The 144,179-nt window shown below is 34.8% G+C and overlaps 2 protein-coding genes and 1 pseudogene across 6 annotated transcripts; 1 reads left to right on the forward strand and 2 right to left on the reverse strand.

Annotated features, from left to right (window-relative positions):
- Positions 1–15,506: 15,506 nt before the first annotated feature.
- LOC108398108 (cyclin-G2 pseudogene) lies at positions 15,507–19,976 on the reverse strand (annotated as a pseudogene).
- A 7,477-nt stretch (positions 19,977–27,453) lies between these two features.
- Positions 27,454–69,081, reverse strand: CAPS2 (calcyphosine 2). 5 transcript variants are annotated; one of them, XM_073213333.1, is made up of 18 exons: positions 68,959–69,081; positions 66,217–66,326; positions 63,465–63,514; positions 61,949–61,994; positions 61,734–61,859; positions 60,285–60,461; positions 56,198–56,320; positions 53,324–53,391; positions 50,457–50,576; positions 45,975–46,049; positions 45,016–45,111; positions 44,835–44,928; positions 41,973–42,091; positions 40,823–40,899; positions 39,074–39,228; positions 35,983–36,102; positions 33,936–34,032; positions 27,454–29,647 (listed from the first exon to the last, which is right to left on the reverse strand). In XM_073213333.1, the coding sequence occupies exons 2-18, from the start codon at positions 66,295–66,297 to the stop codon at positions 29,472–29,474; spliced, it is 1,800 nt and encodes a 599-aa protein (XP_073069434.1). In that variant the 5' UTR covers positions 66,298–66,326; positions 68,959–69,081; the 3' UTR covers positions 27,454–29,471. The 5 variants fall into 5 exon arrangements, with proteins under 5 accessions (XP_073069434.1, XP_073069435.1, XP_073069436.1 ...); XM_073213334.1 differs by lacking the exon at positions 68,959–69,081 and adding an exon at positions 68,702–68,952; XM_073213335.1 differs by lacking the exon at positions 68,959–69,081 and adding an exon at positions 68,693–68,952.
- Positions 69,082–99,715: 30,634 nt separating this feature from the next.
- GLIPR1L2 (GLIPR1 like 2) lies at positions 99,716–126,855 on the forward strand. The gene is given in 6 exon segments (XM_073214278.1): positions 99,716–99,724; positions 102,125–102,370; positions 104,175–104,278; positions 116,862–116,947; positions 126,364–126,390; positions 126,473–126,855. Coding segments are annotated over 6 exon segments (855 nt in total).
- Positions 126,856–144,179: the final 17,324 nt, after the last annotated feature.

Genomic DNA, 144,179 nt, shown 5'->3' on the forward strand with positions numbered 1-144,179 from the left:
TTGGTCAATAGTCTCATAGTTCCGATAATGTATTTTTTCTGATGTTTTCCAAATGCCTTGACAAATGTATGTGAATCAAGGCACTGTTCTTCCAGGACAGACTGAGTAACTTTTATGTATGCTGAAGTCACTTTTTTCAGTTAAATTTATTAATCACAAAAGATTTTATTTTAGCATATTAAACCATCTAAAGTCATACTGCCTCTTACCTATGAAGAACATAAATGTAAAATGACAATAATTTTTTTCCTGATGGTTCCTTCCAATAATGACAAGTGATTTCAACACCTATGAGGGATGTCAACATTTTACACTTGAATATGTCAGTATTCTTTTGTGTATATATATATATATATATATATATATATATATATATATATATATATCTTTGATACATTTGAAAAGAAATGCTTTAAGGTAGAAAAAAATCACAATTTAAAAAATTGAGGCTACATTGCATAGTCATGATTGACTAAATCATTGGCCATTGGCTGATTCAGCCTCCAGCTTGCCCTTGAGTGTGTCAGAAAGTCTCTCGTTAGTGCATTCTATCCAGAGATAGATATGTATTCTTTTTCATCAATTTTCAGACTGCAGCTATTAGGTCAAAATATTGCTTCTGCTCTGTTCTCTTATTTCTCTTCTTATATCAGTATAATTAAACTTATGTTAGATCTGATTTCTTATATCTTTTATATTGTTTTCTGTATTTTTTTCATTATGTTGTTTCTCTATGGTTTGTGCTCAACATTTTCTTTTGACCTATCATCACAGTAATCTTCTTACAGTATGAATGTTTAAATCCATACGTTAAGCACTTAATTTTGATTATTATATTTTCTTCAAATTTATATTTTGCTATATTTTATAATTTCAAGTTTTCTGTTGAAGTTTTCAACCTAAAATTCCTTGAACAGGCACACCATAGTTATTTTCAAGTCTGTGTTAAATCCATTATCTTTGTTTCTCATTGCTACAGTTATTATTGGTTTTAAATTATGTTGATTGCCTCTATGAGTGAGTTACTTAACTTTTTATTGAAATCATATATGCAAGTATCACATATGAAGTATTATGGGAATAACCTAAGGGTTATGATTGCATTAACTTCCTCTAGAGAGAAATTACTTTTGCTAGCTTCTCTGTTGCTACAGTATAATCTTTTGCTAATGTCGCTCAAAGATAAGGATTGATTGTTTTAATGTAGCCATTTTACAGAGAAGTATTCAAATATTTTATTTAGTTCATTTTGCAAATAAAAAAAATCTTATATTTTAAGATATCCCTTATTCATCTATTTAATAGTTGTTTATTGTTAAATGATGCTAGATCCATGCAGCCAGGAAAGTTAAAACTCATAGACAACTTATATCCCTTGATAGATGCTTAAAGGACTTAGGCTTAGCTTTCTTGAAGGGCTTTTTTACTTCTGGTTCAGCCTTATTCTAGAGTATACTCTCAAATTCTAAGCTAAAGACTGAAAACTTGCCAATGCTATTCTTTCTTGATAAATTAGAAATACCCATTTTTTTCCCTATAGTTCTATAAGACTGTTTTAAACTCTGTTGAGTTCTCACTCTCTGAGACCCCTTTCTCAAGAACTGGCAGATATCTCCAGTGACATGCTGCTCCAAATGACAGAATGACTTCTCTGAGTTTCTCTCTATTCCTGAATCTTTGCTTCATAATTCTTCACTACCTTGTTAATTTTCTGGGCCTTCTAGCAATTTTGTTCTTATAGTTTATCCATTTTTCTAGATGTTGTAGATTGTCTGTATTTCTTTGCCTGACATGTTCAGACTCCTTCTCTATGAACTTTTGTTAAAGGTTACTCAAAGGAAGTATGAATTGGCTGTTCTGATTTGGTAATTACGAACAGCTTAACAATTTTATTTAATTCACTTTTGCAAAGAACTTAGCATTTCAGGATACCTTTTATTCACCCGTTTAACAATTACTTATTGAGCATTTACTATGCATGAGCATATGTATTCATGAACATACAATAATGAAAAGACACAAACATTTCCTACCTCTTAACATTTACTTTATCATTGGTATGATATAATAAACAAGCATGTAAATAAGTGGAGTAACTTCAGATTATAAAAAGTGGTATGAAGGGAATACACAGCAGGTTGATAAGGAAAATTAAATGTTAAACTGACACTTATATTAAGGCAGAACTTTTTTTGTGCAGAGTGTTGGGAAAACAGTGTCCAGGCAGAGGTAAGTAAATAAGTGCCTAAGGAGAAAAAAAGATTGTTGTGTTAGCAAGTTATATTTAAAGCAAGGTGTGTGAGTGGAGGTTAGTATGAATAGAAATTGGAGAGGACCAGAGTGTGGATCTTGCAAACCTTTGTTGACTATTGTAGGAACAACCTATCTTTGTTGTAAAACTTTATAATTGTAATACAATAGGAGTTATGATGCTGAACTATCGTTAGGTTAACTGCCATAATATTCCTACCCAAATGGCTACAAAAAATGCTCTCAGGCCACTAAACTGGTAGGAGTGCCCTGGACTGTCAAACTGGTAACTAAATTGTTATTTACTCCTGACAATTTTGTCTCTTAGAGGATAGTGGCAGCAACTTGGGAAATTGCTACTCTGAACTCAATAATGACCAAGAAGGAAAAATTGGTTGGAAAAGTGGAAGTGACAAGAACCTTGGAATAGAAAACAATGCTACCTTAGTGTTTTAAAATAACAGCAAAAGAAAACCCTGTGCACATTTGGACAACATTCTTTAAGTGTTTGAAGGAAATAATTTTTATTAGTTTGTTGAAAAGCTAAGTGAACATGGACTCATGCTGTCAGAACCTAAGAGGGAAAACCTCAAGAGTTTTCAAAATGCTCCACAAAATGTCATTCTGTTTGCATCATTATGGAAAAGGTTCTGATAAGGAACAATATTGGGGAAGGAACAATAAAACTGATTATTTCAACAAAAGGACCTTTGTGACACACTCAATTTAAAAAATATGACAAATAGGTTAATGATAATGACAAGCTAGTGTCATATAAGAACGTTTACAGGAAGCCTGGACTGACACTCCCTTAAACCCCACAGCTTTAATCAAGCTAATTAAATTCATCCTTCATGCCTCAGATTCAACATCATTTCATTATGGAATCCCTCCCTGACACCTCCCACAGCACACAGAAGTACAAACATTGGGCAGATTCCCCTGTTATAACCTTAGTCCTTCTTTCACAGGACTTATCACCTTTATAACTGACTAGTCATCCGGATAATTATTTGTTTAATGTTTGTTTTTCTCACCAGACTGTAACCTCTGTCAGGATGAAAAGTACATCTGTCTTCTCATCTCTTTATTCTGATACTCCTATGGGTAAGGTCAGAGAAATGTACTGGTCATAAATTCTTTGTAGGGCAGTTTGTGGCTGTAAGCAAAGTCTTTTATATAAACTTCTAAGAAAAGATGGAGAAATATGAGCTGGTCATGGTTCAGTTAGACTGAATAGCTACCTTGGATAAAATAACTATATCCAAGGGATAGAGATTAAACAGAGTCTGGACATGGTATATATTATATGTCCAATTTCACATCACATGATGGTGCAGTGATTCATTATGTTTAGTGTGAATAAGAACCACCTTTGTACTTGCCAAAAAGGATAAACTCAGGGTCCATTCCCAGTTCTCCAGGTTCATGAGACTCTCTGAGCTTTTCCTACAGGGAACCTTTCCAATTTTGTGGTTGTCTGCAGGGTCGCTGATTTTCATATCAGAAGGACATTTTTTCTCCCATTGATCGTTTACTCTTGGGCATATTCAGTTACAAACTACATTAGTAAGAGTCCATCTTAGTGGCTTTTCTATTTTGGGCTACTAGATAAATGACATGCAGGATAGAATTACAAATCAGAGAACATTTTACTGTGGGAGAGAAAAAATATATAAAAATTTACTCCCCAAACAGACTTCTTAAATAAATATTTTAGTTTAGAATAGTTTTAGATACACAGGAAAATAGAGAAGGTAGTAAGGAGTTTCCATATGCCCATAATAACATCATATATTATGATACAGTCATCACAATTCATGAACTGATAATGAGCATTATTAACTAGCGTCCACATTTTATTCCTATTTTCTCAGTTTCTAACCTAATATCATTTTTTCTGTTGTACAATCCCATCCAGAATACCACACTGTATTTAGTTGTCATGTCCACTTAGATCCTCTTGACTCTGACATTTTCTCAGACTTTCCTTATTTTTGATGACCTTGACAGTTTTAAGAAGTGCTGGTCAGACATCTTGTAAAATGTCCCTCAAGTGGAATTTATCTAAATTTTTTTCTAGTAATTAGGTTGAGGCTATGAGTTTTGGGGAGAAAGACCACAGAGGTGAAGTCCCATTCTCATTCCATCATACCAATGGCATGTAAAATCAATATATCTTACTGCTGTTGATTTTTAACCTTGATCACTTGACTGAGGTAGTGTTTGTCAGATCTTTCCACTGCAAAATCAACTTCCCCCTCCCCCATTTCCATACAGTTCTTTGGAAGTCATTTTGCACAGCTTATACTTAAGACATAGAGAATATGTCCCAGCCCTTTGAGGGCAGAGTATCTTCACGAATTACTTGAAATTTTTGTGCTTGGAAGATTTGCCTTTTCTTCCCAATTTTTTAAATTATTCAATAAATTATATCTATATGGCCTCCTGAATAATTATTTAGTGTGGTTTATAATCTAATACTTCATTATTATCATTATTAGTGAGTCACCTGCCTGGTTGTGAGCCTGCATTCTCAAAACAGCTCTCCCCAGTCTTGGACTGCACCAAGATTTCTCAGTCTCCTACCTAGATCCAAAGCTCCCACAAAGGTACTTTTATCTGGATGGATACCAAATCATTGTTGTTGAGGGAATGGGGGAGCAAGGGATATCTTATTTAACCATCTTGCTGACGTCTCTCGCCTACATGGTTTCTGACCAACAGTCAGCCATAATTTTTATACTTAATATTCTGTAGTAAAATTCCCTAACCCATCTCCTCTGGCTATTTTCATGATTTTCTCTTTGTTTCTGATTATGCCTAGATAAGGACTTTTGGTATTTATCCTGCTTTGTCTTCTATGAACTTCCTGGATCTGTGGTATTGCTCATTAATTTTGTAAAGTTCTCAGAAATTATTACTTCAAAAATCACTTCTGCTTTGTTTTCTTTCTTCCTCCTTATTGTACTCCAATTACATGTACATCTTTTGAAGTTGTCCCACAGTCTTGAATGTACTGGTCTCTACCTTTTTTTTTTTTCATTCTTTTTCTCTGTGTATTTTAGTTTGGGAAGTTTCTGTGTACCTATCATCACTAACATAATGAAACACTGAAACACTATCTTAAGATGTTTGGCTGTATCAGACACATAGAAAATAATTGGCAGTATAAACTTAGTCTTCTGAGTTCTTATGTAATCTATTTGTTCCATTTATCATTACATTCTTTTCCATTTAATTTTAGAGGATTAAAATTGTAATTCATTTTTCAGTATTCTGTGCAATCCAGCATACAGATTTTTCCCCCTTTATTGCATTTGCATTTTCAGAATCAGTCATATTTTTAATCTCTAAGTGTCTTTCTTAGATCTTTTATGATTCCTTATCTAGTTTTCTTGAACTTCAGTACATTTACAGATTATGTATCTCTTTTTAAGTTTCTCTACTTACAAATTTGTTCTCTAAGTGGGCATTTGTTTCATTTCCTCAGAATAGTTTCATTCAACAGAGTATACTTTGTCTCATTCAACCTTTTGGTTTACTTAACATTAGAGAAGGAGGCTTATATTTGAACAATATTGAAGTTGAGATGAAACTTTAGAAATTGAATGAGTCCCTATACATATTATAAAAGCAAGAGGAGAAAAAAGTTTATTATAATTTTACTTGGGAAGATTAGTGGTCAAGGACATTATACTTGGATGCAATCAGAATATAGATTTTCTCTTCTTTGCCTGAGTTTCTTCTCTGTAATTATAAAGTAGTCTCAATGCATTCTGTAAAATTATTCTTACTGGCTTGACAGCTCTCACTGAGAGCTAGCCTCAGCTGTCTCCTTGAATCAAGTTAAAATTTTAATATGAGAATAATCTGTACAGCAGGCTCCCTTCCTTACATAAACCCTGGCATCCTGGAAATTTCTGGAGGTAGGCTTAGTTAGGATCAAGTTATGTTTCTTATCGACTGCTGTGCAACCTATACTTTTATCTAGTTCTTGCCATTAAAAAAGTAGGTAGCAGTAATAATTCCTACAAACCTTTCTTAATTAGGCTACAGTTTTATATGCAGTGAGCTAGAGGGTAACATGGCTTCCCCAATACCTTTTCCCTTCTACTATAACCTGTGGACTCCTCAAATCTTTAAAATAAGATGCACACTCTTTTCCAATTTTCATTATTGATATATATTTTCACTGTTATTATGTTCCATTGATAATTTAATGATGACTGTATGAGAAATGAATGTATAGAGCTTAAAAAGTGAAGATTAATATTTTATGCTTTTATTATAATCTATATTTAAAGTGTTAAGTCAATTAAATACTACCAATCACAAATATTACATTCATCTGAATTTTGAAGTCAGTGAAGTCCCCTGTCTTTGTTTCCACTGGCTATTTTTGAGATTTTCTCTTTACTATTGGTTATTAGTGATTTGATCAAGATGTACCTTAGTGCACCTTTCATAAGGTTTACTCTACATGGAGTTTGAGGTCCTTGGGCATGTAGGCTTACAGTTTTTCTCAACCTTGGAAAATTGTCAGCTATTATTTCTTCAAATGTTTTTAATCTTATACCCTTCTGTTCTCTCCTTTTGAGACTGCATTTGCATACATGTTAGACTGCCTGATATTATCCTATATGTCACTGATGCTCTGTTCATTTTTTCCATCACTTTTGTGTCTGAGCATAATTTTGTTTGATTTCTACAGTTGTGTATTCATATTCACTGATCTTTTCTTCTACTGTATCTAATTTAATATGAATGTTATCTGTCTCAGTCTGTTCAGGTTGAGATAACAAAAATACCATAGACTGTGTGGCTTAAACAACAGATATTCATTTCTCACAGTTCTGGAGGCTGGGAAGTCCAAGATCAAGACACCAGCAGAAAGGATGTCTAGTGAGGGTGCATTTCCTGGGTCATAGACAGCCATCTTCTCATTGTCTTCACATGTTAGAGGTAAGTAAGGAGTTCTGGGTCTCTTTCATAAAGGCACAAATTCCATTCATGAGGGCTCCAATCTCATGACCTAATCATATTTTAAAGTCCCCATCTCCAAATACTATTACACTAAGGACTAGGTTTCAACATATGAATTTTTGCAGGGTTGTGGGGAGACACAGACATTTAGTCTTCAATTTGATCTATAGTATTTTCATCTCAGAAACTGTGTTTTATTAATCTCAAAAAATTCAATTTGAGTCTTTTTGTATTTCCTGATTTTCTCCTTTTCATGATATTTTTCTCTACCTTGTTGTCCATGTAGATCATAATTAAAATAGCTGTTATAATGTCTTTGCTAATTCCTTCATCTCTGCAAGTCCTAAGTTTGTTTTACTGGTTGCTTAAAATTCTTCTAACATTAAAAACATTTAATGCCAATATGCCCTCTAAAACTCTTTAACAAAGCTGGAAGACAATCCAAATGGATAATCATATTTTGGTATATTCATTTAATAAAATATTGTTCAGTAAGTAAAAGGAACATACTATTGATACAACCAAAACATGGAAGAATTTCACAGAAACCATGTTGAGTGAATGGAGTCCAATACCATTCAGAGTACATATATTCAGAGTAGATGCAGTCAAAATAAATATAGTATGACTCTATTTATATGCATTACCAGAACACAGAAAACTAACCTATGCTGATAGAAATCAGAAAAATGGTAATCAGCAGGAAGCAGGGGAAATGTGATCATCTAGAAGGGAGTAAAAAGAGACTTTCTCTGGTGTTGTAATTGACTACACAGTGATTGGGGTATTGCCCAATTCATTGAGTGGTACTCTCTTAAGATCTGTGTATTTCACTGTAGGTACATTATGGCTCAGTTAAAAAATCTTATGGAAGCTATCTGCACTTAAAAAAAATAGATCAAATTAAAAATAAAATAAACTGAAAAAAATGCAACCTATGACATAAAAAGTGAACTCTTAATTTTCTAATGAAATTTTGGGAGTTGGTAGGAAAAAGATGCTACCATAATAGAGGACAATAAAACATTAATTTTTCCAAGTAAATTAAAATGACATTAAAATACATGAAAAATGGTAAATCCATTCATAATCAGAGAAATACAGCTTTAAATCATAGTGAAACACAATTTTTCACCTTCCAAGTGTCTTCATTTATTATAAATGCCATATAACCATATTTCAACAACCTTTGTACAGTTTGTACATGCTTAATTTAAATAGTCCATATTTTCCATATTTTAAATTAAATAATATTGAGTCCTAAGTTATACAATTATAATTTAAGACAAGAAATACATCTTAAACATACTAACAATAAAACATATTCAAATTATATAGGAGGGATTCAAAGCTATAACAGAAGTAAAATTAAGAGTTTTCATTATGTTAAACATATAAAAACAGTAAGTTAAATACATATTTATTTTCAATTCTGAAATCACTATAAAATTAACCTTAAAAAAGAATAATAAAAAGTAAATACAGAAATTATAAGTAGGTTGATTGACTTAACATAAAATAAAGGGGAAAAAATAATAGAATTGGTTAATATCAGGAGCTGATTCTTTGAGTCAATACAGTAAAATTAAAAATGCAATAATAAACCTTATCAAAAAAAGAAATAAACAAGAAAGAAAAAAATAATACATTGAAATAGTAAATTATAAGAAGCATATAGCACACATTTATGCTAATAAACTTGAAAAGAAAAATTATTTTCTTTTAATTATTAAATGTTTGTGAAGAATAAACAGGAAGTTTAAAAATACAAATATCAAAGCATGATAGAGAAAAAACAAGAGTGAGGAACAAAGATAAACTATGAAAGTTTACTGGCAGATTCAAAAGAACTGGAAAAAGGAAACGTGTATCAGGACAATAGAGAAGCAAATAAATCTATACTTAAATATAATCTCAATCAGTGACAAAAGAAATTAAGAAAAAACGAATTCTTAAGTTCATTAAAAGAATAAAGTAAGGATGCTGTGCAATTTTTAAAATAAAAGTAATGAAGAAGGACATGAATGACAGTGTCCATAAACAGATGTATGTATTTATTTTAATTTTGCTTGTGGTGAAGACAGCATTGTAAATAAAAATGAAAATGTGGACTATTCAATTACTAATATTTGAATGATTAGATTTACACATTGAAGAAAAGTAGAATAGACCTATGTGTGTATAAATACCAGGTTAATACATATTACAAAAGTAGTAGAAGAAATCATGTTAATTTTGGTAGAGAGATTTTCTATGTAAAATGCAAAAGGTAAAGGAAATGGATGGGGATGGACAGATTTTATTTCATACAAACTAAAGCATCCCAAGTACAAAATAAATCATAAGGAAAGTTTAAACTTTGACAAAGTTCTGGGGAAAATTTTGTACCATAATACTGCTGACAAAGATTACTATCCAGAATATATATCCAGAGTTTCTAAAGTCATTTAGGAAAAAAATAGAAATAATGGGAAGGATATAAGCAGACAAGTCACAAAGGAAAATCATAAATGTCTTCATAAATATATATAAAAAGATGTTCAATCTGACTAGTTATAAGAAAAATGCAAATTAAAAGGAATTATTTTTCATAAGTTTGACAAGAATTAGTGATGAAATCAAACCTTGGCAAACGTACAGGAATAGCACTTTTGTACCTTCTCTGAGTACAAATTGGAGAATGATTCAGAAAAACAAGTTGACAGTCTATCAGAATAAAATTGTACATCTCTATTGACTCAGCAGTTCTACTTCTAAGAAATAATTTAAAGGAAATAGTCCTAGATGAGCACCGAAATGTACATAGTAGAATGATTCATCTTTGTTGTGGTAGTAAAAGTTGGAAACCTAAATGTCTTTCAATAAAATATTTTTAATAATATTACAACATATTTCATGGTCATTTAAATGAATGAGGTAGACTTTTATATACTTGTACACACCCTAACCCAAACTCTATAATAATGAAATTTATAAAACATGAAAACTAATATCAATTCCCATCTGACAAAAATCTCAGAAAAAGAAAGATTAATAAGAAAATGGAGAGGAATTAACTGAAGACATAAAAGTCATGAATTGTTTGTAAATAAGAAAAATACATGCATTCATCTGGCAAACCATATAGAATACAAAGCAGGATGGAAAAAAAAAACAATACATGTTTATACATGGTACAAAAAATAGTTAAAAACCACTGAACACAAAAGGAAGTTCTCAACATTTCAAGAGCAAAAACAGTAAGCTTATTTGAATCACTGACCTGGTTTCCATACAGCGACACTAGACATAAAAAGATAAAAGACTAACATAGCATACAGTGGATAAAGTATGAACTCTTTGGGGAATAATGTTGAAATACTTGGTTCACGATATGGAAAACACAATGAAATTTATGATCCTATGTTACAGAAATAAGCTCTGTGGATTGAAGATGTACTGTGAAAAGAAAAACAACAGAATTAAAAGAAAGTACATTCTAATATCTATTATCTCTATATTGAGAATAATGTTTAAATAAGACCCAGAGGCATTAATGATGTACAGGAAAATCACACATGGTATTACATCAGAAATAAAGATTTCCTCAAACAAGTGACCCTCTGACAAAGTTAGCAGTAACAAGGTATTTACAACAACCAAAATTGACAAATGATTAAGATCTGAAATATACAAGCAAGTCTTATATATTACCAAAAAATAAGGAAACCAGAAAGAACCAAGAAATAAGGAAACCAGAAAGAACCAAGAAATAAGGAAACCAGAAAGAATTGGGAAAGGTTAGGAACAGGCAATTTCTAGACACAAACACCATAAATATATAAAGAGAAAACCAATCTCAATAGCAATCACAGAAGAACAAAATAAAAATACCAGTGACATACACTGCATGTTCATCATACTGGCAAAAATTCAAACCATACCAAATGCTGGTTTAGATGCAGGGAAGCAAAAACCCTGAGGCACTGCAGTTGGATGTAATCAGTGGCATTCATTTTGGAAATAAAATCTTTTGGTTAGTTAAATAAAGGTAAGTATATGTCTAAAATCAGAAAAGCATCCTAGAGAAACCCTTGCTCAGGTATATAAGTAGACATGGATAAAAATACTCATTGAAGTACAATAGAAGTAAAGAGTTTGAAGCATTCTAATTATCAGTCACTGGAAGACTAGATAACTCAGGTGGAGACTAAAAAAGGATAGTTCCAGTATTTACCAAAAAAAATTCCAGTTCTATATGGGTTTAGTGAAAAAAGTGAGAAATATAATGCAATACATGTGGTAATACATAAACCTGATATTCATATGAGATATGCAATTCATATATACAGATAAGTTATGCACAATAGAGCATATTGTACTGTATATTTTACACTGACATATGGAAGTAAAGAAATTTCTGGAAGGTATGAATTAACAGACCATAAATTAGGCAAAAAAAGGGAAAGAATAAGAGAATAGGATCATGCTGGGAGATGAAAGGCATAAAGCTATAGAATAAAATTTTGTCCTACATTGACTGATAATGTACCCAGGAATATACCTCACTCTATTGGGTGCACTTGACACCCTTCTCAGTTACAACATTCAGTACAGGCAAGGGCACAGTGAAACAGGCACTCACATATCCTATTGTTAGATGAAAATTTTCAGGACATAAACTCCCATCTGTGTACTGGAATGTTAATCCCCAAGTCTACAGTAGTGTATGGGAGCAGTATTTACCTCCCTGAACTAGCAAGACCATTTTTAACAACCTCAGGGTTAGCATTCACCTAATTCCTAAGATATTTTTCATTTTGTCTTTCAACACATGTTTTATGAAGCCCAGTTATAAATCACAATCTTAGAATTTATCCCTGCCCTTTACTGATTCTCTTCCACTTCTCTGATTGCTCCATTTGTTTTCAAAATTTCAATCTATGCTTAAATCTGAAAATCTCCAGAACTCAACCATTTTATTTTTGCCTAAAATACTCTTTAGCTTAATTCTCTATTCTCATAGCTTCTCTATATTGTAAATTTCTAAATCTAATTCTGTTTTTACATCCAGATATTTATGTTTTCATATCATTCTACTACCTCAATGCAACACAAATCAATTGAATCTCATTGTCTTCTCCTCAAAAACATTGCCCATTGCCAATTACTGTTGAGTTATGTGGATGTATTGTTACCCAACTGACCATTCAAGTTAAAAAATAATTGATTCATATATTTGTTTTGCTCTTCCCTTTCCTTTAGCAATCACATCAATTCCATAAATTCATATATGTTTTAGCTTCCTATTGTGATGGTAACCAATGACTACAAACTTAGTGGCTTAAATATCATAAATATATTATCTTATGTCTGGAGGATAGAAGTCTCAAATGAGTGTCACTTGGCTCACATCAGCCTGATGTCAGTGGGTTGCATTCCTTACTGAGGGTTCCAGGGAGGAATTTATTTTGTTGCCTTTTCCATTTGCAGAGACTGCCCGCATCCCTTGGCTCATGGTCCCCTTCTATCTTCAGACTTCAGTGACTGGTTGAGTCTTTTTTATGCTGCCATTTCTCTGTTCTCCTTCTTCTGTCTCCTTTGATGACCCTTGTGATTACACAGTGCTCACCTGGATAATCCAGAAAAATGTCCTGGATTAGCCAGTTAGCAACCATAATTACACCCTTAACCATAATGTCCTCTTGTAACATTCACAGGTTTCGGGGATTAGGGTTTGGACATCTTTGTGGAACTATTATTGTACTTACCACGACATCCAATTCATAGCAATTCAAAATATCACCTCTTTTAAAATTTTTTCCTGATTTCATAATTTTGGACCAATCTCCTGAAAAATATTTTTCTAGGACAATTTTAAATTATCGTTTAAAAAATTCAGTGAATCATTTGATGCTTAAATGATTGAATAAGTTCAGATTTTGTTTAATAGATGTCATCTAATGCTTTACCTAGATAAGAACAGTATATCTTAAAAGTAAAAATGAAACACTTCATGCTAGGGTAGGGTTGGCCTTCCTTTGTTATTATCCCTCAGCTAGTAAACCACTAATAACAGCCCCGGGGTGGGACTCTGTCCTTGCTTGCTGGACTTAAACTCAACAGTTCTAGGTTAAACTTCATCCTGATATCTTCAAATACCCAATTTGGCTATTCAAATATTTCTTGTCTGTGCTCAGTAACCTTAGTATTCTCCTTCCCTGAGGCCACTGCCTGCCTTTTAAGAAAAACTCCCTTTTGTCAATTGCTGCAGACTTCGAATCTTTTTCAACTGGCTTGCCTTCAGTTCCTTCTGGAAATGAAAACAACTCTTTCAGGCTAGATCAAAGTTATAATTCTTTAAATTCCAAAATTTCTCCTATTAAGTTTCTTTTATTTCACCATTCATAACTATACTAGGTCAAATTACTGCCCTATCCTTATTAATAAATCATGAAATTAGTTTATCGGAGGATAATGTGATCACTATCCCTGACAGGAAAACACTATAATTCAACATCCAATAACATTTGAAGAAGGAAGCATTTCTTCGAAAGCTCTCCAGATGAAAAGTGCTATATAATTTCAAAACAACAAACTCATATGGCAACAGAAGAAAATAGCTTCAGGAGTTCCAAGATGTCTTTTCTCTGATGCATTTTTGTAGGTCTCTTCAGGAAGAAATACTACCGCTCATGGGGCCAGGGGGACGTGTCGCTGTTATTGTTGATAAAAGTAAGTAGTTACAACAAAAGAATCAGGATTTAAGACTTTGAAAAGAAAACCAAACACCCTGATATTTGGGGATTTAGAAGTTAAATTCGTTGTGGAGCTCGGTGTTGTTTAGCAGTTCGATATATTTACTGTTCTAAAGAGGTTGAAGAGACAAGCATCCCAGAAACCAAAAAGGAATAAAATCCTGTGTTGGGGTTTTCATTGGTTGTTTCTGACCTGTCAGGAAAACTATTGAGCTAAAATCATCTTGTCACCATTTGAATTATAAGATATGTGGAAGGTCATTATGATGGGACAGAGCTAATGACTCATCACGGCTTCTGATACCATAAAAAAAGCCTTGGATTTAATCAGAGCTCTTGATACTTGCCTAAAATCTCCTCACACGTAGGTTCTGACCACCTCCCTGAGACAGGCAGAGGGCAGTACTTCCTAGAAGAGTGACTAGTCCACAATTTAGAATAACAAATATCTGAGGGCCATCACCTGCAAATAATTTTCATTCCTATTTCTCTTAATCATTGGACAATTTTAACATCCACACCTTCTCCTCTTTTCTTTGTTAGGGCACCTGCACCACGACTGTTTGCAGACTTCTCTTCCTGAATTTTTGATCCATTGAACAACCCAAACCCTTCACCCTCCTGTCTCCATCTTCTCGGAATTTATCAGTTCCATCCTAGGCTATCTTCCTCCCTTAATGGACTTGGACTTCAAACGTTGTATCACCAGCAACATGCAAAAACCAAATCCTTGAGCAGTAACAGTTAAAAAGTTTTTCATCTCTACATTTTGGAAGTTGAAAGTACTGAAGCCCTTAGTTTTTTGGTTCTGCACTACTGTGCGTTCATGATTTCCAACCTTGACTAGGACCTCAGCATCAGTCTCGGTACCCTTACTTGTCCTTGACCAGTTACCTTCAACATTGCCCTCAAAACCCATCCAGAACCTTCCCAGTCTCCTTAAACCTCATCTCCACTCACATGCTACTCTTATTCTCCATAGATCGCAATGCCTCCTACTTCATACTTCACCAAGAAAACAAAATCTATCCTTCTTACGTTTACCCAAAAGCATATTATCCAGATGAGAAAGTAGCTAAAGATCATTTTTATTCAAAGAGAAAAACAAAGTGCCTATGTTTAATTTCTTTTCCAATCATTTGAGAGACCCTAACCCATTTGATAGCTTAGAATATGTAAATAAAATAGATCTGGTCTGAATAGTAATAGACAGCAGGTGTTTCGAGTCTCTCTATTCTTGCCTATACGGGGCTGGAAAAAAGCCTACCTATTCACATACTTTTAAATTCTCAAGACAGTACAATTAGATTTCTAAATGGAAGCACAGAGACTGTGCCCTTTCAGGTTGAAAGACAGCGCATCTTTGATCACTGCAATGGAGAAAGAGCTGCAGAGACTTCATTCTTTAAAACTCACATCTTCAGAGTCTCCCTTTCTTCAAGACAGCTATCCACTGGTACTGCTGACAACTCGTGAACACCATAATTGGCTGTCTTTCAAGGATCTAGACTCTACAACTAGAAACAATCCAAGCTAACATTTTGGAACATTTAACAGAAAATATTCAGCTTTTTGTTTAGAAACTACTTCCCTCCAGTAAAAGAACCTTGTGTCATTAATCTTTGAATGCTTTACAGCAAAAAAACTTAAAACATTTAATGAATTACATTGCTACTTCCAGACTGAGAAGGCACAAAGCTAATACAGATGGCTTTGCTTTTGAAAAGACTAGTAGAAAACTGCAAACTTTAAGCTGAGCTTCCAGTTTATCAAGGCTCAATATTTCTTTCCTTTCTGAAATATGAAGAAGTACAATAGTCTTATATAAGCATAAAAAGCTTAAGACAAGCACCATGTTCCATTTCATAGTTCTGAATCTTTTCCAAACTTATTTTTTCCTTTCATTTTTTTTCAGAAGCAGTGCATTTGCATCAACTGGTCCTGATTACTTCACGAATAGATGAAGCATTACCTTCTTTTCCAAATATTCTGGCAGTCAGCAAAAACAACAGATTTTGGTGCAAGATAAATTTTAGGTTTCACCTTCATAAAAGCCAAGTCTCTGTCCAAAATACTGGCAGCCAGGATAAAAACATGGGCAAGATTTCCTCCCACAAAGTTGGTTAAATTCCTTAGATCTTGACATTTCTCTGTCTTCAATACAAAATGTTATTGTTCTCAAAGGTAGCCTTCATCAAAATGTTATTGTTCTCAAAGGTAGCCTTCATCAAACTCAGCCTTTTTTCTAATGGTTGGAACTTACATTCTTATTTCAGGGAGAATTTCAGCAGCTCAGACAGCTGGGCTCATTCCAGATTGACAAGACCTATGACCCCAGATTTTTCACCAGGTAGGAGATGCAGAGGGCTAAGCACAGAGGAACATTATGGACCCAACAGCTCAGCAGTGCCCCCTAACAGGCGTCCAACCCTCCACACCACTGCCATCTCCTCATCAGCCTCAGAGCCCCAGCTTCATGCCACTGCCCAGGCCTGACTTCCTGCTAGCAGGTCCCCTCTTGCAGACTGTTGCTCTGGGACCAGCAGCTCTGGGGCCATGCCATGCCACCAGCAGAGGATGCAGCAAACCTCTTCTTGTTCATCACATTCTTTAATTTCCAAAGTTAAAAATTATTCTGATTTTTCTATTGTTATAGGATCCCATTTTTGTTTCATAAGCAGGTTATCTTTTCCATATGTTTATATTAACTATGACCTTTTCATTTTGTTTTTTCTGTTCCATTGATTGTCTGCTTTTGTTCATGCTTTATTTTCCTGTTTCTATCTGTCTCCTACATTGTCTTTTCTCTACTGTCTAGTGATTATTGGCTGTCCTTTCATATGCAAAAGTGAGAAGCTGACTGGAAGAAGAGCATTGGCTGGTGTGTGTTGGTGGGTGGAGAGTATAAACCTGGCTGTTTAGGACTCTAGAAGCAAGGCAGAAGGCCTGCTGGGCCTGTATTTCAATATCTAGCTTTTTGCATTTTCCTACTCTACTGAGCTCCTATCGGAATGCCTACCACACCCTGCGCCTGCTGCCTCTGAACCTGGACGCTCCTTGGCTGAGTTCCTCTGGGCTGATTCTGCCCCTTACCTACCACAGGTGGGGGTGGGATAGTTTCCTAACTGCTCAGGAAAGTGCAGGGGACCAGGGAAGTTTAACTGATTGGTATATAAATTTTCAACCAATAATGCTGTCAGTTATACCTCACCCCATGTTCCAGACATTCTGCAAGGCAGTAGATCAATTCTTGTTGGTGCTTGACACCCTGCAGGCATGTGGACCCCTAGTTCTTCAAGTCTGCTAAGTCCATTACACCTCCATGTGTGTGTTGTCTAAATGTTTATCCAGTGTTGTCTCCTATGTTCTGTTAGTCCTTGAGGTTATTTGATGTTAATAGTTTTTTTTTTCTTCACTGATATTTTAAAGAAGTGTTCTGAAGGAGAACTGTTGGACAAGGATGGTCAATCTGCCAAATTTAGCAGAAAGGGCTCAATAATTAACTTGATGTTTCTAACAAGTCGGACATCATAGGTTTATACATGGTTTTCGAGCAATGTGCAATGCCATATATAAAGGCAGCATTAGAACATCCTTTTGGCTTTACCTTCAATGCATAATCAGAATTTGAACTCTACAGCAGCTATCATCCTATTCCAGTGATGCCAACCTAGACTTGGGCATTACCATCTATGTGGATTGAAACAATGTAGTAAGTGACAGAAGCCAACCTGGGTTTTCCCTGATGCCTGAAATCTGCCCAGTAGCTGACTTCAGCCCCACACTATGCTTGCTGGCATTTGGAGAGGTCCTGTCTCATGCTTATACCATTCAAGTAAATGCCTAGGAGTCATTTTAGGTCAGAGGCTGTCAGTTTACCCCCAAATGTAAATCTCACCTAACATTCATTTGCCACTTAGTATGTACTCACTGGCCTCCTAACTTCCTTCCGCAGCTGTCTTCTTTAGCAAAAGTCTAGACCAATGACAAGCCTCCCATGGCAAGAAAGGGGTATAGAATGCAGAGAGGAAAGCCTCATGAACCTCTGCTGGCAGGAACCATCTTATTGGATGACGTTTTGCAGTTTTCCCAATGTAAGTATTGTAAGGCTGGAGGCATCAGGGGAAGAGGTGAGCCTGATGGACAAGCTCAGGCCTCACCAAACGAGGCAAAGAGACCAACAGCTTCTGGTCTGACAACATTCCAGAGCCTGATCGGATAACACTCCCAACTAGAGCCCTTCCCCCAAGCTAAAAGATAAGTGGTAACTTTCCAGTACCTGGCTAAAGGCCAATGAGAGACCCCCACGTACCCTAGACGAGCCAACCCTCGCGCCACTGTCACCTTTGCTCTCCCTCCCCCTGCCTTCTTTAAAAACTTGCTGCCTGCCCTGCTGGGTGTGACTTCCCCAGCCTGTGTTTCAGACTTAGGAACATCACCCGGGGATTGCCTTCAAATAAACTGCCTGGCACTTTGTTGCCTCTCTTTGCCTGCTTATTTCGGTTGGAATTTATTGTAATTTATCTTACAAGTATAATAATTGTTTCTTGAGTAATCAACCTCCTCTTGCTTATTGGGGTAGCTACTGTTTCTATTTTGCTTTTAGCCCATAATGAAAAATGTAAATCACACTGTTTTGAGAATAGGTAGTTGATTCAGTCAGTACCAAGATTAGGACCTGCTCCCTAAACAGCCGAGCACAAGCACAGTTACTATAACTGTTGCCCAGAATGGGTTCTGGGGGCAGATGAAATATCACTTTCAAGAATAACTAGGGAAAGCTTCAAAAAAAATTTAATATTTTTTAATAGGTGGGTGGCTAATAGTTGATGGACATAAGTGAATTCTTAACTACCCTCAACATTTTTCCAAATAATCTTAAAAGTTCATCCATGTGCACCCTATCCCATCTTGTCCCAAGCTACCTACCACTATATCATTACCTCCTATTTTTTAAGTCTCCTTCCCTTTTACCTTCTAAGTCTTATTATTAAGTAGTACTCTTGCTTTATCCTTATAAATTCTTTTTTGCCTTACACTGTTGTGTCTGATTAATTTAGTTACATCAACTTTCTTTTGGTCATTTTCTGAATTATATATATTTCCTCATCCATTTCTGTATGGTTTTAATTTAGATAATTATTTAACTGAGTATCCCTTTTAAGTAGAATGTAGATTTTCTTTTTATCCAAGATGATAAAATATGCCTGATGAAATTAGCCCAATTGTATTTATTGTGTTACTGATATATTAGGATTTTACCACAATCTTATTTTAAGGTTTCTCTTTAACTAGTTTTTCTTAAATTCCTTCCCTACCTATCTTCTGTTTGATAAATATTTTTATTTTCTATGATGATTTCAAAGCTATAGACTGCATTTTTATTCTTTTTGATGATTTCTGCTAAAATTTTGATATGAAAACATAACACACTGATTTTTAACAATATTTAACAGCATTTCTACATCCATTCTGAATCATCAGATTATCTTTCACCATTCCTTCCCACACAATGTGACTATCATTCCTTAGATTTTTCATTTTATCCTTTATTTTATACACACACAGAAAATAATTATTGTCAGAAGTTAATTTGATGTTTTGTCATTAACTTGCATTTGCAGCAAAGAATATGAACTGTCTTGAGTGGAAGCCCTTTAATTAATAAGCAGTTCAAGTCTTTCCTCATAGTTCTAGGAAGGCCACAGTGCTGTCAACAGATTCTCAAGGGGAAAATTATCAAAAGGTTAAGAATCATTCACCATCAGTGGAAAACCCAAGTCCCTTTACATGGCACCCAAGGCTCTCCAGCACACTCCTACCAATCCCTCCAGCCTCCTTCCACTCCTTATTAGTTAAATTCCAGCAAACACTGAAATGTACGCAAGCATGCACGTGCTTGCCCTTGCGCACAAGCCGCACCATGCTTTTCCTCACCTCTGTGCAGTTGCTCATGCTGGCCTGCCGAGAATGCCTTTCTCCTCCACATTCTCCCATCTCCATCCCTGATATTCACTAGCTAACTCCTCCTTATCCTTTAAGCAGCATCTGTGGCTTCAACTCCCAGAAGTACTTTTCTCTCATTAGCCACCACTCTCTCACTGCTGGGTTTTCACAGTTCACTGTATTTTATGATTTGGTTATATTTTTATAATATGGTTATTTCCCCTTTTGGTTTAATAGTCAGTCACACTCATGTGGTGGCTGTGTTGCTCGTTTGTGTTTGTATACTCTCAGTGCCTGACATATAGCAAGTATTCAATATATACTTGTTGAAGAAAAAAAAAAGAAAGAACTATGGGCTTGCTTAAGGATAAAAAGCAATTAGGCTAAATACTTTCAATTAAGAATCCTATTTATCTATAGCTTCAGAATTAGCCAACCATAAGGAACACTAGTGAGACTTTTAATGAAGAAACTAGAATTCAATAATTTAATTGGAAAATAATACTGAAACAGAGACTGTACAAAATAAATGTTCCTGGCGTGAGTGTGTGTGTATACATACAAACATATACATACACACACACACAAATATTCTTTTATTCCATTTTCCTAAAAGATAACTTCTTATAGAAAAGCCAGCTCGGGTGATCCTAATTTGAAGATGGGAAATGAGGAGCTTGCAGAGTAACAGAGGGAAATTGGGAAATAATCTGACTCCACTGGAAAAGATTGTTAATATAAAAAAGGATATAATGACATATAAACATGCCACTTATAAAATAAGATAGATATTTAAGAAATGTATGCAGAACACAAAATCTAATACAAGAGACTATAGATACGGATATTGTACCATTGAAATCTACTCCTAAAATATATTACAAAGAAACACCTGAATAATAGAGCAGAGTTGATAATCAACATTATAATACAAAAATCCTGAAATTAAAAATAACAAAGATGAGCAATAGAAAAATTAGAAAATATGTCTGGTATCAAATGAGTAAGCTGGAGTCAATACTGCTGTGTGTCCTAATGGAAGCTTTTTTTCTTAAGAAAAAATACTATATTCAAACTTCAAAAACAGAAAGACAGTAAACAGATTACTATCAGGAAACCACATTTAAGAGTCCTTCAGACTATTAGACAGAAGTGACACCTTGAAAAGTCTGAAAAGAAAGGAAGTAACCCAGACTTCTGTACTCCCAAGGTGTCCCTATTGCACGGCAGCTCCAGGAGCCACTCTAACATAGGCCAATTTCCAACATCTGTTGCACTCAAACATCTTTCTTCAGAGCACAGTGTATTTGATACTTAGAACACCAATAACTAAAGGATTAGGAAACTCAAAAATAACATCTTTACATATCTTATAAACTATTAATTTAGTGATACATAAATAAGAAGATGATAAAAGAATGATCACTAAAAAGGGTAAAATATAAACACCCAAAAGGAGAAGTTGGTGTGGATTTTAAATAATTTCAACAAATTTTGGAACAAAATCACACTTTAAAAAATGTTAGTTTTTCATATAGAAACAAAGAATGTAACAGGATAGGAACAGAAAAAATAAAAAGCATTAAAATACCCAATATAAAAATGATGCAAAAGTTTCAGGTTGTTGAAGCAGATACACTTTTATGTACTATGTCAGTCAACAAATATTTATTGTGCATTTTTGTGCCAGACACAAAGCCAGGAACTGCATCTCAACAATGAGAATAGTGATGAGCAATAGAAAAATGCCAACTGCTCTCTCAAAGAAGATGATAACTGATACCAACAAATACTAGTGGCAAAGTGATACAAAAGATAAACAGAAGGCTATTATTGGGTATAAAAAGGAGTCCTAATATTTCTGGCATTACACAGGAAAACTAAAAGAGTGTTTTAAATTGTTTACAAGAAATTTCAGAAATAGAATGATACTGAAATATGAAAGAAAAACATAAATAGACAGTGCATCAAAATCTCACCCTCCCTGTGCCATGCAGCCTTCATTTGCCTTAGGTAAGTCCATTAAAACTTAATGGAGTATCATCTTTCCTGTCTCTTCCCTTATTCTCATGACACGTGTACAAATACACACACACACACACACGCACACACACACACGCACACGCACACGCACACACACACACACACACACACACACACACACACAGTCACTTGGAGTATTATTTCTATATTAGCCCATGCTGTCAATCACTGATCACACTTGTTACAGTCACAGACTCTTGATCTGCAGTCCCCTAGGACCCATAAGGCTTCCTGAGGAAAGAAAGCATGTTTTATTCTACTTTGTACACCAGGGTCTAGCATAGGAAAACCTTTTCCTTTTGTCTCAGAAGAAATTCCCAAAAGTTCCCTCTTCCACTTCAGGTGGGTGCATATCCATTATTATCCACTAAAACAAACTCCAACACAAATACAATACTCAAAGAGGTGAGGCTCATGTCTGGAAGAGTTCTTAGCATTTCTGCTTCTGACTGTGGGACAATAAAAAACAAAAGCTGGCCTGTCTTCTTGGGATGGGCCTGGACAGAATCTCTCTTTTTTTCTTTTCTGTGTTATATAATAATAATAACCAAACATAAATTATCTCTACAAATTATCTTACCATACTTATTAGTGTCATTGGTGAAACTGTTAAAGAGAATGGGCAAATACTTTCAACAAGAAAACACATGATACTTAATCTAAGAGTAATAAGTAAGTTCACTAATTGCCAAAACTAATACAATATAATGGGTACTTGCAGTAGTGGTGAAATACATGTTCTGCAAAGCTCTGACTTTACATTATGGCTTAATTTGGTTTATCTTTAGTGAAGAACAACCTTTAAGATTCTGTATATCACATTCCAGCACTTCACTTTCTTCCATACAAATGAGATGATATAAACTTAGTGTGCCTATTTTCTCCTCTAATGTCTCAAAAATTCTTATAAACTGTAGGCCAGGTTAATTCCCTATAATATTTAACAAAATGCTTTTAATATCCTTGTTTTGTTCAAATTCTAATTAAGGTAATTAGATATTTAAGAAACCCAAGGCACCTGTCCTATGAATATAGTGAAATGTTGACAGGGGCTGAAATCCACCCAGGATGACTCACTCACAAGGTAGACAACTGATACTAGCAGTAGCTAACAGCTCAGCTCTGGCGATGGAGCAGCACACTGCACGTAGCCTCTCCAGTTTGACAGCCCCACAAAGTTGGACGTTTTACTTGGTGCCTCAAGTATCCCAACAAACAAGGCATAAACTATGTGGCCTTTTCTTGCCTAGTTTGAGTAGTAACAGCACTACTGCCACAGTAATCTATTGTTACAAACAAGTAACTCACCCATATCCAAGCAGAGGGGACAGAGACCCCACCTCTTGATGTGAAGTCAGGCTTAGTATGTAAGAACATTACCTGGCATGAGAAATACTGTTGCAGCCATCTTTGGAAAACACAATCTCTTAGAGGATTCATAGCAATCAGTTGTCTTAGTGCACCAAAGATATTAGGAATGTTGCCTAATGTCTTTATGGATATAAAATTCATCTTCCACATGTATCATCTTCTGATTAATTTCAACAATAAATTTGGTTAATACTCACTCTTTTAACATTCACTTTGCTATATGCTTTGAAGGAAAAGGGTTGATAACCTTAATACAGTATTTTTATTTTCCTTCACAGGATCTGATGAAGAGAACTGATAATAATGAGACAGTTATTTGACACAGGAGGAAATATTTCGGTGACATACAAATTATACTTACCAATTAAAATATGTCTCTTTAAAAGAATGGTTCTTATAAGTAAAATTCAACATTGACAATAAAGTTTCACTATTTTCAATAAAAAAAAGAATGGTTCTTATGATTGCCATTTAAGATTAATCAGGAAAAAAATGAGGAATACTTTCCATTGATTTCTTTATTTCAAACAAGAAAATAAATATATACCGACTTACATTTGCCTGCTAGATTGTGTTAAGTATTATATCTAGATATACATCTACATCTCTAAGCATATCCATATCTATATTCAATCCTTATATATCAACTTTCAGATGAAGTAGAGACTGAGTGACATTAAGCAGCTTCCCAAAGTCATACAACTAATTTATAGCAGAACTCAAGTTTGAAATCAGTATTCAGTGACTTCAAAGCTTGTGCTCTTTCCATAACATCATTTATAATACATATTGCTATTAAGTACATGCTCTTCCTTGATGTAGTGGTTGTCTGAATACTTCCTCAAAATTAGTTTTCTTTGACAACAGATATTTTCTTAAGTTCTTCTATAATAATCTCTTCAACTACTAGATTAATGTGCAACTTTGATAAGTGACACACAATGATTTCCTTGAATTGCAGTCATTTGCTTCATATTGGCTTTTTCATCATCTGAAAATCCCAGGAAATTCAACATACAGTTGCAAAGGTGAGAATCTTCATTTATATCTAAACTCATTGAGCCATGGCCCAGAAATCTCATTCTCACAGGATAAAAAGAATACTTAAACACAACAGGGACACTGATTTCTTTCTCCTTACATAAAATTTGTTACCAGAAAACGTAATGATTTCTGTACCAGATAGGTAATTTTTGATTCAAACCTTCCCAATAACTTTATTTTTCTTGGATATACAAAAACTATAAAATCAGCTTTCAGAGGTTATTAAAGAAAGAAATCTAAAAACGTGTGTATCCACTAATACATTTCTATAATCAATACAATCAAATCTCCAAACTCTGTTGTTTCAGCTTTTATATAGAAAACTTTGTCATCACAATACTTAATAAATCATTACGTTTTCAGAGTTGATAAATCATTATTATACCCCTGGGATGACAGAAACAGTCCTTCCATGCTCCACTGACGTAGTTTATGCCCATGTTATTTACAACAACCATGGACTAGGGGTGTGTGAATTTTTAACTCTACTAGTTCAGGCAATGTACCATGCCACATGCGGGCCTTTGGAGCCTACTGCAGTGTCTGAGGAGAATGGTAGCTGTGATCAGACAACTAAAGTAAGAGCAGCTGATTTAGCTGTGCATAAGTAATAGGTTATTATTATGGCATTTAATTGTGACCAGAAAAGCTTTGAGGTAGGTGAGAATTGGCTACTCCCCCTAACCTCAATACCCAGTTATAAAGAAATAAATTTCAGATCAAATTCTGCCACACATACAGACATTCATTAAACAAACATCTTAGCAAGAAGGCATAAAGTGATTTTTACACAAGCTATTCTGTATACTCAGTGAAATCCCAGCGGTTTGTGCCTTTGGGAGCTTCAGCCACCACTGTGCATACAATTCCCACCGGAGGGAACACCAGCAACGTTCCAGGGGTGGGATCTGGGTAACCAGAAGTCATTCTCATTCATAGACGAACCCCAAAGCATTTAGGGCTCTAACAAGACACTGTTTTCATGCATAAAACGTATTGTGCTTAGGAGGGCTAATTATTTAGGCATCAGATACTGACTGAGCTTCAGGTTACTGAAGTAAATAGAGTAGCCCCTGGTCAGTGAGGCTCTGTTGGTCAAGTTCTATCTGAGCCACCTCTAGACCATGCATTCTTTATTAGGGAAACTTACTGCCCCTATAACTGAAGCTTACACTAAATTGCACATTCGTATTATTTACGTGGTCTACGCTAAAGTGTTTTAACACAAAAGTGTTCCAATATAAGAACCATAACAGATGTGCTGCTCAATAAATCACATTTATCTAGTAACAGATTTCAACATCTACTACATGTCAGACACTGTACTAGACAACAGGGTCATAAAGCTAAGTAAGGTATGGTTCTCATCCTGAAGGAGCTTACAATCTAGTGGGAAAAACATAAGCAAAGTATCACAAATGCTGGATGAAGGGCACACCGAAGGTACCAATGGGATCCCAAGGAAGGGTTACTAATCAGACTTAAAAGCTTATTTGATTTAACCTTCTAGAAGAGATGGTTCCCGAGGTAGAACAGAAAACCAGAATGGGTTAATTTAGATGCAGTAAATGCAAGAAACTTTAGATGAAAATAGCAGTTTTGAAGGTTACAAGTTTGAAACCTCATGATACAGTGAGCTGCATAGAGGGAGATAAGCTTTGGGCGATCAGATCATTTAGGTTTTATTTGTTAAGGTAAGGAAATTGAACTTTTCTAAAAGGTCTGAGATACCATGGAAGATTAATTATGGAAGTAATGGATACTTTAGGAAGATCATTCCAACAGCAATGTGTGGGCTGAAGTAGGACTGGGTAGGAGGCATAGTTGATGAGGGTAATATGCATGAGGTGCCCTAAGAGCTTAAGCAAGGGCAAAAGCATTTAGTTAAAGGGACAGATTCCAAAGTAAGAAGCTGAAGGACTTGAGAATGAAAGGATATACAGAGTGTGAGAAAAATTAGAATATCTCAGAGCCTTATGTAATTGCCTGGATAGTGCTACACGCTAAGTACATATGACCGAATGAATGAGTGAAGTAATGTTCAGTTCAACAGTGGTATTGTTCATATCCCATGAGCACTGTGGGGCATTTATTCTTTATTAGATGAAGACATCCAATAAATAAGTTTTCCTTAGAAGTTTGTATAACCATAAAATAAAAATGGAAGGCTCTGACAGGAGGTTCTTCTCATTGTCAGATACTAATACGTCCCTGTTCAGCTCACTGGATTCTCTTTGTTTTTGTCTTGCTTGGCTTGTGTTATGAAGGCTCAGTTTCTTCTACTCATTAAGCACTTTCATTATGGATGTTTGTCCTTGATGGTCAATCTCTTCATGATTATAAATCATCACAGAACATATTTAATTTATACATGCACTATCAACTATAATCTCACAAATCCATGTTAAATAATCTACAGTCAATATAGCCTATTATGCATAATTCACTCCAGAAGTAGCAACAATTTAGACTGACTGGTAGGCCAAAGCAATTAATAAAGTGTGTTTTAGCTTTATCAAAATTGTGAATTATTCTAAGTGAATTATTCTATGAAAAGTTATTGGTTCATTAAGCACGTATATTCATATACTATAAAATTTAAAACAGGAAAATACACTTTTACCTGTACTACATTCTAGTTGCTCTATCATAAAAATATATATTCTTTACTAATTAAAATATAGCTAAAAATCCCTAGCTAAGATCCCATTTTATAATAAAATGGGAAGTTTTCCTGAAAATTCTGTAAAACCTTATTCATAAGAAGAGAAACATTAAAATAAATACATAGAATTCAGTAAATAATATGGTTAACTGGAAAAGCAATTCCATACCACAAACAAGTAACTAACTTAAAAATCTAGAGAATGATGAAATCCACTTAACTATAAAATTCATGTAACATCATTACAACATATAATTTAATATTTTAAAGTCTATCAAGAGATATTTTAGAACCTTAGAGACTATTAAGAATAGTATTTCAAAGGTCAATTATGTTGTGGATGTTTGAAAATAAAATTTCTATGAAACTGAAAACTAAACCAAAGTCAAAAAAGAATGTAGACAGTGAGACAAAAACAGAATGATTTATTGCATCACCAACTATCATTTAACAAAATGCTCCAAAAAAACATACTAAATATTGTTTTTCTAACTCGACATGGAAATAACAGTGTAAAATGATAAGAAAGTAAGTACAAAAAAGTTGTATCTCCTAAATAGAGAAATCTACAAGTAACCTCTTATGAATATTTATATTAAGAGGCTGGAGGTTTAGTTAAGAGTATGCTATCATGTTAATATGTAAAATCCCAGAAGAATTTCCTCTTTATTTTACAATATGACAGCCTATACATTTTCTGATTATATTCACAGGAAAATATGACATAACAATATTAAGAACAGATTTGCTGAGGAAAATTAAATAAAAATTCCTGAATGAAAAATACTGCATGCATACTGGATGCTCACAATATTAGTCATTTTAACATGAGAGCAATTTGTAGGGTTAAGATGACTGTAGTTGGATACATTTTTCCAAGAAAAAGATATGACTCAGAAATAGTGTTACAGACTTATTTCTACCAAATGTCTTTCAGCATATTGTTTTAATTAAAATAGCCTAATTGAAACAAAGTCTGAGAAATAAAGAGTTTAGCTAATGGAAATTGCACCAAACTGTTTATACATACTTTCTTTCTGACATTTTCACAGTGAGTTTTAGTACCCTCTCAAATCTTGAAAAAGTAGTGCTTTGAATTTATTGGATTCACACACATTTCTGGTAATATTGTCAAGGGTACAGGTAAATAAAGTTATATACCAAAAGTCATATTCTACAAAGTACACAGTTTCATTTTGAACCACTTTATATTTTGCTCAACACTATTTCTTTTCTAATTTATGTCATCTTAACACACATATTTTAAAATTATGAACTTGGAAACAAACCCATTAAGTTCTCTCTGCATTTCCAAGGAGAAGTGAGAAACAGAGAAAAAAATTTCAAAAAACAATGTTTACAACATATTACATAAATAATTACCTATTTTGAAGAAAATGCTTCTATTTTTTAATATACCAAAAAGATGTTTAGAATAACATATATTGATTTTAGGACAGAAAATATCTGTTTGCATTTTGGTTAAGAATTACTAACTATCTCTTATTCCATATATGTGATAATGCACTTTTTGAGATCTTTAGTTAAAAATCTAAGAAAACATTCCTCCTCCCATCCCACCCCCACCCTGAATTTTGTGTTGTTTCTGTGCAGGTAATAATAATTGCAGTTACAAAAATAGAATAATTGAATGAACAGAATTCATCATTAGAATAATTACATTGTACTTTATTAAACAAACACAGCATATAATTTAGCATTTTAGGGATAAGACTCCATCATTCTAAATATTTCTGTTACAAAAGAAAACGTCTATAATCACACTGCATGGAAAATTTTTCCTGTATATCTTTTACTTACTTTACCATTTTCATATGTTTGAAAACAAGTTAAGCTATTTCAATCTCATAGGCTTTGGGCCAAATTTATTAAATTGAGAATGATGCCAATTATATTTCAGAGAATGGGTAGCAGAAAAGCAATGAACAAGAAACTTGGTTACCACATAAGTCTCTCATATAGACTGATAAAGAGCATCTTTCCTATAAAGGTTAATATATAACCTTTAACATATATTAACTTATATGTTATAATATATAACCTTTAACATATATTCAAGATAAATAATAAATCAAAAAGTTCTTTACAAACATATGGACATTCATGCGAACATACACATCCTTCTACATCTATCTTTCTGAACATTTCTCTTTCCAGACTAAACTTTTTGAGGACAAAAAAAACCCAGTCTTTTACACTGTTTCTTTTCTAATTTATGTCATCTTAACACACATATTTTAAAATTATGAACTTGGAAACAAACCCATAAAGTTCTCTCTGCATTTTCAAGGAGAAGTGAGAAACATAGAAAAGGAGCACAAGAGAAATATATTCCAGTGTTTGATCATACTTACATTCATATCTCCTTTAAAATGCTTTGTGTTGATGCCCTAGTTATGTTAAAAAAACTAAATCCCCCATGGAGTACGTAAGATACTAACAAAATCTTCATCATCTACTATCCCTATACTTAGACCTTCATAGTAGTCTTCAAATTCACCATATGACACTTCATCAGACTTGCTGCAAGCATCTTTTAATGTTTCTAAAAAAGATGATTTGATTTCCTCCTCTGTGGAATGGCCTGTAAAATAGTACTGACTATGAAACAATATTCTTAAAAGTCTAGAAAATGACTGATGATGACAAAGGAATACTTAATAAAATATTAATAAAAATCTTGCCTCTTAAAATCTTTTCAACAATTTGAAATCTTATGTCAAACTACCTTCTAATTTATTTAAACATTTTCTTGCATGAACTGGAATTTAATAGTGATGACTTTATACATATTTGAGACATCTTTAAAGCTTCTCATAGGGTATATCCTATATGTGTAGGCAAAATAATAGTTACTACTATAGATATTCTTGTATTTCCTAATATTCTAGAGGACTGAACTTCATAAACATTTGAAAAATGGAAAAAAGAAAACGAGTAAAAATTTCAAAGATTTATAGGCTAACATAATGCAGTGTATGAAAAGCATCCGTAAATTCAGGCTTTCATTATTTTATGTATCAGTTACTCATCAGTGCAGCTAGAAAATATTACTGCAAACACAGGATTCAGAGGCCTTTGAAAATTTTTGCTAGAAGAACTTTCACTTGATTAAATCATTCTCTTTTAATTTCTTATTTTAAGTAGGCTATTTCCACTGGGTCATATTGAATATGATTAATTTTATACTAAAGGAAGATGCTATTGAGAACTGCATATGTTAAAAAAATGTAATTCTTTAGTTTGTTAAAAGAGAACATAAAAATCTGATTCATCCTTTTTAAAAAATTCATATGATTTTTAATTTAGAAAGAGAACAATAAGCTATTTAAGTAAGTAGCTTTGATCATATTATAGACAATTAAAGGGAAGGAGGACTCTCAGCTTAAATACATTTCTCTAGGAAGCCTTCACTGACCACCCCTACTATAGGCATACCACCACAGAATTTACCTCATTACCTTGCCAAACCCTCTACCCCCACCCTCCTTGCTCGATCTACTCCCAGGATCCTGGCAGAGAACAGGGAAAAAGACATTTGATAACTTTTTACTAAGAAACAAAGAATTAAAATATGAAAAAAAGCTATAGAAGATGGTCGGACAGTACACAATGAAAATAAACAGAGGCCCATATATAAATGCAGAATAAGTGTCGGAAAAATCTATGTGACTCTTTAAGTCATTTTAAAGTCAGGTTGAATTTTAAAATGACAGATTTAAATCGGAAGACCACTTTAATTGTCTAACAAGGTGGGAAGAATTAGGAGAAGAGTTGGATCTTTCTCAAAAACCAGAGGTCCTCTAATGGACTTGAAGAATAATTCATTGTAAAGTATCTTCCAAATAAAAGAATAAAATCTGCTTTGAATAGCAAATAATTGCTATCTTTTAAAATTATACATGAGAAAAACAGAACAAGCTATTATTTTATAAAAGAAATGCCAGTTTGAATAAACAAGGACTGAATAACTGTGCTATGCAGAGAGGATAATATAAAACAGTGAATTTGTGATTGTTAGTCAAGGATAAAATTAATCAAGATGGAATCGATGTAAAAATATATATGTGTTTGCAGAAGAAATTTTCCCATTTACCATCCATATTTTTGAACAGATGAGTTTTAATGCCATTTTTTTATAAGAAAAATATTTTTTTGTTTAAATTTATGTTCTCAATACTGAAGAATTTTTTAGCTTTCTTGTATCTGCACCCAGGAAATTCCTACCTTGTATCATATGTAACTAACCCTTCTTTCATCCTTTTAGAGACCTAAAAGTATTTTAATAAATAATATTAAATTTCTAATACAATTACACAGAAATACATTTGGGAAGCCATATTTCTATTAAAGCTGAATTTTTTTTAGGAAAGTATTTTCCATAGTTTAATTAATTATGTGTGATATAAGATTCTTAATTTGAAGTTAGTTGTAAATTCTAAGCAATCTATAACCCAGAGATGGGCATGTGAATAGATTATAATTTGAAATGATAGCAATAAAGGATTTTTTTCCCTTTTTTAAAAGCAGTAAGAGGTTTTCTACTTTTTAAGGTTGTTCAGCTTCCTTGCTTAACTTCCTTAGTGTGAATGCAAAGACAAAGTATGGAATTTCTTAAACTAGCAAAGGCTTATCTAACAACAGCAAAAATAAAACCCTCACCAATGATTCAATGACACATAATAAAACTAGTGCTACTTAAGAAACTTAATTAAGATTATTAGAGGGGAGAAGTCAAAGAGAAAAAAATATAGTGGTGAGTCACCTAATTTTGAAATATGTAAACTATTTTGTTCCTATATTTAGTAAGACTAAGTAAAGGAAAAATGCAGAGAATGACATGGGTTTAAAGGGAAATATATGCTAAATACATTTAAATAATAACTAAAAATTTTGTATGGCAATTGTAGTTCATTTAAAGTCATTGGTATGTAAATTAAGCTCTGACATTAGAAATTGAGAAGCCAGTGATGATTAGCTTTAACCTTCATAACAAATCCTGTTGATTTTTTTTACTGCACAGTTATAAGTAATAAATAAACCATTTATAAGGGTTAATGATGATAAAGCAAAGTAATTATATTGTATCTCCTTTTTATATTAAAAAAAGGAAAATTCTAGAATTTTAATAATATATACTCTACAGTATTTAACAGTACATAACCAAAATTATAAATTAGAAAGAAACCAGTCATATAATATAAATTACAACTGGTCAAAAGATATACAAAAATATGTTTAACCTCTCTAGTAGCCAGAGAAATGTGTACAAAACATTTGTTAGCTTATCAGATTGGCAAAAATCTAAGTGTTAGAAAAGTGGTAGGGGAAATAATTTGGAAGTATCAATTAAAATTTGAAATGTAGATATTCTTCATCTTGCTATTACCCCAATGAAAAGGCAAAAAATGGGCCTAAGGAGTCACAAATAATCATATTCATTGCTTCATTGGTTGCACATTAATAATTAATAATTAAAAAGTCTACTACCAGGAGACTAGCTAGGTAAATTGTAGTATACTGACTGTAAAAAGGAATAATACGCAGCATATACGAAAAAGGTGGATCAATGTAGATTAACATGGCAAGTGCTCTAAAACATATTGTTGAGTGTAAAAAGCAAGCTACATAGCAATATATTTAATGTACCTTTCATGTCCAAAAATAAAACCTTGGAAAAGTATTAGATTTTTATAGTAGCTATACAGATATGAAAATTCATAAGTTAGGACTGAAATATATGTTAAATGATAATTGTTACCTCTATAGAGGAAAATGTAATGAAAAAAGGAGTTACTGTGACCAAATGCTTTCTCTATAATAATTTGTTTATAACTCAGTTATGTAAAGATTAAAGTCAGTAGAAACAATTAATTTAGTAGGTAATGAGGCTCTAGAATTATAGGACTTCCTGGACTTACAATGGCCTTATGTCCTGATGAAGCCATCGTAAGCTGAAAAATACTGAAGCATCGAACTTTCAAGAGAAGAGTAACACAGTTAAGATTCCCTTTAATACTCTGATCAAGGAAGCATTTACTTTATACACTGTGTCATCCTGCACTGAAGCAAATCATGGATAGACATGTGATTCTCACTATCCTTAAGTAGACCAAAGCTAGTGAAAGCTGCTGAAGTCAATGTCCTTGAGCCCATGGTCAGAACAGAGGTGGACAGTGTCATGGAAGGAGGAAACCCTGCCCAGAACCCAGAGCAGATTGACACTGATGGCCTTTTGGGTGGGACAGACTACAGGGGGCAGGGAAGGGAAGGAAGAGTACATCTGCATTTTCATCTGCAAGAAGAGCATAATAATGCATACCTCCTAGGTTGAGATGAAGAGTAAATAATGCGGTATATGTCCAGCACTTTGCAACATGCCAAAATACATATATATATATATATCTGTACTTTGAGATATTTTTTTATATCCTCAAATTTTGATAGACATATGTATGTTCATTGTGTGTATACCTCCATCTCTAGAGAAAGATATTCCCTCATTCTGCCTTTAGTCTTCAAGTATAAGCAGATACAGTAAAACTAACTCAGAGAAGTTGCACATATAATAATTACCTGTTCTCTAAATTTATTTGGTTCTTTCTAACTCAAATTGTTACTATCTCCTCAATAGGAAATAAAAGTTCAAGCTCAGTTATAAACATCAAAGAAAAAATTAAGTATAGACAGTAGACCTAAGAATTTTTAAATGAAGGCGGTCTAATAGCTCTCACATTTCTGTTTAAAAAATAATTGTCAATTTTCTCCCTTACTGGCCTCAAGTCCACACTATAAAGTTGTATAACTTAAAGATACTACTTTTATTTACTAACACTTAAAAAAATCTAATGCATTTGACTTATAATAATTACCTGAAATTACTTGAGGATGTTGTTTTGCACAATAACATTTTCTTATGTCTATAATAGGTATACTGCCAGTTTTGTTGAAATCCAGTTTCATAAAGGCCTAAATAAAGAAAGAAATGTTTATTTTTTTTCTATGAAATCATTAAACATGAGAACCAAATTTTCTACTTTGTAGTTGGTTATTATTGAGCTTTTACAGTGTAAAAGTACTAAACTGTTACATGAAGGAAGCATAAGGAATACAGGGAGAAAGATTTGGGAGCATACTATTAGATAACCTGCTCTGGAGTGTTCTTCTACCTTCCTGACCTTGAGGAAGTAACCTAACCTGGCTTTCTTCCTCTGCACACTGAAGAGTGAAGTCAAAGACCTCTCAGGTGACTTCCAGCTCAAGGAGTCACAGGAAACTGATACACGGCCAAGACAAATTGCCTGGACTACTGTGACTCAAAAAGTGAACTTGCAAATATTTCATCATTAAAATCAATGAGAAAGTGAAATATTTTTTAAATGGCTTTTGTTACTCTATTTCCTGAAACGCAACACTTCTTTTTGAAATGCTAGTTGTTTTATTGCTCCTCTAATTCAATTCCATTTTGAGTATCATAAAGTATAAAATATTGTATTGGGAAGGGGAGTGAGTACATAGAAACACACGGCCAATACACGGGAAGGGCCCACATTTGTAGAAGTGTCAAAACTAGAATCAAGTTTGTTCAAAATGTGTTCACAGAAATATGACACCCACTTTTGAATGAACTGTACCCCCCAAATTCACTTGTTTTAACCCTAACCCCTACTACTTCATTATGTGACTGTGTTTGGAGATAGAACCTTCAAAGAAGTAATTAAGTTAAAATGGAATCACTAGGGCGGATCCTAATCCAAAGTGACCAGTTTCCTTGTAAGGGGTTTAGGACATGGGCACGCAGACTGAAAGCATGTGAAGCCCCAGAAGGAAGACAGTCAATTAATTACAAGCCAAGGAGAGAAGCCTTAGGAGAAGCCAAACCTCCCAGCACCTTGACCTTGGACTTCCGACTCCAGAACTGTGAGGCAATAAATGTCCGCTAGGTCACCAGTCTGTGGTATTTGCTACGCAGCCCCAGCAAACTACTACAGTACTTCATAATTCTAGATGGGTCTCTATTCTCAGCACAAATACTTAGGAAGGAGATAACCTTCCAGTTCTACTCCTGATACTCAAACTGTCACCAGGGCATGTAAAGTATAAACAAATGCAAATTTATAAATATTATATGATGAATTTGTTTAACATAAGGTTTTTATCATGTCTTTGGCCAATAAAAATTTTTATATTTTCTGTTTGAGATGTATATCTAACCTAGTTATTTCTATTACTCTATAAACAGCTTTGTTTCAATATTAGATAAATATACATTTTATATTATATACATTTACAAAAGAAAAAGAAACCTATATTACTTAAAAAGCTCTAAAACTGTATTATTTAAAAGGCTCCCACAACCTGAGTAATATGCACTTTTCTATAAAAATCAGAGATTACTGTTTTTAATTCCAATTTAGCATGGTCATTTTAATCTTGATTTGAACATTTAGCATGCATATTATAAAAACCAGTAAACATCTTTTAGTGATCATTCTTAGATAGCACATGTTTGAGCTTTAACACTGGGACAGCCACAATGCTAATTTTACATGTATAATCTCATTCAATCCTTACACCAGTTTTATGAGATAAGAAACTGAGTCTCAGAGATATTTAATAACATTTATATAGATGATAATTAATGGAGCCAACAATTTATAGAACTAGCAATTTGTGAACCAAAATTTGATTTCAGATTTTATTTTCCTTTTATAATACTTTCCCAAAATGTGTGCATAAGTTATCTTGTTTTATCCTGGATAGTTTTATGTGTATGTGTTTTCGTGATTTAGTGAACCCAAAATACATTACAGGTAAAGGGATTTAAAACATTTTCAATGGCAATTTACTAAAGATTTAAAGTAATAAACCAACCTATTAAATAAATTAACCTATTTGAAAGATATTTAACAAAGTTACCTTTCGAACAAATGCTTTCCTGTATTCATTCATTTCACCAATAATGGCACGCTTGAATTCCCCATAATCAACCTTGCCACTGTCGTTGCTATTCAGAACTAGCCATGCAGACTCAAAATCCTAGAAATAATCACACAGAGATCATTGTTACACCTTTGTCATATATGGCCACAACACTAATCATAATAATAGCATTTTATTACATCTTTCATAGCCCTATACAAGGTAGTGTACATAGTAAGACAATTTCAAAGTTATATGTAAGTCCAAGCAAAGACATCAAAAAAGCTGTTTAAAAGAACTCGGTGATGGACAGTTCTGTAAAGTTAAGAACTTTTATCTTTTCAAGTTCAATTCCTCTCTATACAAAAAGAAAATGGTTTACCATTTACTTGAAATTGAACACTGAACTATTTTTAATGTATTATATGTGTGACAATTAGAAAGTTGCTTCAGGTTTTGGAATGCCTCCAATAGAATTAGGACCACTAATTGTATTTCTGTCAGTCTTCATGCTTGGAAGTATGTAAGATTTGAACAAGTTTAGTATTATTTTATGATTTGCTCTGAAAAGTGTTATACTGAGTGAATTCCTTATGCCAGCTTTTTCATTCTACCATTGCCACTACTTCTTTAGCAAATGCATTATTTATTAGAATGTTTTACCAAGAGATTCCTAATCACAAAGAAATTACAGCATGAGATTTCCTTAAACTCAGGCAAATATATTTTCAACGTTTCAGGCAAGTTGTTAGTTTCAAGTTGAGAATGTAGAAAAAATATCTAGCAAGGTGAATAATGATAAATGATGGGTGCTCAAAAAATTTTTTCTACTTCCTCCTAATTTTTTCAATTGAAAGTTTAATAAGAAAAACTTAATCTTAAGATGCTCTGGCTCTCCCTGATTCTCAACAACTCATACACTTTTTTTTGTCTGTCATAATGCCTTGTACAAGATACAGACTTCAAGTGTCTGTAAGATAAGTAATCATAATATGAATTATAAAATCATAATATCAATCAAAGAAGATGAATTTGCTCATCCAACTCATGGAAGACTAAAATTAAAAGACATTGCTTGAAGCTTAAATAATTTTCAAGAATTGAATAATTGACCAAAAGTGGCAACAAATTTATACAACTCTTTCTTTCTAAGATACAGTAGAGGATGGAAAATAATTCAGATAAAAAAATGATCCAAATTCATGATCATATGTTTATATAAATTAGGCTGTGTATATATCAATATTTTTTTATTTCAAATCAAGGAGAATGACTATGCCTTCCGAAAAACTCATTCCACAGTTAGACCCAGTCTGGTGACTTTTATGTTCTTGTTTTTGCCAAACATTGTGTTGGCAGTCTCCCATGAAAGCTCCCAGTAAAGCTGGAAATATTATTTTTTAACTGAGAAAAAGGGAAGCTTACTCATATTTTCATAATATATGTTCTACTTAGGTTACAAGTTTTATATAATTATTTTAGATTTTATTCCTGAATCTAATTATAAAAATGTAGCAAATCAAAAAGAGAATTTTTGTGGTGATGCACAATGAGTACCAGACTGGCCCACATTACCTGGGTTCTAGTTCTATCTCAGTTATTAATTACCTGTGTGATTGTGGATAAAGACATCAAGTCTTTCTAGTTTTCTATTGTTGCTTTTTAAATTTTTATACAAGGAGATGAAGGTTAGATGACCCCTACTCTGTGTCACTATGTGAGCCATAAGGTTAAATTTGTACAAAACACAAAAGGCAGATACACCACTACAATGACAAGCAACATCGTGCTGGCACAGAATTGTACAGTTAATAAGGCAAATTCCTGTGTAATTTTCTCATTTAAGCTTCAAAGCAATTCTGACTACCAGTATTATGTCTGGATTGCCCAGGCAGAGCCTGTCAATCGAAAACATTAAAAGACCTATTTAAGATCACACAGTTCAATAGAACTTGAACCTATATCTCATGAATTCAATTTATAGTGTTTCTTCTACAAAATTAACCATATCTATGACAAGACCAATTGAAAAGATGGAAGAAAATCAATGTAGGAGAATCCTTTACCTGAAATCTCTAAGGTAGATGTGTTTCAAATTCATATACCTTTAGAAGAAAATACCAACTTCTCAGCGTGGCATACAAAGCTTTAATATAATGGACCCTGCTAGGCATATTTTTCCCCATTCTTTTTTCTTCCTTCCATTTATCTATCCATTTAAACTAAGGCATCATCTATTTATTCAGCCCTTGCTGTATTTAGGTCTCTATTCAAGGCATTAGAAATAGAGCAGGGAACCTGAAGTACCTTGGTCCCTGCTGATGGTACTTACATTCTCCTTGAAGTCAGAGCCAGAAAATAAAGTGACATGAAGAAAATAAAATGGGTTAGTGGTAGACAGAGGACTAGGGTTCAGATGGGGTGCTCCTTTAGGCAGGTGTCAGGGCAGTGCTCTCAGTAGAGAAAGCCTGAATGATGAGAAAATCCAGCCATGCAAAGGTCTTGTGGCAGATTACTCCCGGTGGAGGGAACAGCATGTGTGAAAGCTCTGGGCAAGGGTTGAACATTTTGCAATAACTGCACCAGGCCTCCCTCTCCCCTTCATGTCTACACATTTGCTTCTCCCTTTTGTGAAGTATTAATTGTCTGACTCACGCTTCTTCTCCCCTCTTATCTGCTTAATTCCTCCTCATCCTACTAAACTCAGATGGGATATATCCTTCTCCAGAAATCCTATGTTCTCTCTCTCTCATAACCTGGCTTGTATTCCCATGTGTTCTGAAAGCATTCTCCATTAAAAACTTATTGTGTTGTAATCTTTTATATCTTTCTTTCCCTTGAGTATGAAGGTCTTAAGAGTAAAGAGTGTATCTTCTAGGAGCTTAGAATGATGCTGGCTATTAAACTCTTAATAAACAGATGGGAGAAATAATGAACACTGAAACAAAAAATCAACAGGACTTGTTGCCTGATAGCTTAACACTGATAAAGAGACAAAAAGGAGACGAACTACTAAAATTTCAGTAGAAATGTGAAGAATACTACTTAAGAATATCATTCACTGCAGAGAATTGTCTGTGGCACATACGTTTTCAGACACTTCTAAGTGAAATACTTTTAGAGCTTGCTTTAAATCTGCTTTATCTAAAAGTCCATTTCCTTCTTTGTCCATTTGTTGAAGGTATTTTCCAAATCCAGTCAAAATACGAACACCTCTATTACACAACTGTTCTTTTAGCACATCTGTTTAGGAGAAGAGAGATGAAAAATAATTGTTCCTACATACAAATGTATCAAAATTGCAATTGCTTTATAAGAAAATTAAAGTTGTTGTACCTAATATAAAGTATATGAATATACAACCAGATTATATGTATGACTGACAAGACTTGAGAAAACTGTGCTTTTAGTAGATATAAAATCACATATAAATATACCAGACCTATAGCACCCCTGTGTGGTGGAAAGTGTTATATATTTTAAATAGAGAAAAATCATGGTTATCTTCATCAACATGAAAAAAAATGTGACAAAATCTTAGCTTTAATTTTTCAGACTTCCTCTTCATCTATCAACCCCACATCTTTAATCTCTTTCCTCTTTCTTTGCTGTTACCAAGTGAATTACAAAACTGATGCCAGGAAGTCACTCAAAAATTGTCAGTTCAAAATATCTAAAATAGTTTGAAATCTTCAAATTGCAACTTATATGTTAAATACCATCAAGGCTTTGGAGTGCTATCCTATCCTTGGGTTATTTAGAGTAACCTTTCTCCTAGGGCTCTATGAGAAGTCATGTCCTCAGGCCCCTGGCATTCTCCCCCTGCCACAGTGATTCCCGGTGACACTTGTGTCACCTTCACTTAAGGCAATATAGGTAAGTTTACTAAAGCAGTTATTCAATATAACACATTATGAGAAAAAAACAAATGTCACAGGAAAAAAATATATTAGACATGAGAGAATGGAGAAAATCATTTATTAACAATGGCATCAAGAATATTTGAGAGTTCAAATACCAGTCCCAACAACTTTTAAATCTGTTTCTCACCTTCTTATTCACATATCATCTCTAAATGATAAATCAGAATTTATCAAAATATGTTGTATTTTGATATTATATGTTAATTTCTGTGATTGTTTAATGCCTTCCTCCCTTCTTGAATATGAGATTCAACAAAAAACTCTATTTGAGCCGACTAGTGGCAACAAAATTGAATTCTGGAAACAAAATTAGTAAAATGTTTTAGTGTCTAAAGTTTGCATATATTTCATTTATTATCCACAACAACTCTATAAAACAATAATCATCCCATTTTGGAATGAAGAAAAGAGGTGCAAGAAATTTACACTGTGTCATGTATCTACTGAATGGCAGAGTCCAAACTTGAATCCAGTTGCCAGTTTGAGCATTTTTTTATACCAGGCCACCATAAATCTCTTGAGGATATCATCTAATGCACAAGATAATTATTATATTACAAATATCACTTATATTTTACTCATTTCATGGATAAAACCCATACATCAAGCACTTTCTGAAATTCTTTAATTCATAAATCATACAATACTTGTTATTCAATCAGATAGCATCATTAAAGTAAGAGAAATCCTAAAAATATTTAAAAATATGTACATATATAAAATTTATGTATATGTATACTATATATATATGTGTATACATACAATGGTATAATATATATATTAACTTATTAAAAGATAAGCAGGAAATATAAATCAAGTACCATAAAACTAAGAAATATCTGGAAAATACTGCTTTATTGCTTACAAAGAAAATGATTGAAAATTAAAACTGAGCACATAATAATGATACATACCTTGAATGGCCTTTAAGACCAGCTTGTCATTGGTTTCTTGATTAGTTATATCATCCTCATGTTCCACAGAATCAGTTCTGCAATTTACATGTTGACAGTGATAAAAATATATTGTTTTGCAATCTTGAACATGGAAACTCTAAACTCTTCCCTGATCTAGACTCAAACTCTCAAACATAGTTGGAAGAGTGCCTAGAGATTAATCAAGTCCCTCCTGTGTTTGTTGCTTTACCCCCCTCCCAGGAAGGTTAAATATTCTAAATCAAGAGTAAAAAGACTTTTCACCTTTCAAGAACTACCTTTAAACATTATATTCATTTTTGTAGCTTTTGCAATGTTCTTTTAAAATATTTAATTAAGACTATTAAACTTAAAAGCAGCCTTAACTTTCAAACTACAAAATGTAAAAATGTTATTTGGAAAAGCCAAAATAGTTGTACTTACTTTGAGCAGTACAATAAACGACAAAGAAACACTGACTTCCTTACAGCCAATTTATAGAATATGGCCTCTGTTAGTACATTGGTATACTAATGTACACATGGCACATTAGTAAACCAATTATTGTCATTTGAATTTTATTTAGCATCAAGAAACACCCAGGAAGAATAGCATATATATATATAATATATAAATATTCTGTGATTTATAAAACTCAAAATTCATTTGTAGCTTTTCTTATTATTCCTATTATCAATCCATGAATGCTTATAGCTTTCATGAATTTTTTGATGAATGCTATAAGCATGTAGGACCAAGATATTATTTTTGTGCTAAAAAGAAAATAACAGTGAAAATGTGGGAAAAGTTGTTACAGTATTGTACTATATCTCATCTTTTAAAATGTATTACTTTGGTAGCATATGGTTAAAAAAAAGTGTTATGGCACAGGCAAATTAATAAAGTACTTTAAACCAACATAAAATGGGACTTTTTAAAATCTTTTCCTGATACTAACTGTTCCCTCACATGGAGTGTATTTGAGTACAAGATAACACATAAAATAGACAAATATAGTTATGTTTTATTTTTTTTTAATATAAGCTTTGACTAAAGTCAAAGTGCTTTGGGATAGAATCTCATGTTAAGATAATTTTAAAAAATAGTGTTTTCCCATACTTCCAAAATGACAAATGCATGTTTGACTTACTTGAGAGAATTCAGAGCTACCTGGTCAATGTTTGTGATTCGAAGTGTAAGTAATGTGTTTTCTGTTACGCTTTCTGGAAGTCTGGGATGAGCAGCACTCAAAAATGTCAAGTCCGCACCCTAAAGCGATTAACAAATGAATTATGTAGAGCTAGAAAATGTATAAGAAGTAAAATACAACTAATAATAATATTAAATATTTAATTTTAATTACATGTAACATGGTACTTTTATACTGCTAAAAATGTATATTTAGAAAATATTTAGAAACCACACAAGCTTGAGTAAAGAACACAGGGAAATTAAGGAACTAACTTCCCAATCAACCTCTCAATTAGAACAATCATAGGTTTAACAATTCATGTGAAAAAATAAACCCAATATTTTAATAAGAATCAGAGGAAGAAAGGATGTTATTTCAATCAAAATTGTGACATCCCTGAATACAGAAATAGAGCTATTGATTCACAAAATGATGTACTGCAAATTGATGAACTCTCATAGATTGATCACACTCCCTTTCATTTGGTCTTTTGTTGACAAACACTATATTAATGTAAAACTAATTTTAAACTAATTAGAGCATGAAAAAATTCCTATAAAAATCCTTAATCCAAACTTAGAAAATTGTTATTATTTTAATTTCTGAGTTGCTTAAATAAATATGGTCAAATATGGACAAATGCAGGATTAAAATAAGAGGCTTAATTATCTCTCTTGAAAATAAGGGAAGAGATTCCTCTCTCCTTTTTTCCGAGAGCATTTACTTTAGCATACTTGTAAATAAGTATCAGAATTTCTCCATTCTTTGAAATGTATATAAATTCCTTTGAAATTGTTTTATTAAGCAATTATAGACACTACATGATATGTGTGCAGGCATATGCACATAGGCATGTGTGTACATACATATGTGTGTGCATAAGGGTTTATCTACACAGTCTGTCAGTGCATCTGGATCAATATATGCACGTATGAATGAAGATATATGGGCACACTTTCGTGTATGTGTGTCTATGGGCACATGTGCACGTTTATATGAGTATATCTTAACAACTGGCACTAAAATTTCTTTTATGGAGTATTTAGGAAATATCCTTAGTGGGACATATAGAAATAAAAAGATAAATTCCAGTAACATCTCGAAAGCAGAAGAGGGACCCACCTCCTCTCTCACACACACACAAAAAGAAGGATAAGGTTGAATATTTCTGCATAAAGAAATGGAAGATTATGGGGAGAAGCAAGAAGTAGAAAGAGCCAGAAAATAGAGAGGAGGGCCTTTATAATTAAAAATGTTTAACGGACATATTTTTAAGAATAAGAATAGATAATAATAAACTGTTGCTTATACTGCTGCAATATAAGGCTTTCTCCATATCCTCTTCAAAATGTCTGCCACGCAAGCATCACATGTATGGTTTGTGTGTGGCTTGCCTACCTGCCTACCTTCCTCCTTCCCCCTTTCTTTCATTCCTTCCTGTTTCTCCCCCTACCCTTTATCTTTCTTTCTCAGAAATCATAAAAGGGAATAGAGTTCCACATCTGGTTCAATAAGGAACAGGGATAGTGAGAATAAATCATAAACTATACTGCATTATTGGAGACAGCAGCTCAGAGCTACAGGTATCTCATCCTGCTGTGAAACAGGAGCTAGAGCTGATTTTCTCTAGCTCTCAAGAGGCAGCCTGAAGTGACTTACGTATTGTGTATCAAATGACGGTTTAATATGTAATGCTTTCCCCTACTCCCAACTCCTCAGCTAACTAGTCACTTCATCTTTTTAGAGTCTATCCCCTGATGATTTTTTTTCTAATTAGCTTCAGAGCCACAGACACTTGCCTAATTCAGATTGCCATTACCTCCTTCCTAGATTAATACAATTCCATCAGTTCCATTGTTCACTGGTCTTCAATCCATTCCTTGCATTGTAACTAGACATATTTTTCTCAATCACAAATCTGATAATGTCATCTCCCCTCATTCTATCCACCTCTTATCTTTCAGTGACTCCCTGATATGTTTTAGATAACTCTTTAACATAAGGCTGCTTTTAATAAACTCTGACTCATCTCTGGCCAACCCCCACCTTGAACTAGAGTTCAGCCAGAGTGAACTCCCTTCCGTTCTCCAAATCAGTCCTGTCTGTGTCTCCCATTAGAATGTAAACTCCACAAAAGCAGGGAGTGGATTTAACTTGCTCACAGTTCGATGTCCAATGCTTCGCCTATGAGTATGTTTGTTACTTGAATGATCACTGTGCGTAATGCTGCATTTTAATTTTGAGATAACTTCAATGTATTAATTTAAAATTTAAGAGCACTAAACAAATTATAACATCACCTGTGATCTACCCAGTCTAGGGAATCCTTGTGATATAACATATGTCAGGAGTTGTGCAAGGTGGGGAAATCACAAGGAAGATAAACTATCAGATATATGATAGCTCCACAGTCCTAATGCCCCTCTGTATGGAGAAAAATGTGCATCCACAGGAGATAAGACTGCATTAGGGGGTGTTACTCATGGTACCACTTACCCAGTGGTGGACTTACAGAGCCTTTAAAAGGACCAAAGAGACAAGCTCTCTTGGGCTTACCTGCGGGTGGGAGGGTAGGGAGGGAGAGGCAGTGTTACAGGAAATGAATGCTATACTTAGATTTAGACTCTCAGGATCTGGGCCTGAGAGGCAGAACCTCCTGGGTCATATCAACCATTAGCCCTTCATACAAATGCCCCTGCTCAGGAAGGAAGACAGAAAATATACTGGCAGCTTGAAACCCTGCATCTCCAGCCCCACAGAGTCCCAACAAAATCCAACATCTGGTATTAAAATGTTTGCCCACATACACACATAACTTACAATATAAAAATCACCAAGCTGGTATTGTTTTCCTTTTCTTCGTCCATGCTGATGACTATAAACATGTTTTTGAATAAAAGGAAGAACAGTTGTTCTAGAAGTAGAATGACAAAAATATGAAGTTATTAGCTTCTCTCAGAAGTAATGATCTTGAAAGTTATAACAATGTCTTACAGCATACCTGTTTTTCCCAAACTGCCGGTATTCATAAACTGTAAGGGACTGGTCATGAATAAAAAAGAACCCAATCAGTTCTCTGCAAGCATCGCGTCCATTTCTAGAAAAATAGATTAATGTCATAGACTTTCAAATGGGAAAATTTTCAAATTAAATAATAAACTAGAATTGTGCATGTCAGAGAGGGATGGCATAAATCCCTTGAATGTATGGCAATGGCAATGAGCAAGGGCTATAGGAAGCCATGGGGAAAACATGGCACAGCTTGTTCAAGTGCCAATTTAAGTAAGATGTAGATGCAGAAAAAAGCTTTATCTTACAGTGATATGAATATATTACAATGCATCTTGCTAATTATGTATAGTCTTTTAAGATAAAAGGCAGGTCTTTAAAAATGTTGAGCTTACAAGAAGCCACTCAAAGATATATAGTAATTACCTTTGTCATAGAAAGTTTAAAATCACTGAACAAATATGGTAATTTTTAAAAACTTTCTTTACCTTTAATATGCACAAAGAACATCAGCATTATGTATTACTGAAAGTTTGTAAGACTGAGATAACAGATTTAAGAATCACCCTCATTACTTCACTGCATTTATCAACAATCTACTGTTAATTTAAGCCATTAAAGTAAAATTTTAAAAAGCAGCTTACCCAAAGGTTGATTTTTAATTGGTTTACAATTTTCTAAGAGTAATACATCTCTTTAAAAGATTCACATCTTCGTTTAGTTTTGAAAGATGTCTTAAATTCACTTTTTAAATAACTTCTAATTGAAATGTTTTTCATAAAGGTGCATACTTTCCATCATTTTTGTAATGAATCAACAAATTCATTCTAAATTAACATTTTTCACTTAAATGTGATAAATTTAACTAATCTCAGTATTGCTATTTCTATTTGAAGAGGGAATACCTTCTTTGAATCACAAGTTTAAGAAGTTTAATATAAACACAATTACCTTGATATGATCCTACCATCAAATTGTACTTTATAAGAAAGCATATTTTCAGTTAATGTTGAATGGGTTCTTATCCTGTTAAGAAATACAGTTGTCAATAATTATTTTAAAGTTACCTACATTTGATGTAAATGATGACAATATAAAAAAATTGTTAATTGTTTTAAAATGCACAGGATGAATAAAGATGAAGTTATAAACCTTTTTCTTTCAGATCGCTAATTGTAGCAGACACAGAAGAAATAACCCTGAGATACAGTACATAATATATGTTAGAACATAGAGTATCAAGTGCCATGAAGGTAAACGTTGAACAGAGATAACACGTCCCACAGTGCTGCAGTGCTGCCCAACAGCAAGGCCAGCCCTCTTCTCCTTTGACGACCCTCTTCTTCCTCGACCACCACAATTTGCTTTCTTAGCCTCTTTCCATTAAAGGTGGCTAAGGGACCCAGTTCTGCCAATAAGCATACAGGAAAAACTGTCTTTTGTCCTGACAGGGTGGTATGGGAGAGTCGCTGTTCGTGGCCAGAGCAGGGGTGTGTTGCTGGGAGAGGAGCCGCCGCAGTGAGCAGGCGTCTGTGTCCGGGAGACCAGCGAGATCTCCAGAAAACCAGCCCAGAGCTGTGCCGTCACGGAGTCACTGGACTAAACACAACAGCTGCTCACCTGCAGGCAGCTGGTTAAATAAGAAAAATAAATCCTGAGTTGTTTAAGCCATTATTAGTCAGGTGTTCAGTTATGGGTAGCTGAAGCATTGCTTATGCAAAATAGAACAGTGGGAAAGAATGCTGGTAATAGCCTTGGTATCAGTCTAGCTATGAGACCTCAAATCACCTCATCTTTAGAGTCTTCAGATTATAACTTTACAAAGACTGCCAGTCCAAAAATTCCACTTAATAATATGAAGCAAGACCCAAATACGCACACTTTGGCACTCTTCAACTACTAATTTTCTTTATATTAAATCTGAAGTGTCAGTGACATATTTTAGTTCCTTTCCTAAATAATTTTATGAGATTCCCATAAAACTGCAGGTACAATGAAATTGCAGTACTGTAAATAGTAAGTAAATGGGTGGGACACTGAGATCTTGAAAAGTTACATCTCTATAAAAGCTATGGTCTCTATCAAAGGGAAGTAGGATACAGCAAATGAAAGCCTGCACACCAAATAAGAGTTAGTGAATACAGAGTGGAGCCGTGAAAGCTTAGTCATCTCAGTTCAGTTTAATCCACTAGTATTAATGGATTTAATGTGTTTACTGAATGCCCACTATGTGCCTGAAACTATTGTAAATGCTGAGAAAATAACAGCAGCAATAACAGCAACTATTTATTGAGAACTTCTTAGACACTAGTCATTGTTAAAGATCACTTTAATGTGTGCTGGTTCATTTAATGCTTGCAATAACTCTATGAAGTAAGTACTATTATCCCCATTTAACAAATAAATTTTACAGAGTCCCAGAGAGAGGTTAAGTCAATGGCCTAAGGACATACAGATAGTGCACAGCAGAACCAGAAAAAACCTTGCTCACAACCATTACATTATATTGCTTCTCAAAGGTGAATAGAGCTCAGTTTAACAGTGAAAGGTTGAAATAATAGCTTCAAGGAGTCTCGAGTCTTCTTGGAAAGATAAAATAAGTAAATAGGCATTTAAATCATAAAATGGAAAGCTCCATGTTGGGGTTTTAGGTATCAAATAAGTATCACCAATACTTCTCTCTATTCAAGTTCTCAACCAATATAGAAATAAAGGCATCAGGCAAAGGAAGACCAAAATATGAATTTTATTATTGATAAAGCTGTTGGAAACTATGGCTCAGGAACACAGAAACAATAAACTAAGTCCTTAAAACTAGAATTAAATAGCCTAACCCACTCATTCCCACTGGGGAGTGACCCCATAAAACTTAATGCATAGGGCAGAATGGGTACTTCTACAGGCGGCTGACTCCCCAGGGAGAGAGAGGAAGGGCTGTATTCTGCGTGCCAATTCCTGCTCCTGACTCCATGGAGCAGAATCCGCTCCTCCTCCTCTGGGAAGAATGACTAGGAGGGGTGAAGTCCATACATTTAATCATTCTAATCATAATTTTAAAATCATGGGAGTTTTTCATGGAACTAGACTAACTAAATCTAAAATTTTTATTGAAGAGGAAAGGGCCTAGTATGCCAAGATAATGTGGAAGATAAACAAGCCATAGGTATTTAATATAAACAATACTAATTAAGACAGGATAAAATTGGTGTAGGTATACACAACAGGTAGAAGAGCCTGAAGAAAAAGCCTAGAAACCAACCAGGCATGTAGACAACTTGGTATATGACATAAATGGCATTACAGGTCAGAGGGATAATGAGTCTGTGGTAGGCAGAGATTTCTTAAAGATGATACAGAGAACACTAACAATAAATGGAAAGATTAATAAATAGGTCTGTATGAAAATTAGGAACTCCTGTTTATCAAAAAGCATAATCAAGAGAATTAAAAGGTGACCACACAGTAGGAAATGATATATCTAACAAATATCAGTGAAAGAGGACTTGTAACTAAAAAATACAAGTTTCACAAATCAGTATGAAAAAGATGACTCAAGAGACTTGAACAGAAATTTGGTATAAGAGGATTTCTAGATGGCCACATACATACATAAAATTGCTAAACACCATCAGTCTCCACTGAAATGTAAATTAAAATCACCAGTACAAAATGAAAGCTAAATGAAAAATAAGAACTAAAATGAAAAATACAGACAACAACAAGCCCTGGCAAAGATATGGTGCAACTCTTACTGCTACTGGCAGGAGTGTTATTTGCAACAACCACTTTGGAAAACTACTTGGCAGTCTTTTTTAAAGTTGAACATATTTACAAATAGTCTAGTGATTCCACTTTTAAGTATGTAGTGAGCAGAAGTGAGTACAAAGGTTCACCAAAAGACACACACAAAAGTTCATGGCAGCACTACTCATAAACAGCCAAATGTCCACTGACATCTGGGAATGAATATGTTGTGGTGTATCTATACAATACTAAACAGCAATGAGTATAAAGGGCGACTACAAGTAACAACATAGATAAAATTCACAAACATAATGTCAAGAAGCCAGATACAGATTTCAAATTTTGTGATTTATTATAAGGTTATAATCAGGCAGTTCATAATAGAGAGGTTAACCTGGCATGGCAAAGAAAGTGAATAGTAACTGGGAGGCAGCACTGAGGGTACTTCTGGGGTACTGGTAATGTTCTATTTTTTGACCTAGAAACTTGATACATGAGTATTGGTTAGTTTGTGAAAATCCCTATGCTATGTACTTACACTGTGTACATTACACTTCATGAATGTACATTTTATTTCAATGAAAGTTTACTTTAAAAAAGAAAGGTTTAGATATGTGGTAGCTGTATGATGGCCCTCCAAAGATGTTCATGCCCTAAAGCTCAGAACATGTAAATATGTTCACCTGTGTGATACCATAAAAGGGACTTGGCATATATGATGAAACTGAGGGACTTGAGATAAGGAGGTTATCTGGGATTATCCAGGTAGGTTCAGTACAATCATAAGTGTCTTCATAAAAAAGCAAATGGTTATGTGACCATTGGAGTGTCAGAGTAATATAACAGAAAGACTTGACCAGCCATTGCTGGCTTAGAAGATGCAAAAGGCCAGGAGATGGTCCCTTCCCTGAATCCTCCAGAAAGAATATAGCCCTGTCAACACCCCGATTTTAGACCTCTGGCCTCCAGAACTGGAAAAAATTAAATTTATGTTGTTTTAATTTGTTGGTGGCAATTTGTTACAGCAGCAGTAGGAAATTTATACAAGGTATCTGCAAATGCTTAAAGATACGGAAACAAAGGCTTCCAGAAAATAGGAATGAGACTGCGAGATAAAAATTCTAAGTAAGTACAATCTACAGCAGCTGGAAAACATAAAAGAACTGCTGCAGGAACTGGTGGATTTTCTTCATCTGTTAGAGGTGAGGCTAGAGGTCAGCTGCCAGTGAAGTTGTTGAGAGATCCGAGGGGACTGCACAAAAAAACCGTGAAGCACATGCCGGCCCCTCACTTTTGTAAGCTACAAATTAAGTGCAAAACAACAACAATAACTTTTAAACAATACTAATTTTGAGTATATCAATGAAATTCAGCCAATATATATACTGTGCACATACAAATGTTTCAGTTACTATTATATTCACATTTACATGTATTATCTCCTCGTGTTGTGGCTATTATTCCTAAATCACAAATAGAAAATGTGAAGGGCAAAGAGAACAAGGTAATGCCCCATTATCCTAAATTGGCAGAACTAGGGGCTGAACTCCAAAAATTCCACATCCTGTTATCTAAAAAAAGACAAAAACAAGCAAAAAACAACAAAAACATTCAATTCAAAATAAAGTACATTAAAAAAAATAAATTTAGAATATACTACAACTTCGCTTTATATAATTAAAACCTTACTTTGTTTCATGTAGTGTTCTTTTCTTAAATCGAAGAGATGCCATCTTTGAATCTGGAAGGATATGAGCACTTTCTTGTTTCTCAATGATTAAATTTTGTTCTGGATCACTGATTACAGCCCTGTACAGGAAAATACAAAGCCTGACAATTATATGTGATAATGCATAGCTCTAGTATTAACATATTTATAAGCAGCTGGAAAAGCTCATATATAAATGAAAATTTACACTATTGTCAGAATTATATTTTTAGAGGTATTAGATGAAAACATTCAGTAATTCAAAAATATAATAAAGTAATATGCTTGCCTATCTCTTTTTACATAAGTGCAATCTAAACATAAATTGAAATTTCTGAAAGAACTCAGAGCCTCATGTCTTCCTCTTACTATTCTTTAAACAAACAGACACTGTGCTAGTAACTTCTGAATAAAGATAAGAATCAAAGTAAGCAAGCAGCCTTACAGATTTCTGGGGAAAAGCATTCCAAGCAGAGGGGAAAGTAAGTGCAAAGTACCTGACTCAGAAGTGAGCCTGGTATGTTTCAGAGTGAGAGGAAAGCTGAATGGCTGGAGGAGAGAAGATGAAAGAAATAAGTAGGAAAAGGTGTCCAAGTTCTAATGGTGGGCAGGATCATGTAGGGCTTGGGAAGACTATTATTGGCACCAATTTTTCAGCACACCTGGTCCACATCCCTGCCTGGCCTCATTAATAGGTGTAGTCTACTCTTCACCCTTTGGCTTTGAGCTTAACTATTTGACTTGCCTTGGCCAATTACAGATCACTGGGCCTCCAGGGATCTCAACTGAACTAACTCTGGCAAGTGTAGGTTGGCTGGGAATCTGCTCATCTAGGATGATCTAGTCTGAGTGGCTCTGCTGCATTTGTAGAGGTATCTTCTTCCTGAGACCAGTGGGTCCTGACCAAGCTGTGTTATTCTCACAAAGATGGCAGAAGCACAAAAAGGCAGAACAAAACACAAGAGGTTTCTTAAGGCCTAAACTCAGAACTGAGATCATTGCTTTTGCTAATATATAACCTGCCAAAGTAAGTAAAAAATAAGAACCACTCAGCCAAGCCTCGCCTGGACAGCTGGCCTGAAGACACATGAGCTCTAATTAATGATTGTAAAGTTTTGTGGTGATATATAACTAATACATAGGTCTTTCAGCTTTTACTCTGAGATGGGAAATTACTAGAGGGTTTGAGCTGGCTTGCTTTTTAATAGACTGGCTCTGGCTTCCAGGTTGAGAAATTAACCAATGAGGAGCAAACAAAGAAACAATGAGTTCAATTAGAAAGTGGCTGAAATAATCCAGGAGACAGAAGATAATAGTGTGAACAAGGATGATGGCAGAGGAAGTAAATTTATCTTGATGGTACAATTTATCCTATGCCGATAAACTGGATATGGGATTTGAGAGAAAGAGGCAGATCAAAGAGAAGGAGAGTCATCACCAAGATTTTAGGCCTAAATTAAATTGAAGGGGAATGGAGTTGCCCTGGAGGAAAATTAAAGAGGATTTTGTCATGAGGGGAAGGAAGGGAAGAAGTTTAAGGATCACAGATTGTAAAATGTTACACTGGAATCTTAGATTAGGGAAACATTAGTGTACAGATGGTTTTTAAAGGCATGATACTGAATGAAATCACTTATGAAGTAAATGTAGACAGTCTAATTGAACCCTGTATACTTCCACATATAAAGACTGGGGAAATTAAGAGGAACCAGGAAAAGAGACTAAGGAGTAGAAAGGAGGAGGGGAGCCAGCAAATATGCTGGGCAGGAAGACAAGTGGAAAAATGAAAAGTGTTTCAAAGAAAAGAAAGATTTCAATGGAGACAGTGCTGCTGATGCATCAAGTAAACACAAACTGAAAAATCACCATTAGCTGAAGAGAAGTTGTGGGGGCATGGTGGGGGTGAAAAGATAAAGTGGGATACACTGATGACTGTAAGTATAATTATTCCAAAAAATTTACAGAAAAACATGCATATCATTTTCTCTCTCTACCACCTAACAGTATTTTTGGCAAAGCTAAACTTGTCTTACTTCTTCCTTAAAGACTTCCTAGACTATTCTAACCTCTTCTGAAATCCTACAGTATTTATATTTGTCATGCAATTTAGCAAAGCTTTATATATTAAATATTAAAACTTTATATAGTTTTCTAAGATTTATGAAACTTTATATAAGGTTTTAAAATTCTTGACAATTAGTCCCACACTTCTCAAACTGTATACGAAGTCTCTCTGGAACCACAGGGAACGCACAGGGACACTGCAGGATGTTTTAATTTTTGAGGGTAACAGTGATACTCAGTATTTGTTGGATACCATACAAACTGCTAGCTCAAGGTAATTCACAGTTTCAATAAGAATCACTACATGTGTTCAGTAATGTCACATCTTTGCAGAGCTGGGTTTTCTACAGTTGTTATGATAAAAAGTAAGTGCCATGTAGAATAGGAAGTGAGGGTGACAGCATTCTAAGTGATTCTGAGGTTTCACAGATTCTGCAGCTCCTAACAGGTACATATATCTTGTTAGTAATTCTGACTATTTAAGAATTAAATAAAAATATTTTTTCTTTCCATTTGTGTGTATTATCTTTTCAAATGGCCATTAAATTTTTGGGAGGCAAATACTTATTAAGTTGTTTAGACAAAAATGCTTAATAAATATAACTAAAAGGTACTCCTATTGACCTAGGAAAATTACTAAAACACCATGAGTGCAGTAAACAGAGAAAGTTTGGGAACCTCTGAGTTAGCTGCTTGCTGACTGACCAAGGATATGGGTGTCATGCATAAAAAAGAGATTTAATGAAAACTTTCTGAACTGATTTCTATTACCAGTTATTCTCACCTAGATAAGTTGTCTATCATCACTTGTTCTTCAACAGTCTGTTTCTTCTTCTGTGCAGTCACAATTTCCTGAGAAAATAGAGAGTATGTCATTGTCCATAAGGCAGAATAATACAATAGTGAACACACGAGCCCTAAAACATAAACATTTCCTATATTCATCATTACTACATTTAAATTCCAATTATGTAATGTAAAAGCACCATTTGTTTTCTAAAAAGTAATGCACTTAAATTTCAGTAGAAATCATCACAGATTTCCACAAGCTGCCTTTGCATTTTACGGAGTCAGAATAAAGGAGGAAGAGACTATAACATTTCTCCCCTTGAGAGATGCACAGCAAAAGGCATTCTTAGCCTGCTCCAGAATGAATACCAACAAGCACACAGTTTGATCTACAGCTATTCACAGTAGATGAGGCAGAAACGGAATTTGAATCATTCAGACATATATCAGAAATCAAAACAAAAATGCCTCCTGTCATTAAAATTACAATAATCTTTTTTGTGCATATGCTTCATTAATAATACTTGATCAGCTTTTCTTAGTGACTGGTTTGACTGAACTGTCTTCACACTATTTTTCACTCTTCCAACCCATCTGAAAGTATTTTTACTACATTTTAGGTCATATTGAATTGGAAGATGTGTAATGATTCAATTCCACTGAGATAGTCATACAATTATAATCACTAAAATGTTTCTTTTTTGAAGAGTAAATAAAAAATTAAGAAGTGAAAATAAAGCTTGTTCTATTTTTGGAATGAAAATTCCTGTCATCCCCACTGAAATCAAGTAAGGTAATATAGCTTGATAGGGGTCTGTTACCTTAGGAGAGTGCTCTGTTTGAAACTGACACAAAATTCAAATAAGAATGACAAAGAGCATATCACAGAAACAAAAAGCAGAAACTCAAAGAAACCTGGAAAAGGTAGGTACAATTAATGAAATATTAGTCTATAAATGAATTTAGTTGCTTTGTTTGGTAGAAATTCAAGATACATAGTTTACACACCCAAATATGCCCCATATAAAGTTCATATCATTGAATACATAACTTCATCTTGTGTTCTCTAAGCTCCTGACATCGTATAATGATTTTTATTTAGTAATAAATTAAAACAGCAATTAAAAAGCCAAAAAAATTATATGACTTACAAGTAAGTATACTTGTTAGCTTAAGAATGATTTAGAAAGTGGACACTGACTAAAACATGAAATTATAAAGAGAAAAGATCTACATCAGCCAGAACACAGATGTAAAACACATAAGCAAGCAAAAGAGGTGTGATAAGCATCAGAGATCCCATGCAGAAACCCCACCTTGAGCGCTGACATTTATGATGGCTTATACTTTGTAGGAAAGGTTAGAACCATTCTCAGGCATATTAATTTAGAAGACTGTGTAAACATAAAGCAAATTAGAAGTGGAAGTCACACTGATGCAAAGGAGCTTGTAACACTGAAAATCATAAGCAAACCAGAAAAGATGAACATAAAAAACATAGGTTCACTGCTTCTGTTATTCAGTTAAGTAGTTAAAAATTAAAACAATTCTACATACATTTAAAAAATAAATTGGTACTAATTTCAAATGCATTCTAAGTTTACTCCCATAACCATTTCCTTGGGAAAAAAACAAGATAAATGAGTGTTAACACAGTAACATAAAATGTTCTTGATGGTGAATGTGATATATTGCCACTAACAAAATAAATATAAGGAAAAAAAATCTACTACACCCAGATGACTTTGAATTATATTAAGATCATTATTACTCAGTGGACCATAAGTATTGGTAACATTCATTTCAAATATAAGTTCAGGACTTTATCAAAATGAGCCTTATTAAGGGGGACTTTTGCCTTATAAAGGGGCTTTTTGATTTTTAGGATAATCCTGGTGATACTCCTTATTCTATAAACATAAATATGTAAACAATAATAGGCATGGAAAACAATGTATATGTGATTTTAGTAAAAGAACTGTAGCAAGTTACTAACTTGGGACATCCAGAGAACATTCAGTCCACCTGGTCCAGAGATTGGTTACACACTGCTGTCAATTGAGAATGTCCTGATAATGGATGACTGACATCCAAATAAAATATATATTGAGTTTCTCTTCAATGAGATAATGATAACCTAACTAGCTAAATCCATGTTGTTTTATTATTATGTAGGCTACCTAAACCAGAGTTTTCCCAATTTTTGAGCCCCCTACACTGGTACTTCATCAATCCAGTAGAGGGGTGCCTAAGATATTAGTCACCGGGGAGTGTCTGGTATGGCCAGTGGACTCCAACTTCAAGCAGTGTGGTCTTACCCAACGACATCAAAGAAATGTTATTATTATTTATATGTACCAAAACCGATCTAAGCTATCTATACTCATCAACAATTTAATTGATTTTGTAAAAGATATAATTTAAAGTTAATATTGAAAGTTTAGAGTTTTGCTTCCTTTCCTTAAAAAAAAATAAAATAAGATTACTTTATACCTGCCCTTTTCCTTAATTGGCCTGAATTTCTATAGTTTTGTTAACTTAGGATTTTTCAAGAAAATAACCAGGCTACTTACTGTGGAGGGAGGAGCTATGTCAAATATACCCACTGATAAAAACAGCAGCCAATTAACATTTTAAATAGTATAAACTAAATTTTTACAAACTCTCAAAGATTCAAGACAATTTTTCCAAAGTAAATATACCAAACATCAGTCATTGTAAAAATGAGGACTCAATTGCATATTAATGAATATTCACTTCAGACCAACTTCAGTGGTTGCAATTATTTTTTCAATTACAAGTCTGTAAAATGCTGGAGGGCAGATTATCTTAACAGCTTTTCAAAGAAGTAAAACTACTGAAAACTTACAGCTTCAGATTTTCTTGTTCTCCATGGTGCCCTGTAAGTATTGTCTGCATAACCCTGCTGTAAGAGGGCTTTTCTATCCAGAGTTGTAAGATTATCCATGATGGCTTCTTCACCTTGTACACACTATACATGAAAGCAATAAATGAATTCTCATATGTTTACTCAGAATATTTGTTTCAAATGAAATAAAGTCTTAAATAACCACTAACACATTAGTGGTTATTTGTGTAAGGGTTAATAGTATAGGCTCTGACAATCGATTGTATGTTTGAATCCAGCTCTTCTAAATTTCTAGCTAGATGACCTCTGTGCTTTCATTTATTCTTATTAATAAGAGTAGCTACACACACACACACACACACACACACACACACACACAAAGATTAAATGAGATGACACATGTCCAACACTTCTAAAAGTATCTGACATACAGTAAGCATTAAATAAAAGGTGGCAATTATTATAACTATTATTGTCCATTTGAGTCTTTGTAAAGTTAATAAATGTGAGCATGTCCACTCCTTTTAAAATTAAATTTGGAAGTAAAGTACTAAAATACAGGAATACAGGTGTACCTTTCAAGGTAAAGGATCTTTTGGGATCCTAAAGAGAGAAACACTAGATTTTTCTCTGAATATAAAATGAGTTATATTACCTTAACAACAACACAACTGTCCCAGTAGGATAGCAACTGTCAAAATGGTAAGAGTTCAAGGGTTTTTCCTGCAGAGTTTGTTCTTACTTTAGATCTTCCTTGAAAGATTACACTCCATCTTCAAACTCTACTCTGTCTTCATGACCTTTGATTGCTACACAAAATTTTTTATTATACATTTATGATTTGTTCCTGCTTCTCCTGCTACAAGTTCCATCAGGCAAAAACTTTGTCATTTTTATTGCAATGTCCCTGGTGCCAGACCAGGATGACACATAGAGAGCACTTGATAAATATTTACTCAATGAATAATGAATTTTGTTTTAGTATTAATTATTGGAAAATTAATTTATGAAGATAGTTTATAATTTATTTACCCAATAATATATTTGTTTTTCTTATATAATGGTTTATTATTAAGACATTTAGCATTATATTATGTAAATTAAGCAGACCAAATGAACATATGTGTTTGAGTATAAGCAAAGTATTATGTTTATGTTGGAAGAAACTTTCAAAAGAATTTTGTTAGTTTTGGCTTGTTTATAATCTTTTACAAAAGGGAAAGAGTAACATATCCGCTTGGTATCTCAAATTTAACCTCCTCAAACCAGACTTCCTGATGATCTTCTCCACCCTTCCAATTGCTCAGGCCAAAAACCTTAGTCATTCGTCATCTTCCCTCTCTCTCAAGTCTACAACCAATCCAGCCGCAAACATTCCCAGTCCTGCCCCACAAAACGATCTAGAGTCTGGCTGTCCATCAGGACCACTCTTATCCAAATCTGCTGTTACCACCTTATCACTTGTCTGGACTACTGCTGCCATAGCTTCCTCAAAACTCCTCCTGCTTCCATCCTCATCCTGTTCTCAATCAAAGCCTCTCAACAGAACAATGTAGCTTTCTGACTCGGAGTAAAAGGCAAAGTCCTTATGTGGTCTGCAAGGCCTTCCTGACCTGCCTCCCCACCCATGAACTCTGACCAATCTCCTCTCTCTCTCCTGTGCAATTCCTCCCTCAACCACATTGTCCTTGGAATTTCTTAAACACTTCATGCCTATTCTTACTTTATGACCCTTTGAGTTTACCCTAACTGACTTGCTTCTCAACCCCTTTCAGACGTTTGTGTGCTAAAATGCTACCTCATGGGGAAGATCTTCCCTGGTAATCCTGTACAAACGGCACCCAACCTCAACCCCTGGCCTTCCCAGCTCCCTTCCAGACACAGCCTTTACCACCATCTGTCATACTAGATGGTTAATTGATGATTCATGCACTAATTTTTTTTTTCTTGCCAACTCCTTCCATTATAATATGGGTTCTGTAAGGACAGAAATTTTTGCCTATTTTACTCACTGACTACCCCTAGTACCTTGCGTATAGTTAAATATTCAACAAGTATTTGCTGGAAGAATAAACAATGAATTGATGATCATTTCCAAATGATTATTTCTAAATGATTAGGGTGGACATTTCTAAAACAAAAAGGTGTTTTTCCTATTTTTAGAGTTGGTGAAAAACAATATATCTGGAATAATTAATAAGTACAATTAGGGTATTAAGATTATTTTCTGTAAAATTGAAGTTTAATGATCTTTATGCTTTATTAAAGATGTATTACATATATTTGTATATATAATTTTACATCTTTGTTAGTAAAACAGTTTGGTAGGAGATTCATCACCTTTTCATATTAAATGGAAGGAAAACTCAGCAAAGGAAATTTGCTATTAGAATCAAACAGAGTGGAACTTTTATTTTACTGTTTGATTTATTACCAGTTACTGTTTGACTTACTGTCCTAGATCCTATATATATCTATCTTTAGCTTTTCTTTATAAATAAAGAGAATAAATTTACATGTTGTTCCCTTCTTTAAAGAAGGGCTCACATTTCCGATATTAGGATCTCTTTTACTCCCAAAAATTGCTTCTCCAGTATTAATTAATATAATTGTAATAGGACTTACTAACAGGCCATTTATACAGCAGTGTTGATTCTCATAATGGTATACACTAAAAAGGCATTCAATAAGTTGCTTGAACCCTTAAGTATAAGATTACATGTAAAACCAGTGCTTTTTTGTGACTACAAAGAACATATTAATAATTTTATACATTTAAATGTGGGTTAAAAAAATTAAAAAAATTAAAACTGTATCTTTTCCTGAGGAAGATATATATATGTATATATTGGTTTATATAAAATATTTCTTTATTCTATGTAAATATTTACCAATCATATGGGAAGATGCAAACAAAATTTGTTCCTCTCTTAAATTAAAAGTCCTCATTTGAACTTGTCTTTAAGGAAATCAAAGTTTTGCTTTAAGGTATTTTGAACTATTTTTATGCAGCAAATAAAGCATGTGTTACTGAAGCCTTCATTCTTTTTTTCAAACATTATTGCAGTGATATAAATATCAGATGGCAGATCCTACAAATAATACATGGCCAGATGCTAAAGGGTTATGAAATTATCCTGCCTACTATTATAGATACTAGATTATTATATTTGTGTGCATCTGTTTAGATCTGAAATATTTGTTTTAAGATAAATGAGACCAAATAATCCCCTAACTTCTGTTACCCTTTCAACTAAGCAGCACATGATTAAATTAGGTATAGATAATTCCTACATTGATTAGAAAAAATAGCTGATATGCCACACCTACTTACAAATTAATCATTTTTTTTTTACATACAGGAAAATGCTAAGCAAATACAATCATCAAACTTTCCTGAAAATACATTATTCTTATAAAAAAGTTAACTAAATTAAGAATTGTACCCACTGTTCTTTTCTTTATGGGCACTTCACAAACATTTCTTTCCAAAATTCAAGATTGACCTTTTCTGTGTGCTGATGGAAAGCCATTAAATTTATTATGTTTACTTTGCTTTTATGTTCATGAATGGTGAATTTACATGTAATTAATATTAAATGAAAGCATAACAATTTTAGCAATTCATAATGTTTAAAAACATCTCCCAAAATAAGGCAGAAGATAATGATGGAGTAGTGACAGTTTTAGAATAAAACAGGGTCACTATTAAAGTCTGAAATCACTTTCAACTTTAAAATTTAGACTGTAAGAACAACAGAGTTCAAGTTTTGTCAAAACTGCTATATAATATTGTCTTATTTCCAATACCGAGGCAAATTAATAGCTTCTAACAGAGAAAATATAACTAGGTCATGTGGCTAGAGTTTTCACATCTGAAAATGGTGATAATACCCCTTTAGGGTCATTATGAAGGATAAATTAGTTAGTTAAAGTAAAATTCTTAAAATAGTCCCTGGAACACAGAAATAAATATAAGCTATTATACTTATGGTGACTAACAGCAAGGTACATAAGACAAAAAAGTTTTTGCAATACAGGTATTATTTTTTATTTTATTATAATTTTATAAAGCCTTAAACACTACCTTGTCATCTATCTTGTTTCTTGGAGACTGTTGATGTGTGATATTTGATTTTGTCTTTTCTGCATTTCTCTGGCTATACTCTTTATATCCCTCTTTCATTTCAGTTTTGTATTGCTGATATTTTAGCTTATATTTGTTTGTTGTTTCTGGCAAATTTTCAGGTATTATATCCTCCTCCTAGAGGTAAAAAAAAAGTATGGTATACACTAGAAAAAATAAAAATAATTATTAATTTTCCTTATTAACATTCACAGGCTTAGGCTTGTCATTTGCCTTACTGTTTATACCTAAGAAACAGACCATTACAGTCGAACAATCTATGTTCTAAACAGAGATGATATTTAACACATTTAATAGGTATAGCATCAATGAGCAATGAGCAGACAGAATTGCTCAGAAAGGGCAAGAGCCTTAAACAACAGTAAGCTTGAATGTACCTTGTTTCCCAGCTGAAGATCAGTTCTGGTTATAAAATATTCTGAAGAGACAAAAAATGACTTTCTTCTTCTTAGGAGTTTTAGTTAGGCCTTTTATTCCTGCCCCAGAAAAACTCCATTGTCAACCATTTCTTTCAGAATAGTCTTAGGAATTAGAGATTACTAGTACTGAGAAGTGTGGTTGGCATTTCTAGAATATTATGATTCAACCTTCTAGTATTATTTGGTTCCCTGCCACAGTTCCATGGGAGTGAAAGATAACAGAGTCAGTGCATAATAGAAACCTAAAAAGAGTACCAAGCAAATACAAGTGATAGTCACTCCAAAAGGAGAATAAAACCAGTATAGCCCTTGAAAAGTATTGGTTACATCCAAGACTAAGCCAGAGGAGAAGGGTGAGGCAAAGCTTTAGGGTGGCAACTATAGCATGATACATATACTATGATACTATTGGTGCATTTATCCAGAAGAATATTGAGGAGAATATTATGAACAGAGTCAGCTACAGAAGAAAGACAAAGACAGAAAAAAATACTTTAGAATACTGGTCAAAACATGTGTTAATTACGTGAAATACAGCACTAAATGTTGTTTGAAGTATAACTATGTCCTGAGGAGAACCCTGGAACAAGTTTAGTTACTTACTACTCCACAGTATCCTAGTAGTCTAGAGTTTGAGCCAGTTTCTAAGAGATTAATCTTACATTGTTAAATTTGCAAGATATGATCTAATATTCTGCCTTATTTTTAAAATTCCTGAATTCTTTACTAGGATAAACCTGCACTTTATCAATTTTATAAGACATTTAAAAAATACCATGCCTCCGTGAGGAAAAAAAAAATGTAAAGCAAAGTAAAATTACTTCACCAATATTATTGTTTGGGATGTTAAAATATAAAATATTTAAAACCAGACAAGATACAGACTGAATATAATGAAATTTTTGGATTAATTATAGTGCTAAATGGACACTATAATTCTAAAAGTTGGTAATAAGAAATAAATACTAACCAGTTCACTTAGATGATGATGAGAAGATGGTTTTTGATGTAATGTGATCCAATGAAGAGCAGAAGATGACTTTGGTGGGTTAAAATGAATATGCGCTGTACTAAGTGGAATATTTGAAAATTTATCCTAAAAATAAAATTAAGGAATACTCATTATATGCTATATGTCATATTGTGTTCAAATGTTTATTTTATTAAATACCAAGTAAAAATTACCTCATCATCAGAATCAATAAGGCTTCCCAAATCAAGTCGTGGGACCCTGAAAAAAATAATTCACACATCCCATAAAAGAGAGACTATAGTCGCAAATCATATATGTTACATCTTATATACAAAGATACACTGAAGCCAATGGTATACTGCCATCTACTCATGATGACAGGCTTTTGTTAAATGTTCAATAATTTTTGAACTGGTTGTTAACACAGCATTATTAAAAAATAAAATTACATAAACATAATTAGGTTATATTAAAAACAAAGGTAATAAGTACTTAAGGTCATCACTTCTTGATAATTTTACTGTACTTCACTGTTATCTGTGTTCTAGAGGTTATTTTTATCTATGGTTATCTGTGTGGTAATACAATGGTGAATATCTCTCTCCAACTCTATGTTCAGTCATGTTACATAGCCTGAAATTAGTCATGGTGGAATTATTACCATAGAAACTGGCAAATGCTACTTTGTTATTTTGTTGATTTTTTGAGATTTATAAGAGTGATGGAGAAAATATTAATAGTGCAGATTAAACTTAAAAGTATATCATGTCTGTAGCTGTTACATTGTAAATAACAAAAAAACCTGAAGAAATATGTTTTAGTATTAAAAACTAGTACTTGATTCAGCAAAGAAATCACTCATGTCACTCAACCAAAAATGAAAGTATTAACGAGCATTCATATTGGAGCAGCACTGGTTTGTCATTTGAAACCATAAATTAGCTAAAGATACAAGTTTGGCAAAAACACAGGATGCATTCTGTAAGAGCCAATTGGCACTAATGAACTTGGAATAAAAAGTTTATATGTATTTTACTATTAGTAAATTGATTGCTAAATATTGCAGCCGTTCTATCACTAAAGTTCATAATCAAGTTAAAATATACTTATTTATAATTAACAAGTAGAATTTTTAATAAACTCATAGACTTTCAGAAACCCAATTATTAAACATCTACCAGCATAAAATTGACTGCTGTTACACACTCAATATCTTATATTTGATGCTTGCACTTCATTCTAATCTGTCTAGATGCCCATACAGGTATTGACTGTTAGAATTATAAGAAATTACTGACACTTTCCCATTTTTAATCTATGAAAATGTCAGTTTTATAGGTTCAGCCTAATAAATTACTGAATTTTAAATTTCTTTCAAGTCTAAAATATTTGAAAGAATAAAAATAATATCCTTCCAAATCTTAAAAGGCAGAAATATAAAATATAAAACATAAATTAATGTATTCTATTCTAAAAATAACACAATATTAATAAGATTGATAAAATTGTCATACTCCTCAAGATAAAATTAAAGCACAGATACAATTTCCATTAAATTCATTTTGACTACCTCTAGCATAGTAATTTTCAGGCCATCCACATGCATATAAATTTTTCTGTGATTTACAGCCATAGCTATATATGTAACTTTGCTTTCTTTTTTTACTTGTCAATGTATTATAAATATTTGCCCATTAATCAGCTCAAATGTGAAGGATTGTGACTTACACAGGTAGGCAAGGATTCTGGATTGTCCATGATTTGGAGGTCCACCCTTGCTTTAATTAAAAAATAAAATTATTATGCATATACCTTTTATACTTTAAAAAATAAGCAATGAGTCAATGCAATAAAGCCAGTTATTTTTCTCAGTAAACTTCATGTAAGAAATATTTGTTTAGCCCCTCCCTACTGTGCTTGAAACACAGAAATGGGATGATAAACAAACAACATAGATAATCTTTGTCCGCATAGCACTCTGTCTTCTGGGGAAGACATGCACTCAAACATGGAATAGTGTGAAAAAACATGTGCTATGACAGAGCAGCTACACATAGCATGTGTACCCAACCGAGTCAAGGGAAATGAGGAAGTTTTTCAAAACAAAAAAGTCACTTTAAGTTGAACTCTGAAGAACAGGTAAGGAGTCGGCCAGATGAAGAGAGAAGGGACAAAACTGTTCCAGCCAGGAGAAGTGTGTGTTGCACCGGCCCACGGGTAAGAGCCAGTGGATCACAGGTACTGGTATCAGCTTGGACTTGAGATTGGCATTTCAGGTTGGAGAGGGTCGTGGGAACCTTTAAGGCGTAGCCAGTCAGTTAGAAGCACAGGTAAAAAACCTGGGCTTGTACCTGACATATGAAGTGTGGGGTCGGTGGCTGCAGTCTTTTAGGACAGAACCCTTAACCTGTAGAACCTGATGCTTTCTCTGGGTCAACGGTGTCAGAAGTCAGTTGAACTGAGCTGAATTGAAGAAGGACACCCAGCTGGTGTCAGAGCATTCTTGTTGAAGATGGGTGAAAATCCCCTTCCCTCACTGCAGTTGTATGTTCAGAATGTGAAAAGAGGCCCTGACCCCACAGAGGCATTGCCTTCCCATTATCAGCATCCCACACCAAAGTGGTACATTTTACAATGGATGAACCTAACTTCTTACATCATTATCACCTAAAATCCATAAATTACATGAGAGTTCACTCTTGGTGTCATACACTATAGATTTAGGCAAATTTTTAATTATATGTATATTATCTTTTTTACTTTTCATTATAAGCTATTTCTATGTTACTTCTTAAAATTACTTTTATGTCTACCTAATGTTCCATCTAAAGGTTGTATCATAATTTATCTAATATTTCTCAATTGCTACATATTTTTCAGTAATTTTTTTTTACTATTTAAAAAAAGTACTTAAAGAAATACTGTTTTTCATTTGGCTTTTTCCATATTTTGGATTATTTTCTTAGAACAGATTTCTAGTAATGGAACTATTTGCATCAAATACTTTACAAATTTTTATAGCTCAAAAAACATTGCAATCTCATTTCCAAATATATGGTACCAGTTTACTATGCACCAACTCTAGTTCTGAGTATTCTCAATATTATGTTTTGCCTCTAATAGAGGCATAAAGATATATCATTACGTTAATTTTCATTCCAGTGATTGCCAGCAGGGTTGAACAACTTTTTATAGTCTTACCTCCTAAACATATTTATCAGTTGCTGGTATTTGTAATAATTGAACTATTAAATACCATTATTTTAAAAAAGTTATGTATCATTTCTCACTTCTAATTCTAGCTTTTAGAACACTCCAGAAATGGTAGCTGATAACTACAATATTGATATTTTGCTGGTAAACTTTAAGAGACAATAACCTAGATATCTAGGAAGACTTTTAATTAGGGAAGAAGAGTTCTAAGACAAACATAAACTTGCTCCCGGACTCCACCACTAGCTGGATCTTCCCGATAGAACACCTAAGGCATTACAATTGTAAAGGAAGATATTTGGGCAGAAAGAGGTAATTACAGAAATCCTGTTTTAAAAAACTTAAACCTTGAATTTTTCCTAACAATCATGGCAACAGTTGAAGCCTCCATAATATAACCAAACAATCACTGGGAAAAACTATAATACTGTATTTGGCATTTTGACTAGACAGAAGGCTGCTCTGATCCAAATTATCACATAATTCAGATTTATTGTGAACCATAAGAACCTCAAATCACTAACTCATTCACATAAGGGAGATCACTGAACGCAGAGTAAGAGTACAGATCTTGAAGTCAGAACTGGAGTTCAAAATCCTGGCAAGTCACTTAATCTCTAGAAGCCTCAGTTTTTCCCTATCTAAAGCAGGTTAATATTATACTTACTGTGAAGGTCAGCTGGAAGAATTAAGTGATATAAATTATTGAAACATTTATCATGGTGACTGACCAACAGTAGGCATTCAATATTTGGAATAATAAGAATAGCAAGGGCATATACATCACTTTTATGTATTTCTAAACAAAAATTTATATTTACCCAATTCTGTAGTAATACAGGGACATGGTAGCTTTAAACTTAACACTTAACTTAATCAATGACATGTACAACAGTGATACTATAATGGTTGAGAAGAACCAAGTCCTAATAATAGGAGCCCAGATTCTCCTGCTATCTGACACAAAATATATATTGATATTTTCTTCTTCTCTCTACTCTTTTTATATCTTCTATGGACATATGTAATTTTTAAAGTAGTAAGAAGAAAACAGTAATAAGTTAATTTTTAAAAATAAAACAAATTCAAGCAGTGACCAAATTTCAAGTAGTGATTATCTTCAACTTTGGTCATTCAGTTCTTCAACTCTAAGAAATATTGATCCTTAACATTTATGAGTACAAGCAGTCATAAAAACATGAAGAAAGGAGTCAGCAAATTATTTAATGAGTTGTCCTACAGGAGGAAAATTATATAGCATACATACCTGCAGCGGCTTCTTTCTTCCAGAGAATGGCTGAATTTGACTCACAGGAGAAGCAGCAACTCCTTTAACCTCTAAATCCATTCAAATTCATGTATTTATCATGCTGTAGACTTTGAAAAAGATAAGATAAATATGATAATTTTCACTCTAATTTTAAATATGCCGTACAAATTGCATAATACTACCATATAGAAAGAAATCATGTGTTTAATCACTTTTTTCAGCACAGTCAACTTTTTGTGAGGAAAAAGTAGTCTGAATAATGTTCCCACCCCTCACTCCCTGCTCCAACAAGTGTCTGTATCCTAATCATGTTACCTTACAGGACAAAAAGGCCTTTTCAGATGTAATTAAATTAAGGTTCTTGAGATTTGGAGATAGATTTTCCTGGATTATCTGGTGGGTCCAGTATAATCACCAGCGTCTTCATACAAGGGAGGCAGGATGTTAAGAGGGAGAAAGATGTAAGGATGGAAGCACAGGTCAGAGAGGGGCGAAGATGCTACACAGCTGACTTTGAAAATGGAGAAAAAGGTCATGAGCAGTCTCCAGAAGCTGGAAGAGGCACGAGGCGGATTCATCCCTGGAGCCTTCAGAAGAAACCAGCCCTACTGACATCCTGATTTTAGCCCTGTAGGAATCATTTTGAACTTCTAACCTCTAGAGCCATAAAATAATGAATTTATGTTATTTAAACCACTAAGTGTGGTAATTTTTTACAGCAGCAATAGGAAGCAAGTGCATGTAACACTTCTCTACCATGAAGTGATAGTAATTTATTTTCTTTACTCTTTTTCTAAACTTTTGTGAGTTTTGATTTTGCCACAGTAGGCTGATGAAAATATTTTTAGCAAATAGTATCCTTTATCTAATACAAAGTATAAAATGGAGTGAATGGTTGAGTTAGTAATTATGAGGTGATAGGTAAAAATGCTTGCAAGAAAATGTTGAAAATAATCAACTTGCAAAGAAAAATAAAAAATCAGAGGGGTATCTCACTCATCCAAATTTTGTATATTTTACTCTTCAACCTTCTGTTAGCAAGGGTACATCTGTTTTAAATGATTAATTCATACTTTCCTTTTCTTATTTTTTATTGAAGTATGGTGAATATACAGTATTATATTGGTTTCAGGTATACGTGACATATAGTGACTCGACAACTGTGTTAACCATGAAATACTCACCAGAGTTAAGTATAGTTATCACAATACTTTCTTTTTCTATTATTAGACTTGCATTTATTTTAATAGTGTACTTTTTAAGGAAAGAGAGCATGACATAGTACCAGCTAGGAATCAAATAGACTAATACTAAAATTCTCATTTTAGACACCTCCCCATAATAGCTAAGAACTTAATTTCTGAGCCAATATTTCTAACATGTAAAATGAGTGAATGTTAGCACCCCTGTCACCCCTCTGTTATCATGTGAGACATGATTAACACTCAATACACTGTAGCTGTCGTCATTATTATTAAAATGTAATTTTATTTTATGCCCAATGAAATCCTCTTCTTTAGAGATACCCCAGTTCCTTACTAATTTGCATATATGATTCCCTTCACCCCATTTACAAAGCTCCCCCACCACTAAAAGCTTTATATCCTAAGTCTAGAATTCTATAAAAGTCAAGTAAGTACATTTTTTACCAACCAACAGAAGACACATTCTGAAAAACATAACAAATCGTTTAATTTGGAAGTGCTTCTACAGTGCCAGCAGATGGCTTTCTTTTCAGAGATATATTTTGCAAAGAAGCAATTTTTTAAAAGTTTTTATTGATTTGGTGTGGGGTAAGGGGGTGGTTTGCTTTTAATCACAGCACAGAAGCTGTAGTATTCCTGGGGCAATTAATGGGCAAGAACCCCCAGCTGAGACAGGGATGCTGAGTAATCAGCTAAGTGATTTTCTCCACACATTAGCCTAATTTATACTTCACACAATTATTTATATCTTAAAACCTACGATAGCCACTTCAAATCACTATAGATCACTGTAATTCTTTCTCAAATAATAAAAACAACACAAATAAACCCTCAAATTTCCAGGTCCTCCTAGCCCTGTACAGGCATGAGGGTCATCACTTTTCACTACAAGTAGCTCGTACTTGCGACTCCCTAATAAACTGTCAAGACCACAAAGTTTGTTTGGTATCTCATGCTCTTAATACAGCAGATACAGGCATACCGTGAAGATACTGGGGCATTGGTTCCAGACCACTACAATAAATCATCACAATAAAGCGGATCAAATTTCATAAACTTGATAAAAATTTAGAAAGTATAAATAAAAATTTAGTAAGTATTTGTTCAATAAGGGAATTCAGTCAGTTCAGAGTTATTTTAGAGCTCTGCCTATCTGGGATTAAGGGACTAAGGTGGGGCACAAGGTTCAGCCAAGCTGCCTAACCCAACAAACTGGGTGAAGACCAGGTCCCCCCGGGAGGACTGCCAAAGGTATAAACTGGAGCGACCTCACTCACAGCCCTTCCGAGACCCCTGCAGACAGGACGGGCGGGAAGGGCGCAGCCCCGGGCCAGGCACCGCCGCCCCGGCCGCGTCCGTAGGTTGCCTGGCAACAGGCGCCCAGGGGCCGGGTCTCCAGACCTCCCGCGCTTCCAGGACCCGGTCGTCCTCCCGAGGTCCTCGCTCCTCCCGTGTACCCGTGGGCTGTGTGGGCCGTTCCTCCTCCTGTCCAGCGCACCCTGCGGCCGCCCCGCCACCCCGCGGAGGCACTCACCGGAACACCGGAGGTGATGAATGTTTGTAACAGTCTCCAAGCCTGCTCCTGGGAACAGCTTCAGCTCTTCTGAATCCTGGCGGGGAGTCGGAGCGGACTCACCCGTCTGAGCTCTGTGCAGGGAGACAACCAAAGCCGGGCGCGGATCAACGGCGCGGTTGTGCAATTATTCAATTAAGTAAATTCTATTTAATATTTGATACAGCGTATACTGGGTATTCAGCTCCTGGCTGATGTTTTGAGGTGGAAAAAATTTTAAGCATATGCTGTAATGCCCATTCTCAAGGAACTTACAATTATTTTAAAAGATTGCAGCACAGTATTATAGAGAGATATTGATATTACTCTAAATGTGCACATACACACATATACATATATATGATCATATAATTACATATATAGCTAGACATAGATTATAAATTGAAATATTGATATAGTGAAACAAAAACAGGCCTATCAATAAAGAAACGTCCATTTTATTCTTCTTCATTTTATTCCTCACAATGTCTTTAGGTATCAACTCATCAATAAAAGGAAATATCTGATTTGAGATAATTTCTTAAGTTCCATGCCACTCTAATATGCTGTAACTTTCCTGATTTACAGAGCTAAGTATCAGAAGCCTGTTAGAAAAAAAGATCTTCTGAAGACTAATCCAGTTCTCTTCCCACAGAATCATGTGTCTTCTCAGAATTAGCTTCTATTAAAATATATGTATCTAAATTTTCAGGTTGGAGCTAGTTTTGGAGCAAAAATACAAACACATTTTTAAAGTATAAAAAAAGATGAAGTCAGTGGATAGAAGGTAATCACTCCTACTTCTTCCTTGTATTTCATAAAATTCACCCCCCCCCCACAGAAAGAAAAGCAAAAATAAACTGAAAAAAAAAAAAGGAAACAAAACACTAAACTTCAATGGGTTTTTTTTGGTATCATTAATCTAAAATTACATGAGCAACACTGTGGTTACTAGACTCCCCCAGTTATCAAGTCCCCACCACATACCCATTACAGTCACTGTCCATCAGCATAGTAAGATGCTATAGAATCACTACTCGTCTTCTCTGTGCTATACTGCCTTGCCTGTGCCCCCCCACTACATTATGTGTGCTAATCATAATGCCCCTTTTCCCCCTTATCCAGCTCTTCCCACCCATCCTCCCCAGTTCCTTTCCCTTTGGTAATTGTTAGTCCATTCTTGGGTTTTGTGAGTCTGCTGCTGTTTGGTTCCTTCAGTTTTTTCTTTGTTCTTATACTCCACATATGAGTGAAATAATTTGGTACTTGTCTTTTTCCACCAGGCTTATTTCACTGAGCACAATACCCTCTAGCTCCATCCATGTTGTTGCAAGTGGTAGGATTTGTTTTCTTCTTATGGCTGAATACTATTCCATTATGTGTATGTATCACATCTTCTTTATCCATTCATCTACTGATGGACACTTAGGTTGCTTCCATTTCTTGGCTATTGTAAATAGTACTGCAATAAACACAGGGGTGCATCTGTCTTTTTCACACTGAGCTCCTGCAATCTTAGGATAAATTCCTAGGAGTGGAATTCCTGGATCAAATGGGGTTTCTATTTTGAGTTTTTTGAGGAACCTCCATACTGCTTTCCACAATTGTTGAAATAATTTACATGCCTCCCAAGTATAGGAGGATTCCCCTTTCTCCACATCATCACCAACCTTTGTTGTTGTTTGTCTTTTGGATAGTGGCCATCCTAACTGGTGTGAGGTGGTATCTCATTGTGGTTTTAATTTGTATTTCTCTGATGATTAGCAATGTGGAGCATCTTTTCATGTGCCTGTTGGCCATCTGAATTTCTTCTTTGGAGAACTGTCTGATCAGTTCCTCTGACCATTTTTTTGTTGTTGTTATCATTAATCTACACTAACATGAAGAACATTATGTTTACTAGGGTCCCCCCTTCACCAAGTCCTCCCCACAAACCCCATTACAGTCACTGTCCATCAGCGTAGTAAGATGTTGTAGAATCACTACTTGTCTTCTCTGAGTTGCACAGCCCTCCCCATTTTCCCCCTGCACATTATACATGCTAATCGTTAATACCCCCTTTCTTCTTCCCCACGCTTATCCCTCCCTTCACTCCGATTCTCCCCAGTCCCTTTCCATTTGGTAACTGTTAGTCCATTCCTGGGTTCTGTGATTCTGCTGCTGTTTTGTTCTTTCAGTTTTTTTTTTCTTATACTCCACATATGAGTGAAATCATTTGGTATTTGTCTTTCTCCACTTGGCTTATTTCACTGAGCATAATACCCTCTAGCTCCATCCATGCTGTTGCAAATGGTAGGATTTGTTTTCTTCTTATGGCTAAATAATATTCCATTGTGTATATGTACCACATCCTCTTTATCCATTCATCTACTGATGGACACTTAATGTTGCTTCCATTTCTTGGCTATTGTAAATAGTGCTGCGATAAACATAGGGGTGCATATGTCTTTTTCAAACTGGGTGGCTGAATTCTTAGGGTAAATTCCTAGAAATGGAATTCCTGGGTCAAATGGTGTGTCTATTTGGAGCATTTTGAGGAACCTAAATACTGCTTTCCACAATGGTTGAACTAATTTACATTCCCACCAGCAGTGTAGGAGGGTTCACCTTTCCCCCTAACCTCGCCAACATTTGTTGTTGTTTGTCTTTTGGGTGATAGCCATCCTTACCGGTGTGAGGTGATATCTCATTGTGGTTTTAATTTTCATTTCTCTGATAACTAGTGATGTGGAGCATCTTTTCATGTGTCTGTTGGCCACCTGAATTTCTTCTTTAGAGAACTGTCTGTTCAGCTCCTCTACCCATATTTAATTGGATTATTTGCTTTTTGTTTGTTGAGGTATATGAGCTGTTTATATATTTTGGATGTCAAGCCTTTATGGGATCTGTCATTTATGAATATATTCTCCATACTGTAGCATACCTTTTTGTTCTATTGATGGTGCCCTTTGCTGTAAAGAAGCTCTTCAGCTTGATGTAGTCCCACTTGTTCATTTTTGCTTTTGTTTTCCTTGCCCGGGGAGATATGTTCATGAAGAAGTCACTCAAGTTTATGTCCAAGAGATTTTTGCCTATGTTTTTTCTAAGAGTTTTATGGTTTCATGACTTACATTCAGGTCTTTGATCCATTCCGAATTTACTTTTGTGTATGGGGTTAGACAGTGATCCAGTTTCATTCTCTTAGATGGAGCTGTCCAATTTTGCCAGCACCATCTGTGAAGAGACTGTCATTTCCCCATTGTATGTCCTATGGCTCCTTTATCATATATTAATTGACCATATATGTTTGGGTTAATGTCTGGAGTCTCTATTCTGTTCCACTGGTCTGTGACTCTATTCTTCTGCCAGTACCAAATTGTCTTGATTTCTATGGCTTTGTAGTAGAGCTGAAGTTGGGGAGTGAGATCCCCCCCCACACACACTTTATTCTTTCTCAGGATTGCTTTGGCTATTTGTTGAAGAATGTTGTTGGTAATTTGATAGGGATTGCATCAAATCTGTATATTGCTTTGGGCAGGATGGCCATTTTGATGATTTTAATTCTTCCTAGCCAAGTGCATGGGATGAGTTTCCATTTGTTAGTGACCTCTTTAATTTCTCTTAAGAGTGTCTTATAGTTTTCAGGGTATAGGTCTTTCACTTCTTTGGTTAGGTTTATTCCTAGGTATTTTATTCTTTGTGATGCAATTGTGAATGGAATTGTTTTCCTGATTTCTCTTTCTATTGGTTCATTGTTGGTGTATAGGAAAGCCACAGATTTCTATGTGTTAATTTTGTATCCTGCAATGTTGCTGTATTCCAGTATCAGTTCCAGTAGTTTTGGAGTGGAGTCTTTAGCGTTTTTTATGTACAATATCATGTCATCTGCAAATAGTGACAGTTGACTTCTTCTTTACCAATCTGATTCCCTGTATTTCTTTGTTTTGTCTAATTGCCATGGCTAAAACCTCCAGCACTATGTTGAATAACAGTGGGGATAGTGGGCATCCCTGTCTTGTACCTGATCTCAGAGGAAAAGCTTCCAGCTTCTCACTGTTCAGTATGATGTTAGCTGTGGGTTTATCATATATGGTCTTTATTATGTTGAGGTACTTGCCCTCTATACCCATTTTGCTGAGAGTTTTTATCATGAATGGATGTTGAATTTTGTTGAATGATTTTTTAGCATCTATGGAGATGATCATGTGGTTTTTGTCCATCTTTTTATTTATGTGGTGGATGATGTTGGTGGATTTTTGAATGTTGTACCATCCTTGCATCCCTAGGATGAATCCCACTTGTTCATCGTGTATGATCCTTTTGATATATTTTTGAATTCGGTTTGCTAATATTTTATTGAGTATTTTTACATCTACATTCATCAGGGATATTGGTCTGTAATTTTCTTCTTAGGTGGGGTCTTTGCCTGGTTTTGGTATTAGGGTGATGTTGGCTTCATAGAATGAGTTTGGGAGTATTCCCTCCTCTTCTATTTTTTGGAAAACTTTAAGGAGAATGGGTATTATGTCTTCTCCAAATGTCTGATAAAATTCCGAGGTAAATCCATCTGGCCCGGGGGTTTTGTTCTTTGCTCGTAATTGGTTTGTTTAAATTTTATTTTTCTTCCTTGCTCAGTCTTGGAAGATTGTATTTTTCTAGGAAGTTATCATCCATTTCTTCTAGGTTTTCCAGCTTGTTAGCATACAGGTTTTCATAGTATTCTCTAATAATTATTTGTATTTCTGTGAAGTCTGTCATGACTTTTCATTTCTTGTTTTTGATTCTGTTGATGTGTGTTGATTCTCTTTTTCTCTTAATAAGTTTGGCTAGAGGCTTATCTATTTTGTTTATTTTCTCAAAGAACCAGCTCTTGGTTTCATTGATTTCTTCTATTATTTTATTCTTCTCAATTTTATTTATTTCTTTTCTGATCTTTATTATGTCCCTCCTTCTGCTAACTTTAGGCTTCATTTGTTCTTCTTTTTGCAATTTCAATAATTGTGATGTTAGACTATTCATTTGGGATTGTTCTTCCTTCTTTATGTATGCCTGAATTGCTATATACTTTCCTCTTAAGACTGCTTTTGTTGCGTTCCACACAAGTTGGGGCTTTGTGTTGTTGTTGTCATTTGTTTCCATATATTCCTTGATCTCTATTTTAATTTGTTCATTGATCCATTGATTATTTAGGAGCATGTTGTTTAGCCTCCATATGTTTGTGAGCCTTTTTGTTTTCTTTGTACAATTTATTTCTAGTTTTATACCTTTGTGGTCCGAAAAGTTGCTTGGTAGAATTTCAGTCTTTTTGAATTCACTGAGGCTCTTTTTGTGGCCTAGTATTTGGTCTATTCTGGAAAATGTTCCATGTACACTTGAGAAGAATGTGTATCCCATTGCTTTTGGATGTAGAGTTCTGTAGATGTCTATTAGGTCCATCTGTTCTAGAGTGTTGTTCAGTGCTTCTGGGTCCTTACTTATTTTCTGTCTGGTGGATCTATCCTTTGGAGTGAGTGGAGTGTTGAAGTCTCCTAAAATGAATGTATTTTATATTCTATTTTGTCCTTTACTTCTTTTAGTATTTGTTTCACATATGCTGCTGCTCCTTTGTTGGGTGCATGTATGTTTATAATGGTTATATCCTCTTGTTCAACTGAGCCCTTTATCCTTATGTAATGTCCTTCTTTATCTCTTGTTACTTTCTTTGTTTTGAAGTCTGTATTGTCTGATACTAGTACTGCAACACCTGCTTTTTTCTCCCTGTTGTTTGCATGTAATATCTTTTTCCATCCCTTGACTTTTAGTCTGTGCATGTCTTTGCATTTGAGGTGATTCTCTTGTAAGCAGCATATAGATGGGTCTTGTGTTTTTATTCATTCTATTACTCTGTGTCTTTTGATTGGTGCATTCAGTCCATTTACATTTAGGGTGATTATTGAAAGATATGTACTTATTGCCTTTGCAGGCTTTAGATTTGTGGTTACCAAAGGTTCCAGGTAATCTTCTTTAGTATCTTACTGTCTAACTTAACTCTCTTATTGAGCTGTTATAAACACTGTCTGGTGATTCTTTATTTCTCTCCCTTCTTATTCCTCCTCCTCCATTCTTTATATGTTGGTTGTTTTATTCTGTGCTCTTTTGTGTTTCCTTTAACTGCTTTTGTGGATAGTTGATTGGTGGTTTGTGGGAGTCAAATTCCCTCAAGTTTTGCTTGTCTGGGAATTGTTTAATCCCTCCTTCATATTTAAATGATAGACTTGCTGGATAGAGTTTTCATGGTTCAAGTTCCTACTGTTTCATTGCATTAAATATATCATGCCATTCTCTTCTGGCCTGTAAGGTTTCTGTTGAGAAGTCTGATGATAGCCTTGTGGGTTTTCCTTTGTAGGTCACCTTTTTCCTCTCTCTAATTGCCTTTAAAACTCTGTCTTTGTCCTTGATCTTTGCCATTTTATTTATTATGTGTCTTGTTGTTGTCCTCCTTGGGTCCCTTCTGTTGGGAGTTCTGTGTACTTCTGTGGTCTGATCGATTATTTCCTCCCCCAGTTTGGGGAAGTTTTCAGCAATTATTTCTTCAAATACACTTTCTATCCCTTTTTCTCTCTCTTCTTCTTCCTGTACCCCTATAATGAGAATATTGTTCCTTTTGGATTGGTTACACAGTTCTCTTAATATTGTTTCATTTCTGGAGATCCTTTTATCTCTTTCTGTGTCAGTTTCTATGCATTCCTGTTATCTGGTTTCTATTCCATCAATGGCCTCTTGCATCTTATCCATTCTGCTTATAAATCCTTCCAGAGATTGTTTCATTTCTGTAATCTCCCTCCTGACGTCATCCCTTAGCTCTTGTATATTTCTCTGCACCTCCATCAGCATAGTTATGAACTTTATTTTGAATTCTTTTTCAGGAAGATTGGTTAGGTCTGTCTCCTTCTCTGGGGTTGACTCTGTGATTTTGGTCTGTATCACATTCTTTTGCCCTCTCATGGCGATAGAGGTAGTTGTGCATGGCTGGCGCTGTGTCGGCTGGGAGAACATCCCTTCTTGCTGGTTTGTGGGCTTCCTCTCTTGGGAGAACAGTGACCTCTAGCGACTTGTGTTGGGCAACTGCACGCAGATTGGGCCTCTGATTCTTGCCTGGCCACTGTGGAGTTGAGCTCCATGGTTGCTATGGGAGTGGCCAGTCTCGGTCTGCTGCTCCAATATGGCAGAGCCGTTTCAGAGAGGAGACAGGCAGGAGGCTGTTTATTGCTGTGAGGGGCTTCCAAGCTGCGCTGCCACCCAGGGGGTTAGGGCACCAAGTGTTCCCTGGGATTCCTAGCTGCTCTGCTAAGTGTCCTGGGACACTTCCATCCAGCTGTGGGGTCCCTGTCCTTTTAAGACTTTCAAAAAGCACTTGCTTTTCTTTGTCTCATGGGCACCATCTGCAGGGAACCGCTTACAGTTCTTACTGTCCTGTTTCCCTAGCATCCAGCACCCCACGCACTGTATGTCTATGCTCTTGTGCGGATGGCTAGGGCTGGGTATTTAGCAGTCCTGGGCTCCCTCTCCCTCCACGCTCTGACTCCTCTCCTCCGGCCAGGAGCTGGGGTGAGGGGTACTCAGATCCCACCAGGCTGTGGCTTGTGTCTTAATCCCTTTGCAAGGTGCTGAGTTCTCGCAGGTGTGGATGTAGTCTGGTTGTTGTACTGTGTCTTCTGGTCTCTCTTTTAGGAATAGTTGTATCAGTTGTATTTTCAAAAATATATATCATTTTGGGAGGAGATTTCCATTGCTCTACTCAAACCACTATCTTGGCTCCATCTCCCCTCTGGCCATTTTTTAATTGGATTATTTGCTTTTTGTTTGTTGAGGTGCATGAGCTCTTTATATATTTTGGAAGTCAACCTTTTATCGGCTCTGTCATTCACGAATATATTTTCCCATACTGTAGGATGCTTTTTTTGTTCTATTGGTGGAGCTTGATATAGTCTCACTTGTTAATTTTTGCTTTTGTTTCCCTTGCCTGGGGAGATATGTTCATGAAGAAGTTGCTCATGTTCATGTCCAAGAGATTTTTGCCTATGTTTTTTTCTAAGAGTTTTATGGTTTCATGGCTTACATTCAGGTCTTTGATCCATTTAGAATTTACTCTGGTGTATGGGGTTAGACAATGATCCAGTTTCATTCTCTTACATGTAGCTGTCCAGTTTTCCTAACACCAGCTGTTGAAGAGGCTGTCATTTTCCCATTGTATGTCCATGGATCCTTTGTCATATATTAATTGACCATTATGCTTGGGTTAATATCTGGACTATCTGTTCTGTTCCACTGGTCTTTGGGTCTGTTCTTGTGCCAGTACCAAAATGTCTTGATTACTGAGGCTTGGTAGTAGAGCTTCAAGTTGGGAAGTGAGATCCCCCAACTTTATTATTCCTTCTCGGGATTGCTTTGGCTATTTGGGGTTTTTTGTGATTTCATATAAATTTTAGAACTATTTGTTCCAGTTCATTGAAGAATGCTGTTGGTATTTTGATAGGGATTACATTGAATCTATAGATTGCTTTAGGCAAGATGACCATTTTGACAATATGAATTCTTCCTCTCCATGAGCATGGGATGAATTTCTATTTATTAGTATCATCTTTAATTTCTCTTAAGAGTTTCATATAGTTTTCAGGGTATAAGTCTTTCACTTCCTTGGTTAGATTTATTCCTAGGTATTTTACTCTTTTTGATGCAATTGTGAATGGTATTGTTTTCCTGATTTCTCTTTCTGCTAGTTCATCATTAGTGTATAGGAAAGCAACAGATTTCTGCATATTAATTTTGTATCCTGCAACTTTGCTCAATTCAGTTATTAGATCTAGTAGTTTTGGAGTGGATTCTGAAGGGTTTCTTATGTACAATATCATGCCGTCTGCAAACAGTGACAGTTTGACTTCTTCCTTACCAATCTGGAAGCTTTGTATTTCTTTGTGGTGTCTGATTGCCATGAATAGGACTTCCAGTACTATGTTGACTAAAAGCAAGGAGAGTCAGCATCCTTTTCTTGTTCCTGACCTTAGGTGAAAATCTTTCAGCTTCTTGCTAAGTATGATGCTGGCTGTGCGTTTGTCATATTTGGCCTTTATTATGTTGAAGTACTTGCCCTGTATACCCATTTTGTTGAGAGTTTTTATCATGAATAGATGTTGAATTTTGTCAAATGCTTTTCAGCATCTATGGAGATGATCATGTGTTTTTCTTTCCTTCTTTTTGTTAATGTGATGGATGATGTTGATGGATTTTCAAATATTGTACCATCCTTGCATCCCTGGGATGAATCCTATTCCCTCCTCTTCTATTTTTTGGAAAACTTTAAGGAGAATGGGTATTATGTCTTCTCCAAATGTCTGATAAAATACAGTGGTGAATCCTTCTGGTCCAGGGGTTTTGTTCTTTGGTAATTTTTTGATTACCGATTCAACTTCATTGGTGGTAATTGGTCTGTTTAAATTTTCTTTTCTTCCTGGGTCAGTCTTGGAAGATTGTATTTTTCTAGAAAGTTGTCCATTTCTTCTACGTTATCCAGTTTGTTAGCATATAGATTTTCATAGTATTCTCTAATAATTCTTTGTAATTTTGTTGTGTCCATCATGATTTTTCCTTTCTCATTCCTGATTCTGCTTATGTCTGTAGATTCTCTTTTTTTCTTAATAAGTCTGCCTAGGGGTTTATCTATTTTGTTTATTTTCTCAAAGGAGCAGCTCTTGGTTTCATTAATTTTTTCTATTGTTTTATTCTTCTCAATTTTGTTTATTTCTTCTGTGATCTTTATTATATCCCCCCTTCTGCTAAGAGCCTCCTTTGTTCTTCTTTTTCCAGTTTCAATAATTGTGAATTTAGACTTTTCTTTTGGGATTAATCTTCTTTAAATAGGCCTGGATTGCTATATACTTTCCTCTTAGAACTGCATTCACTGCATCCCTATGAAGTTGGGGCATTGTGTTGTGTTTTCATTTGTCTCCATATATTGCTTGATGTCTGATTTAATTTGGTCATTGATCCATTGATTATTTAGGACCATGTTGTTAAGCCTCCATGTGTTTGTCAGCCTTTTTTATTTTCTTTGTACAATTTATTTCTAGTTTTATACCTTTGTGACATGAGAAGTTGTTGGTACAATTTCAGTCTATTTGAATTTACTGAGGCTCTTTTTGTGGCCTAGCATATGATTTATTCTGGAAAATGTTCCATGTGCACTTGAGAAAAATGTGTATCCTGCTACTTTGGGGTTTAATGTTCTATAGATGTCTGTTAGGTCCATCTGTTCTAATGAATTGTTCAGTGCCTCTGTGTCCTTATTTACTTTCTGTCTGGTTGATCTGTCCTTTGGAGTGAGGGGGGTGTGTAAGTCTCCTAAAATGAATGCAGTGCATTCTATTTCCTCCTTTAGTTCTGTTAGTATTTGTTTCACATATGTAGGTGATCCTGTGTTGGGTGCATAGGTATTTCTAATGGTTATATCCTCTTGTTGGACTGACCTCTTTATCATTATGTAATGTCTTTCTTTATCTCTTGTTACTTTCTTTGTTTTGAAGTCTATTTTGTCTGATAGTTGTACTGCAACACCTGCTTTTTTCTCCCTATTGTTTTCATGAAATCTATTTTTCCATCCCTTCACTTTTAGCCTGTGTATGTCTTTAGGTTTGAATTGAGTCTCTTGTAGGCAGCATATAGATGGGTCTTGCTTTTTTATCCATTCTATAACTCTGTCTTTTGATTGGTACATTCAGTCCATTTACATTTAGGGTGATGATTGATAGATATGTACTTATTGCCATTTCATGCTTTGGATTTGTGGTTACCACTGGTTCAACAGCAGCTTCTTTTCTATCTAACCATCTAACTTAACTCACTTTTTATGCCATTATAAACATTGGATGATTCTTTACTTCTCTCCCTTCTTTCTCTTCCTTCTCTACTCTTTATATGTTTGGTGTTTTATTCTGTACTCTTTGTGTTTCTCTTGACTGATTTTGTGGATAGCTGATTTTATTTTGCATTTAGTTAGTATTTGGTTGGTCTACTTTCTTTGCTGTGATTTCATTTTCTCTGATAAGAAGTATTACGCCTTAAGCATACTGCCATCCAATGCAGTCCCTTTAAATTACACTGTAGAGATTGTTTGTGGGAGGTAAATTCCCTCAACTTTTGCATCTGGAATTGTTTAATTCCTCCTCCAAAGTTAAATGATAATCTTGCTCAATACAGTATTCTTTGTTCTAGGCCCGTTTGTTTCATTGCATTAAATATATCATGCCATTCCCTTCTGGCCTGTAAGGATTCTGCTGAGAAATTTGATGATAGCCTGATGGGTTTTCCTTTCTGGTGATCTTTTCTCTCTCTGGCTGCTTTTAATATTCTTTCCTTGTCTTTGATTTTTGCCACTTTAATTACTATATGCTTTGGTGTCCTCCTTGGGTCCCTTGTGTTGGGATATCTGTGCTCTTCCATGGTCTGAGAGACTATTTCCTCCCCCAGATTGGGAAATTTTTCATCTATTATTTGTTCAAAGACACTTCTATCCATTTTTCTCTTTCTTCTTCTTCTGGTACTCCTATAATGCAAATATTCTTCCATTTGGATTGGTCTCACAGTTCTAATATTTTTCACTCCTAGAGATCCTTTTATATCTCTCTGCCTCAGCTACTCTGTATTTTGGGTTCTTTGATTTCTATTCCATTAACAGTCTTTTCACCTCATCCAGTCTGCTCTTAAATCCTTCCATTGTTTGTTTTGTTTCTTTTATCTCCCTCCTGAATTCATCCTTTAGCTCTTGAATATTTCTCTGTAGCTCATCAGCATGCTTATGACTTTTATTTTGAATTCTTTTTCAGGAAGGTTATTGATTTCACTCTTACCAAGCCCTCTCTCTGGTGTTTGAGGGATTTTTGGACTGAACAAGTTTCTTCTGTCTTTTCATGGCAATGGGAGTGGTCACTGGCAAGTGGTGCATGTGTCACCTGGGAGAACAAAGTACCTTTCTGCTTGCCAGTCACCTTGCCTGTCTTCTCTGTCTGTTCTGGTTAACCGCACATAGGTAGCAGCCTCTGAGTTATCCCCTAAACTGCCATGGGTGGAGCAGCCTTCAAGATGGCCTAGGACAATAGAGAGGGTCACAGGCCAGCAGTGTGTATTCTGTCACCAGAGCAAAGCCCTTTTGTTCCTCCCCATGTCTATGCCCATCTTTACTGTCTGTGCTGGTCAACCATGCACAGGGAGCAGCCTCTGCATTAATACCCTGAGCTGCCATGGGTGGGGCAGCCCTTGGAATGGCCTAGGGCACTGGCAGGGATCACAGTCAAGTGACACTTGTTCTGCTGTGAGAATGGAGCCCGATCATGCTTCCTGGACTCTGTGCTGGTCTCCATTATCTGTGCCAGTCAACTGCGCACAGGGAGAAGCCTCTGTGTTAAGCTGTGTGGTTGCTGTAGGTGGGGCTGCTCCCCAGTTAGTCTGCAGCAATGGCAGGTCAGCTGGTTTGCTTGCAGTGCTGGCGGTGGGGTGAAGAAACAGCAAGTTGCTTATTGCTGTGAGGGGGTTCAGAGCTTCACTGCCACCCAGGGGCCTAGGGTGCCTGAAGTTCCTTAAAGTTCCAAGACTGCTGGGTTGAGTGTGCCAGGACAGTTTTGTCCACCTGTTAAACCCTTGTCCCTTTAAGACTTTTAAAATGCCTGCTTTTCTTTTTTCCCAGGGTAGCTGGCTGTGGGAACCCGTTCACAGTCTTAATCTGGGATTTTTCCTTTTCTGTTTCTCTAATATCCAGTGCACCATGCAATGTATGTCTGTGCTCCCGGTGCAGATTACTAGGGCTGGTTATTTAGCAGTCCTGAACTTCCACTCCCTCCCTGCTCTGATTCTTTTCCTCCTGCAAGTGAGCTGGTGTTGGGGGAGTGCTTGGGTCCTGTCAGGTCATGACTTTGTATCTTACCCTTTTCCATGAGATATTGGTTTCTCACAGATGTTGCCTGGCTTCTGTACTGTACCTTCTGGTCACTGTTTTAGGAATAGTTGTATTTTCTGTATTTTTGAAATACGTATGGTTTTGGGAGAATTCCACCACCTTACTCATGCCACTATCTTGAGAATCCTAAACTTCAACTTTTAAAAAGTTATCAAAGAACTTAAAATGTCCTAGTCCCAACTAACCTTTCCCATTCCACAAATAGATATTCAATAAAAAAGCATTAGGGCATATCTTTACCTATTCCTGGCAGTTAAGCTTAATATATGTAAATTGCTTCAGTATTTCTGGATACAGGTCTTGAAGCCATTTAAGAACATGGTCTAAAAAACACATTTATATAATCCAGACATTGTGTTAAAATATCTATTGCAAAAGCAACAATTTTGGGTTGTGTTGTTATATAAATTGTACTTTTTGGCATTTTTAAAAACAATTCATTAATAAAGCTCTGTTGTTAATCCAGCCAATTAATTTCTTTGAACACAAAATGAAACTGTATTAGCCAAATATTAACCTATATAACTTGAAGTTCCAAAATAATTTGCATTAGAAGCTCAACAAAGATCCATTGCACACCTATCTGCAAATATATATCCAATCTTAAAAAAGTAAAGTATATAAGCCAACCCAGTACTGCATTTAAATAATTGACTCTAAAATATTTATTGAGCTATTATTTATCTAAAATATTACTTATTAAAATATTTGTATGCATAAATATAAAATATGTATTTATTACATAGTATGCATATGACCAATGAGATGTAGTTTCTGAAGAAGCTAACAAATTGTATGCAACATTATTAAAAAGTTAAAGAGTGCTTCATTAAGTCATTCTACAAATATTTATTGAGGGCATAAGCATTCAGTATTTTCTGTAGGTGCTGCAGATACAGCAATGAAGTAAAGAATTTAGTGAAGGTTATAATGTAATGGAGGCTACAAGCATAACATTAATAGTATAATGTCAGGAAGCAATTAATGTGATAAAGAAATACATAATCAGTTTACATGATAGACATTGACAAGTGAGAGATGTGGTATGATGAGAGGAGAGATCCTTCCTGATATACACTGAATCCTCCTTCACTGAGGCAAATTCTGCAGGCAAAGGAGACTCAAGTACAAAAGGCCTGAGGATGGAGCATCTTTGTCAAGTTGGTGGACATGAATGAAGCACATGAAGCCAGGGAAGAATATAGAATAGAGCCCAGAGATTAGCCATAGTCAGAGTATGTAGTGCCTTACAGGCCATACCTAGGAATTCAGATTTTATGAGTGTGGTAGGAAATCATAGAGGGTTTTTAAAAAATAATTTATTTATTTATTTATATTTTTTTGAAGAATATTATGTTTACTAGGCTCTCCCCTACCCCAAGTCCCCCCGACAAACCCCATTACAGGCACTGTCCATCAGCATAGTAAGATGTTGTAGAATCACTACTTGTCTTCTCTGTGTTGCAAAGCCCTCCCCTTTACCCCACCCCCCACATTATACATGCTAGTCATAATACCTCCTTTCTTCTTCCCCACCCTTATCCCTCCCTACCCTCCCATTCTCCCTAGTCTCTTTCCCTCTGGTAACTGTTAGTACATTCTTGGGTTCGGTGATTCTGTTGCTGTTTTGTTCCTTCAGTTTTTCTTTTGTTCTTATACTACACAGATGAGTGAAATCATTTGGTATTTGTTTTTCTCCACTTGGCTTATTTCACTGAGCATAATACCCTCTAGCTCCATCCATGTTCTTGTAAATGGTAGGATTTGTTTTCTTCTTATGGCTGAATAATATTCCATTGTGTATATGTACCACATCCTCTTTATCCATTCATCTACTGATGGACACTTAGGTTGCTTCCATTTCTTGGCTATTATAAATAGTGCTGCAATAAACATAGGGGTGCATCTGTCTTTTTCAAACTGGAGTGCTGCATTCTTAGGGTAAATTCCTAGAAGTGGAATTCCTGGGTCAAATGGTAAGTCTATTTTGAGTATTTTGAGGAACCTCCATACTGGTTTCCACAATGGTTGAACTAATTTACATTCCCACCAACAGTGTAGGAGGGTTCCCCTTTCTCCGCAACCCAGCCAACATTTGTTATTGTTTGGCTTTTGGATGGTGGTCATCCTTACTGGTGTGAGGTGATACCTCATTGTGGTTTTAATTTGCATTTCTCTGATAACTAGCAATGTGGAGCATCTTTTCATGTGTCTGTTGGCCATCTGAATTTCTTCTATTGTTAGTTGCGGTGTGTGAGCTCTTTATGTATTTTGGATGTCAACCCTTTATCAGATCTGTCATTTATGAATATATTCTCACATACTGTAGGATGCATTTTTGTTCTATTGGTGGTGTACTTTGCTGTACAGAAGCTTTTCCACTTGATATAGTCCCACTTGTTCATTTTTGCTTTTGTTTCCCTTGCCCAGGGAGATATGTTCATGAAGAAGTCACTCATGTTTATGTCCCAGAGAATTTTGCCTATGTTTCTTTCTAAGAGTTTTATGGTTTCATGACTTACATTCAGGTCTTTGATCGATTTCCAATTTACTTTTGTATGTGTGTGTGTATGGGGTTAGACAATGATCCAGTTTCTTTCTTACATGTAGCTGTCCAGTTTTGCCAACGCCAGCTGTTGAAGAGGCTGCCATTTCCCCATTGTATGTCCATGGCTCCTTTATCATATATTAATTGACCATATAAGTTTGGGTTAATATCTGGACTCTCTATTATGTTCCACTGGTTTGTGGTCTGTTCTTGTGCCAGTACCAAAATATCTTAATTACTGTGGCTTTGTAGTAGAGATTGAAGTTGGGAGGCAAGAACCCCCCACTTCATTCTTCCTTCTCAGGATTGCTTTGGCTATTCAGGGTCTTTGGTGGATCTATATGAATTTTAGAACTATTTGTTCCAGTTTGTTGAAGAATGCTGTTGGTATTTTGATAGGGATTGCATTGAATCTGTAGATTGCTTTGGGAAGGATGGCCATTTTGATGATATTAATTCTTCCTAGCCAAGAGCATGGGATGAGTTTCCATTTGTTAGTGTCCTGTTTAATTTCTCATAAGAGTGTCTTGTAGTTTTCAAGGCATAGGTCTTTCACTTCTTTGGTTAGGTTTATTCCTAGGTATTTTATTCTTTTTGATGCAATTGTGAAGGGAATTCTTTCCCTGATTTCTCTTTTGCTGGTGCTGGTTCATCATTAGTGTATAGGAAAGCGACAGATTTCTGTATATTAATTTTGTATCCTGCAACTTTGCTGAATTCAGATACTAATTCTAGTAGTTTGGAGTGGAGTCTTTAGAGTTCTTTATGTACAATACCATGACATCTGCAAATAGTGACAGTTTGACTTCTTCTTTACCAATCTGGATTTGTATTTCTTTGGTTTGTCTGATTGCCATGGCTAGGACCTCCAGTACTATGTTGAATAACAGTAGGGAGAGTGGGCATCCCTGTCTTGTTCCCAATCTTAGAGGAAAAGCTTTCAGATTCTCACTGTTAAGTATGATGTTAGCTGTAGGTTTGTCATATATGGCCTTCATTATGTTGAAGTAATTGCCCTCTATATCCATTTTGTTGAGAGTTTTTATCATGAATAGATATTGAATTTTGTCGAATGATTTTTCAGTGTCTATGGAGATGATCATGTGGTTTTTCTTCTTTTTGTTGATGTGATGGATGATGTTGATGGATTTTTTAAAGTTGTACCATCCTTGCATCCCTGAGATGAATCCCACTTGGTCATGGTGTATGATCCTCTTGATGTAGTTTTGAATTTGGTTTGCTAATATTTTGTTGAGTATTTTTGCATCTATGTTCATCAAGGATACTGGTCTGTAATTTTCTTTTTTGGTGGGGTCTTTGCCTGGTTTTGGTATTAGGGTGATGTTGGCTTCATAGAATGAGTTTGGGGATATTCTCTCTTCTATTTTTTGGAAAACTTTGAGGATAATGGGTATTACATCTTCTCTGTATGTCTGATAAAATTCCATGGTAAATCCATCTGGCAAACAGGTTTTGCTCTTGGGTAGATTTTTGATTACTGATTCCATTTCGTTGCTGGTAATTGGTCTGTTTAAATTTTCTGTTTCTTCCTTGGTCTGTCTTGGAAGGTTGTATTTTTCTAGGAAGTCGTCCATTTCTTCTTTGTTTTCTAGCTTGTTAGTATATAGATTCTCATATTATTCTCTAATGACTATTTGTATTTCTGTGGGGTGCATCATGATTTTTCCTTTCTCATTTCTGGTTTCTGTTGATGTGTTTAGATTCCCTTTTTCTCTTAATAAGTCTGGCTAGCGGCTTGTCTATATTGTTTATTTTCTCCAAGTAGCAGCTCTTGGTTTCATTGATTTTTTTTTCTATTGTTTTATTCTTCTCAATTTTATTTCTTTCTTCTCTAATCTTTATTATGTCCCTCCTTCTGTTGACTTTGGGCCTCATTTGTTCTTCTTTTTCCAATTTCAATAATTGTGACTTTATTCATTTGGGATTGTTCTTCCTTCTTTAAGTAGGCCTGGATTGCTATATACTTTCCTCTTAGAACTGCCTTCTCTGAGTCCCACAGAAGTTGGGGGCTTTGTGCTGTTGTTGTTATTTGTCTCCATATATTGCTTGATCTCTATTTTAATGTGGTAATTAATCCATTGATTATTTAGGAGCATGTTGTTAAGCCTCCATGTGTTTGTGTGCCTTTTTGTTTTCTTTGTACAATTTATTTCTAGTTTTATACCTTTGTGGTCTGAGAAGTTGGTTGGTAGAATTTCAATCTTTTTGAATTTACTGAGGCTCTTTTTGAGGCCTAGTATGTGGTCTATTCTGGAAAATGTTCCATGTGCACTTGAGAAGAATGTGTATCCTGCTACTTTTGGGTGTAGAGTTCTGTAGATGTCTGTTAGGTCCATCTGTTCTAGTGTGTTGTTCAGTGCCTCTGTGTGCTTACTTATTTTCTGTCTGGTGGATCTGTCCTTTGGAGTGAGTGGTGTGTGGAAGTCTCCTAAAATGAATGCATTGCATTCTATTTCCTCCTTAAATTCTGTTAGTATTTGTTTCACATATGTTGGTGTTCCTGTATTGGGTGCATATATATTTATAAAAGTTACATCCACCTTCTGCACTGACCCCTTTATCATTATGTAATATCCTTCTTTATCTCTGGTTACTTTCTTAGTTTTGAGGTCTATTTTTCTAATACAAGTTCTGTAATACCTGCTTTTTTTCTCCCTAATGTTTGCCTGAAATATCTTTTTCCATCCCTTGACTTTTAATCTGTGCATGTCTTTGTGTTTGAGGTGAGTCTCTTGTAAGCAGCATATGGATGGGTCTTGCTTTTTTATCCATTCTGTTACTCTGTGTCTTTTGATTGGTGCATTCAGTCCATTTGCATTTAGGGTGATTATTGAAAGATATGTACTTATTGCCATTGCAGGCTTTAGATTTGTGGTTACCAAAGGTTCAAGGGTAGTTTCTTTACTATCTGACTGTCTAACTTAACTCGCTTATTAAGCTATTATAAACACAGTCTGAAAATTCTTTATTTCTCTGCCCTGTTATTTCTCCTCCTCCATTCTTTATATGTTAGGTGTTTTATTCTGTACTCTTTTGTGTTTCCTTTGACTGCTTTTGTGAGTAGTTGATTTTATTTTTTTGCCTTTACTTAGTATTTGGTTGGTCTACTTCTTTGCTTTGATTTTATTTTATCTGGTGACATCTATTTAGCCTTAGGACATCTATTTAGTGCTTCCATCCAGAGCAGTCCCTTTAAAATATCCTGTAGAGGTGGTTTGTGTGAGGCAAATTCATCAACTTTTGCTTGTCTGGGAATTATTTAATCCCTCCTTCATATTTAAAGGATAATCGTTCGGGATACAGTATTCTTGGTTCAAGGCCCTTCTGTTTCATTGCATTAAATATATCATGCCATTCTCTTCTAGCCTTTAAGGTTTCTGTTGAGGAGTTTGATGATAGCTTAATGGGTTTTCCTTTGTAGGTGACCTTTTTTCTCTCTCTGGCTGCCTTTAATACTCTGCCCTAGTCCTTTATCTTTCCCATTTTAATTATTATGTGTCTTGGTGTTTTCCTCCTTGGGTCCCTTGTGTTGGGAGATCTGTGGGCTTCCATGGTCTGAGAGACTATTTCCTCCCCCAGTTTGGGAAAGTGTTCAGCAATTACTTCTTCAAAGACACTTTCTATCCCTTTTTCTCTTTCTTTTTCTTCTGGTACCCCTATAAAATAGATATTGTTCCATTTGGTTTGGTCACACAGTTCTCTTAATATTGTTTCATTCCTGGAGATCCTTTTATCTCTCTCTGTGCCTCAGCTTCTCTGTGTTTGTGTTCTCTGATTTCTATTCCATTAACAGTCTCTTGCGCCTCATCTAGTCTGCTCTTAAGTTCTTCCAGAGATTGTTTTATTTCTGTATTCTCCCTCCTAACTTTCTCCTTTAGCTCTTGCATATTTCTCTGCAGGTCCATGAGCATGGTTATGACCTTTATTTTGAATTCCTTTTCACTAATATTGGTTAAATCTATCTCCCTAGGCTCCCTCTTGGGGTTTGTCTGAGTAATTCTTGACTGGATCAAATTTTTTCTGCCTTTTCATGGTGATAGAGGTAGTTGTAGGCAGGTGGTGCATGTGTCATTTAGGAGAACAAAGTCCCTTCCTACTTTCTGGTTGCCTTGTTCTTCTCTGCTGCATGTGCTGATTATCAGCACATGGGGAAGAGCTTCTGGTTTTATTTCCTGAGCCACTGTGGGCGTGGCAGCCATCAAGGCAGCCCAGAGCCCTGTGGGGAGTGGCAGGCATGCTGGGTGTCCTCTCCTGGGAGAACAGTGACCCTTTGTGCCCTGTCCTGGCTTCCTCTGTCTGTGCCAGGCAGCTGCACCCCAGCAGGGCATCTGAGTCTGGCCTGGGTGGCTGTGGAGGAAGCTTTTGGTGGCTGCTGTGGGTGTGGCCATCTCAGGCTCTTACCCTGCTGTGGGGTGGCCACGTGGGATGGGGAATGGACAGGAGGCTGTTTATTGCTGTGAGGGGCTTCAGAGCTGCACTGTCGCCAAGGGGGTTAGGGTGCCTGAAGTTTCCCAGGATTCCCAGCCTGCTGGGCCAAGTGTGTGGGTATGGTTCTGTCCAGCTGTGGAGCCCCTGTCCCTTTAAGACCTTCAAAAAGCACTTGCTTTTCTTTTGTCCCAAAGGTGCTGGCTGCAGGGACCTATAGACAGGTTTTACTGTTCCGTTTTCCTAATATCCCACACACCATGCACTGTGTGTCTGTGCTCCCAGTGCGAGTCACTAAAGCTGGTTATTTAGCAGTCCTGGGCTCCCTCTCCCTCCCTGCTCCCACTCCTTTCCTCCCGCCGGGAGCTGGGGTGGGTGGAGCACTTGGGTCCCACTGGGCCGTGGCTTGTATCTTACCCTCTTTGTGAGGTTCTGAGTTCTCACCAATGTAGATGTAGTCTGGCTGTTGTACTGTATCTTCTGGTCTTTCTTTTAGGAATAGTTGTGTTTGTTGTATTTTCAAAAATACATATGTTTTGGGAGGAGATTTCCACTGCCCTACTCATGCCGACATCTTGGCTCCTCCCTCTCTTGTATTTTTGTCTCTTCCCTGTTGTGTTCCATTTAATTCCTATACTTGATTTGTCCTGTTTTTTCTTTCTTGTTGTTTAGTTTTTATAGAAAGCCAACTTTTAGCTTTGATGACTTCCTTTTTGAGAGACAGGGGAAAGTGTAATGGTTAAAGGTATAGCCTTGGCATCAGCTGGATTAACTCAGGAGGTGATTAAGAATGATACCAAGTGATTTGAACCCCAAGTAAAGTAAGTTCTCAATAAATTTAGCTATTATTGTAGTTAAATCCCTCATTTTCTATCATTTGGCCCAGTTAATTTTTTTCACAGCACTAATCACTCTCTGAAATGGTACATTGTATTCATTTTTTTTTCTATTTTAAAATTGAAAAATTTCTGCTCTTAGTTTTCTGTAAGGAAAGGAACTTTATTTTTTCCTGGAATCATGCTCAATATATAGTATACACTCAAAGAATGAATTCATGAATGAAAAAAAAAGAAGGGATTCCTAACAAAATGCAGGATCCTGTTAGAATGGTAAATAAAGTAGGAAAGCTTGATAGGGGAAAGATGTAGAACAAAACTAGAGCAAGGTTACTACAGAAATGAATAAGATATTTAATGGTGAGCTCTGGGTATCCAAACTCAATATGAAGGAATTACATTCTTTATCAAGGACTTTAAATGGGCATGGCAGAGTGCCAAAATAAACTACTGTATGTAGTTTTGTTGATTTAAGGATTTTTTGCTTCAATACGAGAGGCATTCTACAGAAATATTGTTGACATGTCTGTTTTCAGGCAGGGATGGGGAGGCATTATATAGATTTTTTTTATTTTAATATTTGGGGAAGAAGCTTTTATTTTAAATGAAAAAGCCAAACTCACTATGTTGAGTATCTTATTGAAAAATCCAGTAAAACAAGTCAATGCTTTTGATTTCATAATTTATTTTTTCTTCTCTTCTAGAAAATGAAGAACTTGATAAACTTAAAAGTATATATCAAAATATTTCAGTATTCATTCAATTACTTCCTCCTCCTGAAGCTAAATTAAGCTTTTAACTGTTGTGTTTTATTGACAGAATATCGTTGGAATCCAAAGGGAAAAGTATCTCAGCGGATATCATGTAATCCATTGTTCCTAGTTTCTATCCTTCTGAGAATACTTTGTCATTTACATAAAATAGAAATTCTCAGATAGTACAATTAAAAATTATGGCTTAATGTAACTATCATCAGTTTATTTATTAAATGGTCTACACTCTTGTCTGTTATCTAAATTTAATGTCTGTTTCTAATTGAGAAGATTCAGTATAGAAGAAAGGTAACAGTAAAGAAGAACTTTAAGGTTATTTTTTAAAGTTACAATTTTGCTTATATCAAAAGAGTCACATTCTCTAATATTCTAGACTGTCATTTTAGTTACAGTAGTCTTAAAGAACATTTCAGATATTAGATATTTTCTTTATATGCTGGAGTTTCTTTTATAATACCATCAACATTATTCAGAAATATTATTAAGGAAAGGTTCAGATAATGTAATATTATATTATGTTCATAATCAATAGTTGGGAAAATGGATGAGAACAGATTAAACTAAAAAATGGAAATCAATACTCTAAAAGGTAAATGTATGTTCTGAAAATTAGGATCATACTTTTAGGAAATTTTATTTTAAAAATGGGCCCTATATGAAATAACAGTATACAGACAGCATGACTTTTAAAATCTATATAAAATTATTTGTACTGTAGTTAACATGTCTACAAACCAAAGAATTGTCAGTTCTGGCATTTTTGTCTCAAGAAAAAAGAAATTCACACAGATTTTTCAGTTAATTCAATTTCAAAAATCAATTATGTTGAATTGTTAACTCTATAGACTAAATTATCTAGCTCTTTTTCTTTTTAATTAAAGCAGCCACCAACTTCCCACAGCTATAAATGTTTAAAACCATTTTTAACTGTGCTTCTAACATGACTGGGAATTGTTTTGTATATATTGCCAAATATGTAAGAATTTCCACAGAGCTAAGTGATTGTCCCTATCCTTAAAAAAGGAGACAAGTGATTTCATATTTCAAATCTGCATATTTTAGGGTTTCCCAGAGAGAAAGAGAGACAGAGACATAGAGAAAGACAGGCAGGAGAGATTTTAAGCAAGTGACTTATAAGTGGTAGCTAGCAAGTCTAAAATCTATTGGGCAAGCTGGCAAGATGGAGATTTAAGGAACAGTTTCTGTTTCATTCTAGAGTTCAAAGGCTGGAAAATCAGGCAGACTATCTACGTTGCAGTCTAAAGGCAGGATACCTTTTTCTTCAGGAACTCTTAGTCTTTCTCTTAACTGTCAAATGATTGGCTATAGCCCACCCACATTATAGAGGGGAATTTGCTTTACTTAAAGTCAACTCATTGTAAATGCTAATTACATCTAAAAAATATCTTTACAGCAATATCTATGCCAGTGTTTCACCAAATACTAGTCATCAGAATCTAGCCATATTGGTATATAGTCACCATACTCCAGCCACAGTGACCTACAGAGTTAACCATGACACTGGTATTCAGCATCACGTATATGAAAATGTTACCTTTTTAGTAAGGTAAACCATTGCTATTGGTTTAGGTACTGCATTGTTAAAATTTGAATTCATAATCAATTGCTCTTTAATCTGTGGCTTGAACTAGGCTAAAGGCAAACTGACACATATAGAGTATACTTTATGTCTATTATATTTATTGCTGTGTTGATTCATGGTTTTCTAATTAAATTTTTATGAGTAATTAAAATATACTATTATTTTAAATATAATTACTCCACTACTTCTTCAGATGCCTTATTCATCTAAAAGCATGTAAATTTCTTTAAATCAGATTAATTGAAACTACAGAATGCATTCAAAAATTAATTTTACAGAATTATATTTTCTGATTTTGAAGAAAAATTTATCAGAGTATTAAACTGTTTCATAAACTTGCAAGTAGTGGCAGTTCTCAGAAAAGGGGTTCTCGGCAGTTTTCTAGCTAGACTGAAGCTGTGAGCAGAAGCTGGGTAGTAAGGAATGCCTCCACCTTACTAGTGGGTAAGAAGAGAAATTCTCATTGGTGAGAAGAGAAAATTCTGGGCCAAGTTTTCTTTTCTATTCCTTGTGATTATATCTGAGGACTTGATAAGATCTCTTGGTAGGCCTGGCATCACTTGCAGTTCTGTTATTCTAAGATCTTGCTTCTTAATAGTGAACTCAAGTAACCATTCTATTTCACTCAGTATGGAATTACTAGACAAACTGCTTAGGGTTTGGCCTTTTCAAATTAGTGAGGGCAGTTAACTCAGGATTTAAACAGTGAATATTTTCTGGAGATCCTCTTGTCCTACCAGGCTATGTGTAAAGCTTCCAGAAACTTGCCTAAATACTTACAAGTAAAGTGAAACCTGTCCATCTTTCCCTTGGAAAAGATGGTAAAGAGATGGTTTAAACAATAGTCTCTGTAGGTTTTTGATGATGCATCTCTATCAGTAAAGAAATATTATAGAGTGATCAATAGTCCTGGTTTACCCGGGACTGAGGGATTTCTGGGACATATGAAAACATGCTAAACCTACCTATTAGGTTTAAACATGCCTATTAAGGGAGCTTTCCCTAATAAAACAGGAAGTTGGTGACCCTAAACTTGAATCAAAAATATATATGTACCATTTAATCACAAGTATTGTGTATGTTTTTATTATAGAGCAATATATATATATTTTAAATACATAAAAACTGAACCTAAAAAGGATGTCATCTGTATGAACCATAAAATAAATGTTAAAGAGCTTTTATGCCAGTGGACCATAAGAATCAAATGATCAATACTGTTTGCTTGCACTTCTATTCTTACAATTATAATTAATTTCTTTTCAGCAAGACATATAACTATTTTGTGATGGTTGGCTTATTTAAAACTAGGTAATCTGTAATTAAATCTACCTGGGTTCACACAAGTGTGAAATGAATCCCATAATCAACAGTGGAACTCTCATTTTCACTCAGGAAAACTACATACCCTGAATCAGCGGAACGTACCTGGAGTTGCACACACTGGATTTCCTCCTAGTAGCTAGTGAGACCACATGGATTACCATAAGAATCATTCAATAAATATGTATTAAGAATGCATAATGTGGCACCATGTTGTGTTAAAAATTTTAGCCCTGGTCAATATAACAAGGGAAAAGAGATATTATTTATTAATACAGTATTAATTTAATAGTAGTTATACCTCACACTAAGTAATGTTTGCAATGTGCCAAGTACTAAGTGCTTCATATATAATAATTTATATAAAACCTTTCATCTAATATTCTGTATAAGTGCATGCTTTTAATTTTCATTTCTCAAATGAGTAGATTTATAAATATTTTCATAAACTGCATTCATATTTACAAATACATATTTTGAGAGTTGTTAAAAGAGTCCAGAGGGATGCTGTCCTTTGGTGGGAGGATTCCTAGGGATTGTTATATATATATATATACTGAACCATACTAAGTACATACTGACTGCAAGAATACAGGATTAATATAAATTCAGGAGTCAAAATTTCATATAAATATTCCTATATTTGTACTCTATTTTATGTCTTTGGCTTGTAAATAGAAGTGTCTTGACTGTATTTTAGTTCCTGAGACCCAAACTCATCCTGGAATCTGGTTATACACAATACATCTTATCTAAATGTGAACATAATAGATAAAATATAAATATTTTCATTACACTATTTTTGACTTTTTATTTTTGTTTTTTGGTCAATTTCCTGTTCATTTCCTTCATTCATTTCTCTAATGGTGCTGTTTCTTAGGAATTTTAAAAGATTCTTAAATATGCCTTAATGACACATCAGTGATTTTAATCCTTTGACATTTATCCAGCAAACATCTTTCTCAGCTGTATTCAATTTACATTTTAAAGAAGTAAAGTCCATTGTTCCACTTTTGAATGTGGATTATAGTTGCAGAATCATTTTGGTTTTCTCTTATAACACTTCTCATGCACCTTCATCATAATTTGAATTTAAGAATTATAAAAATGATCAAGAACTGATAGAAAAGGGAAAAGAATTAACAAAGTAAAATCAATAATTTCCCCAAGACTATAAAGAAGACAAAATGACACATATGAGTATCTTAGTCTTATTCCATGAACATTCTCCTTGAATATAAATAAAAAACATTTTAAAATTTCCTAGCTTTCATCAAATTCAGAGTATTGTTTCCTTAAAATTTCAAGCACAGTGTACAGAAACTAAAAACTTATGGAAGTCCAAAATAATCTGAGATAAGCAAGAGGCTTAAAGTTTATTTCTAAAATTGCCCTTATTTTTGAAGTAAAAGCAGTATTTCTGTTAGACACAATAGAGAAGCAAATGAGTATTCAAAAAGTACATTAAGAGAAATTTAGTGAAATAACTTAGTGACATTTTATTTTCCACACTGCTTGTAAAGAAAGATTGTCAATATCCTCTATCAATTCAAATGCCTTCAAGAAACCAAGTGATAAATTACTTATCACTTTCAAAATTAGGAAAGTTAAAACTTCTGTGAGGTCTAGCTGAATATAAGATTTTAAAGTTCCAAAAAAAATCACAAGGTATACAAACTTATTGAAAAAACTAACACATCTTTTGGTACTGAAGTACAGTTGACATATTATAAAATATGTTAAAAAATGATTAAATAACCCTCAAGTAATACATGCCTCTTTAAAATTTGTGAAAAGGTGTAATTTAGAATGCAATGAGTTTAAAATATTTCTTGTATATTATATGATGTGGGCCGATTCATTGACAGGTTGAAAGGGTTGAATATTTGCAGAACATTCTCAGCAAATCCAGCCTCTTTCTACACAAACCAGTCTAGATGCCTTCATGTGTCCTTCTTCTGTTCTTCCACAGTCAGTCACCTGGGTTTTAAAAATAGCTCTCCCACTTACTGAATGAGTAATTTTAGACAATTTACTTGACTTCTCTTTTCTCAGTTTTCTGTAAAATGGAGATAGTATCTGCTTCTTAAGGATTTTATGGTTTACATGAGTTGACGTTTTCCAGCAATTTAAAATAGTACCAGTTAGTTCTGAAAATGGTGGTGGTGATGATTATCCAACATTGTAAATGCACTGTCACTGAATTTTACACTAAAAATGGTTAGAATGGTAAATTTTGTGTTAATGTACACTGCAATAAAAAAATAAAAAATTAAACAGCACCTGACACACAGTAACTATATTTGAAATAAATTAAAAATAGGATTTTCTACTCTGCACTGTAATTTTTTGATGATTTATATCACCTTTAACTAAAAGCTTCATGCAGATAGGCTACATATCTAGCTTGTTTCATATTTGTAGCTCTAGCATATGGCATGAGGTCTAATACATAGGCGTCCTTAAGAAATACTTATTAATGAGTGAGTGGTCCAACAATGGAATGGGCTGCCTAAGAAATGGTGACTCCCTTATTAGTGTAATTATTTAAGCAGAGGATATGATCACCTACCAATGACTGTCAGAGAATATGTCTAATACATGGGACTATAGAAGTGTCTAAAAATTTCTTCCTGAGATTGCATTATTCTATTTATCTTGTGCTTTAATACAGCAATATTCATAATCTAACAACAGTTCCAACATTATAAAGGAATTTTATCTTTTAGCACTTGCCACTTCCCCCCTACAATAGGTTGTCATTGTACTAAAACACTTTCAGCCTTTTTGGATTTCCTGGCTTATTATGTGCTTTTTCCTCTGTTTACAATGAACTCTTTCACCTGTGTGCCTCACCTTCTTGATGTCAAATTCTGTAGAAAGGCTTCCCCCGTCCTCAGAAAGTGTGTCGGTTGCCCCATACATGCTGCAATAGCATTTTGGCTTTGTTTTTAACACATGGTGTAAAACTTACCAACTTGCTAGTTCTCTAAACTGTGGGCTTTTGGAAAGCAGGGTCTGTGTCTCCTCCACAAGTCTTTCTAAACTACGTAACACACTGCCTGGTAATTATTTATTAGAATAAAGGCATGAATGAAACCATCTTGTGAGGTCTACTTTTTCCAATTGTATATACCATAGATAAATTTTTAGAGCACATTTCTTTTTAGATATGTTTGGCTAAGCACTTGCCAAAAGCTTTCTTTGTGGCAAAATTCTAGTCCAGTTTCAATGATTTCAAATGTCCCCTTAAGGCTATGGAGCACAGTACGTTCTATTGTTCTATGTAAATGTGAACCCCAAGACAAATATGTGCTTTTGCTTTATGCCTAGAACTTATAACCGTCAAAGTAAGTTTCCTTGAGCAAAATATTTGGAGGTAAAGAAACCAAGCCAAAATCTGCTAGGACACTGGCCATTTTTGTCTGAAAGAAAGAAATGAAAACAATGAATTAGTTTCTACCTACTGGAACACAACTTCTCGGAACAGATGAAAACTGTTATTCCAGGCTGTCTACACAGGGCTGGTCAAAGAAGAAATGGAAATACTTCAACTTTATGAGAAAGTGACGATTACTAGTCTTTCTCCTGAGTATCGAGTTTTCCACTCTTCCATTTATTCTGTGGTTTCCCACAATGGATCATTAAAACACGGAGAGACAACCTCACGGAGGAAATTCACCTGAGAGTATATTCTTTTGTCCGTGAGGAATATAAAAGGCACTTCCTGCATTACATTTCCAACTCCACAGGTAAGGGTGAAAAAAACAATATTCATCAGTATCACAGAACGATCATTTCCCCTTGAGTAAGTAAAGGCTCCTCAGACACGTTAATTATTCAGCACTTGGCATTTACTGTACAGATACCTCATTAATAAGCGATGACACATCGTTTGGTATCCGAAATCAACTTTGGAAATACTTAGCTATATTAGTTGGGTGAAAATTTTAGAAGCTTCTTTAAACGTCAGCATGTTCGGTTAGACACCTGTGCAGAGTGGCTCTGCGGGCCGCGGCTGTCAACTCAGGCCTCCCACTAGGCTCCCAGGGAGGTGGGGCCTGGCGGGCGCGCGGCTCTGCGTGGATTGGCAGGACTCCTGGGAGGGCCAGCGCGTGCGCACTGGCCTGTCTGTGGGCGGTGGACCGCGGAGGCACCAAGGCGTCACGCCCGGGAGAGGACCGCATAAACGTTCTTCCTGACACGAAAGGACCATTTGAAGCTGTGGCAATGTGAACTCTGGCTGTTACGGCTGGTTTCCGGTTTGAATGTGACTTTTTTTGCCATAAGAAGAGGACATAAGCTTTATCAACGAGTACGTGAACCTCCACAATGAGCTGCGGGCCAACATCGTCCCCTGAGGGTCTAATGGTAAGGCCCTACAGTGGTTGCTCGGAACTCCGACAACCATTGTCACGATGCTCCGCGCCCCCTCAGAAGACTGGGCCACTGCTCTGAGGTGCAAGGATGGCGCGGAACCACACGTTTAGTTAGGGCTGAAAAATACACATGAAGTTTGTACACTCAAGAAGTAACAACACTGTCAATTCTTACACACAGATACCTTCGAGACTTTGCGCAGGGTTGGGACAGGCGGGTGGAGACACTCCGAGGTGCAAAATTTAAGGGGGCTTCAGTCTGAGAAAATGATGGTTTTAATGCATAACTCTTAAAATATAAATATCAATGCAAAAAATCAGTAAGAATATCAATTTAAACAAATACAGGATCCTTGGGCTTGATGTGGGAGGCAAGTGAGGCAGTCTCAGGATGGTGCAAGTGAAAGGTCAGATGTGTTTTTGCAAAATTTTTAAATTACATCTTGAATGTTGTCACATTAATTTTGCTTTTAAGAAAATATTACTTTGCTTACTGAGTTTTTTGGTATCCACCCTATATTTTGCTCCTAAGGGAGCATCTAGTCAACTAGTCCTGGTCTTGATTTTGCATTCCCTTACAATGTGTTCTTGCTTCTTTCCCATCACTTTCTTCAATATTTGCTTACTTCATCAACGGTTCCATTGTTGCTAGGGAGTCTCTGTGATTGTCATTAAAAATGACTGCAAGATTTATTGAGTAAATAACTGCCCTTTTATCAGGCAACTAGGAGCTTCCACTTTACATTATAAATAACATTGCAAGGACTGTCTCCCTAGACAAAAGTCTTTTCTTCCTTGTGGATTAGTTCCATGGGACAAATTCCAAAAGTGAAATAAATAAATTAGGGATATGCTTATTTATATGATACATAGCAATTGCTATTGTAAAAGTCTGTGCCAAATTAATCAAATAGTAGCAGTGTGTAAATGTCTATTTTTAACTGCAATGGACACTGGCTTGGGAATTTTCACTTACTAAATTAATACATTATGATTTTACTTCATTTTAATATTAATTTAGTGTTATTGTTTGGACATTTTCTTTCATTCATTTTCCTTTACTTTTTGTATTGTCAGAAATCCTCTCTTGTTTCCTATAGAAATATGTTAGCACTTAGTACCATCTATTCAAGATAGCTTTTCTCCAGGTCCATTTTTATCTTTTAAATTTAATCACAGAATCTGAGGATATTTGAGAGTTTTATCTATGTATTTTTCCATTCTTTGTAATTAATTCCATCTTCCAAATTTGAAGATTAGTCTTCCTCATTATAATAAACACACAATACTTTTCAATGTAAGCCTTTATAAGTTGTGTACTTCTAATATCTAAAAATTGTATTTCAAACATAAAGGAAAGTATAGACAATAATATAGCAGACACTTGTGTGGGGACAAGTGTTGCCTGCTTGTAACCTTTTGAGCCAAAATAACCACCTGTCCACACGGCCCCTTCTGTTGGGAGGTGTGCTATGTATATGATGGCCTGGGGCTAGCCAAATCCAAGGCAGCCTTATCAGTGGGGAGACCTTATTGGCAGGTAGACTCCCCCTCTGACCAAAGTTTTGTTCCCTGGAGGACCCGTCACAGAAGAATGATCCCTCCTAGCAAAGAGCATAGCCTTTGTCCCTCACCCCACGTAAGCAATTCCCTCCTTGTCCATGACAGCCGTGCACAACGTTGTCCAGCTGGCTGCTCCTGGCTTCCATGTACGTAAGTCCCAGTAAACCCTCATGTCTCATGGTATCTCCGGGTCTTTTCTTGAGTCTCTTGTGCCCTTTCCCATCTCTACTCACCAACATGAGCGTGCAACCAGGCTTATGATCACAATATGTATCTTAATATATGAACATTTTTTAAAGGAATCATGTTTTGGGTACAATTTAAAGCCCCACCCTGAATTGTTACTCTTCTTTTCTTTCCAAAAGTTGGACATTTTTCCCATGGATTTTATTGGGACAAAAATAGAAACTAAATGTATAATCTATCAGTAGTATACTTTACTTACAACTTTTCCTTGACAGATTTGGCAGTTACGTATTTTTTTTTATTTTTTTTGGTTATTCTTAATATTTTAATAATATACTTTATAAAAGTCCAAAGTTAATCAGTATCTATTACCTCCCTCCAAATATTAAAAAGGTCTTACAATACGAATTCTAAATGTCTCCCGCCCATGTCCATACTGTTGTTATCAAGTATTTGTGTTCCATCTTGTTTTAAAACTCAAATAAATTATTTTTAATTGTAAAATTTGCATAGCATAAGCTTTACCATTTTAACCATCTTTAAATGTATATTTCTATGGCATGAAGCATATTCTTATTGTAATACAATGTAAATTGGCACAGCCACTATGAAAAATAGTATAGAGGCTCCACAAAAATTTAAAAGTAGAACATCATATGATCCAGCAAGCCCACTTCTGGGTATATATCCAAAGGAAGTGAAAACAGTATACCAAAGAGATACTTCACTCTTAAGTTCACTGCAGCATTATAACCTAGGTATAGAAACAATCTACTGTCCATCAATGGATGAATCAATAAAGAAGATATGAGGGGTGTGTATATATATATAAAAAGAAATTTTAATACACCATGAGAAAGAAGGAAATCCTGCCATTTACCACAACTTGGTTAGAATTTTAGAGCATTATGTTAACTGAAATAAGTCAGAGAAAGACAATAATAATAAAAAGTTGAATTCATAGAAGCAATGTAGAAAAGTGGTTGCCAGGGGGTGGAGGATCAGAGAAATAGGAAGAGGTTGATAAAGTGGTAAAAACTTTTCATATATAAGATAAATAACATCTGAGGATCTAATGCAAAACTTGATGACTATAGTTGATCACACTATATTATATAATTGAAAAAAAAAGAAACCTCAGCCTCTGTTTTCAACTTTAACTTTATTCAAGGTTAAGCAAGGAATTTTTAACTATCTTAACTTATTTGCACACCATAATGGGAAGCAATGAAGTAAAATGATTAAGAATTTGAAGAGACTTCCTAGGTTTAAATTCAGGTTCCACAAATTATTGGCTTAACTTCTTTATGGTTTAGATATCTCCATTTTCAAACAGAAACAGTAATAATGAATACCTCATAGGGTTACTGTGAACATTCAGTGAAATAAAGCATCAAAAATCACTTAGAAGAGTTATTGGTTCTAAACATGTGGTGTGTAAACAATATGCTATGTAAGGCAGTAGAAGGATGGTTCATGGAACATGTTTTGCAAATGGGAAATAATCTAAAAGGCCATTAATGGTGAAATGATAACATTTCCATTTCATGCACATATCCATGCTATGGAATACTAGATGGCATTAGTAAAAATTAGGTAGATCTACTTGGGCTAATATGTAACAATCTAAGTGAAAACTGCAAGTTACCATTAATAGTGTATATGTTATGACTACATCAGTGCAAAAAATATCACAAAATAACCATCTAAAACACCCAAATTTATGTCTTATATTTGAATGTGTGTATATGTGTATGTATACAGAGATAGAGAAATGTATACATACGTAATTTTCTTAAATGATGATTACCTTTCATTAGGGAAATACTGTGTTGAATATTCTAAAGCATGATTTATTTTCTATAATATATTTTCTATATTGTATTTATGTATAATCTGGGAACATCCATAGGACTTTGTATGTGCTTTTTTATAACATTTACCAACTACTACTATGTGCTGAAATAATATATGTATATATAATTTTATTTATTATAATATATAAAAATATAAATATAATATACTTTCTATATAAAAAGATCTATCTATCTATATATAATATCTATATAATATCCCTCATTGTTCTAACAGTTTAAGCAAATACAGGATAAAATTTATGCCTGGTCTCATATATTATCCTTCACAATACAGTAGTTTGCATATGATCAGTGCTCAACTAATAGTTCTTCGATAAATATTTTAAATTATTGTATTACTATGTATAAAAGGCATGAGATTAAAAATATATATTATGAACAACTACATGGAAAAGTATAATCATTTGCATCATCCAGCAATCTGATTTTTAAATTACATCATGAATACTCATTTGTCTCAAGAAATAGTCTTTCATTTAAGATTATTTCAAAAAACTTTTCCCTCACAGAAATTCCACAAACAAGACCTATACGCACAAAGTTAGAATTGTTTTCCTTACATCTAACTATGCAAACTTAAGGAAAATAATTTAGAGCTCAAAAAAAACCTCATATTATTTTGTTTTCTTTGCTTTTTGCATTTTTTTCAGACTTGGGATGTAGCTTTGTCATGGACTGCTAGAGCATGTGGGAAAAAATGTGTGTTTCAGCATAATATTCATTTAGAAGAACTAAAAATGGTCCATCCTAAATTTAATGGTATTGGTGAAAATATATTGGTTGGCCCTGAAAATGAATTTACTGCAAGTAGTGCTAACGGAAGTTGGTATGCAGAGAAGACAAAGTACTATTTTGAAAATGACAGTTGCTCTGATGACTGTTTTAATTATATACAGGTATTTAATTTTTATATGATTCAGTAGACTCATTAACTGCTTTACTACTAACTTTTTATTATGTTCAATTTTATAAATAAACTCAAGTGGTAAAATTATTTCTAATAGAATCAAAATTCAACTCAGTCCTAAATTTTCAAAATATCTGTAATTCCATCTACTATGTAAACCGTACAATTATAACATTCCTTTAAGTATAGTAAATCTAATCTCCTTACCCAAAGATGAAAGGTGCCTTATTAAAAACAATGCACACTGTAACAGAAAGAAAATAGAACATGAAACTTACTTTTAAGTTATTGACCATAAGCATAAATAAAGGACTTGATTATTTTTCACACAGATCAGTACATATACTACTATATAACTGACTAAAACATTTCAAATGGAAATTAATAGTATTATTTCCCTCCTCCATGCCTAACAATCCACCCTTACACTTTATATTCCAAGAATACTGAACCTTGTGATTTCCTGTATATACATTTATTATTTCACATATCACATTGTTTTATAATCTGTTTGAATATTATATTACACTGAGTGCAGGAAACTTGTCTTTTCATCCATATATTCTCAACACGTGGGATTATTTAGGTCTTCAATACATATTTGCATCAGAAATCAAGGAATTATTGAGTGAACTTCCAAGCTTTTAAAAAAGATTTTAATTTTTCAATCAGTAGGCTCTGATGCCATGTTTTATGTAAAATCTTGGAATTTTTTCATGTTGAACTCATGTATTTGTGTTCCATCAAATGAATCATGTTCCAATTTTTTTCATCAGTTCTTTCTTCTTCCTGAAAGTTCTAGTGGTTTTCCATTGTCTACTCATATCAAAGCCAGCAATACTCTCAGTAAACTAAGCAAGTAGACTCCCTGACCTAGTCCTCTATTTTTTTAATCCTTAAACCTGGTATTCTAGATATTTGTGCTTCCTGTATTTGGTCTGCCTAACTTCACTTCAACTGTCGCAGACATTCTATTCTCTATTCTTTTAAAGCATCACTTCATTTCTGTAAGAGTCATACTTTTAAAACCACTAAGACTTGGGATAAAGAAAAAAGGAAAACAAAAATGGTTTTTCTCTCTTCCACAGAGGTTAATTAAACAAGTACTTTTTTGTCACTTGTAGGTATGAGAAATACTACAGCCATACTGTGAATTTCTGGAATATCATTTTTCTCATATTTTCACTCCAATTCAAGATCTGTTTTTCCTTTTATAGAAACCTGCTCTTTAATTCATTTTTGAAACAAAAGGCCCTCACTCTTTATTATTTTATAGTGGAACTTCCTTAACAATAAAAAAAGAAATTACAGTAGCATTCAGTTACTCTGTCTTCTTGTATCACCTTTCCTTCCCTTCTGTAATCTTAGTGTCTTTCTTTTTCTGCCTTCTACTCACAACTTCCATTCTTACAAAACCTTTTCTCTTCTTTTTTCCCTGTTTCTCTCTGCCGATAACCTAGAATTCTCAGATTCAACAAGAGGTTGAAAATTGATTCAAGCACGTGTGCCCTCTCTTGGCCCTAAAGCAATATTCTGAACCAGGGTTTCCCAACCTCTTTATCTGAAGAATACAGTATTGGTAGAACCTAATAAAGTGTTTCTCTAAATACAGTTTTAGAAATGCTTCCTTAAATCAATAATAATTCTCTACCTGCATCCAAATGAAGAATAGTTCATATTTCTTGAATTGTTTGCTTAAGAGTTCTATGTGAATATAACATATTATGGTTTATAAATGGCAGAGTAAATGTTTAGAATTAAATTTTATAATTTACTTGAAAATTTTATTTTAGCTTGTTTGGGACAAATCTTACAAAATTGGTTGTGCTGTTACACCATGTCCAAGAATTGGACATATTAAACATGCAGCAATTTTCATATGCAACTATGCACCAGGGTAAGTTACTTTAAATTTTAAAAAATATAAAAATAAATGGGGAATTTTTCAAGGTTAACTTTTTCTAATTTTCAATATATTCTTCTAAATGTCTTGGTGAACTATAAAAGATGAATGTAAGGTATTAATTGAAGACTTTATTTTAAAATACTTTCAATTCCAAAATGAAATGTCATAATTTAGAATACTGATTTTATATATAGACTAGCCAAGTATTAACTTCCCAAAGGAATTTTAGCTTTAGCGTTTTTTTCATAATATTTAGCCTAACTAGTATAGGATTTAAATTATTCAAAATGGTTTGTCCCATATTTGCAGCAAATGTCAAAAGAATATAGATGTGTTGAAATACACATTGTAAGATTTGTTTCAGGAGTACATCAGTTTTGGAACCAGAAGGGCATTTTTAATAGACTATCCTTTGGAGGTTGCATTTTTAATTGGACTAAACTTGTACATATAAGTAACATTAATAACTTAGAGATGGAAGATGACTTAAGAAGTCTTCTAGTCAAGCTATCTATATGAACCTTGAATTCTCTCCACTTACCATGTGATCATTTACCCAGTACCTGAACACCTTCTTATGATGGGAAATAAAAATCTTTCAAAATAGCCTCCATCTGTGGAGAGCTGTTGAAGTCTCAACTTTTCTTACAGATTATTATGGTACTATAATTAATATTACTAAAATATCCAACTGAGAAAATATTCTAATCTATATGTCAAGTAAACAGTAAAAACTGACTACATGTCAAGATTGAGAAAGAATTTCTCCAAGAAAAATACTTCTGGGACTAAACCAAAAAGAAAAAAGAAAAAACCCGACATGGATTACTGATTGTATTCCTTTAGGTAGGGATGACAATAGAACTATAATATTCAAATTAGCCTCAAAAGCCCTTTCCTGATGGAAGCCTTACTGACTTTGAATATAAGCATGCAAAACAGGTTTGGCATGTAAAGCCACTGCACAAGTTTTTAGGCTTCCTTTCATTTTAGACTAGAAGCCTTGGGATGATACTTATTACATGGAGAAACTTTTGAAAGTTAACTACTGATTGGTATTGAAAATTCAAGCAGAAAACTGGGCACTGGCATGTGTGAAGGGGGAAGAGGTTCTTCTGGGGCACTTCTTTTCATTTATGTGCTCAAGATCTATGTATAAGGCTCTGATCTATCTACTAATGGGACTAAAAAAGGCTGACCATGTTTATTTTACAATCTTAGAAAGGAGATAAACAATAAAGTTAACATAAATAAATAATTTTTAATAAGATAATGGAATATGCCATTAATAACAAGATAAGCCTATAGGGTATAACTAGTATGGAATATACAGAGGGTAGTTGCAAAAAGACATGGTGGTATTTGAACTGAAAGCCAGATGATAAGAAGATGGCTAAAGGCTATTTCAGGTAGAAATAAGAGCATGTATAACAGCTCTGATCTGGGAATGAGTTTTAGCATGTTTGAGAAATGAATAACTATGGTTAGAGGCTGTTAGAAGAATTCAGTTCAATGTAATTAGAGGACTTAAGTCCCCATTTTCTTGCTGTTTCTCAGCCAGGGTTGCTCTCAGCATCTAGAGGCTCCCCATGTTCCTTGACACGAGGCTTCCACCACCTTCAGGTCAGCAAAGGCTCATCTGATCCTTCTCATGCTTCAAATCTCTGACTTGTGCGACCAGGCAGAGAAAACTCTCTCTGCTTTTAATGTGTCCAACTGATCGCATCAAGTTCCCCTGGATAATTACCCTATTTTAAGCTGACCTGTGCCACATATTATAACCTAATCGTGGAAGTAAAGCCCATCATACTCATTGTCCTGGAAATTATGCAAAGCATATACCAGGGATGAGGGATCCTGTGGTCCATCTTAGAATTCTGTTTTCCACAGTGTGGAAACTGTGAGGAAATGTCCGAGTCTGGATATATTATGAAGGTAGAGCTAATAATACCAGTTGATGGATTTGACTTTTAGGGGTAAGTAGAATATAATAATCTAGGAGAAACCTGTATCTTTAATATGAACAACTGGGTGAATAATGATACCGTTAACTCAGATAGGGAAGAGTAGGAGATATATTTTATATTTGGACATACCAGGTAGAAATATAAAAGTGTAAATTATAAATGAATCATGAGAAAGAACAAGCTATTTGAAGGTCTGTGATAGGTTTCTAACTAGAGGGAACTGCTGGCATACAGGCCCTGAGGTAAAGATGAGTTACAGTCCTGAGTGAGATCACTTAATGAGGGAGTGATTAAGGAGACTTGATTTAAGTACTAAGTCCTAGAGCACCACAATGTTTGACTTTAAGCAAAGGAGTGGCAAAGAAGAATGAAAAGAGGCAAAGGAAGGAAACCAAAACAATGCTGGTAAGATTACTTGCAAATCAAATGAGTCAAGATGCCCAGAATAGTTAACTGTACAATGCTCCTGAAAGACTGAGAAAAGGGAGGAAGGAGAAATGACAGTCCCATTTGAAAGGATGAGGGTATTTGATGACCTTAGTAACAGTAGTGAATGCAGGGGTATCCCGTGACTATAATGATAAGGTGAAGCTACTGGTTGTTAGGATTATTCTTCTTTTCCCTAACCTGTCCCTTAGGCTTCTTTGTCTTGAAATTTCTATCAACTGTTATTTTCTATCAACTCTTTCAATGAAATATTGGCAAGTCTACTTGTGAAGAATCTAGGTTGGAACATCCATTAGTCAACTGAATCTAAGTTTTATTTGATATGCACTCGATACAGGCAGTATTAGCTATCTTTCTTAAGCGTAGTTGGTAGAAAAATCAATCCACCACAATATTATGAAATACAGAGTAGAAATGAAAATAGGAGAGATAAATTGAAAATTAGAAAGAGTGCTGGGCTAAATGGTGGCCCCCAAAAGATATACCAAGGTCCTAATTTGCAGAACCTGTGAATATTAACTTACATGGCAAGAGTGAATATTAATATTGCCTTATGTGGCAAAATACATGGTTAAGATAAGGATCTTGAGAGGAGGAGCTTATCCTGGATTACTCAGGTTGGCCCTAAATGCAGTCACATGTATCCTCATAACAGAGAGGGAGAGGGAGATTCAGCACTAGGCCCACAGAAAAATAGGAGGCAATGTGACCATGGAGGAAGACGTTGGAGTGATATATCCACAAACCAAGGAACCCCTGGAGCCCACAGAAGCTGGGAAAGCCAAGGAGTTCACCCTCTGAGCCTTCGGAGGGAGCACAGTGCTGTCAACATCCTGATCTGGGACAGCAGCCCTCCAGAACTGAGAAAATAAACTTCTGTTGTTTTAAACCCCCCATTTTATGGTAATCGGTTGAAGTAGCCACAGGAAACTAACATGGGATTGAAAGATAAAATATATTTGGCTATGAAGAAAATATGAAAAATGACAACCTTGAAAAATTTTCTCAACAGAAAACAAAATATTTATGAAAAAGAAAGGAAATATGTGGGACAGATACATCTACAAATAGGTGTGCCTGAAACACAGAAGAATAAAGGGAACAAAAGTAATCAAAGAAAAGAAAAAATGTTCCTAATCTATAAAGATACTCATATTAAGATTGACAGTTTATAATGTAATAGAAAAAGTGAACTGAAACAGTATTTACATATACCATTTTCTTGTCATTATTTTTGAATTTCAAAGGTAAGTACTCACACATTTCTAAGGAAAATAAAACAAAATAAAATGAAACAGATTAGCTTTGGATTTAGGTATTGAAAAGGATATAATCAAACAGAATTTAAGCTTAAATGGTAGGTAATTTTATTAACTGAGTTAGGAAAAGATGTATGGTGGAGGATAAAGGATTTGCCTATTTTGGACATGTTGTATCTGTAGGTGACTGCAGGACCTTTTATTTAATTAAATATATGTTTGTAATAGGTGCACCAGACACTGACTACATAATAGAATTCCAAATTTTTTATATGACACTTACCCTGAAAACACTTGTAGTCTGCTGGAAAAGAAGTATGTCAAAAAAAAAAAAGGCAACATTAACCAAATACGCAGACATATATATATATATTTTAAATAAAAAGAGTTGTGGTAAAAGCTGGTATGAAATCATAGAAGCAATTAGTCTGGATATACATTCAGAGGATATCAGCTTTGATGCATAGAAACTGTATATTAAAGAGGAAAAATAGGCCAGTGGGGAAAGTAAGAGATCTAGGACTGAGGAAAATGAAAATAGATTGATTCTAAGGCTGGAAGCTTGAAAGAAGTAAATGATAATGTCAAGAAGTATTTAGTAAGGAAAATTTTCTTTATTTAATAGTTAAGGAATACTGAGTGACAGGTGGTACCATTTTCTTGAACTGACAGCTAGAATAGATTTTCCAACATCCCTACAAGTTTGGTAGGGCCTGTGATTAAGCTAAGGCCAGTGGAACAGAAGCCACTTCCAGGCATGGTCTTTAAAAACTTTCTGTGTGATCCTTCACACTCTTGGTCTTCCCTCATGTGCTGGCTGCATACAGAGGATCTGATGGAGGATTCAGATGTCCTAGAGAGTGGAAGAGCTGCAGGAGGAAATGAGCCAGTGCCGCAGAATAACTGCATGGAAGAAAGTTCTTTCATCACTGCCAACACCCATACTGGACCATGGATTGGATTCTACTTATCATAGCATGGAAACTGGGAGGAAAGGTCAGTTCAGAATATAGTCTGAAGATGGAGCTAACAATACCTGCTTATGGATTTAGCTTTATGAGTGAATGGAATGAAATATACCTATGCTTTTAGTCTGAGCAGCTGGATAAATGGTGATAGCATTCAATCAAATAGGGAAAACTTGCAGAGGAGCAGAGCTTGAGTGAAGATCAAGTGCTCTGTTTCAGATACATTGGGTAGAGAAATAAATGTGGGAAATGTAAATGAATCATGAGAAGGAGCTAGTCAGATGAAGGTCTAGGATAGGTTTCTAAGGAGTGGAAACTGCACGTATAAAAACCCTGGTGCAGAAATGAATCACAATTCTGAATAAGATGACCTTGTGAGAAAATAAGTATGGAAAAGGGAACAGAAGAGACTTAAGGACTAGGTGCTACATCACTACAATGTTTCAGCTTCAGGCAAAGGATCTAGCAAAGGAGTAAGAAGAGGGGCTATTGAGGTAAGAGAGAAACCAGAACTGTGCTGGATTATTTTAAAAATAACATTTAGACTTACTGTCTCATCAGTCTCTTTTTATTATATATGAAGTTGCTCTTTCCATGCTTTTATGCATACTAATGTTTATGATTCAATGATATATTGTCATCATTTTAGACATTTTGAATAGTTTAAATACATAAAATGCAAACAATGCAAATAACTCATTTGAAGTGATGACAATGGAAGAACTATGACAAATCCACAAATGTGTGGTGACAACCATATACATTCATTGCCTGGCCCACTGTGATTTTATGATACCGTAAGTGTTAAGACATATCTCAATTTCATAGATATTAAAATATGAAAAGATGTTTATCATTGAGTTATGAAATGCAGTATATAACTGAAGGAAAGAAAAGATTTACAAAGCAATAGGTATCATTACTATGTAAGATAAAGGAAAAACATGTTATATAAAATAATATTTTATTCAGTTAAGTATGACATTCTAATCTATTTTGTATTTAAAATATTGCAGCATATTTGATTTTATGACCTACTAATAGCTCATGACTTGCATTTTGAAAAATATTACCCATTTAGTATACTGTATGTAGATGTTTGGCAATGAAGAGAAAGAAATACAGTTGAGTGTAGAGTTGAGTGAAAGCTGTTTTTTATAATTTTTATAAGAAACATTAGACATTTCTAACTTACTGCTACACATTAACTATGAGCTAAAGAAAGCCATCAATAAATAGAGAGTTTTAGAATATGGGGGAAGAATTGAAAGAGCAAGTTCTATTTGGAAAAGGTGAGAGGAGAGAATTATAAGAGAAATATAGAGAAATTCCTAACAGTGAATTTTTTTCTATTTCTGCTTGGTAGAGCTCATGAGGGTTTAATATTGATATTTCAAAAGGAGAATATTTTTGGATTCATTTATTTATTCTTTCTCATTCCTTTGTTTTCTGTTTTATTCCTTTGAGATATTCAATCTCCCAAGTATTTTTAGGGGGAAGGTCTGTTATATGGTGCTGCCTTGGTTAAGATAAACAACATTCTTTTACCTTTAATCCTACTTAATATTGAAGATATTAAAATTATGATTTTTACTGGACCTCTGATTACCATTTTTTCTGGATTTTATGACCTTGCATGATATATAGATTCTTTGTCATTGCTTCCTATGGATTATTATTTTAGGTCATTTTAATAAAATATGTTTAATACTTGATACATATTCATGATAAAAAAATTCAAAGGTACCAAGAAGAAAGTAATATGTCCATCCCTGTCTTACAGTTATCCTCTCCAATATTTTATCCTCAAAGATATACTCTGTGCATATACAAAAGTATCTCTATCTGCATGTATGCGTGTTTCCATAATTCAAATGGAACACACTATACGTCCTGTGGTTTTCTTTAACTTTTTTACTTAACTGTATGCACTTGAAGTCTTTTGATTTGGGTACATGAAAAGTTCCCAGATTCCTTTAAAGACTTTCACTGTGGCTTTTTTTTTAGATGTGCAAAAGTTTATTTAAACAGAGCTCTCCTTTTGATAGACATATAGGCTATTTTATTACTTTTATTACAAAAAGTAATTATCCAGGTGGACATGTAGTTTTCACATGATTTCGTATCTGTACCATGATTTCATAGTCATGGAATTACTAGGTGAGAGAGCAAGTGTGCTTTTAACTTGGGTGGGTATTACTGAATATCTGTTCATCATGGTCACACCATTTTCTGTTACAAAATATTTCTTATATCAACATATGAGAGGCTCTTTTTATAATTCCCTTGCTAACATAATATATTTTCAAGCATTTTGCCATTTATTGCTTATGAGTTCAGTATGTTTTTAATTTTCATCTCCTATTTTATAAATTTAGGTACTTTTTTGTAAGTTTCAAAAAAACTTGTGTTTCATTTTCTGGGACCTGACTGTTCCAATATGTTCACTATTTTTCTCTTAAGTTATTAGACATTTCTTTTTAAATTGTAGGAGTGTTTTATATAGCAAGAAAATTAGTTCTTTCATATACTGTAATTACAAATACTTTCTCAGTTTGATGTTTAAATTTTGACTTTATTTATAATGCAATTTATTTTTGCCAAATAGAATTATTTTGTTTAACTGTAGGAAGAAATGTATCAACACTTTTTTCATGGGTTTTGAGGTTTTGTGTCATATTTAGACAAGCATTCCCAAAATGTTACCCCACATTCTCTTCTAGCAATTCTTAACTTTTTTTAACTTCTAAATATTTGATCCACTTTGCTTCTGAAAATTATATAAGATGGTATAAAAATTAGTTTCCTGCTTTAAATAACCATAAAAACTGGACTAAACATAAGATAACTTGTTTCTGGCATTAGTAAACTGTCAGTGCAAGACTATGATCTTTACAAATAGAGAAGAACTCAGTGTGAACCCTACATTTGCCTTGGTTTTCTTTTCAAGAGCATTCTCCAAGCCATGGCTAGAGAAACAGAATCCAAACAAAGAATGTGTATTTTCTGGGCAAAAGAAGTATTTGTGCTTACTATGTGTAGGCATCTGGTATTTGGGACTAGCATCCCAAAGAGGAGCAGATCTACAAAGAAGAAACCCCAACAGCCTATGTAAAAACTCTCCATGGGTCTTTGGCCAACTCCTGAGCAGCACATCTCAAGGCAGTCTTCTGGAGGGGTTAGGTGGGAACATTTGCTTGGAGGCTGAAAAGTAGCACAGAGATTTCAGAAGTTACATGATGCTGAGGACACAGAGTTGCAGTTTGGGCCCAGCCAAAATGAAGACATGTTGGTAAACAGCCTGAGGCATTACCAAACAGAGCATAATAATCCAGAAAATATGTGTGTATTTTATTACATAAAAATTTAAAACCAATTTATGGCTGAAGAAATATAGATATAGCCAAAGAAAAAATAATATACTGGGAAAATAAATTTGTGGAATATATGGCAAAGTTAGTCTCCTTAATTTATAAAGAATTCATGCAAATCAGAAAGAAAAAGAGAAACAACTCAAGAGAATAATGTGCTGAAGATATGAAGAGGTCATTTACTGCAAAGAAAATAAAATGGTCATTAATCATATGGAAAGGTATTTAATCTTACTGATAATTCAAGTAATTCAGGTAAAACAAATATAACTGACTACTTTCCACTCATCTATTTGAGAATATAGAAAAGCTTCACTGATACATATGAAAGGAAAATAAATTTATACAATCTTTCTGGATTTGGCAATGTTAACAACATTTAAAATATACTTACCTGTTAATCTTATAATCTCCTGATTAGGATTTCATCTTATCAATATCCTCACAAAAGCTGTTTAACAAATAAACAGAAGGATACACACTGGAGTATGTTTTAATACTGTGAAATTGAAATTGAAAAAAAATGACTCCAGGAGTAGGAGCCTGAGTGACTAATTTACTGTACATTGTTATGTAATCATTGAAAAGACTGGGTCTTCTCCATGTACCAATATGGAAAGGTCTCGCTTATTAGGTGAAAAAGTAAGATGCAGGAAAATAATAAGATTGGTTTGCTTTGTTATAGCAGCTGGCATTACCAGAAAATGTAGAGATTTAGTAAGATAGAAGTGGGAAATTTCAGTTTGGTGGGTAGCTCTACTTCACTAGTCATTTCAGACCCAGGTTACTCCCAACTTGTTTATTTACCATTCCCTGAGAGCAAGGTCTTATCTTCACGGTCAAATCCAAGTCACAGATACAAGGAGTTCAAGTACATAGAAAGAGAAAAGAAACACATTGTCAGCATGACTAGCTCAATGCACCAGGTGGGAAGTGATGAACATCAGTACTGCTTCCATTCCATTGGATATCAAATTGATCATACGGTCATATCTGAGTTGCAAGAGAAGTTGGTAAATGTAGTGAGGCTAGCTGTTAGTGTGCCAAGCTAAAATGCTGTTATTCCAGTGTTTCAAGAGATATTTAAATTGAAAGCTAGCAGTCTCTATCACAAATATATAAGTACTGAAAATTTCTGTGTAAAACATTTTATTCTGGAAGGAATAAGAAGGTCTTAACAGAATTTATCTTTGGAAGACAGATGGGAAGTTGACGACAGAGACATTTTCCCTATAAGGTTGCCCTTTTCTGCTTCCTCCTTTCTACCAATACTTACAAATGTTACACATGTATTACTTTTGTTTGTTTATTTATTTTTCTTCCACAAAGGATATCTGGATTGAGATTGGAGATGTAAGACATTTTTAGGAGGTATGAAAGAAAGGAAGTAGTCAAGGGAGTTTCTCAGATTTGTGATTCAGGCATGAAGGATATTGTCATCAACTGAAAGTTTTGGGAGGGAATATGATGAGTTCTACTTTGAACATAATGAATTTGACTTGGTTGTGAAATACTTTGAGATGCTTAGTAAGCAGGTAATTGTATGGGTCAGAAGCTCATGAGTGAGTCACTACATAGAACAAATATTTGGAGTGCCAGAATACATGTGGTAATTGAAACCATGGGAGTAGATGGGATTGCTTCATGAAACAGTATAGAGTGAGAAGAGAAGAGGACCTCTGGAATGTCATGCCAATATGTAAGGGCTGTTATGGGAAGATAAAGTGGGAGGCAGGACCCAAGAAAGGGGCCAGACAAGGAGGAGAAAAAAACAGAAGAGTGTGCTATTATAGGAGGCAGGATATTTTTAGAAGAAAGAAAGAATTCAAAATTTCAAATTCTAAGAAGTCAAATACAATTAGGACTTATAAATAACAGATTTAAAGAGAAGTTAATTGATAAACATAGGAAGAGTTGTTTTTATGGAGTAGTGGAAATTGATTGGGATGAATTGACATTTTGCTGTTGTTTTTATTTTGTTTCTAAACTGAGGAACGTAAACATATTTAAATATTAAACTGAATGATCGAATACAGAAATACAGAATAAAACTAATTATTTATAAAGAATAAAAGCAGAGTATACAAGATATAATTAAAGATGAAAGTTCCTTGAGAAGATAGAAGGATATTAAAGAGACTAGCCTTAGAAAAGGAGGAGCACAGATCTTCAGTTATATTAGAAAGGAAGAAAAGAGTAAGTGTATTTGTCATAGTGACAGGAAATTTCTCAAGTTACCATCTAAAGGTTATATTATGTTTCTCTGTGAGGTAGGACAGATCATGTCCTGAGTAAAAAGTGGAAGACAGTGAAGCTGGAATTTTGAGGATTGCGAAGGTCTGAAATAGTTATTATGGAAAATGAGAGGAAGCTGACTGGGGACCCACAGAAAGATTTTTCCCCAGCAACATCTAGCAGCCCTAAACAGACAGTGAGATTCCTTTCTTTTTTCCAGCACTGGGGTTTTGTCAGGTGAATATAAAGGAAAATAGTGCAGAAGAGGATGTCTGTTAGCTAAAAATTATGCAAAGCCATAGACCTAAACTGGACAGAGGAAACAGCAGAATGGGAAGGGAGAAAAGAGGAAAGTGAATAGACTTGCAGTGCCCATGAAATTAATGGACAAATGTGGCAGGAGTCAACAGTGAGCAGCCTGGAGGGACAGGAGGCTGCAGTCATTGAGTGGAGTTGTGATGCGTTCAGAGATGAAGCTGTTTTAGGGGATACCAAGATGCAGGGTATGGCCTCAAAGAGACTATTATGGAGTATTGGGAAGTTTTGTGATGGTGAAGGCATCCAGTAACAAGAGAGTCCAAGTTATTGGATGAATCATCCATAAGCATATTATAATCATCTAGGTCCCATATTCTGGGACCATGACACAATTTTAACTGAGAAGGGAGATGGAGAGTCAGGTGCCAAAGTAAATAAAGAGGCATAATCAGAAGGAAATCATATCTTGGAGAGGATTAGAGAATGGCACAGCTAAATAATGTTAAAGAAGCTTTATCTATGTTTAACTTGGGTCCCTAGTCCTTTAGGTGCAAGATGTGGAAGTGAAAGGAGGAGATGTGACCAACTGAGTTTTACCGAAAGTGATAAAGTAAGGCAGCTTTGCACAGACAGCAATAATTTGAAGCAAATAAATAAATAAATAACAGGATCTATGCTTTCTTTGACCTTGAACAAGACCAGAAAGTAGTCAGGGAGTTTTTGACAAAAACAAATATTAGATGTATAGGAAGAACCAGATAGGATCTCTAAAAGATAATGTTGCTTCCTGCTTATTGCATTGTATTTTTCTCTAGCTTATTGGGATAGATTCTTTAAATCTTCTTGGCAAACCTGTAGATGCCCAGATATGGACCAGAAGTCACCGTTGTGGTATTCCTCAACGATACATGGAGATAGTGAATGTAAAGGAGGTTCTTGCAGGTGGTTTCAATTTTCTGGCTGTAGGAGACAGAAAATCAGTATCTGTTTGATGTGCTCTAGTCTGTGTTCTATGAACAGTATATAGACTCCTGAGTTTGCACATGGAGAAATTTGAAGAGAAATCTGCCTATACAAAATTGTAATGGTTTGATAGTGAAATCAGAGAAGTAATATATGATTTGCAAATAACTACAAACCTCTGGATGTCCCGGATGCACTGGAAAGCTCCTCATTTAAGGATACCAGCCACCTTATTGGTTATCACCCAAAACTTGGAATATGATTCAGAAATTTGATATTCAGGTTTTTGAATATGTATTTCTTAGGTCTGGCCATTCTTCCAGATGGCCTAATGTGGCCTAACCATGGATTTATATGCCTAATATTTGTTTTTATAACTTCCAACTACAAACTGAATAAATGAAGAATCCTATTTAAATTACCAGGATTACTGACCTTCCCCTCACTCAACAATATATTTTCCCTATCTATCTTCCCTATCTTTATTATCTTAAAACCTTTATATAGTTTTCTTGACTCATCTCTACTTTTGGTCTTTTTCTTACTTAGCTCTGCACACTTAGTGCAATAATTTGTCTTTTCTCCTCTCTGTACAGTGGATTAAACCAATTTTGTAAAATCCCATTTAAATTTACTTGCTTGTTTATATATTTATGTATTTTTTATTTAAACCTCTAAGTGATCCATGCACCTGGGTTTTTGAAACAATAGGAATTTCAGGATTTTTCAAACTCTTCAGAAAATTAATATGTCATTTCTACAGAACTGTTAATATATTTATGCCAACAGGAGAGCAATTAATAATAAAACATTCTATAACATCCATTTTAAAGGGAAATTTTGCTACAAACTAAAATTAAAGCAGCTTTAAAACTCTCTCATTTAAAGTACAGTGTTCTGTTTCAAGGATATGGGAATTCGTTTCAGAAGTGGCTTTTCTGGGGGGAAAATGGGGACAATTTCCTCTCAAATTTGAGTACTTCCTTGAATCCATTCTTTATTAAATCACCTTTATAAATTAATGAAAAAATGGGCAACTCTATTACTTAAATAACATACAAAATTTGAAACATTTTCTAACTAAGTGTTTTCTGCTTTTTTTGTAGAGGGACTCTGTCCAGAAGGCCTTATAAGCCAGGAATATTTAGTACTCAGTGTAGCAGATATGACAGATGCACAGATTTTCTATGCAGTAAGATAAAGAAAATAACTTAAACATGAAAAAATCCATAATGCATTGTATAAGAAAAATGAATTGTTGAACAATACTTTTTCATTATCCTGTTGATATCATTCCTTTGATCAGAATGGATTATTGTATTATCAAAATAGTTTAAAAGAGTATCATCTTTACATTTTTCTAGACCACACAGCCTTTTCTGCCCTCTAGAACCCCTATTCCTGCCCCTAGGGACATACCAGGATGTCTGAAAGAAGCACAGGGAGCTAGCAGTTATAACCTGAAAAAGGTTCACAGTTAAGCCCTGACATAGCAACCTGTTTGAAAAGGACTGCTCTAAAGGATAAAATATTCCATAATATTCATAAAGAGAAAGAAGTAAGGCAGCAACTTTTAACAGCCTTTTCTTTAAGTTTTTCCATACAATTACTCAAAAGATAAAAGTACAAAATATGCTTGATTAAATTTGTCTTCTATTTTTTTCCCAACATAAGAGCATATAATCCAAAAGTATAACTACCCCTGGAATTTATGTTGCTTAGAGGAATGTAGTAGGGGATAAATATAGACAGTGACTAAGGACCACATTATGTGTTTGTGTTGAAGAAATGAGTGGGCAGTTTCACCCTAATGCCAAAGGTGGGGTGAATCCACCCTAACATTTCTGCCCTTGCTTCACTTGAATCAGGATGCAAAGTCTTGCTTTTCCTATTCCCATTTTCTTTCTCTTCCAGAGAAATTCAGTCCTAAAACCATTAAATAAGTCAGAACAAGGCAGTCATCCATACACAGAGGAGTCACATTTGACATGTTAGATCCTAAGCAGGTTGACAAGGGACCCATACACTCTGCAGTGGACATAGGGAGATGGCCCAAGCAGGGTGAGCACAGTGTCCACATGGGGGTATGGCCTTGTGTGGAAGTTAGAGGCTTCATGGAATAAGTTCAGTGTCCATGCTTGAGCTCAGGCTTAGAATGTCAGAGATCAGGATGAAGGGATGTCCATGCAGGGATGGCTCAGGGTGAGGTGTCTCAGCCTGTATTAGGTGAGGAGAGCATCAATACGTGGTGGGAAAGAGATGCCTGGCATAGAGTATCAGCATCTGAGCAGGTGAGGAAGGCATCCTTGGAGGTCTGGTACTGGTTGTTGGAGCCCAAGCTGAAGAAGGAGAGGATTCTCACAGAGGGGTGGCTTGGCAAGAGGTATTAAAACTTAAGCAGGAAAAGAGGCCTCCGTGTTTAGGGACAACTTCACATGAGATGCTGGAGTCCAAACTAGATGAAGTCTTTAATGTGGAGTAGGTGTCCTGGCTTGGGAAATATCAAAGTCCTAGTGGAGTAAGGAGGGATTCCGTACATTGGAGAAACTCGGAGCTGTGTTTCAGAGTCTGAGCAGGGTGGGAGGGGTTCAAGTGGAGGATCAACCTGTAGGTTGCCCAATTGAATCTGAATTTCAGATAAAAAATATTTTTAGTATATCTCAAATATTGCATGGGATATACACATCAAAAAAAAAAGATTTGTTGTTTTCTGAAATTTTTTTTAACAAGACAGCAGATACGTCTGTTTGCTAAATCTGGCAACTCAGTCAGCCTGGTATGTGGAAAGAAGAAAACAAGCATGAATTTTGTCACAAATTGGAATTAGAAATATTAGGACATAGGGATTTCAATAAACATAGATGTGAATATTTGATTATGTATGTGTATTTCCTAGTTCTGAGATGGCCTTGGATCAGTGGTTCCCCTGCCCCCAAAGCAGTGAGCACAACTAGCACCCAGATCATGGTTTTTCTAAATTCTAGCTTTCACTTAAAGGAATCAGGGCTTATCAGACAAAGGCTGGAGTCCAGAGCTGGGGCAGGAGAAATAGAAAACAAACCCAGAGCATATTTAATGCGAAGCAAGGAAGCACTGAAAGACTCATGGGGACATGAAAAGAACACAGAAGCCACTTTAAAGGGCTGTCACTGGTCAAACCTGGGATAATTTGAGCACCAAAATAATAATAATAATCAATATAAATTAATAAGTGAGTAAATTAAAAATTTGATGGGAAAAGTGTATTCACATAATTCCAAAGTAACTCTTTATAAAAATGCTTAATTACTAAGTGGGAAAGAGTGACTTAACCATGGAGCAGTCAGGAAGACACCACCCTAATAACATGGTCAAAGTGGAATGGAAAAATCAAAACCAGAATCCTGCACCCCTGAGAGAAAGCAATGAGAAGAGCATAACATTGCATCCGTGGTATTCTTACCAAATATGTATAACCTAGTCCAATCACAAAAGCTCATGAATATTGTATAAAGAATGAAGAACTGTCCCAGTCTGAAGAAAATATACATGAAAAGTAAATGTTATGCATAATTCTAAACATGATTCTTTTGCCCTACAGAACACTATAAACACACCTGGGAAAAACTGAGTGAGGTCCAAAGAGTAGTTGGTAGGAATTGCAATGATGTTAATTTCCTGATTTTGATGGTTGTATTATTGTTATGTAGAAGAAAGTCCTTATTTGTAAGAAATACTAAGTTTACTCTGGGATGATGACTTACCAGATTGACAAATTGCATTGAAATTATTCAAAATAAAAGTTATTTGTACTGTACTGCAGCTTTTTTGTAAGAGGGATTCTTTAAAATTTTTTTAAATGTCTTTAAAAAAATGCAAAATCTAAGGAAAGCAAATCAGTTTGAAGATTCCTGTTATAGTTAAGGAGTGAGATGAGGTTCATACTGGAGTATTTGTAAGAGAAATGGAGATGATGATGCAAATTTGATTAATATTTATGGAGCAAAATTAGCAAGTCTTAGAGATCAATTTGACATAGTGGTGAGAAGAAAAGAGTCTAATATAAATACCAGGTTTGGGGTTTTGGGTGACTACGGGTGCAATTGTTTGAGATAGAATTATATGAAGAGAAGAAGCTGTGGAAAATAGACAATGGGTCCACTTTTGATCATAATTAACTTTAAACACCCATTTAACATCTGAGCAGATAAGACCAGTAAGCTTAAGGTACAGATCAGGGCTGTATTTCTGAGTCATTAGCATATAGATAAGGCTAGAATTATATATATAAAATAAGGAAGAACTCACCCAGGCACAATGCATAGGAAGAGAAGAATAGTACATCAAGAATGGAATCCTAGGAAAAATCAAACAGAAATAATGAAAGACAATGAAGAAACAGAGAGGGACAAGAAGAAGCTGGCACCCTAGTGAACCCTTTCATTGAAGTATGCTCACTGAATTCGCAATATGATGACCATTAGTGACCTGAGAGAAGTTTCAGAGCAATAGCGGAGTGACAATCAGATTTTCACAGGTTGAAAATGAAAGGAAAGTCGAAACATGTTTCTGTCAAGAAGCTTGGTTGAGAATTTCCAGTTTAAAATAGCATTCTACTGTCAGGTTCCAACAAAGCCTCTCCTAGTTTTATTAGCATTAAAATGCTAATAAAAAGTCTTCCACTTAGTATCAACAAATTGACAAATCAACAATTATTTATTTAGTGGTAACTTTGTGCCTGTCATTGCACCATGCAGGGCAAAATGATAGATATACTTCCTGCCCTCTTTGAACTTATAGTCTAGCTAAGAAGAAAACTGTTATTTCAAAATTATACTTGTTTAAAGTTCTATGAATTTTAATATTAATGTTTGGAGCTCTTGTAAGTGGCATTTTTAAATTTTTTTATTTTTCATCTGTCAATTGGAATGTGGAAACCTTACCATCATTTGGATCCCTTTACAGTTTCCCATATATCCTATAATTATCCTCTATATTATATCTACATGCTTTGGAAATGTCACCAATGCTATACTTTTTTATTTCAACTCTCAAATATATTTTAAGTAACACAACAGAAGATTAGTCTATTATATTTACCCAAATAATCTATTATATTTACCATTTAGTGGCTCTCCTTTCATTCCTGATATTCCAAGTTCTTCTACTATTATTTACCCTCTATATGAATTGCCTTAGGATTCCTCCAGTTGAAAATGTTTATATTCTTTATTTTTGAAGATTATTTTTCTTGGATATAGAATTATTTCTTAACAGTTCTTTCCTTTTAGCACTTCAAAAATATTGTGCCTATTTCTTTTGGCTCTATAGTTTCTGATGAGAAATCCATAGTCATTTAACTCCTCATTAACATATAGGTAATGTTATTTTGCTCTGATTTTTTTCAAGATTTTATATTTTTTGTCTTTGATTTTCAGCAGTTTGATTATAATGTGTCTGAACATAGATTTCATGGGTTTATTCTGTTTGATGTATACTCAGCTTCTTGAATCTGTAGGTTTGTATTTTTTCAGAACTTGAGGTGTGTGTTTTTCCAAACTTGAGAACTTTTCAGTCATTATTTCTTTATATATATATTTTAGTACCACATTCTCTTCTCCTTCTGGGACTCTAATGACATCAATGTTAGACTTTTTGTTACTGTCCTACATGTTTCCTAAGGGTCTCTTCATTTTTTAAAAAAGTCTTTGCTCTCTCTGCCTTTCAGGTTGGATCATTTCCATTTGCTCTCTTGTTTTTATGTTTGCAGTCTCTTACCTTTGTCATCTCTCTTTTACTATTGAGCTCTTCCAGTGAGTTAGATTTTTTCCTTCTTTAAATTTTTTTAATTGAGGTGTAGTTGATATACAATATTATATTGGTTTCAAGTATACAACACAGTGGTTCAACAGTTACACACATTATTAAATCTTCACCCCAACTAGTGCAGTTACTGTCAACATAGAAGATGTTACAGAGCTAGTGACTATATTCTCCATGTTGCCCTTCCATCCCCGGGACCAACTTACATTATGATTGACATTTTTGTTCCTCTTTATCCTCCTCACCCTTCCCACTCCCTCATCCCAACCCCTCCTCCATGGTAACAACCCTTACTTCTCAATGTCTATGAGTCTACTGCTATATTATTCATTTTGTTTTGTTTTGTTTTTAGATTCCACATGTAAGTGAAATCAAATGATTATTTGTCTTTTTCCACCTGGCTTATTTCATTTAGCATAGTACCCTCTAGATCCATCCATGTTGTCACAAATGACAGGATTCCTTTATTTTTAATGACTGAATAATATTCCATTGTGTATATGTACCACTTCTTCTTTATCCATTCATCTATTGATGGGCACTTTGGTTGCTTCCACAAGTTGGCTATTGTAAATAATGTGGCAATAAACATTGGGATGCATATATTTTTCAAATCAGAAATTTTGTTTCCTTCATGTAAATTGCTAGTAGTGGAGTTACTCAGTCATATGATATTTCTATTTTTAGTTTTTTGAGGAACCTTCATACTGTTTTCCATAGTGACTGCACTGATTTACATTCCTACCAACAGTGTAGGAGGATTCCCTTTTCTCCACATCCTTGCCAACACTTGTTTGTCTTTTGGATAGTGGCCATTCTGACTGGCATGAGGTGACATCTCATTGTGGTTTTGATTTGTATTTCTCTGATGATTAGTGATGTGGAGCATCTTTTCATGTGCCTGCTGGCCATCTGTATTTCTTCTTTGGAGAAGTATCTGTTCAGGTCCTCTGCCCATATTTCAATTGGGTTATTGTTTCTTTGGCATTGAGGCATATGAGTTCTTTATATATTTTGGATGTTAACCCCTTATCAGATAAATCATTTATGAATATATTCTTCCACACTGTTAAGTTGTTTTTGTTTTTTGTTTTTTGTTGTTGTTGTTGAGACCCTGAAGCAGACAACCTAGCCAAGCCATGCCTAGACTCCTCATCACAGAAACTGTGATATAATATATGTGTGTTGCTTTAAGTTGTTAAGTTTTTGGTAATTTGTGAAACAGCATAGAAAATGAAACAAAATACCACTGAAAAAGACGGACCCATGATCTATATGAGAAACTCAAAAAAAGAAAAACAAACAAATGGCAAAAGAAAAATGCTCATCAGAATAATACTGCCATGGAACAGATAAAAAAATGAGAACAGAAAAGCCATCTTTAAAAAAACTTAATAAAGCAACTTAAAATAACAGATCAAAGCAAAGAAACTGAGGTCAAGGAAGATGTGGCAAGACAACAGAAGATGAAACCACTAACAGAACATAGGAAAACCTTAAAAGGAAAAAGTAAAACCATTACAAAGGCGAAGATCACATTGAAAATAGCACAAAGAACCAAAAAGGCTGGGAAAAACAGTAAAGGATATGTCATGACTGAGAAATACTAACAAGGAATTTAAAAGATTAAGAAAAATTATAAATAAGCACTGATAAATCAGGTTTAATGTATAAATACTTGGATGCCTCAAGATGCCAAAATAGTAGAACAGAAAATAAAGCTACAGATAGATGTATAGATATTTAAGGAAATAATTAAAAAAGCTTCAGAAATACTTTCTTTAATAATTAAAGGGCATATTATGGAAAGTAAATTGGTGCAGTCACTATGGAAAACAGTTAGGGGGCATCACCTAAAACTAAAAATAGAGCTGTCCCAGGATAGAACAATTTTGCTTCTGGAAATTTATCTGAAGAAAACAAAAGCACTAGCTCTAAAAGATATTGATACCTCCCTGTTCACTGCAGCATTATTTACAATAGTCAAGATAGGGAAACCACTTAAGTGTCCATCAGTGGATGGCTGGATAAAAACAAAATGTGGTATATATGTGAAATGTAATACTATTCAACCATAAAAAAGAATGAAATCTTGCCATTTGCAACAGGGATGGGCCTTAAGGGAATTATGCTAATAAATGAAATAAGACAGAGAAAGAGAAATACCATTTGATCTCACTTGTATATGAAATCCCCCCCCAAAGAAATCGAGCTTGCAGATACAGAAAACAAATCAGTGGCTGCCAGAGTTGGGGTTTTGACAAAATGGATGAAAAGAGTCAAAGGTACAAATTTCCACTGAGCTATAGAATAAGTAATCCTTAAGGATGTAATATATAGCATGAAGACTATAGTATCTACAGTATTGTGTGTGTGTGTGTGTTGTATATTTGAAAGTTATTAAGAGAGTAGATCTTAAAAGTTTTCATCCCAAGAAAAATATTTGAAACTATGTGGTGACAGATGTTAACTAGACTTATTGTGCTGATCATTTCACACTATATACAAATGCTGAGTCATTACATGTACACCTGAAATATAATGTTATATATTAATTATACCTCAGTTTAAAAACAAGTAAAATAAAAACAACCTTGTAAAGAAAAAAATTTAAAAAGCTCATACTATGTGCCAGGAAAAAGCAACACAATATAGTCCCCATTTGAACATTGCCTAGTGAGTTAGAGGAAAAGAAATCCTTTAAATATCCAAGCAAAAATGTGAAATAACTCACTAGAGAGTTTAATGTTTCTGGGTTTAGTCAGGAAAACATCTACTCTAAGTATTCCGACAATTTAGTATTCAACATAGGAAATACAGCTTCCATGAATGCCGTAAACTGTAGGGCAGCATAGAACAGAAAATTTGCCATGAAAAGGCAGTTAATTATGGTCTAAAAGTCAGAGAAAAAGACATTGAAGACCTCTTAACCTCAAACACCAACAAGTGTTTCATAAAAAGCAGCTATCAAAAGATTTCCAGTAAATTGCTGCAATTTTCAAGAACCTTTGAGAAAGCTCCTACTAATCATCTCAGTGTTCAGCAGCTAAGCAGATGGTTTCCCATTCTACCAAGAAGCCACTGTCAATCTCACATTCATTCAGGTCTCTGGCTAAGTCACGTCTGAGAATAGTGGTCTCCACTTCTCTTAAGTCTTCCAAATGTCACTTGCACTCCTGTCATTGGAAAACGCTAACCTGAAGCAGCTATGCAGAGAAAGGAATTCACAGAAAGGTAGGTAGTTCCCAGTTTCAGCTCTGCAATACAGAATCAGCTTTACACTGGTGTGATAGTAACTGCTGCTTGGCAATTGACAATCCTGCCTAGGGTGAAAATTCAGGCTGGTGTCAAACAATAACAGGCATTGCTCAGGGACAGTGGAGGGATCCTAAATAGACCTTAATGCAAGAGGTGTCAACCAAGAACTTGTATACAGCCAAATCTATTATTCAAGTATAAGCAAATAGGCAAATATTGTGGAAACATGCAGTAACTTGTGGTGTATAGTTCTCATGAGCACTTCCTGAAAAAACTCCTAGAGGATGACTTTCATGACAAAGGAGAGAGGACTGGCAAAATAAAAAGCTGCACTGAAAGAAATATCCATAAGCCTTGAATCTTAACTGACTGATGAAGACTAAAACAAATCTGAATATATAATTACAAAAAATGTAAATAAAAATAAATTGTGGCAATATGCAAATGATGTAATTAGTGAAACTTGGGAGGAGAAGAGAGAGGTGGAAAAATGTGCTTAATTTCCACATCTTTTATACCCACAGGTCAAAATATATTATTTAAGGCTGATAAATCAATCAATAGAGATGCAAGTAAATATAAATGTGTTTAAATATTTAATCAAATGCAAAAGTATAAGAAGAATATAATCAATGAAATTTAGTGATGAGAAATGAAGAAAAATGCCAAGAGGAAACATACTGACTGCATCATTGCTCATACTATCATCAATAGATGCACATACACAGAATGAAGTACAGAAAATATAAACTACATAGTAAAAGATTTTTTAAAAGGAGCCCTAAAATAGAAATCATACATAAAATATGAAGTAATAAATAAGGCCAAGCTCAAAAACCTAAAGTAGCCTCAAAGATCCAATAGTAGTTAGTGATTTTTAAGTTTTCCTCTAAGGGTAGTGTGATTGCAAAATAAAACCCCTGGTTGCCACTGTGTGTGAGAATTAATTTATTCTCCCACTCTCCTTCCTAGTGGAACCCAGGAATGATTATCTAATCTTGGAAAAGAAATTTATTTCCTGAAAAGTATTGTGATAACATTGGACTAGATAGAAAAAACAATTCCAGGCCATAAAGTTGATTTTGCCATTCAGGAAATGAAGAGCAACTGAAAACTTTTGAAAATACTAATTGAATGAGGAAAGTGAGTAGATTCAGATCAATTTGGAATGATCTAGGGGGAGAAATAAGAGATGAAAATAAGGGATGTTATTGAATCCTAGAATATTGCAGCTGGAACAGTCTTTAGAGGGCAGAAGTGAAGTGACTTATAGGTGATACAATTATTCAGAGATAGAATTACACTAGAGTCCACATGTCTTCACTTCTATACTTCCATGCTCTCTCAAGCCGACCAGGCTGACTATTCCTAAAAAAGAATATCTTGTTCTTTATGACTGGCTACTGGTTGGAGGGGGGACATCAAAGATGATGGGATTATGCCTAAGAATTAGGAGAATGATGTCATTATTATTGGAAAAATTATCCTATTTTTTAGAGAAAGAAAAAATTTTATGTAAATCTTTATGGACTTTCTTTTTCTTTCCAGGTAATGCAGATCATGATGAAACCATATGTATACATTGTTGCTTTTTATTTCTTGAACGATTTAATTACATTGTGTGAAATCGAGCTTTCAGTTGCTCCTTTATTTACAGATTACCGATTTTGGTATCCAAGATGGGGAGTGCCCCGGCCAGTTGTGTGTGATCCACTGTGCATATTTGTAATCTTACCGAGAATGATGTGTTTTTCAATATGTACCATAATTGTATTGCTAATACAGTCTCAGTTTCCAAATACATTATTGGAACAACAGTTAGTATATGCCTCTGGGGTAGCTGAAGGGAAGCCAGAACATGAAGAGATAGAGGTAGAGCTGGAGGAAGACGTGGGAAAGGAGGAGGACATACTGGAGGAAGAGGATGAGGAAGAGGAAGAGGCACAGTGAAGAGGAAGGGAGGAGGTTGAGGAGAAGAGGCAGCACAAGATTTATCATAGGATAGACCAACAAAAAAAGGCAAAAAAATGTAAAAAATAAAACACTGAGCTTTAAGAAGAAAGACTGGCCACACCACTATTGCAATACCTTTTGTTTCTTTCTCTTTCCCATACTTATTCAACACATTTAAGTTTAAAAAACAAAGACACAAATTAAAACATGTATTTTAAAGTAAGTATTGAAAGACAAGCTCTTGAAACACTAAGATCAAATAAAGATGTGATGATAAAAATACTGAAAAAGATTGACCAGTCTAATTAACCTTAAGGTTTCACGATGTCATCCTGATAAAGGAGGGAATTACCATTTTCTAAATATGTTTCTATCTCTGTGGTTTAAATATTTTTAAATTAGTTAATAAGTTTCTTGAGCATTAGGATCATACATGTGAGGTGGGCAAAACAATTCCAAATTCAGAACATTTAACAACTTTGGATTTCGTTGTTTTTATCATTGCTAGTATAGATGTTACTGGTAGTGGTGACAGTGATGGTGGTGACATTTTCCATATGATACCAAGGTGTATCATTATTTATCTTTGCAGTGTATGTGTTTAGAAAGGTGTAAGTGGTATTGCATATGCTCCTAGATAAATTTATCATTTCTACTTCATGTTCAATTTCATTAAAGCCTTGCTGTAATTCTTTACTAGGCTATATAATTTGTTGCTACCAAGGGCTAATAAATGTCAAGCATGCAATCAGTTGTGAATGAGCAATCTGGCTGCTCCCAAAAATATGTGAAAAAATAAAATGTTTATAATAGTTATTTACCTGCAGTTATTCAATATGTATAATAGAAGTTCATAAATTAGTAGTATAAATAACTGCTCACCACTTCTAAGACTAATAAATGAACTACATAAAAATATCTATCATAGCCAAAAGACACAAAATGGTATAAATGCTATATTTGTTAATTCTATTATATGAAAAGCCTGTTCTTAAATGGGAAAACTATCCAAAATCCCTGAACTATGTCTTGTTAGATTTTTTAGTTTCTGGGGTTTTGTTTGTTTGTTTCTATTTGCTTTGTTTTGTTATTTTCAAGATCTCTGCTTTTTAGATATATGTGTATTTTGTTTCTATGAAATCTACCTCTTTTCTACCCAGCCTCCTGAAGAAAAGCTTTAGGTAGAGAAAAGGGCTGGTTCTCCACAGTGATTTTATTTATTACTGTATTATATTTGTATACCATCTCATAGCTTCCAAAGTATGTTCACATAATTATTTAATGCTTAAAACCACCCTATAGTTGGTATCATGTCCAATATTAAAATTTTCAGAAAACTGACTTTGGATTTGTGAAGTGGTTTCTCTAAGGTAGAGGACAAATTAATTTTTGAGCATTCTGATGCACTTATAAGCATAAATTCTTCATGATACCTTGTACAATTCCAACCCTGTGATTAATTCATTATGTATCTACATATCTAACTTCTATTTTTTTGCATCTACTCTTCAGCATATTCTCTAAGTAATTTCATGGAATGTGAATGCTGTAGGCCAGTGGTTCTTAACTGGGGAACATTTTGCTACCTCCCTCTCCACCCCCAGGACATTTGACAATATCTGAGAACAGGACTGCTGCAATCTCGACAGTTCTGCAGGCGTCCAGTGGGAAGAGGCCAGGCATGCTGCTAAATACCCAGTAATGCACAAGATGTCCCACAGCAAAGACTTATCCCATCTAAGATGGCCAGAGGGCTGAGGTTGGGAAATACTGCTGTAGGCTTATTTCCACCCAGGACATGTGGAAATTGTGGATACATTATTATATTTCCTTAAACTCTCATTTTTCTAAATATTGTTTTTCCATTGTCTTTCCTATCCTCCCTCCCTCACTTTCCATATCTACAAGTTGCCATGGGAATACTCATCTTATTATTGTGATTCTATCCCCCTAGCTTTGGGATGATCCACTAATCACAGCGGGATATGATCATAGTCCTTGGTTTGTGGAATCTAGACAGACATTCAGGGCAGGTTGTCCTTGGGGGCTACAGTTTTCACATGTAAAGCTCTGAGGCTATTTAGCAGCCTGCAGGGAAGGAAAGAAGGGAACACAATGGACAGAGAAGCACTTAGAAACTGTTGTCCCTGATACCTAGTTTTATCACAACATTTCACATAACTTTATTTCCAGAATATACCCTCTTTCCATCCAGTAAGGATGGAAAACCTTTTTTCCTCAGGTTGTGTTGAGTTTGGATTCTGTAACTGACAGGACATTCTTATTTAGAAAGTTCACTCATAAGTTACAAAGTTATTTTCATTATTCTGAAAGAGCATGAACAACAATGACACTAAAATGTATAGATGTCTTCAGAGTATCATGGTCCAAGGAACAGAGCATCTTCTTAAGTTTATATCCCAAGTCTTTGTTCTTGGTATCATCTCCTTGTAAATCAGAGCCACATACCTTATGTACTTAAAATTCTTATTTTTATCTTTGTTATACAAATTACAAGTTGACTCAGCCAGCATAAGGGATTATTAGCATGAATCCTGCAGATGCCAGAGAAAATTACTTTTATTCTGTTTCCATGGCACTCAGTTCAGGAATGTAGTTTGGCCAGGGCGTTCTGGCCTAGATAATGATCTGGAATCATGGCTGAGCATTTGGTTCATTCCTTAAAGTACTATGTATTCTAATCTGCATTGCAAAACTCTGCAACTATTGAAATGCTTCTGGCCCCGGTAAGGAAGTGTCTAGACTACATTATGTGCAGGAATGTTCTAGCAAACAACTGAGCCAGAGGAAGACAGATATACTTTTAGTCTTTCATTCATTTATATTTTAGCCTCTGCAGCCACACATATGCTGGTGAAGTTTAGTACTAGGAATTTTGTGCCCTTTGGTCCTGGAAAATGTTGCTAACCTCTCTGCCATATATCCTGACATTCTCTTGTATCCTTTTCACAAAAAAACCTGTTTGATATTCTCAAGTGTTTGTGAGTTATCTGTCACTTGTGAGTGTTGCAGCTGTGCAGAGTAACAGCCATTGGAAATGGCACACAGACTCCATATTCAATATGGATAAATCTCTGTGGGGAAAGCTAGGATAACAAAGGGGATGGAGATGACACAATGATGTTGTGATGTTGTTTTTGTGATGTTAGTTTTCCGTTTGCATTGTGTCTAGCTGAGGGCTTGAGAAAGTATGAAAGAATAAGGACACTTAATACATATTGACAAAGCATTAATGATCAATGGTGTCTTGAGTCCTCCATTTAAACGATCAAGGGTCAAGTATGGTATTCTTTGAAACTAGATAAAGGTGAAGATTGTTGGGTTTGCTACAGATTCTTCACTTTCTCCTAGTGATGAGCTACAGTGCTCTGTGGTAAAAGACATTACACAAAGGGAGGCTGAGGAAGAGCTGGAGTGAGGGCAGAATGTTCACGGGGAGCAACGTAAGCAATAGGGGAGGAGCTAGAGTCCCTAGGACCTGAAATTATACAGCATAGCTACGAACTTGTCTGCATCATTCAATAGAAGGTTGCTTGGAACCCAGGTTGGTCAGCCGTGTGGGCTGGGGGAAGTACGGAGCACTGGATGATACCTTTTCCTTCCCTTCCCTAGCAGAAGATCAACATTTTTGTCCTGAAGAGGTAATTGCAAAAAGCACATGCCCACTAAAGTTCAATTGGACTGAATAAATCTGGGAGGAGGAGGGGCTCACACTCCGCATGGGATCTGGGAACGTAACCTTGGGTAGGTGTAGACATGGATGTTTTTCTTTGATATTCTTTAATTAAATATTTACATAAGTTTTTGCTTCCTCGCATAATGGATCATTACTTTTTTTTCATTTACGTGCATGATGTATCAGTATTAAATAGTTAAAAATGTTTAACATTATTTACTAGGAAAATTACTATACTTCACTTTTTCCTACCTCCCCAGTCTCTGAACGGGTTTGGAGTTGAAGAAAACTCCTCATGTTAATCCCATGGTATTGGCATTATCCCTTCAACTTGCTGCCTGCCTCTAGCTTGAAAAGCCCAGGCTAAGCCTGTCCTGCAAATACAAAATCATGCCATTATGACATTGCCAAGAATCAAGCACAGATGATAAACTTTAACATCTCTGTAGTCTGTGATGAATACATAGATGTCTATTGTATAACCCTCTATACCTTTTTATAAATTTGAAATGTTTCACATTTATAATGTAAGAATAGAAATAGGTTAGCATAAGCATAGCCATCTTAAAGGCCTAGAAGCCATTTTCTGAGTATGTGACTTAGAAAGAAAAACTGGAACTGGGTAAGGCCTTGAAAAACAAGCTAATCATGAACACCAGATGGTGGGCAGCTGTGGCCTTTAGTCAGCTAACCTTGGTCAGCTAATCCTACATACCAAGCTTATCTTGCAGAACCTCCCTGACAATTGAGGAGTGGTCTTATCTTGCTCCTGCCTAACCCCAGGATGTATGTCTTGCAAGAATAATGTGCAGCTGTGGAAAATTATATGAGTTAAGTGTTTTGAAAATGCTATATAAACCCTTGGCTTTGAGTGCTCGGGGTCCTTGTTGAGACCCGCTGCGTCGGGCTGACTTGGACCCCAGCTAGCTGGCTGAATAAAGACTTTGCTTGAATTTACATCTCTATGCCTGTGTAGTTTGTTCTCTGGAGAAGCCTCGGAAGCCCGGACCCTAACAATAAAACATAAACAGAATGAAAATTAAAGAAGAATCTACAGTCTCAGTCTCCCTATGAATCTGTACTTTTCTCCTTACACTTCTGTAGTTTCCTAAACAGAATGAACTTTTCTCGTTCAAATATTATTCCATTCACAGCATGAAATTTCTGCTTTTCACTTTTTCTTGTCTGAGTCCCACCCTTTCTGATGAGTTTAAATTTCATCTCCTACAGAAAACCATATGAAATATCCTTATTTCTCAATTAGCCATTTCCTCTTGTACACAGCTGAAGTATCTATGACGTGGCCTCTTCTTGCATCTCAGTCTGCCTGTTAATAGACATATCTTTTTCCTGTTGTCCCTTTTTCTTCCCAGTTAGTTGTTAAATGCCAGCACAGGTATGTAAAAACTCTTTGTTGGGAATAATAACTGAAGGTTATTAGAAAGCTAGTTTCTTAAACCTTAGTCCGTATTAATTACTTCCATAAAAATGAGTGGGAGATGGTTCTCATTAGTTAATCTGACTTGCCGGGTGAATCACTGCATATTATCATGTGAACACATTTTGTAAAAAGAACATATTTCTCTATTTTCAGTTTCAAATTTCCACGTGGTTCATTCATTCATCCACTTAACAAATATTTTTGAGTACTTATTATGACTGGTACTATTCTTGGCACTTTCGATGCAGCAATATGCAAAACAAATGATGTTGATGGTGGTGGTGGTGGTGATATTCATGATGAAAAAACCACATCTGGTCTGTGTGGGTATGGTAATAAACAATTCCCAGCAGCCATTTCTTATGTGGAACATTCAGTGTGAATCTCGACATATTGAAGGGTTTCCAGTGGTAGAACTCCGAGCACTTAGCTGATCCGGTATACCAAGGTGGATATACTGAGGCTGCTGGTTAGTCATCAAGAACAAGAGCTGCCTCTTTAACCTCCCAAACACAGTGATGGTGTAGGAACTCATCCCCCAGGAGACTGGTTAAGGTTGATGAGGGTGGATAATGTTGAATATAGGACATAGATATTTATCCTGGTAAAATTGTGCCAAGGTCCTAAAGAGAGGCAGTCCATGAGAAAGAAATAGCAAAATGTTAAGAACCATACCAAGAGATAAAATAACAGAGTTAGAGCAAAACCAGCTGTTTTCATCTCTAGTAAAAAACTATCTTGGGTAAAACAGTTCCCTCCAATGTAGAGTTTGGACTTTAAAGTTATTTTAATAGTGTTTTCCTGTTTATAAATATAATCCATCCTTTTATAAATATTAGAAAATTACTAAAAGAGTAATGGGGAGGTTGATTGAAGTCAGATAAATTCCAGTTACAAATCAGTAAATGAATTGTCATTCTTAATTACTCCCAGAAATTTTCCCTATTTGGTGAAGATTCATATTTTATTTTTGAGGCTAAGCTCAATAATAATAATAAGCTCAATAATAATAATTTTGAGAAAAGTGAAAAACTGATTACATTTTCTAAAGGCTGCATTTTTTTCTAATTGAAAGAAGTTGAGAAACACCAAAAATGGTAAAATTAAAATTATCTATAATCCCACTGTTGTTAATATGCTAATATTTTGATGTATTTATATACAGATTATGTATATGCTATATGCATATTTTTCATGTGTATGTCAACATATATGTGAAGAATTATAACTGCATGGAAAATGCTTATGATGCAATGCCAAAAAAAAAGAGAGATCAAGATGCAAAATCCTTTATACAGTTTGGTCTCATTAAAATTCTCCACAATAGTGCCTTAATGACTGTGTGAGAGTTCATCATTTTGATGTGAACTGATAACCTTTTCAGAAAGAATGGAGCCATTCTCAATAAATCCAGAAATTGTAATACAAAATGTTGAAAGTTTCTCTATTTATCCTTTCTCCTCTTCATTGTAATCTCACTTCTTTCTTCTAGCATTTCCCAACATCCAGAGGACATAGTAGGGAATCTGCTGCCTCTGCCTACAGAGGTTTTAAAATTGGATCTAATAGTCAATATTCAGTGTATTAGCTTCACAATTTTGAAAATAAAATTATAAAATGTAGAGAGTCACAAAGTTCCTTCATACAGTTAGAATTCCAAAAGTTAAAACATCTGGCTTGTTTCTCCTCCAGTGTTTTATATGATAGTAAGACATACTTCACTTGGTGTTGGCATCTTAGAGTCTTGATTAAATTTCTCCTCTGTCCTCAACTCTGTGATTTCCCAAAGCCAGTGCATGGATCAAAGTGATTGAAAAAAGGGACCTGGGAGAAGCTTTTTTAAAAAAAACACAAACAAGCCTCATTTCTGACTGATTCATTAAGTCCAGAGTGGGGCCCCAGAAGTCTGTATTTTATAGTTTCCCAAATGGTTGTGATGAGAACAGGTTTGGTAACCACTGTCCTGAGAGCTATAGTGTAATCCAATTATTTTCCGACAGTCTGAAGGCAAGTGGTGAAGGTGGGTCTTGATTTATTGTGTGAAACATAGATTCTCCAGAGAAACTCTCTGGGGACATTTAAAAAATCTATTTCAGCAATAGACAACTAAAACAATGACATTTCCAAGACAGTGTATCACAATAACAAGGAATTCGACAGACCTGGATAAAAATCCTAACTTCAACATCTTGACCAAATTGTTTTCATTTCTCTTAGTCTCATCTACTTTGCAGAGTTGCTTTAAGAATGGAGTTATTCTCTCGATCTCTGCCCCCTCTATAAGGCCTGGCTCATTCAGAGTGGCCTCTCAATAAATGATACTGTTATGATTCAAAAAAAATTTTTTTTCACTTAAAAAAAATATCTATTCTAAGATAGTTAGTTCCCTGGAAGGTTTTGATTGTCCTTCTAAAGCCATGGCAGAGATCTGATGAAAATTGTAGGTCATTCCAACTGTCCAATTTTACAAAAATATATAGTTTTATAGGTGCTGTAATGATCCTTGGAAAAGATTATCCATCCAAAGAGATGCATTTACTTCACACCCATTAAGGAAAGTGATCATGACAGGTTCATACCCCTGAGCACTTCTGGTCCTTGATAGAAAAGGATACATTTATCGTGGACACATAAAGACATTAAGAATTTTACTGTGGCTTTCATTTCTCCAAAAAGTTATATTAAAGACAAAACTAGTATTTATTTGCTTTATCTTGTAGATAATTTACTTTGTAAAGAATATACAACAATTTCACTGGTCTTAAATAATAAAGGAATAGATGCCTCATTCTAATATGATCTTACATTCCTCTTTCAATTTCTTCATATTGTTTTTTTTTACAAAAATCACATTAACCAAAGATTTCATGTATTTTACAATATACAAAGCACTGTGCCCCAAATTTTCAGCCTTCATTAGACCCTACCAAGAGGAATTATTATTGGGTGGACAGTTGATATTTTTGTCTGGATACTACTCCTATTGTCCAATTCAGGTGATCATTATGAGTCCATCAAATACTTTGTCTGTTTCTTTGTTCTTGGCTGTGAATATGTGACCCCAGGTGGACCCATTATAGCAGCTCATACATCTTGGAGCAGGGATTAGCTTGGGAGTGAGCATATGTCCAAAGAAAGACCAATCAGATGTTAGGTGACAGAATTCCTGCCCCTTTTTTCCTTCTGTGCTTTCTAAACTAGAAGAATATGACTCTGGGTCATTTGGAAGCAGGTTTTACCACCAAATGAGAGTTTGTTTGCATAAGGTAGTGAAAACTTGGAGAGAAGCAGAGAAGAGGGATGTGAAAGAGACTTATGACATTCTGGATCTAATTGTGTTGACTTATTAACTTCCAGAATGTAAAGTTCTCTGAACAATTTGAACTGAGTTTGGAAACTGAATTGAATTGCAAACATAAAAGTCCTGACTAATACAATTATTTTCTCCATCTTCCAAACACTAAATTCAAGTCCAGAAAAGTTAAGTAAATTGACCTAGTTAGTAAGTAAACCGGGTTTGAATTCATGTCCTAATACTCTAAATCTTATATTCCTTCTACAACACTGTCCTTCTACAACTTCTTTAGCATATACTGAAGGTGCCTGATATTCAGGGGAAAGACATGATATAAGAAGAAGATAAAAATGTGGCTAGCCGAGAAGGATATCAACCAAAATATGGAGTTAATGGAACTGCTTTTGATCCAAATTTACAGAGGTCTTTGCAAAATTGAAAGTCTAAAATGCCAAATACAAAGTAAATATACTGAAAAAGTACTGAAAAAATTAGAATTTATACTTTATATTATACTAAGATAAGAACATTTCCTTCAGGAGTCCTTCAACATTTTAAATGACTTTTGTTAAATCATGGGAAATTGTAAATTACAGATATGAACTCACCGTAATGTGGAAATCTACCATAATATCTGCTCTGAAGGCTGGCAGAGATAATCTGTTTCAACTTAAAATCTTAGAACTAGCAAGACCTTACAATCTATCCTCAAAATGGCAGATTAGATTAAATAAACAGAACCTATGATTATGGTATTTCCCAATCAGATAAAGAAAAATTTATCCTACTACTGACGAATCAAAAATTTACCATACTATCTACTGTCTCTTCATCGTCCCATTGTACCATAAAGTGTACTCCATTAGTAGAGTCCTAATCTACTCCTGTCTTTCTTTGACAAAATGCTGTCCTACAAGAAAGAATCTGAAGACTACGGCATTGAAAATTTGTATATTTAAAAAAGTGCTAAAGGAAATAAAAGTGAACATAGGAGAAAAGCAAACTGCTAAACATAATTAATCTTTGGATTTTATTTTCCTCTTTTGGTTGATCTGCTTAAAATTTTTTTAAAGATGTAACAATTAATTGTAAAATTCACAGTAACATTTATATAAACCATATGGCATAGTAATAAAACGACTACCTGGGAACTCACCACTGATCTTAAAACTGGAACTTGATCAGTCTTTGTAGCAGTGACTCTTCCCATCCAAGTGTATGCCTCCCTCCTCAAAAGTTACCACTCTCCTGAACTCATTCCCTTACATTGTAAAAAAGTCATTTCGTTTTTTAAATTGTTTCCCTAACAAAATATTGTTTGGTATTTCTTGAGTTTGAGTGTTGTAATATTTGTATGATAAGCAGTCTACTGTGATTTGCTTATTTCACATTATGTTTCAAAAGTGTGTTCATGTGTTTACAAGGAACTATAGTTTTTTTCATTTTTTAGTCTGTATAATATATTCCATTGTGTGACTCTTCTAAAATTCATTTAGTCATTCTGCTCTCCCTGGAAATTTGAGGTTTCTCCATTTTTTTGAGTATATGAATGATAATGTCGTAAATCTGTTCTTATTCATTTCTCATTGTATACACATGCAAGAATTTCTCTAGGATGCATACCTGCAAGAGGAATTGCTTGGTCTTTGTGTATAGAATATTCAACTTATATGGAGGTGCCAAACTCTTGCTCAAAGTTATTAAATTGATTTACATTTCTACCAGCAGTGAATGAATAGTCACTGATTCAAATCTTTACCAAGATTTGGCATTGTCACACCTGTATTTTAATACATTAGTGTTTAAAATCATATCTCATTGTGATCTTAGTTTGCATTTTTGTGATTGCTGATGAAGTTGAACATCTTTTCGTGTGTGTGAAAAAGAAAAAAAAACAAGCCCAGATTGAAATACAACAAATAAAACTTTGATCAGAAAACTTGTGCTCTATCCATAAAATATCTGTTTATGCCTTTTTCCCATTTTTTTTTCTTGAGTAATCTTTTTTCTTACTTCTTGTAGGTGTTTTTAAAACAAATTCTGGCTTCTATTCTTTTACTAATTCTGTGTGGTACAAATATCTTCTTTAAGTTTATGACATTTTCTTTTTGTTTTCTTCCTGATACTTTTAAGATTAGATATTTTAAATTTGATTTGATCAAATTTATTAATATTTTCTTTGCAATTCGTGCTTTTCTTGGCCTTTTTAAAGAAAACCTTACTGAATATAATCTTTTATATTTTCTTCTAAACATTTCAAAGTTTTATTTATTGTATTTCAATCTGGGCTTGTTTTCTCTTTTCCCTTTTTGCCCTGTGGTGAGTCAGGACTCTGAGCACAAGTTGTCTGATCAACCTGCGGAAACAATTATTCATTGTCTGGCTAGACCACATAGCCAGCAGCTTGTGAAAAGCCCCTGGGATGAGCCTCTACAGTGTGAGCTCTCATGAGAATGGTCTGCTTCTGCTGTGCTTGCTGATGTATCCTTGGCACCTACATCAGAACTGGGCACATAAAGGCATGTGTATACAGTGTGTGTGTGTGTGTGTGTGTGTGCGTGTGTGTGATATACAGGAACTAAAACAATTCAGACAATATAAAGTTAAAAAACTACTTCCTCTAGGTATAATCATTGTTAATAATTACTTACCTTTCTAGACCTTTTTCAGTATTTCTATGTACTAACATATATAAATATGCTTAATAAACATTACATTTATATATATACACACACACACACACACTGTATAACACACACATATATGGGATATATATATTAGGACCCCAAATATATATGTATATATACACAAACACATGTGAAGTTTTATATGTGTGTGTTCGTGTGTGTATATTTAATATAAATGGGATCTTATTCTGTTATAGTTCTCTTCCTCTTCTTTCCTCCACTTAATGCGAGAGGTAGATCATTCCTTGTCAATATTTAGAAATCCACAGAATTCTATTTAACAGTTGCATGTTATTCCGTAGTATGAACACAGTATGAACATCCTATAATGTTAAGGTAATTACTGGAAATTTTTGTTCTTACAAGTGATGTTGTCCTGTGCAATTCTGAACAATGACTGGTGTGTGTATATGTCATGCCATAGGTCACAGTCATAGAAATGGAGTTGTTATGTCAAAAATATATGTGTGCTTAAAATTTTTGATAAATGTTCCAAATGTATTATGAATACAAAGGCCTTGTCTTACCAATTAAGGTTAATAAGAAATATAGAAATTGGTACATCTGCTCATTTTAAGAGGGTGTTTGACATGATTCCAAATTATAAAGCCAACTGCATTTTCTGCTTTCCAATAAATTGTTTGAACACCTCATAGATACTGTTTACAGGTGCTGGCCTGAAAAACTAGCAAAGAGAAGCACAGCTGGGCTTTTTTTTTTCCCCCTTATATAGAATTCTAACTAAGAGGGAGGGTCTGGAGCAGTTCCTCTATGGATTCAACTGGCTAGCAGAGGACACCTTGGTGTCAATATCTGATGTACATCTATCTTCATAGTAGTATATGAAAAATGTTTTTTCATGAACAGAAATTAATACATATTCATTATAGAAAATATTAAAAATGCAGGAAAGTGTTAAGAACACTATATGTTTATGACCCATAGGTAATGAACATTACCATGTTGATGTATATCTTATCAGTTATACAGTTTTTAAAAGAATTGGGACCACACTACAATACTGTTGTGCAATCTGTTTTATCCCTCCTCCTTTCTTTTGTATCATCATAGTGCCGCTTCAATGTTTGATTTAGAGAAAGCATAAGCATTTAAGGCTTTCAACTGATGCTGAGAATTTACAGATAGATCTCTGATGCTTTAAACTATGCTCTTAATATACAAGTAATATAAACAGATTGCATTCAACTTAAGTTTATATGACCCAAAGCAGAGAAATCCAACCTGTATGTTTATATTTTTGCCACCGATTAGAATAGCTAAACCTGACCAAGTACTTTCTATATACTAAATGCTTTGCCAAGCTCATGACAAACTGATTATTTTTACTTGTCACTACTAACTTTGTAAGTATGTAGTATCAACATTTTGCAGAAGAAAAAACTGAGATTCAGAGAGCCTAAACAATTTGTTCAGAGGCACATAGTCAGCAAATGGTGGGGTTTGAATTGGAACCTATGTCTGTCTGCTTGTAAAACGACTGCTTTTCTACCCTTCCTTGCTGTTTTGGTCACACAGTTGTCATGCATGATTTCTGTACTCAAAAAGTTGCTGCTTTATATGCACTTTATATGCACTTCATAATTTCTAAGAGAAATTAAGAAACAGTTCTTCTAACTACATAACCTTTTAAGCACGTGTTGTTTATTATGTTTTCATTAACGGAGACTGAGCCCGTTGTGTGAAATGTGCAGGGAACTTCTGTGACAACTGAAACTAGAGTGCCATCTGTTGGTCCTAGAGTTCTAGGCATTTAATACAGGAAAAACAGAAAGTTTATCGTCACTATTGCTTCCCTAACAAAGAAAATATTCCTAGCAGCAATCTTGGATCAAACGTGAAAGGAAGTAAGAGCCAATGGTATTATCTCTGATTTTTTCAAAAATAGCTTATTGAGGTGAAGTTCACAAAACATGAAATTAACTATTTTAAAGTGAATAATTCAGTGGTATTTTGTACATTTACAGTGCTGTGCAACAACTGCCTCTATCTAGTTCCGAAACATCTCCATCACTCCTAAGTAAAACCTATTACTCATGAGGCAGTTTTTCCCTGTCATACCCTCCCCCTCAGCCCTTAGAGACCAGCAACCTGCATTTTGTCTCTAGGTTTACCTATTGTGGATATTACATTAAAATGGAATCATAGAGTGTATGGCATTTTATGTTTGGCTTTTGCTTAGCAAAAAGTTTTGGAAGTTTATTCATGCCGTAGCATGTAGAAGTACATTCCTTTTTTATGACTAAAGAATATTCCATTCTATGTATACACCACAGTGTGTTTATCAGTTGATGAACATTTGGGCTGTTCCCACCTTTTGGCATTTGTGAATTGTGTTGTTGTTGTGAACATGACTGTACATGTACTTGTTTGAGTATCTGTTTTCAATTCTTTTGGGTAAATGCCTAGGAATGGAATTGCATTATCCTTTATTTTAAGGTAAAGATGTGGGTGAGAAATCAGTGGAGCGAAAGCTGTTTTTGACACAAAATTATACCAACAGAAGAAAAAAATCATCAATGGATCTAACAATGTGCATTTTCCTATGTTTGTTTTTCAGAGAACTTCTCTACCACAGTGATTAATTTAAAAAAGTGTCAGAATTACCTGAGGCACTTGTTTTAAAATGCAACCTTTGCTCCATTGCCAGCCCCCATGTGATTTAACTGGTTTGGGTGTGGGAGAAATCTGTTTCAATAAGCTCTCTGTGACCTAGTGTGAGGATCCCTGGGACCACACTTCGAGAACCACTGGTTCACCACTCACTAGCCACATGGCTTGGGCAAACAGTTAACTTAAATAAGCCTTAGGTAACTTATCTTTACTCTGAGGACACTACAGCCTAACTCACAGATTTGTCTTGTGGATTAAATTAGAAAACAGTCCCATGCACAGTACCAACAAAATGTCAAGTGCCCAATAAATGCCACTCTTCTCCTTTGGTCTTATCATGGTTGCTGATTCAATTCACCTGGCATTTCAGAAGAACTGTGTTCACTTCCACAACAAAAACAGTTTCTGAGTAACTAGAGGGGAGTTGAATGAAATGTTGATCTAAGTGGTTGCTTAGCATATTGGAAATGTTGTACATTTTCTCTTCAGTGGCTCTCTGAAATGATATGCATGGAATTTAGTCCCTCACCTCAAAAAAACATAACCATGTGTTCCACCTCAGGAGGAGTTCCCCATCACTCTGAAGGTGATTTCAGAGGCTCGTAGGAAATGTTTGACAGAAACTATTTAAAAAGCACAAATACTTTTTATCTTTTACATATCAACCTTCCAGATCCCTGTTTTTAAAAATGCAATGTTCCTGCAAGGGAAATGTAAAATTGTATCCAAGATGTTTTTAACTTTTAAATATTCCTGTGAATTCTTGCTGCATTACAAGACCTGTGTGCCCAAGAGAAATCATACTGTCACAGCTTTGCAAATAAGGTCTGAATCCCAGTTTGAGAAGAATTTAGTTGTAAATAATTGAGGAAAATGACTCAAATGGCTTAGCTTGACTCAGCGAGCTACTTATTTTACAAATAGGCTTCATAAAAATATATATCTCTGTGTGTGTGGTTCTCTATGAGTATATTTGTGTCTTAAAGATCAGTGCCTTTACAAGTGGAAAATGAGACAAGCTAAACCATTAATTAGTTTAGAGAGAAAGAAAGAGGTATATACAAGAGGGTGTAAAGAACATGGAATAAATAAATGGAGTGCAATATATGTATGTAAAGAACATAGAATAAGTAAATGTAGTTCAAGAGACAAGTGACTTCCCCCAGAGACACAGACTTGGCATATGCTTGAAGACTTATGTTCTACGTTGAACACCAGTCACTTATGTAATACACATTTAGTGAACGCCAGCCACTATATTCTTAATCTTCTTAAGTCAGGACAGCACCTTGTCAAATAGATATTATCTCCAGTTTAAGATGAGAAGACTGGGGCTTAGCAAGATTAACATGCCTAAAGTTCACAATTCTTTGGTGGGAGAGCTGCCATTTCATCAAGGTCACTTTGAGTCTTAGCCAATATGTTCTCCTTTTTTTAATCCTTGCGAGAAGGGAACAGCTCGCTAGTTTTCCTTCTGATCTAGAAAAAGAATCTTCTTGTGGTTATCATCTCTATTCCTCAGTGAAAATTTTGTTCAAGAGAATCCTAGAGGTGGAGCAAGTAGTAGAAGTCATGTGATTCGATTCTCTGATGCTGTTCAAATCTTCTTATTAAGCAGGGCTGCCATTGCCTTTAATAAGGCCAGATTTGGGGAGTTTATAAGGAAACCCATAAAATATTTGCAGCTACAGTTGTGAGGAAATATAATGCATTCAATGACCAGTTTGGCCTAGTATAGCCTCAAAATGTTTTGTTGTTGTTTCATTCGTTAAACTCTTCCTTTCTTTGATCATTCATTTAAATATATTAATTCAGCCAGTCTTTGTCTTGAATAAGACAAAGATGAATAGTTTTGAATTTATAGTTCTAAATAGCCATGAATGTGTTATCATTTCTGGAAGCCCCACTGGGGATAGCTTATATGAAATTTGAAGGTGATTAGAACTATTTGCCTTTTTATAACAACTGTCATTTAGTTGGGTCTCTTCTATTCTTCAACCCTCAGTTAAACTTTCCCCTTGAGATAAGCATTGAATTTTCAGTTTTGAGCCTTCTGATTTCAGTCTCAAGGATTCTTTACTTTGCCAAGGATCCAACCTCTAGGAGATACTGTCAAGTTCAGTGCTTAAATGTACAATATCGGGAGAGACCTAAGTAGTCCCCTTAAAAATGGAAATGAAGTCCAACTCTCATGACATTATTTTTGATAAATTTGTATTACCTTCAGCTATCTAATGTATCATATTTGGAATACCAAAAAGCTTATTTTTGGCATAATCTTTTAGAATTGTCCTTGGACTAAATGACTGCCCAGGACAACGCTTACCATTTCTTTCCCTCTTCCCTGTGCTACTCCATGATCCTCAATCATCATTACCAACACTAAAGGTCACTCATAAGGCGTCAGTCTCTTAGAGACTACTTCCTCTGGGCCCAAAAGCTGGACACATGTTGAAGACCTCAGGGCTGTTTTATTATCTAATTAGTCCTCTCAATTTAGAGTTTACTCTTTTATAGTTTCAAGAAGTTAAGTATGATTAATCATTGTTTTATGGGAGTTAAGCGATTCTGTTTAATCTCTGTCATTTGCAAGTAAGAGAACCTCTCTTTTAGTTAGAAAAGTATTCCCAACAAAGTTCATTTGCACTATGAAGATAAAGTCTTGGGAGATCCAGTCTGAATCTTCCTCACACAAAACATTTCTCATGGTCAGTATACAGATACTTGTTAAATTTCAAGAGTGAAATTGATTGGAGAAACTCCTTCAAAGTCCAAATGAGAATTCATTCTACCAATGCCCATTCAAGGTCTGATGTTTTTCCTATGGTGAGTTACTCATTTTGAAGGGACTGATCCATTTTCCAGAAGGGGATGTTTCACTACCTTTTATTTCTTGGTTGCATCAATTCTTGCTCCTTTGACAGTTTAGTTAGTTGCTCACTCCACTCTTCATTCATTCCTTTATTCATTCACTCACTCTCTCACTTAAGATATTTCTTGATCAACAACCATGCCAGGTACTACTCTATGTGTTGTGAAGGCAAAGTTGAATAAGAAAGAGGAGGTGTTGGCTTCAGGGAATTTACAGACAGACACATAAATGAACAAGAACATTAGAGTCTGTGGTAGGTGTTATTTGCAAGGCACAGAATGCATTGATAAAGATGAACTGGGGTGAGGGTGGGCTATTTTAGATGGAGTACACAGGGAAGATCTCTCTGAGGAAATGAAATTTGGGCTGAATTCTAAAGAGTAAACCCAGAAACTGAGTGAAAACTCAACCATTTCCATCAAAAGTTGGCTTTGTGAACTCTAAGTCTTTGCTAATGAAGGTCACCATGTAAGAAATGTTTCACTGGCAGCAAGAATTGGCAGGCCAAGCCCAGTGCAGTGCCAACCAACATGCCAAGATCATTAAAATGAGGCCACTTGTCAAGGAGGAGGCTATTACAAGAAACAAACTTTCCAACATGCTAGTTCAAGTGCCAGACTCTCAGAACTGGGAGTAACCTGCTCATTGAGGCATTTGAAGACATGTACTGAGTCATAACAAAAAAAATTAAGTCCCATTTGGGTGGTACAATGGCTCCCCAATTCTTAGGGGAGTATCTGCAGACTGACTACTGCATGTGCATTAGTTTTAATGAATAAATTAGGCCA

The sequence above is a fragment of the Manis javanica genome, chromosome 10 (genome assembly GCF_040802235.1).
Source record: "Manis javanica isolate MJ-LG chromosome 10, MJ_LKY, whole genome shotgun sequence".
NCBI lineage: Eukaryota > Metazoa > Chordata > Mammalia > Pholidota > Manidae > Manis > Manis javanica.

Coding starts and splice junctions, on each gene's coding strand:
- CAPS2 (XM_073213333.1), bottom strand. CDS start 66,297: ATGGATTTAGAGGTTAAAGGAGTTGCTGCTTCTCCTGTGAGTCAAATT. Junction 61,995..63,464: donor CAGAATCCTTGCCTACCTGT/GTAAGTCACAAT, acceptor TATTTTTTTCAG/GGTCCCACGACTTGATTTGG. Junction 61,860..61,948: donor TTATTGATTCTGATGATGAG/GTAATTTTTACT, acceptor TTTTATTTTTAG/GATAAATTTTCAAATATTCC.